This window comes from Panicum virgatum, chromosome 9K (genome assembly GCF_016808335.1).
Source record: "Panicum virgatum strain AP13 chromosome 9K, P.virgatum_v5, whole genome shotgun sequence".
Lineage (NCBI taxonomy): Eukaryota > Viridiplantae > Streptophyta > Magnoliopsida > Poales > Poaceae > Panicum > Panicum virgatum.
In genome coordinates, this window is record NC_053144.1 from 29,932,178 (window position 1) to 30,076,039 (window position 143,862).

At 45.2% G+C, this 143,862-nt stretch overlaps 5 protein-coding genes and 2 long non-coding RNA genes across 8 annotated transcripts in view; 5 read left to right on the forward strand and 2 right to left on the reverse strand.

The window, feature by feature from the left end:
- The window catches only part of LOC120651185 (branched-chain-amino-acid aminotransferase 3, chloroplastic-like), a 2,493-nt gene extending 341 nt beyond the window's left edge, over nucleotides 1-2,152 (forward strand). The window contains exons 1-8 of the mRNA XM_039928596.1: nucleotides 1-13; nucleotides 111-294; nucleotides 483-662; nucleotides 754-885; nucleotides 985-1,083; nucleotides 1,210-1,422; nucleotides 1,556-1,668; nucleotides 1,770-2,152. The exon at nucleotides 1-13 is cut by the window's left edge and continues 341 nt beyond it. Coding sequence (XP_039784530.1) covers nucleotides 1-13; nucleotides 111-294; nucleotides 483-662; nucleotides 754-885; nucleotides 985-1,083; nucleotides 1,210-1,422; nucleotides 1,556-1,668; nucleotides 1,770-1,884 — 1,049 coding nt within the window. The 3' untranslated portion in view covers nucleotides 1,885-2,152. The remainder of the gene's footprint in view (nucleotides 14-110; nucleotides 295-482; nucleotides 663-753; nucleotides 886-984; nucleotides 1,084-1,209; nucleotides 1,423-1,555; nucleotides 1,669-1,769) is intronic.
- A 15,934-nt stretch (nucleotides 2,153-18,086) lies between these two features.
- On the forward strand, nucleotides 18,087-19,462 carry LOC120648667. Its single transcript, XR_005665027.1, has 3 exons — nucleotides 18,087-18,514; nucleotides 18,620-18,809; nucleotides 19,338-19,462. It is a non-coding gene; the product is annotated as an uncharacterized LOC120648667 (long non-coding RNA).
- Nucleotides 19,463-74,022: 54,560 nt separating this feature from the next.
- LOC120648668 (protein SEMI-ROLLED LEAF 2-like) lies at nucleotides 74,023-82,952 on the reverse strand. Its single transcript, XM_039925376.1, has 19 exons — nucleotides 82,845-82,952; nucleotides 82,662-82,736; nucleotides 81,747-81,862; nucleotides 81,441-81,555; nucleotides 81,211-81,339; nucleotides 80,545-80,592; nucleotides 80,149-80,336; nucleotides 79,862-80,058; nucleotides 79,489-79,775; nucleotides 79,189-79,338; nucleotides 78,574-79,092; nucleotides 78,318-78,467; nucleotides 77,254-77,329; nucleotides 76,960-77,087; nucleotides 75,631-75,831; nucleotides 75,404-75,544; nucleotides 75,213-75,335; nucleotides 74,873-75,091; nucleotides 74,023-74,533 (listed from the first exon to the last, which is right to left on the reverse strand). The coding sequence occupies exons 1-19, from the start codon at nucleotides 82,950-82,952 to the stop codon at nucleotides 74,354-74,356; spliced, it is 3,150 nt and encodes a 1,049-aa protein (XP_039781310.1). The 3' UTR covers nucleotides 74,023-74,353.
- Nucleotides 82,953-93,391: 10,439 nt separating this feature from the next.
- LOC120651186 (probable aldo-keto reductase 1) lies at nucleotides 93,392-95,939 on the forward strand. The gene is made up of 6 exons (XM_039928597.1): nucleotides 93,392-93,753; nucleotides 93,854-94,060; nucleotides 94,179-94,351; nucleotides 94,443-94,539; nucleotides 94,646-94,799; nucleotides 95,530-95,939. The coding sequence occupies exons 1-6, from the start codon at nucleotides 93,580-93,582 to the stop codon at nucleotides 95,712-95,714; spliced, it is 990 nt and encodes a 329-aa protein (XP_039784531.1). The 5' UTR covers nucleotides 93,392-93,579; the 3' UTR covers nucleotides 95,715-95,939.
- A 214-nt stretch (nucleotides 95,940-96,153) lies between these two features.
- On the forward strand, nucleotides 96,154-98,074 carry LOC120651187 (red chlorophyll catabolite reductase-like). Its single transcript, XM_039928598.1, has 2 exons — nucleotides 96,154-96,544; nucleotides 97,207-98,074. Exons 1-2 carry the CDS (start codon nucleotides 96,347-96,349, stop codon nucleotides 97,822-97,824), a joined length of 816 nt encoding a protein of 271 aa, XP_039784532.1. The 5' UTR covers nucleotides 96,154-96,346; the 3' UTR covers nucleotides 97,825-98,074.
- Nucleotides 98,075-128,346: 30,272 nt separating this feature from the next.
- Nucleotides 128,347-130,357, forward strand: LOC120651188 (probable calcium-binding protein CML8). 2 transcript variants are annotated; one of them, XM_039928601.1, is made up of 7 exons: nucleotides 128,352-128,538; nucleotides 129,061-129,199; nucleotides 129,298-129,334; nucleotides 129,422-129,449; nucleotides 129,572-129,724; nucleotides 129,824-129,926; nucleotides 130,027-130,354. In XM_039928601.1, exons 1-7 carry the CDS (start codon nucleotides 128,536-128,538, stop codon nucleotides 130,095-130,097), a joined length of 534 nt encoding a protein of 177 aa, XP_039784535.1. In that variant the 5' UTR covers nucleotides 128,352-128,535; the 3' UTR covers nucleotides 130,098-130,354. The 2 variants fall into 2 exon arrangements, with proteins under 2 accessions (XP_039784534.1, XP_039784535.1); XM_039928600.1 differs by having other exon boundaries at nucleotides 128,347-128,538; nucleotides 129,572-129,926; nucleotides 130,027-130,357.
- Nucleotides 130,358-133,085: 2,728 nt separating this feature from the next.
- On the reverse strand, nucleotides 133,086-134,336 carry LOC120648669. The gene is made up of 2 exons (XR_005665028.1): nucleotides 133,707-134,336; nucleotides 133,086-133,634 (listed from the first exon to the last, which is right to left on the reverse strand). It is a non-coding gene; the product is annotated as an uncharacterized LOC120648669 (long non-coding RNA).
- Between the last annotated feature and the right edge of the window lie 9,526 nt (nucleotides 134,337-143,862).

The window sequence follows — 143,862 nt, forward strand, 5'->3', positions numbered from 1 at the left end:
ACCATGTCGACAGGTGAGCGATTCGAAACCCGACCGTACCGATCGATCTCCGGCTCTCCTTTGTTTCCTTCATTTGCGGACGACCGCGACATGCATGGATGCACGCGCAGGTCCGACGTCGAGAGCGGCGGCGAGATCGACTGGGACAACCTCGGCTTCGGCCTCACCCCGACCGACTACATGTACGTCATGCGGTCCTCGCCGGAGGACCTCGGCGCCTTCCCCCGCGGCGAGCTCTGCCGCTACGGCAACATCGAGCTCAGCCCCTCCTCTGGCGTCCTCAACTACGCCCAGGTCCGCTCCTCCAGCCCACCCAGGACGTTGTTTCAAGAGACTCTTGCTTTAATTTATTCGAGTAAATTATTCACGATGATGACGACAACGACATATACATCCCCTATTCCCCTAGCTAGATAGCTAGACACCGACGTTTCCTAATCGATCCTTGCCATGCCCTCCAACCACCGGCCGGCGAAGTGCAGGGGCTGTTCGAGGGGATGAAGGCGTACCGGCGGCCGGGGCGCGCCGGCTACACGCTGTTCCGGCCGGAGGAGAACGCGCGGCGGATGCAGTTCGGCGCCGAGCGGATGTGCATGCCGGCGCCGTCCGTGGACCAGTTCGTGAACGCCGTCAAGGAGACCGTCCTCGCCAACAGGCGCTGGGTGCGTTCCACTATTTCATCACGCGAATGCGCGTCGAGCTCTCGGCCCGGACGCCATTGATTGACCTCTGCGACGATCTCTTCCGTTCCAGGTGCCGCCGCAGGGAAAGGGGGCCCTGTACCTCCGGCCCCTGCTCATGGGGAGCGGCCCGATTCTGGGGTTGGCGCCAGCCCCCGAGTACACGTTCCTCATCTACGCCGCGCCAGTCGGAAACTACTTCAAGGTCAGTGCACGCACAGGCCGATCACGATCGTCGAGACCCGGAGACGCACGAGACGTGAATAATCACAGAGCCTGGAGATCTTGTTTATTTTTTTTTCAGGAGGGCCTGGCGCCGATCAACCTCGTCGTCGACGACGAGTTCCACCGCGCCATGCCGGGCGGCACCGGCGGCGTCAAGACGATCGCCAACTACGCGCCAGTACGTTCGCTTGTTGGTGGCGTTCAGCTGCGGCGATGGCTGCCGCTGGCTGTTCTGCCGCGCATTGTGCGCGGTGGCTGATCGATGAAGGGTGATCGGAGATAATGGTGGTGGTGATGCGTGCAGGTGCTCAAGGCGCAGATGGACGCCAAGAGCAAGGGGTTCACGGACGTGCTGTACCTCGACTCGGTGCACAAGCGGTACCTGGAGGAGGTCTCGTCGTGCAACGTGTTCGTCGTCAAGGGCGGCGTCGTCGCCACGCCGGCCACCAAGGGCACCATCCTGCCGGGGATCACGCGCAAGAGCGTCATCGAGCTCGCCAGGGACCGCGGATACAAGGTCGCCGCCTCTCCTCTCATCTCATGACTCTGAACTTGTCTATCTCCTCTCTTGTTCTGTCCGTACACCGCACCGCACGCACAATTTCCAGCAGCAGCTTACGACGCTGATCCCGTCTGGCCTGGCCGAGCAGGTGGAGGAGCGGCTCATCTCCATCGACGACCTGATCGACGCCGACGAGGTGTTCTGCACCGGCACGGCGGTGGTGGTGGCGCCGGTGTCGGCGGTGACGTACCAGGGGCGGAGGTAAGACTGCGCATATCCCCATCTCGATGGATCGATGGATCTGTCGTCGTGTGTCGCAGAGGACGAGAACAACTCATCGATGCTTTTCTTGGGCGTTTCAGGCACGAATTCAGGACCGGCCCGGACACGGTGTCGCAGGAGCTGTACACGACTCTGACGTCCATCCAGATGGGCCTGGCCGAGGACAACAAGGGATGGACAGTGGCAGTAGATTAAGGCGACGGCATGGGGTGCCAGGGAAGGGCCACGACATTCATATAGTATTTCTTGCTGCTTATTATTAGGTTAGCCATTGTGAGCAGCTATTGGTATTATTGTCATCACCCATCAGGTTGAAAAAGCATGCATGCCATGATCAGCGTGTAGTATCAGGGCAGCGGTAAAAATAAACCGTGTGTGTTGAACTGTTGCTGGCGATTGAGCAGCCGTTGGTTTGATCTCCGAGCTCTGAATCTCTGATGATGTTCACCCATCTTCCATGCCATCCCTGCATCGACAGTTCCATTTCAGTGTGTGGTGCACGTCACGAGCTCTGGACATGATAGATCAGTCTAGAAACATCGTAACATGCTCGACAATTCAATGATGACGCGCAGTATCTTGTAGGCTGGGCATAGTATAGACGTAGCAGGATAGCAGCTATCGGTGTGAGGATTTTTGGGGATGAAAAGAACGTGCACCAAACTGCAGCAGGGTCAGAACTCAGAAGTCACCATCTAAAAAAAAGAGAGACAAGCCCTCAGAAATCACTTTTTTTCCTTCAAGTCCACGTGGGCGTGCCAATCCGAACAAACAGGCGTGTGCGCGTTGATCAGGGAAAAGAATTCTCTGCGGCGGTGGGTGTGTGTGTGTGTGTTGAAAATGGCCATCAGGGACTCAGGTTGATGATTAGGTTTAGTAACATCTCCTCGAATGTGCAGATCATTGCATTAGGTTTAGCAACATAACCCAACATCATGCTCTTTTTCAATCCAATCAGTACAAGTGCTCAGTAATATGTTGGATAGACAACCCTGAAAGTATACATCTACATGATGATTTTAAATGGCTGTAACAAGCACATCGCTATGCCTTTTTTTTTCTATCCAATCCAATCAACACAAATACAGGCATAGATTTCTAAATTTCTGTTCTATAGTCTTCGGATTGTGCACAGCAATGACAGATTGTCATCTTCTGTTCGTCCTCTGATTACTAAAAAGTAGGCTTGATGGATAATCCTGCTCTTAGAGAATCCTGTTTGTCAGTTTTTTCAAGCATCCATATGTTATGTTATAATTCTAAAACCTCAAACATGCTTTTATAAATGAGTATCCTGTTTGTAGCATGTTAGTAACAAACATACACATTTGCCCGTCCATCTTCACAACCAAAAATAACTTTCAGGGTAAAAGTTTGGCAGCTCTATTGAGTAATAATGAGCTGGGATTGAGCTGCTACAGTCTTTGCCTTGCCTCGGCAAGCTTGGCCAGGGCCCGGGAGAGCTCCTAGCCATCAGCCAGCCATGGCTGCTACTCCCTCCATTTCAAATTATATGTCGTTTTGGCAAATCTAGATACATAGATTTTGCTATGTACCTAGATAAACACTATGTCTAGATGCATGACAAAACTTATGCATCTAGATTTGCTAAAACGACCTACAATTTGGAATGGAGGGTGTACCAATCTTACCTTGCTTTGGCAAGCTTGGCCACGGCCCAGGTGAGGTTTTTTTTTTGAAGCCAGGCCCAGGTGAGGTTAGGCCGCTTGTCTTACAAAGCATTACCTGTTGACTTGTTGAGCATGTGGCAGTAGTAATAGTGTAATACTGTAGAAAAACGGACAGGTAACAGTAGCAAATGCTCTCAAGTGGCCAGGTAACCCCCAGAGAGAGAGAGAGAGAGAGGAAAAAGTATGCCAAAGGTATTTTGGTCCATAAATTTTAAGAAACAGGTCGAAGGGGAATGTAGTGGTATATTTCAGAGGGTTATAAAATTGTAGTGACACGGTTTCTATATGATGAACTGTAATGACAGATCAGTGAACTCAAAAAATTGTAATGGCATGAATCCAATTAACCCTTTTTTTATAAAACAAAAGTCTCTCTGTTTTCTTCGATATCTGTATCATTAAATTCATCGGCTCCATGGCTGTTCCATTTATTTACATTTCACTGCTTGTTATATACTTTGACTGATATTTTGAACACTTATTAATCAAAGTGCATGTTGCAGAGCTGGCAGCAGTTTTCAAGTCAGGGTAGGGAGCCGGCAGACAAGTATGAGGGTGTTCTGCGCATGTGCCGGCAAAGGAGTCATAGTTTTTACCATATTTAACAAATCATTTACATTTACATGTAAAAAGTATTTTGTCCAATAAAAAGTCATTCCACCAAGTGACAAACGCAACTTGCTATGGTGCTGATTTGAAGGGTTGTAGGTTATGCAATTGCAAATCGTGATGTGCAAGTCTAAGAGTTGTAATGCTGGTGATACCAATCAATATTTGGGGAAGACAATAGAAATCACCACTAGAGGGTACCCTCTCGAACTAATTACAATCCATTATCAGAGTGGTATTTAGTATTATATTCTAATATTTGTGCTTTAGGGAGGTGCATATATGCACTGTTTTGATTTCCTGAAAACTGAGTACCCTAACCACATTCGCCCCCTCCTGGTAGGTGCAGAAACCATGTGAAAAATCTCGATATAGAAGATAGGGTCAGGTGTAGTGTTGTGCATTCAGTGGTTGTTGTGGGGGTTGGGGGGGGGGGGCGTTGCTATATATTTTTTTTTGAATTTGCTCATTTATTGTATTCACAGAACTCAGATTCGCCATCAGGTCGCGATCCAACAACGTGTGTACAAAGCTGGGGAGGGGATCAAACCAAATGGTTCGTTGATCCGGGTCCCCGGACAAGCCAGAATGAGCTAACTCATGGGCACAACGATTACAAGAACGGTGGACATGAGCAACATTTTTTTGGCTAAAATAAAGCGACAGCAACTCTCGAATCTCCCAGAAAATGACACCTCTCAGGCCGTAGTCGAGCTCGCAGGTTCTGATTGCCTTCACCAGCAGCAGGGAACCAGTCTCGATGATGATCCTAGAAATCCCTGCCTCCAAAGCCGCTTGCAAAGCTGCCAAGCAAGATTCTCCCTCAGCAGACAGTGCATTGTGTACTGCCCTCAAATGCCCTACCCCGGCCAAAACACCATGACCCTCACCGTCTCTGATTGCAAAACCCCATGCCCCGCGTTTATCCTTGGCCATGAAAGCGCCATCCGTGTTAACCTTCAACACTTCACCTTGAGGTGGAAGCCATCGCCGCCCCCCACCAGTACTGATCACTTCCATTTTATCTGGGCGTTGAGCCATCTGCATAATTTCAGACAAGAGTAGCCTAGCTTTGTGATTGATCTCCTGCACTAAAGCCCCCGGCTCTCCGCATTTGCTTTGTTTCGTCCATTCCACCAGGCCCAAAGTAGACTAATCACCTCCTTCTGTCTTCCACATTTCATGTTCTGAACAACTTCCTTCGCTGATCTGAGAGTTGTCATTGTGGACTCTAATATCCTCTAAGTTCAGCTCCTGTTAGCATTTTCTAACTTTCTTGCAGCGAAGGAAGCAATGACCTCCATCCTCATCATAGCGCCGGCACATTGGACACCGTGTGTCAATGTCCATCCCCCTGCAAGCGATGTTCATCCGGAGGGGTAAGCTGTCATGTGCTAGGCGCCATAGAAACTGTTTCACCTTTGGTGCACATGCTAGTTTCCACAACTGCCCCCATATTTTGTCCTCTCCTTCTGCTCCCCCCGAACTTGATGAGCCAATTTTCCTCACTTTCTCCTGCTCACGTTTGTCCTCTAACCTGTGATAAGCAAACTTCACAGAAAACAGCCCCCGTTGTTCCTCGATGGGATGATTGGATGAAGATGAGTCCAATATAGGGCCTGCACCTCGGGAGACAACCCTGACGTCCTCATGCATGGTTCCTTGATGGGATCATATTACTATCTTAGTTTACTGGTGCTAGAAAGATATAGAAGATGCAAATATCGTTCTCAACTCTATTTTGATGGAATTCTAGTATACATATCTATGTGTACAGCAGGACACTTGGGCCATGGGCCTGATGGGCTAAATATAAAGATACTATGTACTACTATATACATTACTACACTTAACACCCCCCTCAAACTCAAGGTGAAAAATATTAAGAATCAGATACATTGAGTTTGGAAATGTAGAAACGATGTTGTTCCTTTGTTTGAGCCTTGGTGAAAAAATCTGCCACTTGAAGTTCTGATGGAACATATTTGATATCTATAGTGGAATTTTGGCAATGAGATCGGATAAAAGTTGCATCAACACCAATATGCTTGGTCAGCTCATGCTTGACTGGATTATTTGCTATCTAAATAGCACTGGTGTTATCACACATAAGTGGTGTAGAGCCATCACATGAAACTCCACGATCAGCCAGCAACCATCTAAGCCAAATTACCTCAGCAGTTGTAGTAGCAAGAGCCCTAAGCTCTGCTTCAGCACTAGAACGTGATACTGCTCTTTGTTTCTTTGATTTCCATGCAATGAGAGAAGTACCAATGAAGATGCAGTAACCAGTGATAGAGCAGCGATCCATAGGATCACTTGCCCATGTGGAATCAGAATAAGCATGCAGCTGAACTGGACTGGATTTTGCATAGAATAGTCTTTGTGATGCTGTCCCCCGCAAATACCTCAGAATATGAAGCAAATGCGCATAATGAACTGAGGTGGGTGCACTAACAAATTGGCTAAGAATAGGTACATCATGAGCAATATCTGGTCTTGTGATAGTAAGATAGACAAGACTGCCAATTATGTGACGATATCTGGAAGGATCAGAAAGTGGTGTACCATCATTTAATCGTAGCTGAAGATTAAGCTCCATAGGTGTTGCTGCAGTCCGAGTATCAGTCAAACCAGAATGAGCTATCAAATCTTGGAGATATTTGTGTTGGGATAGATAAAAGCCACGAGAAGTTGATGTGACTTCTATGCCAAGGAAGTAGCTCAAGGGACCCAAATCTGACATCATGAACTGCTCACTAAGGTGTGCCTTTACAAAGGCAATATATTCATTGTCATCACCAGTGATCAGCATATCATCGACATAAAGTAGGAGTAATGTACGTCCATGCTTAGAAACATGTACAAATAGAGCAGGATCATGATCACTGGGAGTAAAACCAGCAGCCTTAACAACCGAAGCAAATCATTCAAACCAAGCTCGAGGTTCCTGCTTTAAGCCATAAAGAGTGCAGCGAAGGCGACAGACATATCCATCAGGTACTTTAACACCCGAGGGTGGATGCATGTAAACTTCTTCATGTAAACCACCATGAAGAAAGGCATTCTTGACATCTAGTTGAGAGATAATCCATGAGCGGATAGCAGCCACAGCGATGAGAGCTCGGACAGTAGTCATATGAGCAACTGGAGCAAAAGTCTCCTCATAATCACGTCAATAGGACTGCTGAAAACCTCGAGCAACTAGGCGAGCTTTGTATCGTTCAATTGAACCATCAGCTTTGGTTTTAACTTTGGACACCCATTTACATGTGATAGGAACAGCATGTGCAGGTAAGGGGACAAGCTCTCAAGTACCAGTATGTTGCAAAGATGCAAGCTCTTCAGACATAGCCTGCTCCCAAGCTGGAATACCAACAGCCTCTTTATAAGAAGATGGTTCACTAATAATAGCACCAGTAGCGAGAAAACCAAACCTGTTGGGTGCATGAATTGTGGCTCGGTTTCTAAGATTGTAATGTGGGACTGGATGGATAGAGAACTAGAAGCGGGGGGATCAATGGTACTGGCCTGAGAATTAGGAAGAGTGGAAGATGGCTCACTATTTGAAGGAACACGAGGACGACGACTATAATGAAAATGAATAGGAGGGTGTGGAGGAATAGGTTGTGAAGAAGCAGGAAGATCGGAGGAAGCTTGAATTTTTGGTGAAGGTGTGATAGAATCCATAGATGGAGTAGGTGGTGAAAAGTTTGTTGAATCTATGTAGATAGTGTAACACCCCAGTATTAATCGCAAGGCTAATCATGTGCTTAACCCGTTAATCATGGACTTAAGCTCGTCGTTAGCGCTAATCAAGTCTGCATAGTGTTTCTCAACTTAGATGTGTTCGATCTCGTTTTTCTCCATGATTCGAGCCTCAAATTAAGTTCTGCCCAAAAGCAAAGTTGTAGACCTTCTCTTCCTCTACAACCTTTATTTTGGCCAAATTACAAGTTTCTATATGAAATTTTGAGTTTCAAATGGTCAAACTTTGGTCAAAATCATTTCAAACGAGTTCAACTCGGTTACTGTACTCTCCAGTGACGCATCGGCCGGCAATAGCGCCGGCGACCACCACGCGTCGGCCGTCGGCGAACCTCGCCCGCCGCGCTCGCGCGCCCGTCCTTATCCCCACGGAGCCGTGTCTGTTTTCTCCCTCCCCTTTCGTCCTCGCGCTCGCGTTGCGCCGAGCTCGAACAGAGCCGCCGCCGGCATTCGTGCTGACCGTCCCTCGCTACCCCAGTTCATTTCCGCGCCCCCCAACCTCTCTCACCTCGCCCTCCCCCTCCTCCACCCATCCCTGAGCTCGATTGACCCGTTCCCGGCCGAAATCGAGCCTCCCCGCCGCGGCCGCCATTAACGAGCCCGCCGAGCTCCGCCCCTCTTCGTCGATCCCCGTCCCCCGGTCCACCTCCGCCCGATTCGAGCGCCCAGTGAGCTTCCCCACGCCCTACTCCTCCCCCGGCCTTTTACCACTTTGCTCACGGCGTCGCCGCCGCCGGAACATCGCCGCGCCGCCGCCGTTACCTTGCACCGCTGCCTGTGCCGCCGTGGGCCGCCCTGGTGCAGGCTCGCGTAGCGCCGCCGCGCGCCCCGGCCTCGCCGAACTGCCCTAGCCGCCGACGCGCCCCGCCCCTTCCCCGGCCGGCCTCGCCGTCGCGCCAGCCATGGCTGGCCGCGTGCGCGCGCAAGCAGGGGAGCTGGGCTGGGCTCCCTCCCACTGACAGGTGGGGCCCAGTCGTCAGCCCCTTAAAGGTTTTGTCTTTTTTTCAAATTTGTTTGTTTTTTTATTTATTTCGGCTTATATTTCATAAATGCATAACAAATCACAGAAAAATGCTAAAAATGCAAACTAAATTTTGTTAGGTTTCTTAAATCATGATCTTTAGAGGAAAAATACTCATGCATGTTAAATGTTAGGTTTGCCCTACTAAAATTTTGGGTTGTGTTTAATCTAGTTTATTTTGTATCTGTTGTTCTGTTTATCTAAAAATCCTGAAAATTTTGTGGTAGCCTACTCTTTGCATGTGTATTTGACTAGAAAATTTTCAAGTGCATAGCCTAGGTGCATGTTTGTGGATCTATTATTGTTGGATTTCCATCCTAGGGCTAAAATAAATGTTTTCGGTCACCGATAAATGTTAATAAATTTTTGTTACACTCTTTACCCATATCTTATCATGCCAATTAATTTTTTTGTTACTGAAACATGGCTGCAAGTTAAGTTTTTGTATTTGTTTAGTTTCCAGCTATAGCTTCATTTTACAAAAGTATTGCTAAGCAATTCCTTTCTGCATGTTTCAATCCATCAAGTTATGTCATTTCTGGGTGAAGTATATTAACTCTTGTTAGCTAGACAGGTTTGGCTAATCCTTATTTGGTGAGTGCTTGCAATGATTTGATTTAAGTTAACTTGTATGTCATGTTGGGGTTAATTTAATTATCTCCTGTTATCAATAAATGCTGGAAAATCATGATTGCTTGTTAATTCCAACAATTTAAGTTAGTCCTGTATAAGTTATGTTAACCTCTTGAGAACTAGTTCATTGGTTGCTTGTTTTTATTTTACTTTTATGCCTTGCTGGTTAAATAAATTGTCCTAATTGTTCTTTCTTGGTTTATATCCTTGCTTAGCCTTTTCTAAGCAAGCTAGTAATGCTTTTTAGTAGGAAACACTTCAGGCTAAAATACTTGAATGAACTCTCGTGTTGTAGCACCAACCCAGTTTGCCTTTTGAGTGTGTATGCGGTGTTTGCTCGATAAATGATTGCCCAGTCATGTCTTTATTCCTAATCGTATCGCATTGCATTGCATCATGTTCGTGCCCATCCAAGCGTGACTTTGTGCCTGCCCTGCTTGTCCTTTTTGCGCTATCGTCTACTGCACTTCCATGCATTCAAACATCTGCTTTGGTGCATCTCATTTAGGTACGCTAGATGTACCACGTGTGGACGTGGAGCACGTGCTGACGGAACCGAACCACAAGACGGTGTTGGGTGGACGCGTCCTGAAGAGTGAAGGACCCGCTGGAGCAACCGAAGACCCGACTCAAAGTCGGAAGGGCCCAAGGCCTTGTTAATACTAACACTAGCTTAGTGTTACTCTCAGGCAAGCCCCGGAGCATAACCTTAATTTAAGTATTCAATGTTTATTTAAGTATTTGTGCATTTAAGTTTTAGGAGTTGTATGAAACCCTAGTATGCATGTTTTCCCTAGGTACCTGTGAGTCCATACTAGTGTGCAGGTATCGTTAGCAAAGCTTTGCTAAGTAGAATCTCGGTAAAAGTCGAGTGATTACTGTCACTCGCGAGTTTTAGGATCTTGATTCCTTAGCTATGGCTTTGAAATGAGTTGATGAGTAAAGAGAAATGGAGACCGGGCGGAGATGAGTTGGATCTGGATATGAAAGGAATGGAAAGTAGCCTCCACCTGTGTCAATTGAGGATCGTACCATTGTTGGCTATGCTGACCAAGTTTGAACAGTACTAACCACATGCCGGAAGTAGGAGGTAGTCGAAACCGGTAACCTAATTACCTGATTTGCACCGATTTTGAATCGCGACCCGCTACTCTGGGAGTGGAATGATGGCGGGTGTTGGATAGTATGTCGCCTCTGGGTTCTCCGGGAGTTCGCTGTGAGGGATCCTACACCCGGGTTTTAGCAGGCGTGATTCAGACGTCGGGGTAAAGAGGGAAACGGTTGACGTGTGTGACCCGACGGGGTTTATGCGTGTCATGTGAGTTAGGTCCACCTTGCAAGGTTAAATCGGATCGATTCACCGTCTCTCTCGGTTAAGAGAACCTTGGTCACTTCGTCACATCGTAGTAAAGGATGAAATGAGAATGAGTTGAAGACGTTTGAATGGTTTTAATAGAGGTTTAATGTGATCAACCAGGTGTGCTCTAGATGTTCAGGCTAATCTAGTTGTTACTTGTCAAACGAAATGTAGCTAAAATATTGAAAGTAAGGATCCAGCATTAGTAGCTTTTCAGCAAAACAAACCCAGAGCCAAAAGCCTGCATGTCTAGGAGTCGGCTAAGTATATACCATAGTCGGGTAAGGTTTGCTGAGTATTAGTATACTCAGGGTTTATTGTTACCCTATTTTTTTTAGGTAGCTGCTGCTGGTTGGAGCTAACCAGGGTTCACATCGGTGGGCTCGATGTGATGTCCTCACGTCAGCGTAGTTATCGTTGTTTTTCTAAACTAAACTTCTCTTTAATTTCCGCTGCATTTTGAACTCTGATATTTTACGTAAACTTGTTTGCAAGTTCTGCTTATAAATTAACTTTGAGAACTTTTGTCTGCTTGTAATCATCTGTGCTCATCCTCGTGCGAGACTTCTAGTGTTTTTCGATCCTTAAACCGACAGACGTCCGGATTACACCGTTTTAAGTGCACAGTAACTTGATTAACCATTAAGATGATAGTTAGCGCACTTAAGCCGGTTTAATTTGGGCGGTTCTATCACAGATAGGAGGTAAAGAAAGAAAAGAAAGAGACTCATTGGAAGGCGGCGACTATGATATGGACGAGTAAAAATAAGGACGAGACTCAACAAAGGTGACATCACGAGAAATACGAATACGATGAACAGAAGTATCATAACAACGGTACCCCTTATGCTCAAGACTATATCCCAGAAAAACACATTCAACTGACTGAGAAGTTAGTTTGGTGCGCTCACGAGAAGGAAGAAGAACATAGCATGTGCAGCCAAAAACACGAAGATGATCATAAGCAGCAGGGGACCCATGGAGAACTTCTCCAGGACACTTGCCTTGAAGATGAGATGAGGGTTGAAGATTTATTAAATAGACTGCAGTAGAGATAGCCTATGCCCAAAAGTGAGTGGGCACAAATGATGAAATCAAAAGAGTACGAGCTGTTTCAATAATATGACGATGTTTTCGCTCAGCGACACCATTTTGTGCATGAGCACCAGGACATGATAATTGGGCAAGAGTGCCTTCAGATGCAAGTAGTTGACGAAAAGAATTTGACAAGTATTTTGCCCCTGAATCAGAACGAAAAATCCAAATAGTAGATGAAAATTGAGTATGAATCATACGAATAAAGGATTGATATATAGATAATAACTGTGATAGATGCTTCATAAAGTAAATCCATGTATAGTGAGAGTAGTCATCAATAAATATAACATAATATCTATGACCACCTTTTGAAGCAAAAGGAGCAGGACCCCACACATCAGAATGAACAAGATCGAAAGGATTATGGGTTCTAGAGATACTATTGGGATAAGGCAGTTGTATCTGCTTTCCTAACTTACAACCAGTACATTCAAAAGAAGGTTCTATAGACACATTTCCAAGGACGCCCTGTTTAACTAAGGTGGATAGACGTGAGCCACATAAATGACCTAAACAATGATGCCACTGAGGGAAGGTAACTGCAAGAGAAGCAAAAGCTGATGGTGATGGTGGTGGAGATGTTGATGAAGATAACGGTAGATGTAGATGATCAAGGATGTAGAGACCAGAAGAACTCTTATGGCGACGGCCAGTACCAAGTAGAGCTTGAGGTCGACGATCCTGAACAAAGCAAGAGGTATCATCAAACCCAATGAAACAGTTCATGTCAGTAAGCTGACCAACCGACATAAGATTCATAGAAAGTTGGGGTACAATGGAAACATTTGAAATGGTGAAATCAGAAGTAGCAAGATTACCATTATGAGTAACCAGGAAAGTACTACCATCAGCAGTTTGGACTTGTCGACTAGTAGTAAGGGGTTGGCATAAAACCAACTGAGATTCAGAAGGCATATGAAAAGAAGCACCTGAGTCCAAGACCCAGGGGGTAGAAGTATCTGAAACGGCAGCTGAAGCAATGGAGCCACCAGACATGTAAGCACCAACTGGTGTGGAAGAGTGAGAGGCTGCTGGAGTAGCATTAGGAGGCACAACTGAAGAAGGAGAGGTAGCTGCAACAGCACCTCTTTGAGACGTTGCACGCTTTGCTCGAAACTCCTTCAAGAGATGAGGATATTTCTTGAAACAACGCTCTTCGGGGTGAGATTTCCCACCACAATGCTTGCATTTAGCCTTCTCTTTTGAGATACAAGAGTTGTCTATAACAGCATATTGATTGGGTGTTGCTAGGACTGAGTGCTGAGGAACAAAGGAAGGAGCATCTATAGTGCGAAGACGTGTTTCCTCAGCAATTACAGCTGAAAGTGCCTCAGCCATTATAGGTAAAGTAGAATGCCCAAGAAGCTGAGCACGAATAGGTTCAAACTCTGAGCGAAGGCCCATCACAAAATGAAACATCTTATTCTGCTGCTCATACTTATCCCTAGCAACACAATCCTTGCATGCTGGATTAGATTTCGGCACCATTGAATCCAACTGGCTTGATAACTTAATGAATGCAGGATGATACTCCTCAACTAACATATCTTGTTGTTGCAGATGATGGAGTTGTTTCAGAGTGGAGTAGCAGAGAGCAGAGCTGCTTTGCTGATATCTCTCTTTGAGAAAATCCCACATTTCTTTGGCTGTTGTGAGATCCTCAAGACAAAATCTGATGGTGGGATCAACACTCATAGCCATGATGTTTTTTGAGCATTGGTTGACCAATGAATATGGCTCCATCAGCGTTTCATTGCTTTTCGAATTTTAAGTAGATGTGAAGAGTGAGTATAAACTGGAATCTGCGAAAGTAAAAATTTAGGTTATAGTTACGTGCGGGTCGTGGCACCCAAAAAAATTGTTGTTCCAGTCGTATGTGTCTTATAGGCTACCTTGCCCGCGTAACTCTGAAGTATAAATTAGAAAGTAAAAAGTAGTGTTTTGATATAATCAATACTCTGGGAAAGTAAAAAGGTACGTCTGAGTTATGTAGGTCGTGTGGGGTGCATCTGTAGCTAACCTTGCCTGCAATCACGGTCCAGAAAATCGAAAGAAAGGGGGTCAGGCGGGAGTTGCACTGGTGGAGTAAATACTACGCCGAGCAGCTTTTGAGAGGAAGTGTGATCACGGGACACAATCATGCATGCACGCAAAATGAAGCGTGATTATGGCCCATGACTCACATATTTTTGCATTGTCGTTGTCTATTTCAACCAACTTTGAATGGACGGCAGGAGGATCTCTTTAGCATGCGGTGCATAGGGCATGCATGGAAGTTGTTTTTGTTGCCATTAACATCAAAATTTCAAAGAGAGAGATTCAAGGGTGGTTGTTACTTTCATGAAAGACGCCTCACACGAGAGAGATTTCAGGGAGGAATTTATGGGTGCATTAGTTGAGTTGCTATCCATTTTGGTGGATTCAAATGCATTGACTGGAATTTATTTGCATGTGATTGATTCAAATTTTTACACTTTCATAGTGGGATACACCTGAGAGTAATTACCATACAAACAAGAAGTAATTATGCATAACACAAAGTAATTTGACTCAATATATTTCATAGACTACAAAGCAAGGAGTAATTAGTCATAGAAACTTGAAATGCTTACTCGTAGATGTATGTGAATGTAAATAGAATTATGAAAAATTATTTGTTGTTATACGAGGTTACTCCTCAAGTCTCTAAAATTTTATTCCTTGTGTATTTGGCCAATTATTCCTTGGATGCATTTTCTTTATTCTTTGTGAGTAATATTCGATTCTCAACAACCCCGAAGAAGTAATTTTTTTGGGTAAGTAATATTCATTTCTTTATTTTAAATTTATTTTTTCAAATCTACAATGACTTTAAGTAATTTTTAAAACTTATAGAAGTATTTTAACAAGGACTTGACCGTAATAATCTTTTTAACTTCAAAATTACTGATTACACCACCAAACAAGAAGTAAGATCCATTACGTGTAATCAAAGATCTCAAAATCACTTGGCTGGTCGCAAATAATTTGATGCAACAAAGTTTACGTGGCGTACAAGCCGATCACACAAACACATTGAAATCACTACAGGACTGTGCATGTTTGCCGTGTGCCAAGGGCACACGGCAAAGGCCGGTTTACACTCGGCAAACATTATTAGGAAACATAAAAAAAATCAAAAAAAGAGGGGCCGGCTGCCGCCGCTAGCTCGCCACCGCTGCTCTAGTCTGCACTGCTTGCCCGCACACGCCGCTGGCCGCTCTGCCGATGCCGACTGCGAGGCCCTCGCGTCCCAACCCTTCCTCGACCTCCTCGACGCCGGCTTCAATGACGACGTGCCCGCCGCGCTCTGGTCCGCACCGCTGCTCTGGTCCGCGCCGCTGGCCCCTCCGCCGACGGCGACGCCGACGGCGAGGTTCCCGCGTCCCACCCCTTCCTCGACCTCCTCGACGCCGGCTTCAATGATGACGCGCCCGCCGCGCTCCGGTCCGTGCGCACCGGCCCCTAGTCCGTGCGCACCGGCCCCTAGTCCGTGCGCACCGGCCCCTGGTCCGCACCACTCGCCCGCACGCGCCCACGTGCTTTGCACCCACGTGCCGCCGCCGCTCCTCTTCCACTCGCCCGTCGCCGTGCCGCGAGCTGCTCTGCTCCTGCTAGCTGGCCGCGGCCGCTGCTCCTCGCCCCGCCACCCCTCCTCACCGGTCGATCTATTCCGGTGAGGGGTGAGCGGAGGGGGGAGGAGAGGAGCAGCGAGAGGGAGGTGGCCGGGGAGGAGCTGTCGCCGGCCGTCGCTGCCGCTCGCATCGCCGTCGTTGCCGCTCGCATCGCCGTCGTTGAGGAGGCCGAGAGCGAGAGAGAGCGTGAATGATAGAGATGAGAGAGAGAGGAGGAAGCCGCCGGTTTTGACTTGGGAAAGGGAGGGGATGATCCGGCTCCAAATGTTTGGACCAATGGGAGAGCTTCATTTTGAAGTCTTGGATTGATGACGTGGCGTGTGTTTCTTTAACAGCCTTTCAATGCATTTTAATACAAGCAAATGAGTTCAAATGAAAAAGTTGTAAACTACAAATTTTTAAATCTCGTCGAGCTCTACAACTTTGGTATAGAACTTATTTACATCCGAAGTCATTTGGAAATTTTAACATTTATAATTTCAAATTAGATAACTTATAATGACATTTTGAGGTATTAAACAATCTCAAATTAGATAACTTATAATTTTGGCATTAAAGAATCTAAATACCATATTGCATATAGAAATTTTTTTAATGTGAAAATCCATCTCGACCATCACTTTCACTTGAAATATGAACGATTCCATTCTAAACCACTATGAATCTTCTCCTCATATGCTTCGGTTATTAAGGAGTGTACGTCAAACATGTGAGAAATCTACTCAATTTTTTACCATAGCCTAAGCACAGGAAATTATTCTATCATGAAAATTTTTACGATTTCCAGACTTCATATGCTATTTATAAAATTTTAAAATGATTTGGCCTCATGTTACCGGTCAAGGTTCGGGATAAAGGGTAGTAGATATTGCCTCTGATTTTAGGGATATTGCCTCAGATTGGACTCAACAACAAGAATATGATTGTTGGATGATTTTTTCTACATTGCTCAAGTCACTAGCAGTACAAATATGACTTAAATCTAAGAAATGTGGTTAATGAATTTAAATGATTAAATATAGCAAAGAGAATTGGAAAAATACTAGATGTTAACATCACGGTCCATACACAATAAGTGTATTCCCGAAAAATTTGGGAGTGCTAATTTCACATTTTTATTAATAGTTTGCCGTGTGCTACGGCCAAGACTCACGGCAAACAAGAAAAACGCACGGCAAAAGTGTCTGTTTGCCGAGTGCCAAGGGGCAGCACACGGCAAACTTTTTTCCTGTTATGTGTTTCAAATGTTTGCCGAGTGTTTAAATTTTGCTGTGGGTTTAATCCGTAAGCACACGGCAAAGGTGGGACAGGTGTAACGGGATTGAAAATTTTGCCGTATATTTTAAGTTTGCCGTGTGTCTTTTTAAACTACACACGGCAAACACACCTTTTACCGTGTGCCCTAAGTTTGCCGTGTGCTTAATATGCGGCACACGGCAAACAATACTTTTACCGTGTGCCCGACATTGGACACACGACAAATATTATGACGCACGGCAAATGTGATCTTTCCCGTAGTGAATTGCCCACTTTTTCCTAGAGTGAGCACAAAATGCTGTTATAATAGAGTAAATTTAAGTGCATTTTGTGCTAGGAATATTGGGTATTGATAATGAAGCCAAGCAGTGCAAGGTAGCAGTAGAGAGCAGTTAAGCCCTTCTACACGAACTTCCTAGTTTCCGCTGATGCAATCTGCAAGTATGACGAGGGAAAATTAGTCCATGGATAAAATCGGAGTATGTTGGTATAGAAAATGCCGTAATTTTGCAAGTCATTGAATAAAATGCAGGCCAAGTTGAGTTTTCCAACCAACAAAGATGCTGGGTCCAAACCTGTTTAAAAGTAAGAGTAATATTCAAAGAAGTAATCACCCCGTGCATGCTTCTGTCCCTGAATCCTTCTAGCTTGCGGCTTATGGAACATAAGCACATACTACTCTAATACTGGCCCAATAAGAACAAAAATACTTCTCTAAATACTTAAAAATACTACATGAAATTCTTTAAAATTAAGAGGAGTAATATCCAAAGAAGAAATCACCCCATTCATGTGACTGCCCCTGAATCCTTCTAGCTTGCAGCTTATCTAACAGAAGTACATACAACTCTAAATTGTAAAATTATACTGCCTGGATAAAATACTACTCTAAATTATGAAAAATGCTACATATTTTTTAATTAACAGGAGTAATATTCGAAGTAGTAGTTACCAAAATGCTACATTGTATATGGCTACAAACAAGCAATATTTTTTCAATCTACTGAATAAAATCTGAGTAGGTACATACTAGTGTATCTAACCACTACCAGACAAAGATCAATGCATGAATAGTTTGTTTGGTTTGCGATGGAATAATGCAGAAAGATAATACTTAAAAGACATACACACACAAGATAATACTTAAAAGACATACACGCACATGTGGGCGGCGCTCGGCCATGGATGAACAATTTAAATAGTTGTTACGCTAAGTGAACCGGGTGAGTTGAGATTTTGAGGAACTAGGCCCATGAAATTAGATGCTGAAGTGGCACTAACGGACTCACCGGAGAGGGGTGCATGGCGGAGCGCCGCCCAGCTCCGGCGAACCCATCAAAACACCCGGAGCAGTAAATACCACAAAGGGAATTGTAAAACTTTTCGCAATAAAAGTCCCTCTCTCTGCGTACCTTAATGCCTCCTAGCCCAATAAAAGTCTCTTTCTCTCCGCAGACTTTAATGCTTCCTACCAATGTGAGTAATGAGTAGAGAAAATTGTTCCCATTTTCTTATTACCGCCCAGGCTTCTAGGTCCTGGCAATGGCAACACAGCCATGGGTGTTGCGCCGGCCCCTCACTCGTTGGCATCTGTGTCGGCAAATTTCTCAGACGGCACATCATGACGCTCCTCCAGGCATCGAATCATGGAGATCTGCTGGCAACCGTTGTTGATGGCATGGAGGGCGGCGCGGGTGCTTCAATCTGGCGGGTTGCGGTGCATCCATGCGCCCATATGGTGAGTCCATGAGACATGAGTGCCACTTCAACTTCTAATTTCACAGATTTAGTCCTTCAAATCTTAATCCATCCGGCCATGGTCAACGTGTGGTGATGGTGTTAGTTCATGGTGTGGCGCTGCTGCAGCCCCTCAACCGCTGCTCTCCTTCCTCCATGGAAGAAGGCATCATATGGGCTGCTTTCGTCTTCTGCTGGGGCCAAACACGCCATTTGCGGAAGCACCATGGCTGTGATCTGTTCCGGTGGTCGAATCTAGGATGATCCTGTTATTTTTGCGCTGAAAGGATCACCAGGTACAAGTCTCTTATCACACACCCAAGCAATTGGGCAACGTATCTAGTGCAAACCAAGGACCTCGTGCAAACCCGTGCAAACCTACTAAACAAAGTTTCAAAAAATTCTGAAAAAAATCATGAATGTGCTTCTCAGCTTACCTCATCTATATATAAAATTTTATGGTCAAATTCGTCTTACTCTAGAAGTTACAAAAAAGACAAATTTTCTGACAACAATAATGGTTCAAATGCATCTCAAATTTGTCTTTTTTGTAACTTCTAGAGTAAGACGAATTTGACCATGAAATTTTATATATAGATGATGTAATCTTAGAAGCACATTCGTGATTTTTTTCAGAATTTTTTGAAACTTTGTTTAGTAGGTTTGCACGGGTTTGCACGAAGTCCTTGGTTTGCACTAGATATGTTCCCAAGCAATTGTTAATCTGGTAGTTTTCCCCTTTTTATTTTTAATCTCATCTCATCCTAAGCAATTGTTAAGTACTGTTAATTAATCTAATATCTCTTTTTTCTAATGTCGTGCAGGTAACCTTGCATATTCCGTTGAAGAAGCTGCAAGCTTGAAGAATGTTGGGTTAGATGTGTGCAAAGATGTTTATTCGCTTTTCTTTTGTTCCTGGCTGGAAAGAGTGTAGTAGTCAAACTTTGTTCATATGTGTGTACGAAGATATCTAGAAATAATTATTTCTTTATTGTATAAATATTACTTGTCTGTATATTTAAAATTACTCCTAGAAAATCACTCCAGTAGGAAATAAAAAAGAATTAGTACTCCTGGATTGGCATATAAAATTACTCCTTCATTTACAAACTACTTATTCCTGTAACTAATTACTCCTATTCTACAATCATATAGTTCATTCACTTTACAAAATAAAATTGAGTCTGATTAATTGCTCCATGTGTAACTACTTCTCTTTTCGATAAATAATTACTCCAGGCAACTTCTACTAATTACTCCTTTGTTCCCTATGACTAACTTTTGCTAATAACTTAATTATTGTATCACTCATTGAGGAACGAGAGTACTCTATCCTGCTTGTGATGAGTGAATTGTCAACCGTGCGGTGTGATCGTGCGCTTGGTCTTTGGATTGCAGGTACACGGGCGTCGAGTGTCGACGGGGAGCTGTCGTGGAGGTCCTGTGGCCGATGGACCGTGCGGTGGACGGCGGTGAAGGGCAGCCGGGACCGGAGCTCGGACCGGGCGGCAGCTGTGGCGTCCACTCCTGGATCAAGGGCGCAAGCGGCGACGGAAGGCGGGTTTCTTGGTTTGCGCCATAAAACCAAGGAGGCGGATGGCGGTTGAAGACGCCAAGTCGTGGAGGCACGGGGGTCGGTCTCGGGACTGACGGAGGCGACGGGCGTCGACGGCGTCTAGGGCCTCACTGCGGTCGAGGAGGTGACGGGCGTCGGGCGGCGTCTAGGGCCGTCAGAAGGCCGAGGCGGGAACGGCGTCTAGGGCCACGGCGTGGAGGCGGGAATCTTCCCGCGCGTGAGGTTTTGGCGATTTTCTCAAAACCGGCCACCTACCCGGGTTTCGCGGACCCTCCAAAATCGCGGACCTAATCTTCATCAAGATGGCGGCATCGCGGAGAAGACTTTGTTTCGAAGAAAGAACCTCGGCCGTCAGATGAGATCGTGTACAGGGGGTGCTGCTGGCCAACCGGTCTGACCGGTCCCTGGCACCGGTCTGACCGGTCTAATCAACCGGTCTGACCGGTCCAGCGTACCGGTCTGACCGGTCCCGCGGGTATAAATACCCCTTCACTTGTGTTAGGTTAATTGCGGCTTTTGTAATCAGTTCGTGAACTCTTCTGTTCTCCAGGCCGCCGCCCCTGTGTCTCCCTCACTCTGTTCTTCTCCTTAGAGTAGACTTAGTCCATGGATTTGTGAGAGTTTGTATTGGATTTGATTGGGAAAGGAGGCCCCATCCTCCTTGTGCCCTCTGGGCTTTTGAATCGATCCAATCTCGTTGTTTTTGTGCCCGTTTGTGATGGATTTTGGTTTAGTTTTTTGTGCACACGATTGCGACGATTCCATGAGCTCTTTGTAGTGGTTCCTCTGCTTCTAGCCTCGTGCCAAACCTTCTGAAATCGCTAGCTCTTCAGAATTGGAGTTCTTGATTTTTTGAGAAAACCCCAATCCTTCTTGATCTCTCCTCGAATTCTCAAGATTTGTTGATCTTTAGGACGAGATCTCTTAGGGATATGTTCACGGGGTAGGGGCGAAGCTATCCCCCAAGTTTCATCGATTTTCTTGGTCGTTTGGTTGAGATTCATCGTTTTGAATCCAAGTTTTCGGGGGTTTTCTGGGTGCCACCGGTCAGATCGGTAGGCAAGACCGGTCTGCTAGTTTTTGAACAGCCGCGACCGGTCAGACCGGTCCAGTGCACCGGTCAGACCGGTCCTGGCAGATCAGTTCTGCGGTTTCTCTCGATTCGCTTCCGATTTGCTTCGTGGTTTCGCTCGCACGTTCGAAGCCTTTTGTGTTGGTTTAGCTTTTCAATAGCTACTCCAAACTTTGGTCAGAACGCTTGAGGGCTTGGATAATTTTTGGACATAGGCCGACGATTCGAATTTTGAAGAAATTTTGATCAGCTCCCATTCACCCCCCTCTGGTCGCCGGCTTCGGTCCCTCACTCATTAACTAATTATCCCAAGAGGTTGTTTAGGTATGCCATCTTGGTGGTGAAATTAAACAATTTTATGATTGCGGATACTAATTCATCATACTTTTACTATTGAATGGATTTGAGTGTTGCATGCATGCAGGGCTACATGTCCCAGAATCTCGTCCACCTACCCAGGCGCAAGCAAACCTTAATTTGCTCCTGGAATCCCTCTGCTTCAATTTTTTCATTAATTGCAATGAACCTCGGAGGCCCCACAAACTGCATGCAAAAGAAAAAAAAATCACGTATGCATAATAACAGTTTAATTAGCCATCAATCCTTGGACAAATAGTACTAAAATGGGGAGGCGGTGATCCTGCCTGTCCACTTCAGATCAATGGGGAGGTGACAAAGTCATTAATGGCAATGACAACCTGGCACTAAAATGAGCATTATTACACCAAAATCGTATCTAGGATGCTACGTGTTATTACTACCCGCTATGAAAATGGAGTAAAAAGTTCTCTAGAGGGCTCATCCAAGCTCTGGACAAAAGCTGCAACACATGTTGAATATTAGTCGTCCATATGATTTTTGCGGTTGTGGGATGGATTTGCTGATGAATTACGGTCACGGGAGGTCATCGGTTCTCCGGGAGCCATCTTTTTACAGCCGAGTCACAAAATAGGGGTCTTTTACGGTCGCGGAGTAGGGATACACATTAGCTGTTCGTGAAATTTTTACTTTTCAACCAATCAATCTATTGCCTTTCCATTTTACGCACCCAAACTCAACTCATACCTTCATGAGTAGCCAATAAAAACTTCAACCTAAGTCATATATTAGCTGCGTGTAGTAGTAAATGTTTTTACTCCCCAACCAAATCCAACAAAGCTTTCATGGAACGCTTTTTACTTCCGCCCACACAAAGACTGTATTTTTTAGTTTGTCAGTGTCCGGCGACCGTCACTAGCCCAGAAACGATTTGGCGTGGCGGGCAAAACATATCGTGGGACGCCCCACTACTGGAAAAACGCACATTCATCCGCGGCCGTTAGTACCGGTCACGGTTTTGGTCGGTACTAACGTACAAATTTAGTACCGGGCCAAAGTAACAGTGGCCCTGGGAGCCTATTAGTACCGGCTGGTGGCTCCAGCCGGTACTAAAGTCCGCCACCGACAGGCTCTGACATCTGCCACCGACAGCTAGTGACAGTTTAGTACCGGCTGGAACCACCAGCCGGTACTAAATGTGGCGCGTTAGTAACGGCTGGAGCCACCAGCCGGTACTAATGCGCCCACTATAAATTGGCACCCTTCTTCCTCCCCGAGCCCGAGCCAGTGCCATTTCACCGGAGAAGCTCGAGCTCGGGGTTGTTCTTCACTTAGAGAGTTGCCGCCATGCATTTGTTCTAGTTTTAGTGAGTGTTCTAGTTATCCAAGTACGCCAAAGGTTTGCAACTTCATCATCTCTTCATTGATAGTCTTTATTCTTCGTTTTATGTTCTATAGTTAGAGAAATTTGTGACTTTTAGAAATAGTGAGGATGAGTATGATTTCTTTGATTTATGCAATGATTTGAGATATATAAAACCGATGACTTGAATGTGGGAGTAGGTTTATTGGCTAGGTTGAATATGAAAAATTGATAGACATATTTTTCAATCATTTTCTATATATTACAAATGACCGTAGCATATTTTTTATTTTTAGATTATGATGAGCATATGGATAGTAGAAATTTTTAGAATGAGTGTAGACAAAACATGTGATTATAGTAGATATAACCATAATGTGGAACTAATGAAAGAATTAAAATAGATTTTTTTATTATGAATTGATTATTTTGACACTCTAGTGATGTATTTATTCAGGCTCACATTGAAACTATCTATAAGCTAAAAAAATCTTTATTTCGAAACAAGTATACGTCGTTAATCTCCATCCAATAGTGATGACACTACCTTTCGGGGAAACACTATGCGCTATATGGACGTCGCAAATCGGCTGGTCGCATCACCAGCACTTCCGTTTGATACGAAGACAGCATTTGACGCAGTCAGCGTGGCCGTTGTTGCACTGAGAGCATATCAACGAGCACGCTGCCTGTGCCTATAGTGTTGTGTTCTTATTAACCGGAAATGTTGGTGCTGCGACTGGCCGATTGGTGACATCCTTGTACTGCACCGTGTCCCCCCGAAAGACATTGTCATCAATGTAGGGTCGAGGTTACCGACATATACATTTTCCGAAATAATTTTTTTTCTTCTAGATGGTTTCTGGATATTGAAAAGAGTGTTCTCCTGGAACTGAAGGGTGTCAAAATAATTAGGAGTTATAGAGATTTATTTCAATTAATTATAGATTTCTCTCAATTAATTTATTCAGGTTTTTTGATTCAGAATTAATGTGATTTTGCATTGTAGTTCAAAGACACTTACCAGCAAGTGTGAAATGTAAACGAAGTAGTGTTGCTATTGGGGCATTAGTCACATTGTGCCTGCTCTGTCACAGCTCTTTCTAGACCCTTCATTATGTAGATAGGGTGAGGTCAAGACCGACGAAGAATAAGGACTTACAGAGAGCTGTGACATAGCACGACACACAATGATGATTAATACCTCAATAACAACTCTAATTTCATTACATTTCAGACTTCATTGTAAGTGCCTGTGCAATTCGAATATGAGGATATAATGATGTACATATTTACATTGTAATTGTAAGAGCTTTTTCAATCAATTTGCAAATTAATGTGATTTATTTTAATTATTTTATTCATATTTTATTGTAATTGTAAGAATTTATAATGTTGTAAAAAATAATAGTGTTTTCCAGTAAAATATGGCTTCAGCAGCTGGAGGGAGTGGCACCGGTGGGGGTGATCGTTGTGGAATGTATGTGTCATGGAATAAAATGTGTATGTGTTGTGGAATCTATGTATGTGTTGTGGAATGCATCGTTTGGTATTTGTTATGCATTTAGTTGCATTATTTTGGCACTCTAATGATGTATTTATTGGGGCTCATATGGAAACCATCGAGAAGTTTAAAAAATGTATGTTTCGGATCATGAATATGTCGTTAACCTTGAGTTGTGATGCAAGATGGTGAAGAAGATGATGATAATAATATTGCAGACTGGGCTTATCTATATGAAGCAGGAGACTTTGAAGATGAACCCATGGACGATGCTGAAGAAATGGATGAGGCTGGAGAAAATGCAGCAGAAGACCAACCACCTGATGAATTAGGTCAGGTTCTAGTGGATTCACAAAGAGACTGTGAAACTTTAAAGGAGTCAAAGAAATTTGAGAAGATGTTGGAGGATCACAAAAAATTATAGTATCCAGATTGCAAGCAGGGACTTAAAAAGTTGGGTACCACACTTGAAATGCTGCAGTGGAAGGCAACTAATGGTATCACCGATAAGGGATTTGAGGAGCTACTTGGAATCGTAAAGAACATGCTTCCAGAGGGAAATGAACTGCCCTCTACAACATGCGAAGCAAAGAAGAGTGTTTGCCCTCTTGGATTGGAGGTACAGAAAATTCACGCATGTTCTAACGATTGTATTCTCTATCGAGGCGAAGAATATGAGAAACTGGATGCTTGTTCTGTCTGTGATGCAAAATGGTACAAGATCAGACAAAATGATCCTGGTGAGGTCGACGGGGAGCCCGTCAAGAAAAAAGTTCCCGCTAAGGTGATGTGGTATTTCCCAGTAATACCACGTTTGAAGCACTTTTTCAGAAATAAATCCAATGCTAAATTGATGCGGTGGCACAAAGAAGAGCGTAAGCAAGATTAGATGCTGAGACACCCTGCGGATGGGTCCCAGTGGAGAAACATGGATAGAGATTTCCCATATTTTGATAACGACCCAAGGAACATAAGGTTCGGTTTAAGTACGGACGGAATGAATCCATTCGGCGAGTGGGGCAGCAGTCACAGTACATGGCCTGTGACCCTCTGTATGTTCAATCTTCCTTCTTGGCTATGCATGAAGCGGAAGTACATGATAATGCCGGTACTTATCCAAGGCCCAAAACAACCGGGCAATGATATTGACGTGTACCTAAGACCGTTGGTTGATGAACTTTTGCTGCTGTGAAAGGAGGAAGGTGTACGTGTTTGGCACGAGTACAAACAGGAGAATTTTGACCTGCGAGCATTGTTTTTTGTTACCATCAACGATTGGCCTGCACTTAGAAATCTGTCCGAACAGTCGAATAAGGGATACCAGGCATGCACTCATTGTCTAGAAGAAACCGACAGCTTGTATCTAAAAAATGGTAGGAAGGTCGTGTACGTGGGTCATCGTCGATTCCTTCCCCTCAACCACCCCTTAAGAAGAAAAGGAAAACATTTCAAAGGGGAACCAGAAACTCGTGCTAAGCCTATATTCCGAAACGGGAAGCGTGTTTTCTCGATGGTGAAGGATGTTCATGTCGTGTTTGGAAAGGGCCGTGAAAGCAAACAAGTTCCGAATGATGAAAACGGCTATGCCCCAATGTGGAAGAAGTCCATCCTATGGGAGCTCCCATATTGGGATGTCCTGGAGGTCCGCAATGCAATCGATGTGATGCACTTGACGAAGAATCTTTGCGTGAACCTGCTAGGATTCCTTGGTACGTATGGGCAGTCAAAAAATACACTAGAAGCAAGACGTGATTTGAAAGAAACAAAACAACGAGAAGACCTACGTCCTGAGAAGAGAGAAAATGGACAGCACTATTTACGTCCTGCTAGCTATACTCTCAGCAAAGAGGAGAAGAAAAGCATGTTTGATTGCTTGAACAGTATGAAGGTACCGTCCGGTTACTCCTCGAATATGCAGAGAAGAATTAATATGAAAGAGAAAAAGTTCACAAACTTAAAGTCTCATGATTGCCACGTTTTGATGACCCAATTGCTTCCAGTCGCGTTGAGGGGTATTCTACCAGAAAATGTAAGATTAGCAGTGGTGAAGCTATGTGTCTTTCTTAATAAAATTTCGCAGAAGACAATCGATCCAAATAAGCTCACAAGGCTATAGAATGATGTGGTCCAATGTCTTGTCAGGTTTGAGATGGTCTTTCCACCTTCGTTCTGTAATATTATGACCCACCTCCTGGTTCATATTGTGAAAGATATAAACATTTTAGGCCCTGTATTCCTACACAATATGTTCCCTTTCGAGAGATACATGGCAGTCTTAAAGAAGTATGTTCGGAATCGTTCTCGGCCAGAAGGATGTATCGCCAAGGGCTATGGAACAGAGGAGGTCATTGAGTTTTGTGTTGATTTCATTGATGAACTTAGTCCGATTGGGGTCCCCATGTCACGCTATGATGGGTGATTGGAAGGAAAGGGCACACTAGATAAGAAATCTAATATGCACATCCCTGAAAGTGAAATCCGCAAAGCAAATTTCACCGTTCTATAGAATTCATCCCTCGTGGCCCCATATATGGATGAGCACATCAATATTGTCCGATATGAAAACATAGGGAAGTCTGAGGCATGGATTACACGTCATCACATAGATAGCTTTGCGGTTTGGCTGAGAAGAAAACTCATAGGTGATAGCACGATTGATGTACAACTACAATGGCTTGCTAGGGGACCATCGGCCACAATCATGCAATACCAAGGATACGAGATCAATGGATATACGTTTTACACAAGAGCCCAAGATGAAAAGAGCACGAACCAAAATAGTGGTGTGCGTATTGATGCAATAGGCCATGATGGAAATAAGGACAGCTACTTTGGTGTCATAGAGGAAATATGGGAGCTTGACTATGGAAATAAGGACAGCTACTTCGATGCTAATAGGTGAACCGAGCAGGTGGCGGTGTAATGATAGACCGGTATGGAATGACAATAGTGGACTTCAAAAAGATTGGATATAAAGATGAACCATTCGTCCTCACCAAGGATGTGACGCAGGTTTTCTATGTGAAGGACATGGCAAGCAAACCTAAGAAAAATCAAGTCAAGTCCGACGACGAGCCAAAACTCCACATAGTTCTTCTAGGAAAAAGAAAAATCGTTGGAGTTGAAGACATTTCGGACAAGTCAGAAGACTTTGATCAATTTTACGACCGTCCTCCATTCTCTGTCGATGTTGACCCTAGCATCCTGTTGTCCAAAGAGGATGCTCCTTACTTACGCCTCGATCATGACCAAGGGACATTCGTAAAAAGAAAGGTTGTCAACGTTCCATTAAACAATGATGTGTAATCATTATGTTATACTTTCATGTTCATGTAACCAAGTGATTGATGTAATATATGGTGTACGAAATAACTTATATTTTATTTTTTATGCATTTATATAATAGCTTGCACAGAAAACACAATTGAAACATATATAAAAAAATTTAGACTCAATATGATAAATTAATTAAGTGCATACTCAATGTGATAAACATAATTAAAATAGAAAATCTATTTAATTAAGTGCATGCACATATATGATAAAACACCCAAAAAACAGAAAATATATTTAATTAACGATTTAATTAACATGTATGAAATAACTGAGATTTAAATTTTTTATGCATTTATATAATAGTTGCACAGAAAACACAATTAAAACAGATATAAAAAATTTTGGACTCAATTTGATAAATTAAGTGCATACACATTAAATATATCCAACATAGTGACCAATAATACAGAAATATAATTTTGCATGGTGAAAACAACATATATTTGTATTTATAATTAATTTATTATGAATAAACAACATGTAAAACACTCAAAAAGAAAACAGAAGAGCTATCTAATTAACTGTTTAGTATCGGGCCGTGGCTACGCCCGGTACTAAAGAGCTACGTGAAAATTTTCCCGCCAGATGGAGCTACGTGAATATTTATACAAATGAAGTAAATAGTGGAAATTATAGATATTTTTTCAAATTATAGAAAATTTTTAGAAAGTTCGTAGATATTTGTAAAAATTTGGTAGATATATACGTAGAAATAATAAAAATAGTAGGAAAATGTTAGGAATTGATACGCAATAGTGAAAATTGTAGAAATTTTAGAAAATTCGTAGAAAATTATAGATATTTGTGCAAATTGTACTAAATTTGTTGAAATTTGTAGAAAATGTATGGAAAATTATAGAAAATGTAGAGGAATTATGGAAAATTATGGAAAATGTGGAGAAATTATGGAAAATTTTGGAAAATGTATGGAAAATTAAGGAAAATGTATGGAAAATTATGAAAAATGTATGGAAAATGTACAGAAATTACGAGAAATTATGGAAAATTATTGCTTAGGTATATTGTACAAAAATCTTCATGTCTTTACAGCTTTATTGAAGTTATATTGCTTAGGTTGAATTGTGTATTAGTAGAAAATCTTAGAAAATTCAGGGCACATTTTATAAAATTCCAGGGCACATTTTATATAAGATGTATATGATGTAAATTTTAGAAATTTTGATCTTGTATGCATTGTACGGCTTTATTGAAGGTGCCCTTGTAAATTTTTTATACATTGTCAATTAGTACAAAATTGCATATCAAACATATGTTGATTCACATAGGAAACGAAATGGAACCCTTTCACCGTGATGACGACGAGGCCTTTCTTGCGGACATAATTGGTACGGGCACGCACCACAACGAAGAGGTTGCTGCCGAGGACGATGGCAGCCAATACCTTAATGACACTGGCGATGGCGATGATAACCAGACAGAACAAACGACTGTGCAAGATGATAGCGTAGAGGTATATACAATTCGTGCTTATATATATAAACATACGCATTAATTCTATATGTAAGTATAATGCATACTAAATACATATTTTTTAGGGATCCGGATCGACTAGGAAACCAAAACGGAAACGAGGGTCGAAGAAAATCATGGAGGGGCACACTATTGTCACTTCATTGCATCCTGACGGTGAACCAAAGTCTCCGAAGGGTGTGAAGACGATGGTGGTGAATCAATGTGGATGTTATGTCAGGGACCACATTCCCATTAGCTTCAAGCTATGGAAGAAAAGTAAAGCCACAGATATCAATGCTGACGTCGTTCCCGAGACCGAGAAAGAAATGTTATGGGCAGATGTCAAACGACACTTCACCTTTCCGGAGGACAAAGAACAGCTGTTTAAGGATTGGGTCATGAAGAAGATGGCTATTGCTTTTCAGACGTTCAAGAAAAAATTGAACAAAGATTATGTTAAAAAGGGACTCACGCCGGACTTCGAGAAAAACTTCAAGAATCAACGTCCTTATTGGGAGGCATTCGTGCAGTACAAGTCGTCCGAGGATAGCGAGAAGAAGACAGCCCAAGCCAAGGAGAATGCGATCAAAAATAAGCACTTCCATCATCTTGGGCAAGGAGGATATGCGTCGGTGATTCCAAAATGGCAGAAGATGGAAGATGATCTCATTACCAGAGAATTGTACCGGCGACTTTCAACTGGCCATTGCGAGCAAAACATTACTTCTACGCTCATGGAGGCTCATTGAATATGGAAGATGGGTCGTTCGTCACTAGCGATGCCATAAGGGAAGCAGCCGATAGGCTCGATGTGGCACTAAAGGCCGTGTCCGAAGGCAGCTTCAAGTCAGATAGAGAGAAAGACGAGCTGACGTACGCTCTTGGCACACCGGAACACACAGGATGTGTGCGAGGCATGGGCGTAGTTCCATGGAAGCATGGCTTCAGTGGCGACATAGAGACGTATTGAAGCCGACATAGATGAAAGGCTGAAGTAGCAGAGAAGGTGCATGCCCTAGAAGAACAGGTTGCTTCGATCGAAGGTGCACTTACAGCTAGCCAACAGTAGCCACCAGAAGCCAGATCAATGGCTCAGCTCAAGACTAGCCCCGTCGGCTCGCAGCGTCGCTTCAACGGAACACCCAACCGCAGATCGAGAGGAAACGGTTGCAGAACATTACCCCGTGGACAACATCGCCATGAGTACCCCCTGTGAGCTTCTATTTCCGCTAAGGAAAAAATTGAAAGTAGTCGCTCACGGGGTTGCTGAAGTCCCTGTTCAAGGCGGGACAATCCATGGCATGACGATTCCAGAAGGATATGATAGAGTCATGGTTGACCGTGTCGAAAAAGGATGGGAAGACCTCGACCTCGAGATCCTTGGAGGCGATGGAGAAGAGGAACTAGGACAGGCCCTCCACACTTGGATCTGTTGGAAAAAACAGTACATAAAAATTGCAGGAAGGGATCCTAGCCCGTCTCCGAGGTCACCGCCAGCTGCTCAAGGGTCTCCGAGGCCCAGTGTGGATCCACCGTCACCACCCGCAGCCCAGGACCCCAGCGTTAGTCCATCGCCATCACCGGCCGCTTCCGGGGAGCCTAGAGTTAGTCCGCCTCCGCCATCTCCTCGCCCCGCAAAGAAGAAGAAATCTGCTTGGGTGCCGTCACCGCCACCTCCAAGATATAAGAAGACCCAAGAACGAAAGAAGAAAGAGAAGCTTGCGCCAGAGAAGTCAGGTTACGAAATGACTCTAGAGGAATTGGATGCTTGGGTGCAAGAAGACGTGCGCAAGCAGTTGAAGCCAAAGAAGCCTCCGCCGAAGGAACCAGTGGATCCGGCAGCGAAGAAATTCTATCTATCCATGATGTGCCAACCAAAGCCTCCACTGATGTCGGACTAGGACCGCTCGATTACAAAATCATGGGAGAAGAAGAGTAATCGGAGGTACAACCAAGTCCCCAAGCTCGGCGAACAACCCAAACAAAGCGTACCCCCTCTAGTAGTGCTTTCAAAAGAGGATGAAGCTACTGCTAAGTTTGTCAAGGAAACGAACCTCACAAAAGCTCAGCTCCTAGGTCAGGAAAAAATCCCGATTCACCAAGGGGCAGGAAGAAAGCCATTTGTACTGGGGGAACCTCTGATGTGGCCAGAGTTGATTGACACCCTACCAACAAGAATGCGTGAGTTACATCAGTGGTACTTGAAAGCATGTGCAGAGGGGTATATAATGCTAGCTGCTTGAATTAAACATACCCATTTCTATCGGGGAATTGATGACATTTGGATTGATTTTGACCATTTTTTGTTTCTATTCCATCAAGACGCCCTAGACAAGTCCATCGTCAGTGTATGGTCTATGTAAGTGTTTTCTGTCAATTGTATACTTTAGCTCTACTAAGTCGTTTAGATTTCTCATTCCCTCCTTTTATTTGTAATCGTGCAGGATGAAAATGCAAGAATGCCAGAAGAGCGGGATTTACAACGTTGGCTTCATAGATCCGAATGTTATACATGAGGAGTGTGTACGCCAATATCCTAATCAGACCGAGAATAATTTAGTCATGTCCTTGGAAGGGCAGCACGATCGCACATTCATTCTATTGCTGTACAACTTCAAGTGAGTCCTTTCACTTTTTGAGTCACTTCAACTAGCCAATAAGTGTATATATCTAACATTTCTTGTATCCATATGTATGTATCAACAGTTTCCACTGGATCCTACTTGTGATCGAAATCGATCGGTCCCGAGTTACTGTGTGGGACTCCTTGAATAAGCCACAAGAATTATATCAAAATCTCGTAGACATCATGCAAAGGGCATGGTCTCGGTTCCTCAAAACACAATTAGGAGTCGCGTCAACACCGACTGAGCTTGAATTCAACCATAACAAGCGGTAGGAATATCGCACATCTACTTTCATTTATTCAAACAACATGAATATTTCATAACATGTATATATGTATATATGTATATAGTGTTTGAGACAGAAACAAGGAACCAACCTCTGCGGATACTACGTATGTGAGCACATGCACTTTTTTTGTAGAGATACCAAGAGGGTGACACAAGAACACTTCGAAGTACGTATAACATTAGTAACAATTTCTTGTATCTAATTCCATGCATGTAATAAATTAAACTATTGGTGTTTATTTGTTGTTGACAGATTTGGAGACTGAAAGAGAACCTCATTGAACCGAAAAGAATCAGGGCAATTCAAGAAGCACTCTGTGGATTCCTGTTGGATGAGGTGATAAATCCAAATGGTGAATTTCATTCCGATCCAATGATAAGTGTGGCTCGAGCTGATAAACTCAACAAACGCCGCAAGAAGGATGCCGGTGCCGATGACGATGCAGATGATTAGAATTATTGAAGAATTTGTCGAAAAAAACTTATGAGAATTCATACTTGTAAATATTATTGTCTTTTATCCATGTATGTATATAATTTTTTTATTTGCTTTGCTCCATATACAAATACGAATTCTAGATACGAGTACGAGTACGAATACACAAACCACTGCGAGTATGACTACTAATACTAATTAATTGAAATTGAAAGGAAAAGAGAAAAAATATAAAGCATCAAAAAGAAAAAAAATCGTTTAGTACCGGTTGGTATTACCAACCGGTACTAAACTGCTTGGCCTAGCTGCTGGCATGGCCAGCAGTTTAGTACCGGTTGGTGTTACCAACCGATACTAAATAGGCCGTTTAGTACCGGGCCAGCTGACCGGTACTAAGTGCGCGTGCACTTAGTACCGGAGGAGCGGTACCGGTCGGGAAACCGGTACAAACCGGGGGTTCCCAACCGGTATTAATGAGAGATTTTCTAGCAGTGCCCGCCAGCACTCTTGTGCCAGCACAAATGACCATTTGTGCTGGCGGGCGGCTCACCCGCCAACACAAATTGTATCTTTACTGGCGGGCTCCTTAAGTTGCCTGCCAGCACAAATTGGGATCTGTGTTAGCGGCTGTCTTAAGGAACCGCCAGGACAAACTGATTCTGTGCTGGCGGGTGGCTTAACTAACCCGCCGGCACAAAGATTTTTCCATTGCTATAATTTTATTTTCTGTCAATTTAAATTTAAATTTATTTCCCATTAATTGAAAGTTAATATTTCTTGCAAGATATCATTGTACGTTGCATCAATACTTTAACATGGTGCATCAATTAAAATGACTAATGTTTCCAAGCAACTAATATTTAGTAACTAGAGCATCCATCATGTTTACAATAATATTAATATTTACACCAATTATTCAAAGAAAAACAGCCATTAATTGTCCTTTGTCCAGTTGCTAAGGTTGTTGTTCTCATCCAAAGCCAGCACCCCACCGTGGTCAAAGTATTCGCCCGCCACATGACAAATCTCGCGTTAGATGAACCTTGCAATGTCAGCACAAATGTTGTCGATGTCTCTGTCGCCCAGTCTATTGTTGGCCACAAGTATTTACGGCATCTGAAAAAAAAGTAAGATGTCGTATGTTCATGTGTCATGTTAAATCATGTTATTAGTATACAGTAGAATATATATGACTTACGTCTTCAGGGTTTGTTTGGTACCTCTCACTATTTCTAAGGAACTCGCACACGTAGTAGCCACATAGCACCGAGCCAGGAGGTTGCTTGTGGCACTTCATAAAAAAATGATATATTAGGAGTGCGTACTTACATAACCAATAAAGTTTAAGTGCTATGTTCTTACATGAAAATGATATCGAATGTTCATAATTTCCTTCCTGTCCGGTGGATGTGGCCCGCCTTTCGTGACGTAGAGGCTGTATGTGTTGTAAGGTCAGAATGACATATAGTAATAATTAATAAGGTAATAATTTAGGAATGCATAAATTATTGACAAACTAAATATTCATGGAATTGGAATGTCAAGAAATATCTTACTTTTGTAAAATGCCTATGAACTCCCTGTATCGTTTTCAGTCATAGTCGGCTGAGTCTAGGACCACTGCTCTTCCGATCTTGGGCATAATCATTATAGCAATCCAATGGTTGCTGCATAATAACATCATTTATTATATGCTACATTAACATTAATTACCACATAATATATGGTAATTAAAGCAAACTTACTCAAATCCATATGGAGCCATGAGCCAATCCTTATCAACCCTCTTCAGCATCACTTTTGCAATGTAGGTGAATACCTTGTGCCTTTCTTTTTTGTGCGCCTCTTCTTTGATGTCATCTTTTGCCTTCTTGGTCTTCATAGTTTTTAGTTGTTCTTGTACCTTTTCGGTCAATTTGAAGCTGTGCTCGGTCTGGTGTATTCGCACTGGGTCAAGGTACGCAACCTTGTGCCTTTGTGTCTTAACTTCCTCCTGCCATTGCATCCTACAAAGATAGACGTCAGACGTACATGTCAGGCAGCATGCATTAATCTAAATTCATATATATATATATACAAAGATAGATGTCACACTTATAGGCAAAACACAGTAATGATATTGACATCCATATGTCGCCGACGGTAAAGTCTATGTAAGTCCTCAAAATCAATGACTATTTGATGCGGGACTAGATTGTTGAAAATAGAAGGTGGGACCATCGCGATGATTTCCTTGATCCCATGTTTCATCGCCTTCATGATCCAGGCATGAAACTTTATCAATTCCCACAGGCTCAACTGTAAATCCACGTGAGGCAAGAATGACTTGCCATGCTCATGATTGTTCGGGGTTATTTCAACTTCATATGATAAAAGATCCCTAACATCAAAATCCTTTTGTAGAGGCACCTTCTCCTTATTTTTGGAAGATGAAGGCATCTTATTCGTTGCTCTTAGAAACTTATCAACATCTGCAGATGGTGCCTTTCCATATGTAGTGATCATATGAGGTATTTCCGGCATCTTTGGTGGGGCTTGCGGTGATGGCATTTTTGTGATTTTGGCTGCTGACTTCGGTGATGGTAAGACGGGGTGCCAGGTCTCAATGTTAGCTTCTACTGGTGTCGGCTAAATGACGTGGAAAATCATCTACTCTGTCATTGTCTACAAGTGTTGTTTGATCCTGCTCGCGGTTGTTTTCTTCCGGGACAGGGGATAGCGCTGCGTGCTCTATATTCGCCTCTGGTAGGGGTAGTAGTTCTTGGCTCGGACACCCTTGCAAAATGATATCTCGTCAATGCCACTAAATGTATTGATTGATCGCATCTCCAAGAACCTCAATCCCGTCATCAGTAGTGATGTCTAACTCACATGTAGAGTCCATCACCTTAACGACTTGTACCCAGGCGTATTCTGGAGCAGGTGGCCTTGGAAACACATGACCCGTTACCGCCATGGCAGTTGTGACTTCTCGGAACCTATTTAGTTTCCTTCCGTATGGCACAACCAGTGTGCAAGGTGTGTCCATATGTATATCATCAACCGGATACTTATGTTGTGTCGTGGACCCGACACTGCTCGGAGCAATCAATCCAGATTGGGCAACTATCACCTCTTGGTTAGCTTGTACTGTATTTGGCACTAAGGACCCTTGCTGGCTGGCCAATAATTGAGAGAACTCTTCTTTTGCAATTGCTCTCATCTTTTCTTCAAGGTCTTTCTTGTAACGGTCACGCTTCCTATAGCCGGGGTCATTGGGAAATGCTTGTTTCCAGGGCAACGATGATGAAACCCCTCGAACACGTCCAGAGTGCTCTGCAGTGCTAATCGCAACGATTAGTTGATCTTTCTCCCTATCAGGATGGAAAAGACCTTGTTTTTCCGCATCAACGATCTGCGCCAATCTTTCATAAATTTCCGTAGTGGTCGGGTTCTCAAATACAACCTTGCCCTCTTTGTACCTTGGTCGTCGAGCTAGGCACCAGTACTTACCACGTTTAGGAATGCCTTCAAACAGATCTGGTAAACCTGCTTTCCTTCGTTCTTCTTCCTCTCTCCTCCAGTGAGGGATCTTGCCATCGTAGCCACCAGCACCCAAGTGATGGGGGTTCTCGGCGGCCTTTTGAGCCTTCTCGGTCATCTTTTCATTCAAATCTTTTGCCTCTGCCGTTTCCTTCATCAGTTTGAACTCTTGCCACATTGCGTTAGGAATCTTCTCGAATTTGATTTTAGGACTCAACACTTTCTTGGAATAATCTTTATGGAGAGTATGCCGGAAGTTCCTGAAAGCTGTCCCTAGGGTGATCATCGCAAATTTCTTTGCATCTTCCTTTGGTTTACCTTCTGGGAACCTAAAGCATGCTTGCAGTGCAGCCCACATAGACTCCTTAATCAAATCAGGCACCTTCATCCAATCATTAGTGGTGATCCAGGTCTATAGTTGGTCCCTGGAAATGGCTCCACACACATTCCGAAATCTAGCCCATATCCCTTCTGGTAATATGGGCTTGCCTCTTGGACTAACCTCTTCCACTACAAGACACACTGTAGGAATTTGATTCACGCTTCGCTGCCCATGTTTACGCTTTGTCTTACTAGTTGAAGTTGTAGTACTCGAAGGTTGTGGGGGCAGAGACAATGACGTCCTCTACAACTTGGCTAATAACTCTGCGTTGTCGCCGTGGGGATTGCATTGGAGATTCGACGTCTTGCTGTAGATCAAATAATATATGCATTTGTTATCTTCATATATGATCAAATGATGCATATAACAAAAACATTACAAAACTAGTCTTACTTACGCAGAAGGATCATATTCAGGGTCTTCTTCCTCTAGGCATCGATGATGCCTCGGTGGGCTTGGTTGATATTCATCTGGGGTTAAAAAACCACCAGAAGAGTATCCTTCATCGTCCGATGATTCTTTGGCCTCTTGCATAAGGGCTTCGTTTGTAGGCTTCATTTGTAAACCCATATAATTACATATTACAATTAAGGAAAAAACTTATATGTTGATAGTTTTAGCAAGGTTATGTAAGATCCAACAACTCTACTACTAGTACAAGCATAACAAAATAATGATTTATGAAGTGTATAATTAAGTAGCATCAACTCTAAAGGTAGCTGAATATTCAGAAATATAACTCCACATTGATATTAGCATTGAAATAATTTGAAGTCATTAATATTCAGAACCTCTATCACTAAATATGTAAAACGAGCACAAACAAATTGAATTGCAACCTCCACATTGCTATTAGCATGTTCTGGAGAAAATTGGAGACAAGTCACATTGCTAGCAGCTAGGGCCCAATACACATCTAAAGAAGCTATTTTTCATAATAACCTTTTTCATGTGCATCCAGCAGCTAGCACCCAATATACATCTAAAAAAGTTTAATCTAGATCCAACTAGCAGCTAGGGCCAAATCAGCTGGCTAATTTTATCTCATCTCATCACAAAACAGTTCTAGCAGCCACTATCTCAATATCTCCTCTAATTTTGCATCAAGAAATCAGGTGCAATCAAGAAAACTAGACTAATTTTGCAATCAATATCTCCAAAAATCAGGTGCAATCAATATCTCCAAAAATCAGGTGCATCAAGAAAACTAGTCTACTTTTGCAATCAACAAAATTATAGTATAGTGCAGAACCAAATCAGTATAGTCAAAAACCATGGGAAGGGGAGGGGACATCGAGGTAGGGGCTGTGGTCGTCGGGGCAGGGGACGGCGTGGTCGTCGGGGGAGGCTCCGGCGGCGTAGACATGGCGGCGCGACCTAGCGGCATCGACCTGGCGGCGGCGCTCGGGGCCGGGGGCGTGGGCGCCGGCTGCACTCGCGGCCGGAGGCGGAGACGGACCATGTGCGGCGCTCGGGGCCGGTGCTATGGGCTGCGTCAGCGTGGGGCAGTCGGCCCAGGGCACCAGCGGCGCTCGGGGCCGGGAGCAAGGGCGGCGGCGGCGGGGCCTAGGGTACTCGGGGTCGGGCCCGTAGGCGGTGCTCTGGGTCGGGGCGAGTCCTAGGGCGGCGGTGCTCGCCGTTGGGGAGAGGTCTGGCGACGACGGCTGCGGCGGTGGGGTGGCGGGAAAATTTGGCAGCCTGACGGCGTCGTTTTGGTTTTTGCGCCAGGACTTAGAAAAATTTGGGGGGCGCCCCGCATTATATACCGTGGAGATCTGTGCTGGCGGGCCACCCGCCAGCACAGATCTCTGCTGGTGGGTGGATTAAGAGGCCCGCCAGCACAGATCTCTCATAGCAGCTTAGTTAAGTGGCCCTCCAGCAATAATGCATTATTAATATGGAGTATTAAAGAAAATCATTTAATTTTTTCTTTAACAAATAATAGTCTTACAAGATAATTAATAATAGTACACTAAATTTACACATCTCACACAATTAAATAATAGTCTTACAAGATAATTAATAATAGTACAATAAATTCACACATCTCACACAATTAATAATAGTCTTACAAGATAATTAATAATAGTACACTAAATTCACACATCTCACACAATTAATAATAGTCTTACAAGATAATTACGGGGTCGGATATATAGAATACTTGTGCGACACGATCGGCGAGCACCCAAGGGTCATCTTTATAACCGACGTTGGCTAGATCCACAAGTGTCAACCCATAGTTGTCCACAGCAACGCCTTGCAGGTGTTTGACCCATTGGCACCGAAAGACAGGAATCCGAATATTCGCTCCATAGTCAAGTTCCCATATTTCCTCTATGAAACCGTAGTAAGTTACAGTTTGTCCGAATGTGTCAATAGCCTCTATGCGAACACCACTATTTTGGTACGCCACACTCTTGTTGTCCTTTTCAATGGTATAGAATGTGTACCCATTTATTTCATATGCTTGCCATGATGTGACATTGCTTGACGGTCCAAAAGCCAACCTTGTTAAAGTTACTTCATTTGTGGAATCTCCTTGAAATTGGTGTTCATGGTCCCTAAACCATGATGAGAAATGACGCTTGTGCTCTTTGATGATCCAATCCTGCGAGTGACCATTACTTTCTGACTCAATCTCATTTAAGTGTTGCTGGATGTAGGGCTCCACTAATGTGAGTTGTTGTAGAACACTGGAATGAGCTTTCTCCAACTGTTTGTTGTCACTATTGACAAATCTTTTCTTTCCAATGGTTCCTCTTCCGGACAACCTCCCCTCATGTCGAGATACCGGCAAACCAACAGCTCTCCTCTAATGTTTTATGTAATCTATGCATCAATCAATACTCTCTTCTGTATGGTAGCTCTCTGTTATCGTCATAAATTAACAGGGTTAATTTATGGGCCGAAAGCAAAATGGGCTTAAAGCAGAAGATTGAGGAAGGCTTATAAATCGGCTCCTGCATGAGCATGTGGGCCACATTGGCCGTGTATTCTTAGATTTAGTTTAAGATTAGAGATAGAGTCCAATCGGGACAAGATTAGTTTAGATTGTTTCCCAAGTCTCCGGACTATAAATATGTATCCTTTGTTATTCATGAAGAGAGCGTCATCACGACTCGCAAACAACAACTCTCGGCGCATCGCCACCCCTAATCCTAGGGTTTCATCCAAGTAAGCGCCATGCTGCCCTGATCGCTTCTTGCGATCAGGGCAGTATTGTTCTTGCTTTTACCTTGGTATTACTCGTACTGAAGCGTTTTTTATGGCGAGTAGTACTAGTTATCTTGATGTTCGTAGCATGTCTTTTAGTAGATTCATCATGCTTTCGTTGCTTATCATCTACGAATATCACGTTGTCTCTGTGCAGTCACGTTTCAATCTCATGCTAGTTCTTGTCGTATAGAATTAGTTGCACAGAGGCAACACCCTGCTTCTTTTATGTCTAGTAGATCTGATCTGTTCTGGTTTGCTCTTATCTTAAGAGTTGGCGTAATATCTGCTAGGTTAGGCCTTGCAAACGGATTGGACGATCCGATGGTGTAATAGACGCTTTATGTTAGCCTTGATAGGGATTGTTCCGGGAATCGGCTCTTGCTAGTTCTTAGGCCTCTGTTTTGGGTTGTGGTTTAGTTGTCTGTTATGCTCGCTAGGCCTAGTCACGTGTAGGATGTTCCGATCTAGCAGTGAAGCTGTTACTATCGTGGATTAGATCAATTAGATTTAATTGAAGCAGTTTTATAGTTATTTGCTTTATTTATCATATATGGATACAATCAGATCCCATCTGACGCCGGGACTCGATCGGCTCTTCAAAGCCGATGCAAGAGTCATCCCGGGGAGCCGACCACGGCTCGGACTTACGTTTACACGTGTCTTTGTATGCAGGAAACTGTTCGGAGCACGTCTGCACCCTCCTGATCGGGTATAGGTCAGGTGGCACGCCCGGTTTTCCACAAAACCTCCGGGCGCGTGACGGAATTGCGGGCCGTCGACGAGGGAGCAGTGCCTGCCAGCGCCCCAGCAACCTCCCGGCTCTTCGTGTTGCCCATCGCTGCTCGCCGGTGGGTTTCGACTGACAACACATCCTGGCACGCCCAGTGGGACACTTCTCGGCAACAACATCCACTGCAACGATGACTGGAGCTCAAGATCAAGAACCCGCTCCCATGCCCGTCACGTATGAAGAGCTCTCTCCTGAACACAAGAAGAAGTATGATGAGATCAAAGCTCTGCTGGAAGCCGATCTCATCGGCTCTTTTGAGAGGACCCGCAACCATGGCATCAGGTGGAAAGGGTTCTCGCCTGAAGGCGCTCTCGACAATGTGGACCTGTCTGTACCATCAGAGGAGCGCACCAGGGCCCTGCGTCAGGAGATGAACTACATGGTGGCCCATTCGCTTCATCGGCATTCTCAGAGCCTGATGAACGAGCTTGAGCGCATGGCGCACCGCGTCATCCAGGAGATAATCAAGAACCAGTACTCTCCATCGGGACCAATCCTGGGGAGTCACACAGAGGAAGCTACACTGCATTCTAGGCCGCAAATGCTATTCTCATTTGCGGCTCCCAGACCACAGAGCTCGCCGATCTACGTCGTCCACAAGATCGGCGGTGATCCTGGAGAAGGTCAGTTCCTCACCGAGCCACCTAAAGAGATCCCGCACAGCTACACGTGCGCCTACATCCCAGACAGCGTCAGTCCAGCACGCTCGGTGCAGATGGTGAACCCAGGAGCTTCTGGAGTAGACGCAGAGAAACAAGCGTGGCTGGCAAAGTACTTTACTGGGCCGAGTGCTGAGCCATCGGCCCCAGGAGTTCTTAGTGTGGAGCAGGTCAGTGCAATACTCAGAGACCAGTTCGGCATCCTGCAAAAGAGGAAAGCGATCGGCTATTCCAAGCCGTATCCAAGCAACTATGACTTGATCCCACTGCCACCCAAGTATCGGCTTCCTGAGTTCACCAAGTTCAACGGGTCAGAAGGAGCCAGCTCCATCGATCATGTGAGCCGATACTTAACGCAGCTTGGGATGATTTCAGTGTCGGATCCATTGAGGGTCCGGTTCTTCGGCCAATCCCTTACAGGCCCGGCTTTTGGATGGTATGCGTCACTAGCTCCGGATTCGATTCGGACTTGGAGGCAGCTTGAAGATCAATTCCATACCCAGTACCACTCGGAAGCTGCAGAAGCTGGAATTGCCGACCTCGCCCAAGTCAGGCAGAAGCGAGGAGAGATTGTGTCAGAGTACATACAGCGCTTCAGGGAGGTCAACAACTGATGCTACTCGTCGCGCATCACAGAGAAGGAGGCAGTCGATCTGGCTGTCCTGGGACTCGCTAAGCCGATCAAGGATGCGGCTTTTCAGTTGGAGTTCACGTCTCTGGTGCACCTGGTGCAGAAGCTTACAGCATACGAGCATTACCATCCTGAGCTGTACCAGGACAAGTTCAAGCGCCATGTAAACATGGCACAAGCTGAAGAATCTGACGACTCTGGCGAGGAGCAAGAAGTAGCCGTGGCAGAGTGGACCCGGGGGGCAAACCCTGTCCCGTGTAAGTGGGTCAAGCAGTAGGGACTTGTGAAGGGCTTCGACTTCGATGTGACCAAGGCGGAGCAGATATTTGATCTGCTCCTCAAAGAAAAACAGCTGAAGCTTCCAGAGAATCACAAGTTGCCAACGGCCAAAGAGCTGCAGGGAAGACTGTACTGCAAATGGCACCACTCGTTCACTCATTCCACGGGTGAGTGCAAGGAGCTACGTCGTCAGATACAATCGGCTATCGAGCAAGGCCAATTAATCCTGGCTCAACACACGATGAAGGTTGACATCAAGCCCTTCCCGCAAGCTAACGTGGTGGAGCTGTCAGCTTTTGGATCCGAGGGCCAGGACTTGGCATTCCAGATCAACACGGTGGGACCCATGCGCCGCCATGACAAGCAGAGGAGAGAGGCCGTTTCTGGCAAACGGCCGCAAGATGAACGTGAGCTGGAACAGCGGCACATGACTGAAGATCAAGTGCACCACATCTGCAATCAGCTTCCAGCTTCTAATCGGCTTTTGGAAAAATACCAGTACCAATACCAGCTACGCCGCCGATATGAATCGGAAGAAGACGAGTACGAGCACCGCTCAGGGAGGACATTGGGGAGGCGCCAGGCTATACGCGACCACTAGCATTGCCCGTTCTTCAGGTACTGTTGGAATTCCGGCATGAGCCGATTACCTACTATAGATGATTGCTTGGAGTGCAGGCCTCGAGGACACCAGCAGGACAAGACATCAGTGTTCCGGCGTTTGGGGCCCAGAACACGTCAGGATGACCATGTGAGGCGCCCATCCGGGGGTGATTCAGAGCTAGAGGAAGAAGACAGGTACCATCGCCCACGGTGGTGTCCTGACGGGCTCAATCGGTCGCAGAAGCGCAGAGTACAGCGCTTGCGCAATCTGGAAGAAGCAGAAGCAAAGTATCTTGACGTGCTGAGGAAAACGCGTCCGGATCTCGTGGAGCAAGTCAAGCGACCGCAGAGGGAAGAGAGGCGCCCCCCAAGGAAGGAGTGGCGCCCCAAGCAGACAAAAGCCGATGAGAAGCCATCGGCTGATGTGAACATGGTGTTCGTGCTCCCGTCGGAGTTTCGAGCACCCCAACCGGAGGAATTGGCCATCGCACAGCTGGATCTCGGCCCACGGCCAATCATTTTTGAGAAGCCCAAGGAGAAGAGCTACAAGCACTTGAATGGGTTATATCTCAAGGGCTTCATCGACGGCAAGCCTGTAAACAGGATGTTGGTCGACACTGGTGCCGCAGTCAACCTGATGCCATACTCTGTGCTGCGACGATTGGGTCGTTCTTCTGCTGATCTGATCAAGACCAATGTGATGCTTAATGACTTCAATGGACAGCCATCGGAGGCGATGGGGGTTCTTAATGTGGAACTGACAATGGGCCGCAAGACTGTATCAACATCGTTCTTCATCGTTAACAGCAAGAGTACATACACAGTGCTGCTTGGAAGGGATTGGATTCATGCCAACTGTTGTGTCCCCTCCACAATGCATCAGTACCTCATCCAATGGGACGGCGATGAAGTAGAAGTGGTCCCTGCAGATGATTCCAGCGAGGTCTCCGTCGCGGATATGCACGCTTGGGATGCAGAAGGACAAGAGCCGATCTCAGGGGTTGCCCTTGAAGACTGTGATCGGATCGAGGCGACAAAAAATGGACTGAGGCTGGTCTTATCCACTGGCCTCACAGAGTAGATGCACCCTGGCTAGCCACGGGGTGTAATAAAAATAGAGAGGCCGGTCCTGGCGATCGGCCCCAAAAAATAGAAAAATTCTATTTTTGGTCGGAATTGTTACATCATGTACACACGATGGCCTGCTCTGGCAGTTGGCCACTCATCGACTATTTGATTTCGAATGACAATGGAAGCGTAGAGGCGGTCAGCCCATGCGGTTGGCCAAATAATTTTTCTTGTCATCTCCCTGTGTTTGCCGCTGATCTTGCAGATGATGAAGACTCGCTTGCATTCGCAGCTGATTTTTCAGACGACGGCAGACTCGGATACGGGTTCACATCAGTTGATGATTTGGAAGAGATTGACATCGGTCCTGGGGATAAGCCACGGCCGACATTTATTAGCAAGAAGTTGGATCCGGCTTTGCGAGAGGAGATGATCGCACTGCTAAAAGAATACCGGGATTGCTTCGCATGGGACTACACCGAGATGCCCGGACTGGATAGAAGCATAGTCGAGCATCGGCTCCCGCTCAAGAAAGGGTTTCGGCCGTTTCAGCAACGAGCACGTCAAATGAAGGCCGAAGTCCTAGAAGAAGTTAAGAAAGAGGTGGAGAAGATGCTGGATGCTGGGTTCATCAGGCCGTGGCGGTATGCAGAATGGATCTCCAGTGTGGTGCCGGTACAAAAGAAAGATGGCCGATGGCGTGTCTGCGTTGATTTTAGAGATCTCAATAGAGCAACTCCGAAGGATGAATACCCAATGCCTGTTGCAGAGACATTGATCAACGCTGCTGCTGGCCACAAAATGATGAGTTTCATGGACGGTAATGCCGGCTACAACCAGATCTTCATGGCCCCGGAAGACGTGAACGAGACCGCGTTCAGGGTGCCAGGCGCAGTTGGTTTGTTCGAGTACTTGGTTATGACTTTTGGACTGAAAAATGCCGGTGCAACGTACCAACGTGCTATGAATTACATTTTTCATGATCTCATCGGCAAGCTGGTAGAGATTTATATTGATGACGTCGTGGTCAAGTCCAAATCAGCTGCGGGGCATCTAGAAGATCTGTGCCAAGTTTTAGAACGGACTCGAAGGTTTGGACTCAAAATGAACCCAAAGAAGTGTGCCTTCGGTGTATCGGCCGGTCAATTTCTGGGATTCCTGGTGCATGAACAGGGAATCGAGATCGGCCTAAAGAGTCAAGAAGCTGTGAAGACGATGAAACCACCTACTACGAAGAAAGAGTTGCAGAAACTCATCGGTAAAATTAACTTTGTCAGGCGATTCATTTCTAATCTGTCTGGTTGCATTGAGCCGTTTATGGGTTTAGTGAAGATCAAATCCAATGATGAGTTTCGCTGGGGGGCAGAACAGCAGCAAGCTTTCGATGAAATCAAAGAGTATTTGTCAAAGCCCCCAGTGTTGGTTCCTCCTCAGCATGATAGGCCGTTTTATGTGTACCTGTCCGTGGGTGACACTTCCATTGCTTTGGTACTAGTCCAGAAGCATGATGGCCAAGAGAGGGTGGTTTTCTACCTCAGCAGACGCATGTTAGACGCCGAGACCAGGTATCCTGAAATCGAGAAGCTTTGTCTTTGCTTATACTTTACATGTACGAAGCTTCGCCATATTTTGCTCTCGGCGGAAACAATTGTCATATGCAAATCGGATGTCATAAAACATATGCTGTCGGCCCCTGTCCTTAAAGGCCGACTCGGAAAATGGATGTTTGCATTGTCAGAATTCGATATCCGGTACCAGCCTGCAAAAGCAGTCAAAGGACAAGCACTGGCGGATCTTGTTGCGGACAGGATCAGCACTGATATTGCTGCATTATTTATTCGTGCTTGGGCTATGTTCTTTGATGGATCGGCTTGTGACGACGGGTGCGGCGTGGGAATTCTGTTGGTGTTGCCTCGTGGGGCGACTTACTCCTTCTCCATCAGAGTGACTGCCCCGTGCACCAATAATTTGGTGGAATATGAAGCCGTTCGCAAAGGGATGGAATTGCTTCTCGAAGCTGGTGCAGAAGCGGTGGAAATTTTTGGAGATTCGAAGCTGGTGATTTCTCAGCTCACGGAGGAATACAGGTGTGAGAGCGAGGCTCTTTTCCCGATATGGATGCAGTGCCGTGAGTTGATGTCACGATTCAGGTACATCAATTTCCACTGGATACGCAGGACTCTGAACAATGAAGCCAGTGATTTGGCACAGATGGCTTCTGGCTACAAGGAGACAGCTGATGGAGTCGATGTGGAGGTTCAGTGTCTTGAACCTGGAGACAGGAGAGCCGATATCTTCAATTATTTAAAGGATTCGGCTCGGGGGGCACCCAGAAGGATAAGACTCAAGGCCATGAAGTATGTTCTGATTGGGGATGACATATTTTACAGGACCTTGGAAGGACTACTGCTCAAATGTCTGGGACCTTCAGAGTCAAATCGGCTCTTGCATGAGGTTCATGAAGGAGCCTGCGGTACTCACCAATCGGCTCATAAGATGAAGTGGCTGATTAGGCGATCGGGTTATTACTGGCCCACTATGCTTGAAGATTGTTTCAAATATTACAAGGGATGTCAAGCATGTCAGAGGTTTAGTAAAATTCAGATAGTGCCAGCATCAGTGATGAATCCTATCATCAAACCCTGGCCATTTAGAGGTTGGGGCATGGACATGATTGGACAGATCAACCCGTCGTCTAGCAAGGGTCACCAATGGGTCTTAGCTGCCACAGATTATTTCACAAAGTGGGTAGAGGCAGTACCCATGAGGTCAGTGGCGTCAAGAGATATGATCAGCTTTGTCAAAGAACACATCATTCACAGATTTGGGATCCCTCAGACCATTACGACCGATGGAGGATCGGTCTTTATATCGGAGGAGTTCAAAAAGTTTGCCGATGACATGGGGATTAAACTGATTAGATCATCTCCATATTATGCCCAAGCTAATGGACAGGCTGAAGCATCCAACCAGAGCCTCATCAAACTCATAAAAAGAAAGATTGATGAATATCCTAGGCGCTGGCATGAGGTGTTGTCAGAAGCTTTGTGGGCATATCGTATTTCGTGTCATGGGTCCACCAAGACATCGCCGTACCATTTAGTCTACGGCCAGGACGCTGTGCTACCATGGGAAATCACGGCTAGATCAAGGCGCGTTGAGTTTCAGAATGATCTATCTACTGAACAGTATGCAGCCTTGATGAATGATAATGTGGAGGACCTGACAGAGCTAAGGCTTTGGTCGCTGGAAAAAATTAAAGAGAACAAAGCCAAAGTTGCCCGTGCATACAACAAAAAGGTCAAGCCCAAGGATTTCCAGGTGGGAGATTTGGTTTGGGAGGCAGTATTGCCGTTGGGAACTAAAGATAAAAAGTTTGGTAAATGGTCTCCAACTTGGCATGGTCCGTACAAGGTTGATCAGGTTTTGCCTGGGAATGCGTACATGCTCGAGGAATTGGACGGCGTCAAGTTTCCTATTGCTGTCAATGGACAGCATCTGAAGAAGTATTTCCTGAGCATGTGGAAAGGCGAGTAAAGAAAAGCCGATGAGATCCATCTGGCTGCAGTGTAATGGGCCAACACGTTGAGTTGGCCGCAAAAAAAAAGATAAAAAAAATAATGATGATAGGCCAACACGTTGAGTTGGCCGATAAAAAAATGATGATAGGCCAACACGTCGAGTTGGCCGGTAAAGAAAGATAGCCGATGTATAACCATCGACTTGAGATGTTTTTAAACAAGTACAACTTTCAGGTTAACAGGTAGTACTAATTGTATCTTGAGCCTATCTACTGGTTCAGGAATTCTTCTATGACATGGATGGCTTCTATACGGACGGTGTCTGCACGTGCTATGATGGCTTCATCATCCTTGTCATCGCCTGTTACTATCTGCCGACTCAAGGTGCTTATCTCTGCAAACTCTGCTTGTATCTGCTCGGTTATTTCCTGGGTTGTTTGTTTGGAGTTTGCAATGGAAGCTTCCTCGGCCTGGATGAGTTCTTTGGTGGTGCGGACCTTTTCTTCGAGTTCCGCCAGTTCTTTCTTCAGGAGGTCGAGTCGATTCATGTTGGCAGATATGTCAGCTTTGGTATCTAGGATTGCCTTCTTCTAGTTAAGGGCCTTACACTTTTGGGTAATATCAGCTTTCAGAGAAGCCTGAGAGCGACGTGCTTCCATCCTCTGTTGTGCTTTATTCACTTCTATCCGAAAAGAATGGAAGGTTGCTGGCTGACCAGGGCTTGATTTGCAATGGCTCCGGGAGTTGGGATTCTATTTGCTCGAAGACGTTCTTTATCTTGCTGGAATCATTAACCAGAGCAGTGATCGGAGCTGATAGAAGATCTTTGATGAGTTGAAGCTGATGTGCCAAGTTAGCCGATTGCTGCAAAGAGGATGTCTCTACTCCAGGGACAGTCAGACCCATTGATGCAGGGTCAAAGGAAAGCAAACCTGAAACGTCAAAGCTCTATGGGCATATCTGGAGTTAGGACAAGATGCATTTATAAAGCTATCGGCTAGTTCAGGATTGGTTTTGTAATGTTACCTGTTCTGAAGAAGAAGTGTTGGACGGTTCAGGAGCAATCGTCCTATCAAAGCTGGTGTTGACGTCAAGGGCATCTGCTGCATCGGCTTGTTCCTCGCTTGTATTTATCAGTGCATCAGGAATTGCAGTCGTCTCGTGTTGTTCCGAGCTTTCTGCATTGGTGATGTTTTCGGCTGCATCCTGGAAGTAGAATTACAATCAACCAGGGCATATATGTATGAAATAAAGAAGAAGGTTTTGAATGATGAGTTACCTGGTTGGTATTAGACTCTGATGGACTCCGAGAAGTTGGTACTGGTTTCTTGATCACTCGCCTTGTGATCATCTTTCTTTTCTTGGTCAAGACTCGAGGGGCAACCACTGCAGAGGCTTGTTTTCATTTGAAAGCCGACTGAAGTAAGTCTGGCTAAACAATCATTATCACTTTCTTCATTGGTGGTGATCCTTTGCAGAAAAGTACATCAGGAGTAGTTGGAAGAAAGTGAAATGGCTCCCCAGTACTGGTCATGGGTTCTGGACCATCTTGTTGCTGCTGACAGGATGAGCAGGTTAAGCCAAGAGAAAGGAAAAGAGGATTTAGAAAGATGAATGCATAAAATCAGTACCTCTTCTTTGGGGATTACGTATTCAGGATCGATTTGCTGCAGTTGAGGACCTAGAGCTTTCCTGAATACATGTGTTGTCCACATTCCCCACCAAGTGCTGAAGCCGATTGATGAAGAAGTGAAAGACAAATCGGCTGGTATTGGAATGTGGAGGTCATCAAGCATGCTGTAGCATCTTGAACTAGTAAGACCGTCAGGCAGATCGGCTCTGCTCACCACCAAGTGGTGAATATGGAAGTGGAGAGGGACCTGTCCTAGGCCAAATTGCCGAGCTGCTATAACTGGTTGGTAAGATTCATAACCTGGCTTGATAATTCTGTTAGAAGTGCTGATGCCAACGGGGAGGAAGCCAGGTCGAATCATCAGAGAATATAGATGCCGAGTGCTGTCGTCATTGGCAAAGTTATCTAATCTGAAGGCAGTTGGGTTCTCAAAGGATTCAGATTCAGTAAACGGGAAGTAGAGAGGATTGTCTAGTCCTTTGTAGAAGACTCTAAACCAGTTTGTTGCATCTGTTGAATTCAGTTTACTGCCAGGGAGACTAAATAAAGCTTGGCCATAGCTTGTACATCTAATTGGTTTTCCACTCTCATCGGGGAAAGAGTTCTTGGTCAGGCCTTGGAAGTTGGGAATATGGTGCTGGAAGTACAGTTGTGCCCACAACTGAATGAACCACCAAGGGCCTCCAGTTCTCAGTTTCTTTTGGTTAAGTAAATTAGATGTCATCAAATGGAGATATCTGTAGGTTTCTCCAAGGAAGAGTTTGCCTAGGCCGGTGTGATTACCATGGGCTAGATGATAGGCCAAGGGAAGATAGTTCTTAGTGGGAGCTAAAGAAGGACCACAGAAGATGAAGTGCTCTAACCAAAGATTTAGGAAGGCTGTGTGTTCTTTCTCAGTCACTGGACCTTTTGTTTTCATGTGCTGATTCATGTAAGTACCCCAGTTTGTGCAGTTGACTTTGGAAGAAAGTTTAAAGGGGACTTCTGCCATTTTGTGAGCAGCAGGATTGGGAGAGCTAATGTCTAGTCCAGTGATCATGGTAACATCCAGCAGAGTAGGGGTCATGGGTCCATGACCAAAGAGGAAACAATTCAGAGCATCAGACCAGAAATAGCCTATGGTTTTCAAAAGATTTTCATCTTTGTCAAGAGGTGATAGTGATAAACTAAGTGCATCGGCTATGTTTAAATCTTGCCACAAGGGCATGTGAGCTTTTGCTACTCTGTTGTACCATGTAATCCAGCTCTCAGGAGGATTAGGCCAGGCTCTTAAGCAGTCGGCCCAGAGGTTCAAATCAATGTTTTGGCTCACAAAAGGGATCCTATTTGCTTCACAAGAGATCAAATCTGTGGGGGTTCCATGGGTTTGTGGGCCAAGACAGAAAGATTTTGGATTAGAGGGATGCGGCAAAAGAATGTCTGACACCTGAAGTTCAGAAATTCAGAAATATGCGTACGGTGTCATGTTTCGGAGTTTCAGTTTCAGAAGCTTAATAAGCTGAAGAAAACTAAAGGATTTGGCCGAATATTACATTCAGGCCGTGAGTTGCCGCATCATCAGAACTTGTTGTCCGAACTGCAGAATCCGCCATGGTTCAGATCTGTTGACTTAGGGATGGATTGCTGTGAGTTCTGATTCGAATTCCGGCTGCTTGGGGAGTTCTTGCTTGACTTTGTAGAGCTTGGTTTTCGAATTTTGCTCGGATTCGAGGGTTTGGTTCAGGCTGAAAGTATTACCCTATTCTTCTGCGGGTTGCTTCTAGTTTGAATTCCGTCGGCTCTTGGATATTTATAGAAGCCTGATGCGTTGCCATCGGCTTTTTGGAAGGTAATCGAACACATGAAATTGAGGAAACTTGATTTCATTGAAGGAAAGTTTATTACAAGGAAAGCCGATTTTACAAAGGAATCAATCCTTCGGCTTTGAGGTCCTATTCTTACGATGCTACCTACATCTACCAGTCGTAGGTGTCTGAACACCTGCGGCGCTTTGGGCTTCGCGGCGGTGCGTCTCCACCATCGTCGTCGTCATCATTGCCGTCGTCGCCGCTGCTGCTGCCATCGTCCTCGGCGCTACTGCTGCTTCGCCCGCCATTGCTGCTGCTTTCCTCTTCACTTCCCTCTATGGGGGCCTTGAGGAATTGATGGGGGTTTCCCCCTGCCGCCGTATCATCGCTGGAAGAAGAGCCGATCTCTTCGGAGGAGTCGGCTCCTTCCCAGGAGAAGGCATCGCCTTCACTGCTCTCCAGTTCCTCTTGGAAGAGGGACTGGAGGTCTTCCTCTCCTTCAGTCGTGGGCTCATCCTCCTCGGAGGTGACCCCGAAATTGAACTCCTCTGCATCCCAGTGCAGAGGAGCCAGCGCCTCATAGGCTGCTGTTGGGTCCCACTCGGGGGTCGGCTCTTGGCTCTCTGGGATGGAATCGATGGAGGAGGCCGAGAGGGAGGAAGAAGAAGGAGGAGAGGAGGAGGAAGAAGAGGAATCTCCAAAAGAGTTGGAGCCGGAGGAAGAAGAGATGGCCATGGCTGGTGGAGAGTTGGGGTTTCTGCGCTACTGGCTGTGGGAGGAAGAAGGAGTTTGCTGTGGAGAAGAGCCGATTCAGGTGAGATTAAATAGTGAAAAGATGGAAGACGGATCGGCAGTTTCACATTCTACGAGGAGCCAGTTGCAGAGACGTTGCGTCTTCTTTGGTGGTTGCAGTGTGTTTAATGAGCATTAACGGGAAGATGAAGCGACGGATTGGTTTTGGAACTATCATTGCCAAAACCAGGGGGGCATGTGTTATCGCCATAAATTAACAGGGTTAATTTATGGGCCGAAAGTAAGATGGGCTTAAAGCAGAAGATTGAGGAAGGCTTATAAATCGGCTCCTGCGTGAGCATGTGGGCCACATTGGCCGTGTATTCTTAGATTTAGTTTAAGATTAGAGATAAGTCCAATCGGGACAAGATTAGTTTAGATTGTTTCCCAAGTCTCCGGACTATAAATATGTATCCTTTGTTATTCATGAAGAGAGCGTCATCACGACTCGCAAACAACAACTCTCGGCGCATCGCCACCCCTAATCCTAGGGTTTTCATCCAAGTAAGCGCCATGCTGCCCTGATCGCTTCTTGCGATCAGGGCAGTATTGTTCTTGCTTTTACCTTGGTATTACTCGTACCGAAGCGTTTTTTATGGCGAGTAGTACTAGTTATCTTGATGTTCGTAGCATGTCTTTTAGTAGATTCATCATGCTTTCGTTGCTTATCATCTACGAATATCACGTTGTCTCTGTGCAGTCACGTTTTAATCTCATGCTAGTTCTTGTCGTATAGAATTAGTTGCACAGAGGCAACACCCTGCTTCTTTTATGTCTAGTAGATCTGATCTGTTCTGGTTTGCTCTTATCTTAAGAGTTGGCGTAATATCTGCTAGGTTAGGCCTTGCAAACGGATTGGACGATCCGGTGGTGTAATAGACGCTTTATCTTAGCCTTGATAGGGATTGTTCCGGGAATCGGCTCTTGCTAGTTCTTAGGCCTCTGTTTTGGGTTGTGGTTTAGTTGTCTGTTATGCTCGCTAGGCCTAGTCACGTGTAGGATGTTCCGATCTAGCAGTGAAGCTGTTACTATCGTGGATTAGATCAATTAGATTTAATTGAAGCAGTTTTATAGTTATTTGCTTTATTTATCATATCTGGATACAATCAGATCCCATCTGACACCGGGACTCGATCGGCTCTTCAAAGCCGATGCAAGAGTCATCCCGGGGAGCCGACCATAGCTCGGACTTATGTTTACACGTGTCTTTGTATGCAAGAAACTGTTCGGAGCACGTCTGCACCCTCCTGATCAGGTATAGGTCAGGTGGCACGCCCGGTTTTCCACAAAACCTCCGGGCGCGTGACGGAATTGCGGGCCGTCGACAAGGGAGCAGTGCCTACCAGCGCCCCAGCAACCTCCCGGCTCTTCGTGTTTCCCGTCGCTGCTCGCCGGTGGGTTTCGACTGACAACACTCTCCATCCTCGAACCCTCTGGGAATGTGATGTTTCTCATATATCCATTGAGAGTTGACATGAACCGTTCATATGTCCACATCTGATGGAAGTACATAGGCCCTAGTTCAGTTATATGGTTGGCCATGTGGATCATGAGATGTTCCATAATATCAAAAAAGGATGGAGGGAAGCACATCTCAAGTTGGGCCTGAGTTTCGGCCACAAATAGCTGGAGTCTAGCCAGTTCTACGCAATCGATCACTTTCTATTGAAGAAGTAACACATCCGTGTGATAACCATCTTGATAAATACTGGTTTGATAGACCAGATCGCAATAGCAAGAAAAACTGTGATCATCACATGACAATCATGGGAGTTATAGCCAGTAATTGTGAGGTCTTTCATTGACACTAGTGACCTGATGTTTGATGAGAAACCAGTCGACACTTTCAACCCGCGCAAGCACTTGCACACATCGGTTCTCTCATCTTGTGTTAGGTTGTAGCTAGCCGGGGGGAGGTATTGTTTTCTATTAGGATGTGGTACAGGGTGGAGATCTTTTCTGATGCCGAGTCCAACCATATCCTTGCGTGATTTCAATCCATCCTTTACCTTCCCTAATATCCCCAAAAAACCGGCGGTGCTGTCAAACATGTTCTTCTGTAGATGCATACCATCAATGGCATGGCGTACGGCCAACTCCTTCTAGTATGGCAAATACTTAAAGAAGATAGACATCTTCTTGAATGGCACGTCGTCGACGACTTCTGTAGTCTCATCTTGCTTATCCCTCTTTCTCTTTTTCTTTTCCTTTTCGGCACCAGGGGCTGACTTCTTTCCAGGCTTGAACATGATTTTTTGGCACATTTCACACACTTCTTATCCAGTAACCGGATGAGGAGCCTCATCTTTCTCATTGGTGCCATCAAAATTTTCCTTCATCTTTCGATATTTGTGCGTACTCATTAAGAAGCGGTGGTGGCGCATGTATACTGTCTTCATGGATCTCGTAAGATACACAGATGTTGTTTTATCCACACAAACAACACATGTTGTCTTTCCTTTTATTTGTCCAAGTAGGGCAAATAGGGCGGGATAATCATTGATGGTAACAAAAATAATTGCCCTTAGTGTGAAGTGCTCTTGCCGGTACTCATCCCACATCCTAACCCCCTCGTTCCATAATATCTGTATATCTTCAAGCAACGGCTCAAGAAAAACATCTATGTCAATGCCTGGTTACTTCGGCCCTTGTATGAGAATGGTTAGCAGAAGGTACTTGCGCTTTTGACATAGCCACGGTGGAAGGTTGAATATGGTCAGCAGCACTGGCCATGTGCTATGTGTGCTGCTTCTTTCACCAAATGGATTCATCTCGTCGGTGCTCAATGAGAACTGTACATTCCTTTTCTCTTCTCCAAAGAGTTCATGACTGGCATCGAAAGTCTTCCATTGGCGAGCATCAGATGGGTGTCGAAGCTTTCCATCATACTTTAAGAGTCGATCGTCATGCCACGTCATCAATTTAGCAGTGTTCTGATTTGAGAACAAACGCTTTAGGCGGTCGATCACTGGTAGGTACCACATCACCAAGGCAGGAATTTTGCGTTGACCCGTTTCAGTACCAATACAAGTATCATCCTCTGCTTCACAAACTGCACTTTTCTTTGATGCCCTCTTCCTCTTACCGACAGTGGATCCGACACCATCCTCACTAAAACTGGCATTACTTTTGTAACGACTAGCTTCACAATTTGGGCACTTAGTCAATGCTGCATAGTCACCACGGTATAGTATGCAATGGTTTGGACAAGTGTGTATTCTTTGCATGCACATTTTCAGAGGATTGATAAGCTTCTTTGCTTCATATGTGTTTTTGGAAACAAAGTTTGGCTTTGGAACCAATTGACCAAGAAGAATAAGCAGATCATTGAAACTATTATCTGACCAGCAGAACTTAGCCTTAAGGATTAGAAATTGAAGCACAAAATGCAAGACTGTCCACTCCTTCCCACAACCATCATACATACGGTCCTTTGCGGCCTTCTTCAATGTCTCGAAGTGCTCTAACCCTTTAGCACTGCCTAGCAACACTTCCGGTTCAATATGACGCAATATTTCCTCCGTATCGATATCATGTTCCTCTTCTTCTTGAGCACGCAAATCATCATTGACACCTGCATGGTCACCATTATCATTTTCAAGATCACCTTCATGCATCATACTATGATCACTGGGATCCTCATCATCATCTTCATCAGCATCATGCACTTCATCATTGACATTGTTGACGCATGTGTTGCCAGTTAATTGTGCCTCACCATGGTGTATTCAAACCTTGTAATCAACTATAAAACCGCGTTGGATCAAATGTGTCTTGATTACATCAGTGTTCTCCCATACTATATTGTTCTTGCAGTCATAGCACGAACAACGGATTTGCTTTGTCCAATTACTGTGAGCATGCTCTTTCGCGACCTCAACAAATTTTGATACTCCTGACATGAAAGAATATGAATGTCTCTTTATGCCGTACATCCATGCCCTATCCATCTTGAAGCTCTCTATGACAATAAATATAATATTAAACAAAACTCAATTAATCGCTAATGTAATTTATTTTGACAGCAATTATATTATAGTCTGTAAAATTTTCTAAATCTTATTAACAATGAAAATCAAGGTCTTAGTGCTAGATCAATTGACTCTTGATGCTCTTAGTTCTAAATCCTATGGTAATAAATGTAATATTAAATAAAACTCAATTAAATTATTTTGATAAAATTTAAAGTAGAAAAATATTATCTTCAATTTATTAAGAGTCAAAGACAAGCTTCTAGTTATAGATAATACTAGATAAAAAAGTAAACTATTATTACAAAAACCAAGTTCATACCCTTTTCTCTCTCCTATTTTTCCTAAACCTAGATCTAGATCTAGATGATTTCCAAGCTCATAATGGAGGAAAAACATATTAAAACTTGTAAACAATGGTTCAATCATGCTTAATCATTCAAGAAAGATTGGAAACAAATTAACTTCTAGCTCAACTGCCTCTAGAATGAGGAAGAACACCATGGATGCTCTCCTCCAAAGACAACACAATTTAAGTTCTAAACTATGGATTAAATTTGAAAAAGAAGCTAAATATGGCACAAACTTACCTTTTAAAGTCACCTCCTCCAAAAAATTCAAGAACAAAACCTTCCCCCTTGTATTTGGTGATTTTGGAGCTGTACCAGAGCTCCTCTCGGGCACAGTCCAAAGAGAGGGCTGTGTGGAGAAGAAACAGTTCGAGATATTTTAGTGACGATTTGTACTGGTGGGCCTCATAATTGTCCGCCAGCACAAATACCATTTGTGCTGGCGGGCAACATAACCACCCGCCAGCACAAATGTACCAGTCTTTGCTGGCGGGCGTTTAAGAGGCCTGCTAGCAAAGATAATATTTGTGCTGGAGGGCGCTAGCCAAGTGGGCTATGGTGGATTTGTGCTGGCAGGTTCCAACTACGCCTGCCAGCGCAGTAAATAGTCCTTGTCAGCACAAATTGTTTCTGGCTAGTGCGTGCCCCAACAAGCGACAACCACCAAACTGAAATCACGCCAAAACCACAATGAAGGGCTGTAGGTTGCCTGCTCAAACGAGTATTAACTCAATAGAGACAGATGACTGCCTGGTCAAACTAAGCATTAATTTAGGACGGACGGAAAATGAGGTAGCGACACCTGGCTGCTCGCCAGCTTTTACTACCTGCATGCCCAATCATGCTCCGAAGTATCCGTGGCCCATTGATCTGCATTAAAACACCAGGCTGCTGGCCAGCTTTTACTACCGCATGGTGTCACGGAGTAAATTCAGCTCGCCGGACTACCACTCCGCCGTGGCTGTTGAATATCATTCAACATTCAGGATGTTAAATAGATCAGTTCTATATATATAATTATTAGGCTCTCTAGCTAGCTAGCTAGGCTCTACACTGGCCATGTGCAACGGCATTGACCCACTTGCATATCCATACAGAAGGCAGGCATATGCATGCTGCCTGCATTGCAACTTGTCAAGCATCTATCCACGCATGACCAACGGACGAACGGTTATGACAGTTATGCAATGAACACTTCATCAGCTCCGATTTGGAGGAGCTGGACACAGAGGCAAACAGAGGCCCGTGTAAGGATCGGGTGCTCTAGTCTAAGAGGGGGCGGAGTGAATTAGACACTCTAAAAACTTAGACCTATGTCTCCAACTAGTTTGCACAAAACTTAAACAAAGCAAGCTATCTAGATGTGCAACTATGGTTGTTCTAGTGTGAAACCCCTATCCCAAAAGAGTTTAGCAACCTATAGCCTTTCCTATTCAAGAAACTACTCTATGAAAATAAAGGCATACAAATTGCTAGTATGAAATGCGGAAGCTTAATGAGCGGGATAGGAGACAGCAAACTCTTGACGCGGGTGTTTATCCCGTGGTTCGGTTAGCCACAAAGGCACACCTACATCCACGTTGTTGTAGCACTCACTAAGAGTATTGCTACTCGGCCACCAAGTCTCTTCCGTGAACACAATCACGGTCACCTTGGCCCCGGGTTCCACTAAGGAGCTTCTCCACAAAGGATGGGGGTCTCCACGTCCCCCGCACAAAGATGTCGTCGCCGCTCCACACCAAGTCGGAGGGTCGATGACGTTGCCGGCGAGCTTCACGCTCCAAGGTGGCGGCGCACCAAGCTTTTGTTTTGGTTCACTAGAGAACCACAGCACAAAGGCTCAAGGCTTTGCAATCACACTCACTAAGAGCTAACCTTTACACAACACTCTCAAAGTGTGCTAAGGGCTAAGGATATGATCTTGATGCTTTTGTACAGCTTGGAGATATTCTTGGGTGTGTGTGGGATGTCCAGCAACTCCAGCAATCTTCAAATGGCCGGGGTGAGTCATATATATAGGCCACCAAGTCTTGTAGCCGTTGCTCCAACGGTCAGCAGAAAATCTGCGTATCACCGGAAGAATCGATGCCTCTGGCTGAGGTAGCGTCGGTTCTTCCGGTCACTTATAACCCGAAGTAGCCGTAGAACTCCTGACAGCTGACACAGTGATCACCGGTTGAACCGATACTTTATACCGATGCATCACCGGTCCATCCGGTGCTTAAGAATCTTCTCCTGGGCGCTGACGTCATTGCACCAACGTAATACTCCGATGCACCGTCGGTTGAACCGGTGCTTAAGAATCTTCTCCTGGGCTCTTGACATCGTCTCTGGAACATAGGACGCCCAATGCACCGATGCCCCTTTTTGACCCGTCGGTTCATCCGGTGACCATAAGCTGACTTGGCTTTGATTCCCTTCTGCTATGGTGTCGGTTCTTCCGACAACCATCGGATGCACCGATGCTTCATGCGTCGGTTCTTCCGGTGCTTCAGATCGAAGAGCTTTCAGGGCACTGCCCTGAGACCCGCAAGGGGCGGCTCCCCCTCAACCCCCGTCCGCTAACCGGGTAGCGGAACCCCCGTAGGGGCGGCCCTTCGGGCCTTACTTCGCCTATCTTTTCTTTCTCTTTGTCATCACTTGAACCTAAAAGTCTGAGAATGGTCATCTTAACAATCATATTAGTCCAAGTGTTGTGTTGTCATTCGATCACCAAAATCACTTGAAATGGCATAAATGGTGCCATATTCCTTACAGCCCGGCCACCATTGGCTAAGTTGATAAGAAACCCAAGTTTGGAGACGACGTACAGTTGCGCAAAACACATGCAAGCATGCAGCCTCTCTAGGCAATGTATCTGGCCTGGGTATCATTGATGTTGTTGTAGCGTTATTGTGTGAAGCTGAAGCCTGCTGAGAGCAGATCGTCCATCTTTCTCTGTCAGATTACTCTGTATACTCCGATCCTTTGGGTATAGTAACTGTATAGCGCGCACGTACCTCTGCAGGAACGGTCGCCGGCGCCGCTCACCCGCAGTACTGTAGGCGCCTACCTACGCACAGTCTGCAGATACGTGTCTCGAGTCCAGATGAGTTACATACCACGATACTTACTACGTGTCACGAGTTCATAAGCGCAGCAGGGCTGCTGCAGCTGATGCTGCTGCAGACGAAACGCACTTTACTCCTCGGTCCTGATCGACCGGCGATCTGAAGGCGGGTCCAAAATCCTTAGGCGCATCAGATTCAGCACGCCTGCTGTCTGAATAATCGTAGCTAGAAATTAAGAGCAAGGGTAATGATATAGCCTGCCTGCCAATGGTGAATGGTGGGTGGAAGCGTAACATAAAAATTGGTTTAGATTATTTTTTCTTTGTTCATTTCCCAGTTAGCCAATGGATGGCTATATTTTGTAGAAATCAATGGTTGTATACACATTGTAGAAGCTGGAGCGCGTTTCCATTATTAAAAAGTGAGAGAGAGAGCAGGCATTTGCAGATGAGCTCCATCTCTAAACTCCATGATAGCTTCACATGCGTACGTGCACCGCGTTAATCAGGTCGCCCAACTTGAAAATCTAGGGTAAAAAAATTAGGCGCCAGATCGATCAGAGATAAAGAAATAATGGCTCCATGATCTGCCTCGGTAAACAGGCCGGTGAGAAGAAAGGAATCTCTCCCGATGATCGTACGACAACAATCCCCCCGTACGCCGATCTCGATCGAGCTATTGCTTGGACCAATCTCTCTCCAGTTTGATTGCTGGTCTTTCTTAATTGAATTCTAGGCCCAGATCAAAAAATATTTGTGATTCTTCTTGAGAATTTAGTTCTTGTTTGGTTTCTGTTGACCGGTCGAGATTCGATTAGTGAAGGTTCAGTTAGATATAACTGTTTGTTCCTAACAGAAAACAAAAAGAAAAGAAAGAAATAAAGAAAAAAAGGAGAGGAGAGAAGGGAAGAAATAAAGAGGATATAACTGCTTTTGTGCACTAAGATATCTGCAGATTATTTGGGGTTCCATTATCAGATCATACATTTTAAAATTTGATTTTGAAAAAGCATATGACAAAGTGAAATGGCCATTTCTTCAACAAGTGTTGCGGATGAAAGGCTTTTCAATGAAATGGTGTGCTTGGATTAATCAAGTGATAACCAAAGGTTCTGTAGCGATAAAAGTTAATGATGATGTCGGTCACTACTTCCAAACGAGAAAAGGAGTAAGGCAAGGGGATCCGCTATCTCCCATACTTTTCAATATCGTTGTAGACATGCTGGCAATCTTAATTGCGAGAGCCAAAGAAAACCAGCAGTTCAAAGGAGGAGTTCCACATCTAGTCGACGATGGTCTTTCTATTTTGCAATATGCAAATGACACAATTCTCTTTATGGAGAATAATTTTGAACAGTCAAAAAACCTAAAGCTCTTGCTATGTGCGGTTGAACAATTGTCTGGTCTCAAGATTAACTTCCATAAAAGTGAATTATTCTACTTCGGGGAGGCCATGGTCTTCAAAACGGAATATGAACAGATCTTTGGTTGCGGCCAAGGTATGTTCCCGTTTCGATACCTAAGAATACCCATGCATTTCAACAGACTTAAAAACTCAGACCGGAAGGGAGTAGATGAAAGATTCCAAAAAAGATTAAGCGGTTGGAAAGGGAAGTTTCTTTCTACTGGTGGAAAGCTAGTCCTTATTAACTCCATGCTTAGTAGTCTACCTTTGTTTATGTTTTCGTTCTTTGAAGTTCCTCGTGAGGTTTTGAAAAAGCTGGATTTCTATAGGTCTAGATTTTTCTGGCAAAATAACGAACATAAAAAAAAGTATAGGCTTACGAGATGGAGTGTCATCTGCTGCTCAAAGGACCAAGGGGGTTTGTGAATCTTAAATCTCGATGCTCAAAATAAATGTTTGCTAAGCAAGCGGCTTTTCAAGTTAATAAATGAGCAAGGGGTGTGGCAAACGTTACTCAGAAGGAAATACCTTCGGTTCAAATCTCTCACTCAGGTAGAATACTCGCTTGGAGATTCTCATTTCTGGTCAGGTCTCATGCATGTCAAACCCGAGTTCCTAAGATGGGGCAAGTTTAAGCTGGGTAGTGGGTCTCTGATCAGATTCTGGGAAGACACTTGGCTAGGCAATGAACTTTTAAAAAATCAATACCCGGCTCTGTATAACATAATTAGGAAAAAGTCAGCTTTAGTCAGCTCTATTCTAAGCTCGATTCCACTAAATGTCTCTTTTCGAAAGTCTTTGGTGGCTAATAACATACTCTCGTGGCACCAGCTGGTGGCTAGAGTAATGAATATTTAGCTACAAGATCAAAGTGACAGTTTTGTGTGGTCTCTGCAACAAGATCAATATAATACCACATAATCACATTATCTGGAAACTAAAATTGCCACTTAAGATTAAGATTTTTATGTGGTACTTGATTAAAGGGGTTATTCTCACTAAGGACAATTTACCTAGACGGCGATGGAAAGGGAGTTTAAAATGTTATTGTTGCAATCTTAATGAAACAATACAACACCTTTTTTTCAATTGCCAAAACGCTAAATTTTTTGTGGAGACTGATAAGTGTTGTTTTTAATTTGCCTATGCCGTTAAATGTAAATCATATGTTTACTCACTGGTTGAATGAGCTGAGGAAACAACGCAAGCATCAGGCCTTAGTGGGAGCATGTGCCATCTTATGGGCGATTTGGCTAACTCGAAATGACATTACTTTTAACTGTGCGCGAGTTTCTTCGTCTCTGCAGATGCTGTTTAGAGGAACATGTTGGATCCGGTTTTGGGCGCTGCTGCAAAAAGAAGAGGAAAAGCCGCCGGTGTTAGAGGGGTGTCGCGCACTTGATTGCCTTGCCATGGAAGTCTTCGCGTCGAATGGATGACCATTTAGTAATCGGATTGCCTATGTTTAAGCACATTTTAGTCTTTCTTTTTTTGCTACTCGATTTCGTTTCTTTCAGATGCGTTGTGCGGTGTGGTTGTGTTTTCGAACAGTTATATGTATCAATCGATACAAAAACTGGAATATGATTAATATATTCCCTTATCTAAAAAAAGTTTTATTCAGGAGCGAGTCAAACCAAACATTAGAATTGTCAAGACTGCCAAATTAGACTCTGTCGATTATCCAACCTACTAACTACCATCAAATGTCTGAACAGAGCACAAGGTAAAGTGCAGAAAACATGAAAATTAGGTACAATGCCAACACGGCTAGCTAATATAATTGTGCCTGCTAATAAAGCCAATAAGTAGTACTGGATGCAACCTGCATCTATCTCACATTCATGAGCAGTTGTTGATCCAATCCCTCTGCTTGGAATTAGATCCGTAAGTTGTACAACGATGGGAGGAGATGAAGGATTTCTTTTTTTTCGTGATACGCAAGGATCTGATGTAAGACAAACTAAAAAACGATTTGGTCTTGCAGTTCCAGATGATTTCTGTCACAGCTTATTCAATTCATACCTGTATTTTTTCTTCACGAACTGAAACCAGAAGATGAACAATACACAAACTGATTCTAATAAGAAACTGCCACCCTTCAGGTTCCTTACCTTGCTTAGTGTCCAATTCTGCACCTCACTACAGAGTGCAGGTGGTAGATTAGCATCTTAATGCAGGAGCATTAACTATTAAGTTTTCAATCTTCGAGGTGAGTTCATGGCGTTCGAGGGAGTACGTGTCTATTCAAATATGCATACATGATTTCTATGCCCCCAAACTACATGTTTTAAATCTATAGATAATCAAGATTTAAATGTTTGACTGGATATCAGTCAAAACGTCAATTTCAGAAGTGTGGTAAAAAAAAATGCTGTTCTAACCATTTGGAAATGCAGGGCATCTACTGTTTCAGTTCGAAAATAGGAATCAGAAAGAAAACGAACCCTCTTTTGTTTACTTGGTTCATGAGATACGCATGTACTCTGCATTCTGAAATCTTTATTATGTGATTCTGTTGGCATATTCTTAACCACCATGCTTCACATACTTTTAAGATTTTCAGAAAAATAAGGATATTTCGTACATGTTCACATGGCAATTTGGCAAGCGCTCTGGCTTCACATCGACGGCACAAGAGAGGGGATACTCTGCATCTGCACCTGAATCTTCAGCAACCGAACCAGCACAATCTCCGTGTGCATGGGTTCATTTTGTTAAGTTTCTGGATTTACATATGAACTGGTCGCCTAATTTTGGCAGTGTAATAAATCTTTTAGAACTCGTGAGTTTAAGATCCCTGTTCTTAAACTCAAGATGTATTGGTTACCTTTTCTTCTTCCTCTTAATGAAATACGTACTCAGTCGCGAAAAAAAATTCAACATCAACATCAACAAAGACTTTTAATCCCAAACAAGTTGGGGTAGGCAATAACCTATCTTAACGAATGAATGTGCACTTGTTATGTAGTATCGTAGGATTCAGTGTATCTGTTCTGCCAGGACAACCAGATAGGGCCTGAAACTGAATCATGTTTCCGTAGAAGACGCAGAGGAACAAAGGATCGGGAGAAGCTCTCTTTGAGTCTGAGGAAGCACAATGATTGCTCTACTCTGAGATGGGTGATTGGTCTGTTCTTACTTGGACGTGTGCTTTGCTTGTTCTATCTTGCAGCACCGCAGCAAGCTACCTGAAATCTTGAACCCAGCATTCCCCCAAGGCCCCAACAAGAAATCTACAGAGAGCTAGATGCGTAGACAGTACCAATTGCTGTCCTTGTAGCACAGTTGAAATGTAGCACAGTTCTGAGAGGGATGTGCTTACATTTTCAATCATGCTTCTGGTTACCTGAATTAGATGTCTCCCAATGCTAAGAGCTGAAGTCAACCTGAAGAAACAAAGAAGTACCATTGCTGTTCTCGTAAGTTCAGTGGTAAAGAAAAACTTTTTGAAGTGTAGCCAATCCTACATTCCAGGATAAAGTAATGACCACTTCAGATCCAGACCTGGGAGCCGCTAAAAGTTGTTACAATTTTTAGATCAGTCTTATTTGTTAGTTTTTCAGGTGAACAATTTACATTAATTAGTGATGCTCCAAATGCAGAGTCCATATTCTGTTTCAGTAGAGGTATGGAACAAAGATGATGAGTGCGTCCATCACTTGGAATTGATGAATGCCATTGGAGACACACTGCCCCATCATCAGTTCATCACATATCTCCAAGTAGACTACAACCAACCGAACAAAAAAAAAATTAGAGTACTAAGAAGAAACAACCAAACAACCAAATCAAAGCTTGGGAGATGGGAAAGATATATAATTTCACAAAATCGATTCTCTCTTTTTCCTAGTAAGACCAAACATAATCAGAATTCATCCCCTGACAGAAGATTCCTCCTTCAAGAACGGAATGGACAGTAATCCAGAATTCTCAGGAACCCACTGTCAGTAATCAGGAAAAAAGAGAAACAAGATCTGAAGAAAACCCCAATCGTCTTGCTAAATGTTTCGTCTGCTCAACAAACAAAACTCTCTTACAGCCTGTTTGGACGTAGAAATTTGACTCAAATTCAAATCCTACAAGTTTTGAACATTAAATAGCTCAATTCCCCTCGAGGAATTTTCTTCATACTCCATGTTTCACGGGACGAACAGTGAATCAACATACCATGCATTCACCTATGCTACGCATGCATATGCTTGTGCCTGCTTGCTTGCACTCTGTACTATCTGTACAGGAGAGCTGCACCCTCAGCTGATCTCATCTCTACACGTCAAAGCAAATTGTACAAAAAGAAACCTACTAAGCGCCTTCTCCACTCGCCTACCGGATGGCCTTCTTCCCCTTGTCGCCGGTGGCGTTCTTGCGCTGGAGGCGGCGCAGGAGGTCCTCCTCGGCGCGTCGGCGGCGCGCTCCATGAGGTCCCGGAACGCCGGCTCCCGGAGGTACTCCGTGGGCACGACGAATCGCCGGGACTCCTCCCCGGCGTACACCGCGAAGTACCCCTCAGCCGCGGCCGCCGCCCTCAGCCGCGGCCGCCGCCGACTGCTCCAGCAGTGACTGCCGGAGGCCCGCGTCCTCGCGCGCCGCAGCCCCGCGACCGTCGTCCTTGTTCGCCTTCTTCTTGGCCGTCGGCGACGTCGCGGTGGCGGCCCTGGTGGACCGGAAGTAGCCCATCACCATCATCGTCGATCGCCGGCGACGGTGGGCGCACGAGTACCGCACCTACTTGCGTTTCTTGATCGACCGTGCGCGTGCGGCGGTGCGCTGAAGAAAGGTTTAGTAGGTAGAGCCGCGGCGCCTGGTCATGGGTTGGTGGCCGCCATGGCTGCTCTGCTAGCTAGCTGCCGCCTCTCGCGAGCCGCGAGCTCTTCTTGGAGTTGGTGGCGGGCAACCAATGCGCAGGACGTGGTCTCCTCTCCTCTGCTCTTGATCGTGGATGATTCGGAGATTGGGGAACAAGGACGGACGCGGCCTTTTATACTGGTGCTGAACGGTAACGATGATAATCTCTCACTATAAAAAAAACGAATGGTGATGTTGATAAGTTTAATTAAGTTTAGACATGCTTGTTTCACTGAGGTTTGATAATGCCCGGAGAAAACTTTCGTGCTGATGTTTTCCTCAAAAAAGAAGGAAGTTTCCTGAATTTGTTTGTGGACAAAATCTAACGGGAAATTAAATTACAACAGCTGTAGGTACTTGTACGCCGTCGAATTTCATCTGCTTAATGAAGGCATTATTTGTTGGTGATTATATTTGTTTGTTTTTTCATGTGCGAGTAGCATATATACTTGTTATCTAACCATGGAGTCATTCGACCTTATCTGACTCATGTCCTGTTTGGTTACTATAAATCAATCTCAGATTTATGTTGGTGACTTATTTTAAGTCACTTTCCTTAAGTCACCTCCTGTTTGGTTGTAGTGACTAAAGTGCTTAAATGCTGTAAAATAAAGACTATTGTGCCCCTAATTAATGCTAATCTGGGACCCCTGGCACAGGGGTAGGGGGAAAGATGTCTTATGGATTTAAGTGCCTCCAATCCATTTTAGTCCATATAAGTCAGGTATGTTTGGATCTCAACTCACTTAAACGGATTTAAAGTGGGGTGACTTAAAATAAGTCAGGGTAACCAAACAGAGCCTCAAGCTTGATAGCTCATGTTGTATATATACTGTTGTATGTCAATTATTTTGCAAGCATTCAGGTAAAACCCCCCAAATTTGTTTTTTTATACCTTTTCTCTTGCTGAATCCACGTATACCTATCCTTAAAGTATATATAAATGTTCTGCTAACACAAGCACTAAAGTAAATTAAAACAAATAAAAAAGTTTCTTATGCACATTCTCTTGCTGAATTCACCGTAAAGATTGTTAAAGTCACACTGTTTTAATTTGCATTTGTTAATGGTAATAATGACAATGGTATTAAGTGCATACCGGAGACGGCGCCCTGATTCCCACCCTGATGCAATGATCAAACTTACATCAAACGCTACTGCACGCAGACGCTACTACATGAAATTAAATAAAATAATAAAGGGAAATAGAGAGCACAAGCAAAAGCTAAAAAAAATGCTCGGTAGTTTATTCACCCATCTATTCATCCGAGAAATAAAAAGCATAACCGAGAAGTATGAACCCGGCAACCCTCTAGAGAAAACATCTTAGTTGACTCGAGTCTCGAGATGAGGCATGAGGGCCATGCTGGAGGGCATGCACAATGGTGCAGACAACTGCTGTCTATAAGTACATGGAACACCGCACACAGACAGCTAAATAGACAATTTATACAGTGGTTGGTCTATTAGTCCATTTACAAGCTATTTAATTCATACATAAACACATAAACTATAGTGATCAAGCATAAAAGTGATCTTTGTATACCACTTTGTTGCATCTTTTTTCTTGTCGTGCTGCACATGTGAATATCCATTTTTCTTGGATTTCTCCTTTGGATTGTAGAGAGAATAGATGTGGCAGAGGAAGCTCGCTAGAACCGCTAAATAGTTCCGTCAAGAAAACTAGCTACCTAGCACAAATGAAAGACTTTTTGCCGGTCGCCATTTGCTTCTCCCTGCATATAAGTATAATTCAAGCTCCTAGTCTTTCTTGAATGCATGCTCCCTGTATCCTGGATAACCATGAGCAGCTACATGATTTTGGCGAAGATCTCGTCGAGGGCGGAGACGATGTTGCCGTAGTACAGGTCCTGCACCTGCAGCTCATCCTTGTCTCTGGTCGCGTAGTCGAGCTGCACGCAACAGCAGAACAAGCTAAGATGAACAAACACACGTCGGAGTAGAGCCTGCAAAGCTAAGCGCAGAGCGGCTTTCAGTTTCAATCCGAAAGGGGAGGAGGGCAACGACGGGCATATGCTGGCCGAGAGCAGAGCAGAGCCGAGACTCACACGCACTCTGGAGCCGTCGACTAGTGCCAGCTGCTGCTACAACGATCGCGCTGCCATCTCCGTCATCTAGGAGCACGAGCCGCAGCCGTCGTCTGACGAGACGACGACACCACCCGTCTTCTTGTTAAATTGGATCGATATTCGTGAAAAACCAGTTATAGACGGCACAATTAAGGCCGTTGTACATGCCCTAAGCGGCCAAATGGAGCCAAGATGAGGAGGAAGAGCGGCCTCATTTCGCTACGACCATAATAGACTTTTATAAGTACGGTTAAGATGCGCTATTCGTACCTTGGGGAAGTCGCAATCATCTCTAAACAAATATAAGGGTTGGACTAATTGGCAACGATTATTGCTCCAAAATAACTCTTGCAGCAAATATCCTTGTTGCAGCGACCTTGTAGATGCGGATATTCCAGCCAATGTTGATGCTGATCCGGTCAACACACAAGCGCTAGCGCGCGCAAATCGCACACAATCTTCACCAGCGAGCTTCAGACGGCGACCAGTGAGACTGGTCACGCCAACCGGTCTGATCGGCTGGACGCAGAGAACTCTCAAAAAACCTAGAACCTCAAGCTCGGGAGGGACCCCGTCAGAGCTCAAAGATCTAGAGTTGTGTTGAGGTCGACAGGCCACCCAAGACGCCCTCGAACACCGTAGAGACGCAAGAAGAACAACAAAAGGGGTCGGAAAAGCTAGGATTTGAGAAAAAGGGTAAAAAGATTGTATTGATTCGATTGTGGTTAAAAAACCATCAATCGGCCGTAGCCTTTATATTTATAGGCCGGGAAGGACGTACTCCTTCCAAATCGAGTTACAAAAGGATTCTAAATTACCAATCTAACTCGACTCAGACCGATCGGCCTCAGCGCTTGCCAATTTTGACTGCCAATAGCCAGCCAATGAAATAGCCATCCTGGCCCAATAAACTCTTCTGCAACGAAGCGACAGCAGAGTTGCTTGTTGTATTAATTAGAGAGGAAAAAAGCCCACCAGATGGCCACAGTTCGAACTCAAAGTTCAGAAAGAAACAAATCTCTCTCTCTCTCTCAGTATCTCTTTTTTTTATGATATTTACATGTCAAATCAGTCTTAATGAGAGTGTCATAGGAATGTCATGAGTATTAAATTTGCTGATATGACTGAGTCATTATGAAGAGAAAAAATATGGAGTGTCATGAAATATGAGAGTAGTGTCATCACTCATTACTATGATATTTATCTAGTTCGATTACCTAGTTCATGTGCCCAGGATACTCACACTGGGACTGGCGTGAGTGTGTTACTTGAGAGGCGTAGCCTTTTGACGTGCAGCACCATATGGTGCTTGGAGTCCGTATCCAGCGAGTATAGGACTGGTACTTCCCGGTACACATGACATGGCACATGGCGTCCTCGCATTGGGCTCAGCGAGCAATCTAAACAAACGTGCCGGGCCATAAGGCTATCTGCACCTGTGTCCGGTACCCGATCCTGGAGTACCATATACCGGACGAGCGAGCTGCAGCGGGGGACGGTAAACTGTCCGCAATCGTTGCGGACGAGGCGAGGTCCCCCAAATCTTGGGGCTTCTCCGTTCGTCCGGCACAAGCCAGCATGGCGCGGGGCCCACCTGCTCACCGCGCCACCCGAAGGAGGAGAGAGGGAGTGGGGGAAAGTGTGCCGCTGCCGGGGTCCGTCGCCGACCGCGCACGCCACCGTCCGCGCTCACCGCCGCCCGCTCGCCGCATAGCCGAGGTCCGCCCGTCGTGCCGCCGGAAAGGAGGTAGGAGGGAGGGAGGGAGGAGGTGCTAGAGCAGCGACGAGGGCACTGCACGCCGCATGCCGCCGCCTCGGGGAGGAGCCTGCATTCACGCACGCCGCCGTGGGGAGGGCGATAGAAGTCGCCGCCGTGCGGGCTCCGATTCGGTCGGCGGCGAGGTCCCATAGCGTCGGCGGGCACAGCCCCAGCTGCTCCGCGCCTCCGCGCGACGCCGTGGGCCCAACCTTCACTGCCGCGCTAGGTCCTCCACATCCGAATCCGAGCTCGCGGCGAGGGGGTGTAGCAAGGGGAGCGGGCCTCGCGGCTAGGGGAGTGGCCCTCAAACGCCCCCCCCCCTGCGGCCGCCGGCGTAGCACTAGAGGCCGGCGGAGGGGCACAGGGGGAGGCCGCAGGAGGAGTGCAGGGCCGCCTGCGCGCCCATGGCCGCGCTCTGCCACGGCCGTGCTCCGCGCCCGACGGTGACGAGGACCCGCCATGGACACGCCATGACCTGACAAGGCCGCCGTCCAAGGAGGGGGAGCGAGAGGGAAGTGCCAGATCCGGCCGCGCCAAGCTCGAGCAAGCCCCGCCGTGCGTCCGCTGGCGCTCCTCTGGGCGGAGCTCCGCCCCTGCCCGGCGGCGGCCATGGCTGGAGGACAGGCATGAGGAGGGCTGCCGGGGAAGGACCGGCGCGGGGAGGGGGAGGACCGGCGCCGCCGGTTCGTGGTGGAGGAGAAACAGGGGAGGAGAAAGAGAGACGGGGGAGTGGGTGGGGTGGGAGATAAGGTTAGGTAGGTCCCATGCATCAGTGATTATAGAAGGGGTGGGTACGGTAGATTTGAGTAGAAAATATAGATGACTAGGATATAGAGGATGAGATATAGAGTACGACGAGTGCAGGAGAAAAGGGAATGGAGGAGAGAATCTCGATGACCTGGATGAAAATATTCCTTTAGAGGATGAATTTAGAGGATGACAAGTGCAGATAGCCTAAATCTATTGTCGTTCTGCTATGTGCGGAAGCGTATGCTCTAGGCATAACGGCAATGGCAATTTAGAGGATGACAAGTGCAGATAGCCTAAATTTATCGTCGTTCTGCTATGTGCGGAAGCGTATGCTCTAGGCATAACGGCAACGGCCGTACACTTGGCGACGCCCTATGGGTAGCGACTAGCTAGGGCTTGCCATTCTCGATCCCTTATCCATACCCAAATATCCAATAATAAAAACACAAAAACATATTGCTTGTTTTTGCTTGAGAAAGAAAAAACAAACTTACAATGAAGTTATTAGTGCTATAATTGCTTGCGAAGGAGTTTAATGTGAGAATTAATGTGAAGGAGTTTAAGGGAGAACTCTTATCCTATACTCCCTCCGTCCCATAAAACTATTCGTTTAGCCTTCAAAATTTGTCCCACAAAGACTGTTCATTTAGATTGCAATAAAATCCCATCTAATTAAAGCAATATCAAATACCAAAAAATAATTGCATCGAGAAGAGCAAAGAGCCAATCAAATATTCAAGTGGATGTTACTTTGTTGGTTCCAATGCTTTGCATTTATTTAAAATCTAGAGAACCAAATAAACAACACGATCTTTAATCACAACTACTGTAGTTAATAAGGGGTAACATGGTCATATTCCACTACTAAGTATGTCTGAAATTTTCTAAACGAACGGTATTTGTGGGATGGAGGGAGTAATTGCTTTGCGGTTTGTGGATGGGAAAATTGTATCGTAAATCAAGTCAAACGGTGTGACTATCTCGATATTTCATTTAAAAGATATTCCCCTTCCAATTACCACCCCTAGCTAGTAAGTTCTCCGTCAGAGTTAGCGCCTAATTAAGATCCTCGTTTCTATCCCCAAAACTCTAATTCCCACTAAACAAGCAAGGGCTTAAGGCTCTCGCATCTAAATTCTCATTACCTTTTATCCATTACCTCCAACCCGAGCCGATTACAATTAGTTAGAAAATTATGAATCATGGGTTGCATGTGCACATTAAAAAAAATCAATATAGAGGGATTAGAACACAAGAAGCATGCTCCAATGTATGATATTCCTGGCAAGGACACGCAGGACAACAAGGTACGAACCCGAGTAGGAGAAGGGTACGGCCGGGGATTCGGTGGCGGGCCGCTTTCTTCAACCCCTTGTTTAGTTTACGGATGGATTATTTCCTTGGCCCTCTCTTCGTCTCCGTCGATCGTCGTCAACACGTCTTGGCGGTCATCCGACGTGGAACGCACATTAATTCGCCGGTACGGTCAACACTGGCCCTGCTGCCAAATGTTAAGCCCAACAGACGTCATCTAATTAAATGGGTCTTTAATTTCCGGGAGATGGACTCTTCATCATCACAAGTACAGCAACACAAACAGGACTGAATTTTCAAACTGATGATCTCATGAGGACTTTATATATGTAATAATAAATCTCCAGGAATTTGACTTGAATTTCCAGTACATACTGTTCCAGCAATTTCCAGACCGACAAGGTCTGAATTTTTGATATATGGTGGTGTGGAAAGAATATAATTCATAGGGTGATCTGCAGAAGAATTCTCTAATCGATGAGAGCGATGTCAAAGGTGATATTGCCATCATGGTTTGAAACGTTGATGGTGTACTGTGTGAATTGGAATCGATGTGTGGTATTCAAAGAAAAGTAAACTTCCATTGACTTCCCGACCTAGAGGAGGAGGAAGACCCGGCAGGCATGTGATATGATGATCGAAGCTGCTAGCACCGGGAGATCCGATTCCAGGCGCTAGCGTGAGACCGTACCACCAGAGCAAAAAAAAATCTCGCTGTAACATTAGCTAATGTTTTTTTGCGACCGTGCCTGAGCACGTATTTCATTAAGAAGGTAACATTAGCTAATGTGGCATGCAACATGAAAAATCAACACATGAAACATCAAAGAGTCAACTGTTAAACTTTGAAATATCTCAGGAAATCAATTGTGCAACATCATCGCAAAATGCATTCGTTTGCAACACACCATGAGGTACCCATTGCAACATCACAATAAAATCTTTAGATACCTATTGCAACATGACCATTCAGTGCTTCTATGCCACAGCCTCCCGGTGCTGCCGGCCATGCTCGCCGCTCGGAGCTCCTCCGGGGCCGGCCCGGCTCACCCCTAGCAGGGAAGCTGTGACTGGGGGAATGCACGGGGAGCGGCATCCCAACCCCCATCGCGTGCGCCCCGCCTACTGCCCGCCATGGCCGCTGCCCGGAGCTCCTCCGGCGACCGGTGTGGAGGAAGTCGCTGGGAGCGGCAGCCGGCATGGCTCACTCAATGCAGGGAGTGGCGGCCAGCGCAGGGCGCACCCGATGCTCGAGCTTGCACAGCGGCCGGCGCGGGGCGCCCCTAGGAGGCACTCGATCACCAGGCCTGTTTATAGGCCCGTGCGGCCTGTGCGACCGCACATGGCCCCAAATTTCAAGGGTTCCCAAAATATAATGAGTAATGTTTGTTTTAGTTGTCTTTTGGCCCAATACGAAGCAAGCTATGGCCCAAATATGTCACCGAAGAGGAAATGTGCCGCTCTATCGTTGTCTTTCAATCCAATCCGCAGACCGCCACGCGATCGTTTCCGCTTTCTCCATCACCGCTCGTCAGGCATGACACGAGTCGCGATGTCTGCACTGTCGCCTTCTGAACTTCGGTGGGCACAAGGACCCCATTTCATAGTTTCGCATGGGGCCTCCGGAATTGCCGGTAGGGTCCTGTCGAGCGCACGAGGGAGAGAGAGAGATTAGTGTGGATGAGAAGGAACGAGTGGAGAGAGATGACAGGAACGAGTGGATATGAGAAACAGTGGAGGGTGTAGTGTGGGCCCTGTGTCCTATATTCTCACCTCCATCCAGACGCTCGGATCCAAGCATTTCCCTGTGATGATAGATGAGCTGTGCTCCTGCAATTCACCATCGGTTTGTCTTCCGATCCACTGATCTGGAAATTCTGAATGTCACGCTGAGGGTCAGGGCTGGGTTCCAGCTCCAGCACACCCTCCGCTTGTCATTGAGCCTCTCTTTCTAAAGGAGAGGCCAAAATTCCCACTTTTCCCGCCCTTTTTCCTCTCTCGCAAAAATGGAGACCCCTTTGTATAAAAGAAAACAAACAAGTAATTGTTCTAGTGGTGCGTTGGCGTCAAAAGGTCCAGTGTGGAATCTCGATTTTTCTATACGTCGATCTCCACATTTGAGTGTTGACGAGCGACCTTCACAGCATTAACAAAATCAAATTGTCGTACGGAAAAGTAAAACCAGTCATAAAAAGAAGTAAAAGATGGTGGCAAGTTGCCTTCCTATCCGGTGTCCGTAACCTAAACTGGTCAGAAAAATCGGTGTGTGCGGATTATTCCAGAAGACTGAAACGGCCATCGTGCCTGCTAGACACTGATTACGATGGCCAGGATTACAGTTGATTGGTGCAATTGCATGCATGAAGTCTCCAAGGGACAAATCAGGCAGTTGAATGTAGTCAAAAGATATGCTGGAATGTTGCAGAGAAAACGTCGTCAGAACAAAATGCCAACAGACAATTGCATGCAAGCTTGCAATGGCGTCTTCTTATTGCCTCATCGCAGCACAGCAACAAGGCACTTCTTCACGCATACCAAAATAAAACTGGGGGCAGCCCAAGAACAATTCATGCTCGAGCTACAAGACATTCAAAGAAGTAATGGGCAACGTACTAAAATAAATCACTCATAAGAATATTAATGGTCAAAGTTTAATAGATTTGACTTTGATCAAATCTAAAAATGCTTATATTTTGGGATAGAGGGAGTACTGGATTGGGTTGCCAGGTCCCGTTCAGGTCGATCTCTGTAAATGCCGATGTGATCATCCATAATTTAGCAATGTTTTAAATCGCCGGCTAAGACGTTTAGCGGCAGGGCTACCGTTACGGCGTTTAGCGGGCTATAGCCGCAATGCCATAGCGGCTGCCCTTTCTAGAAGCTATAGCGGAAGCTATAGCTAGCTATTTAAAACCTTGCAATTTAGAATGGCTGGTTAGTGACAGCGACATGAATAAGACCATGATGCTGCCGTCCATGTCCATGACTGCAAGTTCGTCGTGATGGAGAACTTGCCGTGCATGCCGTACGGCGATCGATTCCTGTCGGCATCCCATTTTTTTTGTTTTCGAACACGTCATTTTTCTTTATATGATTTCTGCAACATTGTTACATGTACAGTCTGCGGTAGAAGGCACTGCTCCCCCCAGCCCCTCTACACGTTGCATTGGCAAAGGCAACAATACACACAAGAACCAACCTATACGTATACGTATATACACACACAGCTATACGTAAAGAATGGGTGTCGAATCCGGTTGAGCCTCTAAGGCCTCAGACACGGACATACCTTCTTTTTTCTCCTTTCCTCCTGCAAAAACTGGAAAACCGACACGCGTGCCTTTTGGGACTATCGATCTTGAGATCACCATGTATCATCCATGTCAAGTAACTGATAGCCTGGCTGCTGCAGGATGGACACACCTCTAACAGCCAGCAGCCCTGAGGAAGTTGTCGTACGGGCTCGCCGCGGGCAGCTTCAGGGACTCTTGCTGGAACTCCTGACCGGGCTGCGGGTGCGGGTTCTCGCCGTTGGGCGCGTTCATCACCTGCGGATAGCTTTGCAGGTTCTCGTCGGCGAACGGGTTGGTGCTCCGCGCCGTGGTCTGCTCAGAATTTGGATCATTGATGTCAATGCTCAATACTCCCTCCATTTCAAATTATAGGTTGTTTGATTTTTATAAGCCAAGTTTGATCACTCATCTTATTTAAAAATTTGTGCAAAATATTACTTTTTTTGTTGTGGCTTGCTTTTGAAGAATAATTTAAATTTGACTATGTTTGCATAAGTTTTTTGAATAAAGCGAGTGCTCAAACTTGGGGATAAAAAAGTAAAATAACCTATAATTTGAAACAAAAGGAGTACCTTATTCTGCAATCTGCATTACGTTCATTTTGAAATGGATTCTGTGAGAGAATGGCCTTGAGAATGAGAGGTACTGTACCTGAGGCAACTGCTGGTCTTGGAAGAGAGCCAGCTCCATGTCGTGGGGCTGGCTGCCTGGCAGGCCTGACGCTTGCACGCTCTGCTGGAAGCTCATGAAGGCAGACATCTTCTGCTGTTTCCCGACCGTCAGGGCTTCGCAGTGGCTGGTCATATCCTTGAACGCCATGTCTGCTGACAATGGTGCTGCTCCTGCCTGAGGTGCTGCGTCCGCGCCAACCTGAAAGGCATGAAAAAAGATTTTATCACTACAACGTAACCATGCCAAGTGACCACTCATGCAAGCCCAGGGACAGACAAAATAAGTGAGAAAGGATGAGTTTCTAGGATGAAGAGCATACTGTTTCAAGAAGCTGATCGATACTCAGAAGATCTGATGCAGGTACAGAAGATGCACAAGCTTCTGTGCTTTCTGAAACTTCCCCAAAAGCATCATGATCATTCCCCAGGTCAATCAACATAGCCTGTTGAAAACATACTCTTTTAGCATGGAAACTAAGCTTCTGTTGATACACGAGCCAGACATATGTACCTCTTCATGATGGTGGTCAGTCTCCTGAGACTCTGATGAAGGATTATTAATCTGTGCTTCAAAGAACTGAGTGCTTGTAGGACACATGTCATCTGGAGAGAAGTCGGTTAGCAATTGGCTTCTCACATTATGCAACTCCGCCTGCAGAACTAGGGAACTCATCAGCAGCCGCGTGGAACTTAGTCAAAATTATGAGAACAAGATACAATTAGGAATGTCAACATTACATCCATCATATTTGCAATGTTGTTCATGATTGTGGAGACTATGCATTCTCGAGATTGACTTTCTGATAGTTCTATTTCTGAAAGGGACTTCAGTGCATTAGCATTGTCCTCCGGCGATCCATATATTTTTGATGGGTCATCTGGGGAATCTTTAACAGCCATAAGTTTGCTCTCATCCACCAAACGAAGAAATGGATCAGCCTAAGCAAAATAGCAAACAAATGTTAAATATAAGGGCCACACCATACGTGAAGAGTACATAGGAGTTAAGATGCAGCGGAGGTGCTTTGAAGATCAAGAACGCAAAACCTTATTATATTAACAAAATAAATTGGGTGTTTGTCAAACCTATGCATCATTATTGTCACCTTAAACCACATTTGTCAATTGAACTCCGAAAAAGTCTGAATTACTCCCCTGAACTATAGCCAAAATCTGGATAACCCCTTAAACTATAACTTGGTTCAATTTACCCCTAAACTATGCAATTTAGTTCATTTTACCCCATAATACAGTTTATCTTTTTTGTTTCTCCATACACAAGTTGAATTTTAATTTGAAATTTTGTATAGTAGTGTGACATCACAATGCATAGTAAAAAAAATTGTTATAAAATTTTCATCATTATTTTTCATATAATTTTGAACTCCACTGATTAATTTATTATTAAATATCCTAACCTATCAAAATAATAATAAAAAATTATGATGTATTTTTCTAAGATGTGTTATGATGTGTACTATCATGTTGTAAAATTTCAGCTTAAGACTCCACCAATGCACGGAGAAATGAAAAAGACAAATTGTATTAGGGGGTAATTTGAACCAAAGTGCATAGTTTGGGGGGGTAAAATGAACCAAACAATAGTTTAGGGGATTATCCAAACTTTGGCTATAGTTCAGGGGAGTAATTTAGATTGAAGGATAGCAAGGGACCATAAGATGGAAGGATGAAGAATCGATGTTCATGGGTACACACAGTTGTTATACTGTCACTACTCAACTCAGTACTCACAATGTAGTAAAAAAGATTTCCAGAAACTTTCAAAAATAAAAAAGATATTTCCATAAACCATTAATATTGAAAGCTAATGATTTACAAACAAATATTAGGGTAGATACAAGAGAAACAATACAGCATAGCAAGTTCGATTACTTAAAGGTTAATTTTAATTCAGACCCTCAGCTTGGTTCCCTAATGTGTTTCTACTATTTCCCAACTAATATTTTATACCATCATTCTGTACTGTACTGTTTATGGAGTTAGACAACATATAATGAAAAGAAATGCAGAAGAATAAAATGAGGGTTCAAATTTGTTCTTACATACCGCGCGGTCATTGATCATTTGTTTACAGATTGGAATAAGTGGCAACACATTGTAAGCTCGTGAAGAGAAAATAATCATGGTTGTGGATAGAGTAAACAAGGACCGGCGCCGAGATGGTGGTAACGAATCTACAAGATAAAAGAAGACAAAAGAAGGCAGTTAGAAAGGAGTCAAAACCACAGTTAAGTACGTGGAGCTCCTGTGCCATCATGTACAACACGACGATCAACTTTACATGGAACAGTGAGTTTATGTTCACTTTATAATGCTTCAAAGGGAATTTGACTGTATCACCTGCTTCAGTGAGTGAATAGCCCCTCAAAGCAAAAGCAACCTGAAAACTCTGAGTAAGAGCCTCAAAAGTTGATGCCTGGAAGAGGAAAAGGGAGAAAACATCAGCATATAGGACAAAGTCATAATGATTGACATGCCCACTCTCCTTCCCTAAGGTCCCTCCTTATGCTTTAATTGAGCTAAAGAAAGGCATGAGGTGGTTCATTAGAAGAAATGGTAGGAATCCACATAAGAGCTGCTTAGGAATGAGGTAAGGGAAGATAATACATAGAATGAGAGAAGGAACAGAAAAGTAAGTTAAGGCATCATGGAACGTATAGACTATAGAACAATAGAAACTTGTGTAAAATTGTGTGATTTCAGGGTTATGAGGTTAGTTCCATCGAGCTCTAATGAGATCTAAAGAAAATTAAACTTTTTGTGTAATAATTCATAGTTATTAAAAAGATCATGATTTTTCGGCCACAATGTTTTCTGAACTAGTTCCTGCAACATTTGTTTACGGATAACTGAGCAGTTAGCATTAGTCAACAGAAACCAAATGGACCTATTAAAGTTACACCAACATCTTATAACTTTAAATTGTGTAGTGCATATTCATCAACTAGACTTTATCAGAATGTTTAATCAAGACGAACCTTCTGGCATATCATCGATGTAGCAGCGCTGTATATAAAAGCTACTAAATAGTGTTGGGGAAATGACCTAGCTCATGTAGATAGACAGTTCATGTAAGGCCCATTTGTAATTATTGTACCCTCCCAAAGGCTTGGCATATATTTTTTTACCTCCCTCTCCCTACCCTATATTAAGGGCCTAAGGGATCATGAAGAGGGGACTCCTTTGGGGCTCTAGTCATGCCAGAACCATTTATAAGATCCCCTTGTGTTCCCTTCCCCCAAAAGATTTCCAGATCCAAACAAAACTTGCAATGCAGAGACTCGGCCACCTCATGTCCACAACGAAATGTTGGACTTGGTGACAATTTAATAGTTATCAGGTTCCTCTCTTACAAGAAGGTTGTCATGTCAAGGAATAGAACAATGCATAGAAAGTAGGGTTACCTTGGATCCAGAGAACAACAGAAGCAAACTGTAAGTATGAGCAATTGCTTCATAGTTCGCAGGAGTATTTTCAGGAGATGTTGCTTGAGCCCAAATGGATGACAGCAAAAGTGTAATCTGACGAGCGCTCAGCTTTACCAACACTGATTCCTGAATGCATTCAGCACAGTGCACAACCAATTATTCATGATAAGAAATATTTTGCTCAAATATATCTCATTGTTAATTCATAAATCCAGGTTAGAATTAGTTATACCGTTTCCTCACTCGAGGAGCTTTGGTCCTCTTTTACAGACATAGAAGATGCTCTCGAAGACATTGAAGGACCTCTCAGAGATATTGAGGGAGCTCTGATTGATATCGATGGAGCTCTTATGGCCATTGAAGGGCCTCTTTTCATGGAAAAATTAGGCATTTTCATGCTATGTCGACGGCTTTGAGACGCAGGCAGATTCTGAGTCTTGTGTTGTCCCGTCCCTTCACCAATGTTATGCAAACTACTGTCCTTGCTTTCTCCTAGTGAACTGTCTGAGTGCTTGTCCTTTTTCATCTTTTCAAAGATAGCAGCCGAAGAAGAAAATACAGACACAGCCCTTGAGAGTGTCCTTTGCATGTCATGTTTCTTTGCCTGCCCAGAGGGACTGGCTTGAATTGAAGGGGAAACAGAAGATGGGACTAAGACAATAGCAAATATGCGGTGAGCAGCAATACGAGCTTCATGATCAGGGTGGATCATTGTTAACAACAACTGATGAAACAGAGCTTCAGGGAACACCTGGCATCAAGTATAGAAGATAAGTTTTAAACCAGAAGAAAGTAGTGTTGCTGAGATTATTTTTAACACTTCAAGTTCTTAGTTCTAACAGTATACCTTATTCTGATATTGCAAATTTGGCACGGAAGCAATTATTTGTGCTGTGCGGTAAACAGCAGCTGCAGTTGATCTAGCTACAACAGCAGTACTTGCAATGTTTTCTAGCATCACAGCCATCATGTCAAGAACTGGCCCAGCATCAGTTACCTGACCAACACAACAATCTTAATAAGCCTTAATTATATGCATTGTACATAGATGTTGATATATATGAGACTAATGAACATATTATATAGATAGACCAATTGTAACAAGAAGGAAACATAAAACTTTAGATTGAGAGAAAGGCAAAAGCACCTTCTTCGACAGCTGAACAAGGCATTCATCTATGGCCTTCCGGAATTTTTCATTCCATTTTACTAATTCCAAATCTTTACTTCCAAGAGTAATATGGAATGTCCTTTTCAAATGCCTCACAAGATCACTTATGGCACCTATAGTTGCTGCTGAAGCCATAGCACTGGATTGCTCTGCAAGGGTAGTTGCTACCTCCACGAGGCTAAGCTGCATGTCTGGCTGCTTCACTACTGCCTTGTGCTCAATATGCTTTATCAGTAGTGACAACATTAAGTGCATATTTTGGCCTGCAGAAATCATTTAAGCAACATAAGTAAACACGTTGCCCATATATAGTATACATAGCCACGGAGACTACAATGAAAAGGGTCACCTGTGCTTTCTACTAAAATTTGCATGTCCAACAAGACACATAGAGCAAGTCCATTTTCTGACAACCATGAATTATTGTTACCAAAGTACCGAAACAAAGATTCCAAGATGCGTCGGAATGTGGTTGCTTCCCTAGAAAGCCTGGCCATATTGTGCACGCAAATTCTGGACCACAACTTAGGATCCCTAGCGTCTTCTCTGCATCATAGTGGTATGTTAGGAACTACTTACTGTACAAGAAGAAATGACAAAGTCAATAAAAATGAGAAAAAAATAAGATTATATTACTCTTGCAGTTTAACTCCTCCCTTAACATCAACTATGTTCTCCCAAGAGGGGAGCATAGGAATGACAAAAGGGGAAGGAGGATGCCCAGTATTTTGGTCTTCTTGCATCAATTGGTTGTCAGCATCAGTACTTTGACCATCATTTTGCGTCTTTTGAGGTGTGTAGTTTTCCAGTACAACTTGAACAACCTAGAAAATAAAATTGAGAAACAAATGCTGTGATGAAACTTTTGTGGCTGCAATCTCCTTGTAAAAGTGATACCATGGTAGTAACCAAATGATACCATGGTAGTAACCAAATAATATTTCTTCTTTAGATGTAACTACAAGATTGACATGTACATAGTAAAAGGAAATAAAGGCAAGAAAAAAGAAGTTGCTTGATGATATTACTTACATTGTCGAACTCTGATGAGATATGAGAAAGCTCTCCCATAAACCAGATCTGCACAACGAAACAAACTACATAATATTATGGCTTAAGATAATTTCATTTAACAATTTAGATGCTCATAGTGGTTATGGTATATTAGAGGAATACGAAAGAACATAAATATTTGAGAAGAAACAATTTTCATAATTCATTTGAGTCCAATCTAATTAGTGATGGAGCATAATTGAAATATTTTTAACAGAGTTTGACGTTCTAAAAAGCTACTCTGTCCACTCACAATTCACAAAAACATGTTGTGATCCTGCTGATGTGTATGCATGACTGGAGGGAGTATATATTGCAGAAATATCTCGATCTTCTAAAGATAGTAACAGGAAGTTACAAATTACAATATTACATGTTTAGTTGTAAAGAAGCACGAGTCGAAATTTACATGAAATGGGATTTGAACTTGGGTGATCCAGGCATACATCCACACCCTCGAACAATTGAGCTAGGCATAGTTCATAAGTCTAGTAAATCTGAAGTTAGTCGCAAGTACTTATTGCATATGAGATTTTCTTTTATCACATGATTAGAAATGAATTAGATTTACTATTATGCTGGAAGTTTGTCAACATCCTTTTGGAACAAGATATCTGTTTGATATGGCCTGATCACAGAACTTACCATAGCTGAAAGGGATTGCAGGGCTGCCGCTCTCAGGGCCCGTGCCCTCTCATCTTCTCCTACTTCTTGAGCTATTTCACATAATCTTGGAACCAGACCTTCCAAATTAAACTGATATGTACCATCCACCTGGAATATAAAGACAAGAGCGAGATCACCAATAATGACATAAGCCTCTATATAAACTGAATACCTCTAATGGACAATGGTATCCACCATGATAGGAATACCTGATTGACAGCAAAATCAAACAAGGTTTCACACCCAATGATGCGCATATCATCTCGCCTCTTTTGGTCTAAAAGAGTGTGTACAATGCTTAATAGGCTACTTGCGAACAGCGGCCTGCATTACGAAAATAACAATTATAACTGTAACCACTAAAAGCAATAATAAAGTGTAAGAAGTATATCCATAGCAAACCAAATGAAAATATAAAATAAGATTATTGACATTAGGGTGCTCCTAGATTAATACACGTAACTTCACAGAATCCAGTGGCATAAGAGCAAGGGAAACTTGAAAGGAAGACTCACATCTGTTCTTTACAAGAAACCAATAGCCTGCGATATATCAACATCACCACTTTTGCAAAGCCATACTGCTCACTTCTTAAGTCACGGTAAATACGTTGCTCCAAGTAAACTGTGATCTGCTCAAATGTCAATATGCAAAAGACCACAAGCTTACTGAGAATCTGAATTTTGTTAGAACAGATCAAGAGTCATTCATGTTTGGTAATATATTAATCAATAAGGATTACTTTAAAACAAGAGCACCACAGAAAAGGGCACTAATGCTCGAAACATAAGCAAAGCCTAGCACAATGTCCCATGAGGCATCTCCAGTTTCCAGTAACATTGCCCCATTGCATTTTTATAATTTGTGATGCAGTAGCTATAATACCGACAAATTGTATTCTGAAGGTTCGTTTAGCAGAAAGAATAACTCGCTCAAAAAGTCAGAACACTCCTGGCATAAAAACAACTAAATTCCAATGAGGAAGCAAGGGGCGGTTTGCTCGCTCACACTCTTAATAGCTTGGATATATATTTTTTTTGAACGAACAAGCACAGACAGTGCTCATTTCTATTAGTAAAGAAGGGTACAAGGACGAGAAACCATGGAAGGTTTCTCTAAACGAAACAAAAAAGCATGGATATTGAACATCATGCGGAGTTTTTCTGACTCCTGGCACTCGACGGCGACTAAGACGCTGTTCGCAAGAATCAAGGAGGTGACTGCACTCTGGTGTAAAACGCAACAGAGAGAATCCTAATTGCTTCGAGCTCTCTTGGGGTGTTTTTTTTTTGTTGCCTTATTTTGGACCTGGTCCAATTTAGTTTCCTTTTGTTTCTTGCTACTTCTTCTATATCAATACAAGCATGGCAGAATCCTACCGGTTCTTTTTTTAGAAGAAAAAAAAACAAGAACAAGAGCAAGGGACGAACCTTTGGCATTCGAAGAGGGTTTTTCGAAGCATACTCGCACAGCTTGCCAATCCTTCTTTCATTAGGTTCTTCATCCTGCAGAAGGAAAAAAAACATGCTCAATCAATAAATAGATCCACAACAGAGAAAGCAACAACATGGTCACACTTGACAAAAATAAAAGGGATGCAGCAAACTCCAAACCTGTGTTCTGGGAAAGATTTCTGCAAGGATCTTCTTGTACCGCTTGACGGGCATCCTGGACCGTGTCGTCAGCCCAGGGCAAAAATAGCACAGGTTCCCGCACGCCATCCTTTACTTCTATGTTAACAGCTGATAATGTGCATGTTAGTGTCAAGTAAAAGGCAACCCCTTAACGAACACATCATAATCCAGATTCCAATAATGAGATGCTAGAGGTTGCCAAAATGGAAAGAAAAACTTTTGAAAGCATCTCAGTTGAATTGAATGAATTTATAAAATGTGAACCAGCAGCCGATCGATGATCAATCAGACGAATTCAACTTTGAAGATTAGCACACGAAGTGAAACCAAAATTGAAAACACGTAAATTTGTTTTTTTAGAAAAGAGAAATCAACCAGGAACCGATGATCAATCCATAACACACCATCAAAACCGCGATTTCTAACAAATTGTGCACCGAAAACACGGCATGATCACCCACCCGTGAACCCCAGTGACTGATCATTAGCACAACCAGAATGGACACGGCTGGTGAAGCATACGGGATGAGAGCGAGGCCATTACAAGAGTACGAGGCGCCCGCCGGCCGGTGAGTCGTCAGTCGGTCGGATCGAGCTGCCGCGGCAACGGGGTTGGGCGGGACCGGATCGGGGGAACAATCCTGGACGCCTATGCGTCGGCGCCGGCGGTGGTCCTCCGCTCCTCCGCCTCCGACCGGGAGAGACGCGACGCGATGCGCGCCGGGGGTGGGGGTGGGGTGGCGGTGCGGGCGGGGAGGGAGGAAGAGAGGCACACACGCGCGCATGCCCCCCCGGTTATTTGCGACCTCGGTGGCGCGGTGACAGGGGGGTTGGGTTGGGTGGTCGCTATGGCCGTTCGTCCGCCGGGGCTCCAGGCCCAGCGGGGGCGGCCTCCGCCATCCTCGGGGGCATGCAGCGCCAGGCGCTCCAAATTTAGGTGCCATCCCCTCTCCCATCGGGCGACGCATGCATGAGCATGATTGATGGTTGGATTTCATCATCTGTTCGGCCGGAATAATTTTGCTTGATTGCCTGCACAAGTATACATCTGAAACATCTCTTCTATATCTCTATCTCTACTATTATTTCTAAAAGCTAAGCCATGCCTAATCGAAATTCGGACAATATTTACTTAACAGCCTACTCATTTCCCATGTTCATGACGTCCGTTTTTTAGATACCGAAAAAGTTCTTAAGAAACTTATAATCACTACAGACCGCGTTTATTTTGGCAAGGTAGTTCAAATAAGAAAAAAAGTACCGCTTAGCTAAATGGGACATTTTATGCTGCCCAAAAGATCAAGGAGGCCTTGGAGTCATTAACCTCCGGGTTCAGAATAAGTGTCTTTTAAGCAAATGGATAGCTAACATGCTTAACAGCGAAGGCACATGACAGTCTTTACTCAGAAACAAATCTTTAAGCTCAAAATCTCTACCACAAGTCCAATCTAAACATAACAACTCTCGTTTTTTGAGAGGGTTAATGAAGATTAAAGAAGATGTTTTGGTCTGTGGATCCTTTCAGATTAAACACTAATGGAAATCGCAGCTTCGGCGACGAACGAGATTCGTCACTATAGATCCCAAATCTCTCATAAAGAATGTTACGTGATGAATTTGTGACAAATTTTACTTCATAAAAACAGAGCATCAAGTTTGTTTTCCCGTGATGAAATGGCGGCAAATGTCACACAACTGATTTTTTCTTGTGATGAACAAACTTTCATCGCGGAACCATTTTTGGTTCTATGACACGCCGCTGAAATATCACAGGATACCCGGATCCACGTGTACACATCTGCACTGGTTGGAGTCCTGGCACGCCATCACCGCCGTTAAGTGACGTGGCTTCTTCCACGCTGGCTGGTGACTTGTTAGGCAACACATGTCGCAAAAGAGGACAGCGAGGTAGCGAGCTTGTGCAAGGCCACGTGGTGAGACGAGCGAAGACCACATATCATTTTCATGTGTTTCCACGTGTCCTTTCTCAGTTCTCCGATGTGTCTTCTTCTCGATGATCCACATGTTGTTTCCTTTTTAGTCCTCGTGTTGTATGCCCATTGGTCCTCGCATCTTTTCCGGAGTGCCACACATGTCATTTTCGAGCTGTTCCACGTGTAATTTTCTGGTTGTTGCACATGTCATTTTCTAGAGTTCCACACGTTGTTTTTTCGTTGCTCCACGTGTCATTTTTCTAGAGTTCCACGTGTCACTTTCATCATGGAACCATTTTGTCATAGAACCATTCCGTCACAGAACGCACATAAGTTACAACCAAAAAAGTTCATCACACGACCAAAATAATTTAGAACCTCATTATGGCATCACACAAGCACCAGAGGTCATGACAGAGGATCAAAGCTGAGAAGGGGTACCAGCGGTGCTCACCATCAAGATTTCTTAAGAATGAGATTGCTCTCTTCTGTTGCTTCTTCAGCTCCTCAAACTGTCGTTGAGTTGTCACCAGCACTTCCTCTGCTGCTTCACTCCTCTTCTTTAATCAACAACTTCATCATGGAGAGCACCTGCACCTTGTTCGGGTGCTGGACGCCGACAATCGACCTGGCACGTCTTCGTGACTTCGTCAGCACCACAGGGAGCTGGGTGCCATCACTCGATGTGTCTCTGCGACTACGCCGGCCACCTTCCTTGGGGGCTAGGCACCGACAATCGACTCGGCCCGTCTCTGTGACTCCGCCAGCACCTCAGGGAGCTGGGTGCCATCACTCGACGTGTCTCCAAGACTCCACCAGCCACCTTGCTCGGGGGCTAGGCGCCGACAATTGACTCGACCTATCTCTGTGACTCCGCCAGCACCTCAGAGAGCTGGGTGCCATCACTCGGCGTGTGTCCACAACTCCGCCAGCCAACTTGCTCGGGGGCTGGGCGCCGATAATCGACTCGGCCCGTACCAGTGACTCCGCCAGCACCTCAGGGAGTTGGGTGCCATCACTCGGTGTGTTTCCACGACTCCGCCAGCCACCTTGCTCAGGGGCTGGGCACCGACAATTGACTTGGCACGTCTCTGTGACTCCGCCAGCACCTCAGGGAGCTGGGTGCCATCACTCAGCGGGTCTCCGCGACTCCGCCAGCCACCTTGCTTGGGGGCTGGGCACCGACAATCGACTCGGCGTGTCTCCATGACTCAGCTAGCCACTTTGCTCGGGGGCTGGGTGTCGACTGCATACTCGTGGATCTCAGGATTTCCGTACTACCTTCCGAAGGTGAATCAAGATTGATATGACAACTCAGATAAAGCGAAGATGATTTAAGTTGACCCTCGAAACGCTTCTCCAAAACCTCCCGAGGCTCGGGGGCTACACCCAATGAGTGCGCCCAGGGGTGCATCCCATTCAAGTTGGCTGGAGAAAAGGACAATATATGAACACCGAAGAGCTTCGCAAAAGAGATGCATCAAGATTCGTCTCAACCCTCCGACGTTCGATGGGCTTGACGGAGGTAGATCTAGGTACCTCCCTGCCGAGTAGGGTCCCTGAGTCCATGTGCCCACTCTCCTCGGCTACTTTGCTCAGACTACTCGGCGGAAAGGCACTCGGTTGGACGGTGGAAGGGTCCTTAATGGATCAGGATGAAGGCTCGACATAGATGTCCAGATATCTAGAGATCTTAACCGACCGGCTTCCTTATAAACAACCCGAGTAGATCTTCTCCCTTACTTGTAACCCACGACTCCTAGCCTATGGACGTGGGGGGTCCATAGGGAAAATATACAACATGATCTTCAACTTCGCAAACCCTAATACAGCAACCAATAGGACGTAGGGTGTTACGCTACTCTAGTGGCCCGAACCTGTCTAACCCTTTGTGTCATCACGTAACGATCGGCCTCTTGGCTCTGGAATCCTCCACCTGAAATCTACTGCCGGGCATACCCCTAGTGGACTTGTCGGAATCGCAATCCGACACATATACTGTTGTCTTGAAAGTGTCATCTACAGGTTTTGAGGAGAGATAGGTGTTGACGGCTATTAAGTCCTAAAATCAGCCGTCAACTCCTGCAGCTTTTCATGTTCAATAATCACCAAACTTAGTTATAGGGCTTATGATTAATCGAGTTCCACGAGTTTTGGTGAATTATCATTTGCAGGCACCCACATCTGTAAAATGAGGAAAACACAAGTGAACACGGAAGAAATGCACAGAATATCTTACACCTGTGTTTCACTTAAAAAAGGGCCCACAAACTAGACGAAATGGGCACGACAAGCAAGATGCACCCAAGGATCAAGACTATGGCCCACCTATCAGCTGTCCAGAGGAAGGCAGGCTCAGGGGAGTGCCATTTGGGGTCGGCCGACCCCCTGGGTCGTCCGACCCCCTAGTGGGCCAAATAAGGCCCATCTTTCTCCAGCAGTCTCCCATAGCTCCCCTATATCTATCCCGAACGTGCATAGTACCACCTCGCAAGTCTAACTGTGGATCCACCTTTGGAGAGGCTACATAAGGAGGAGGAGAGCACCCCATTCAACACACCACACAAGAGATGTAGAGCTCCATTGCAAAGGCGAGGCGCTGCCTAGGCTAGTGCTTAGAGTAGCAGAAGGGTGAGGAGTAGTTCGGAGGGGCGCCGGCCTGTTGGCGCTCTTCTCCAACTTGTACCTCTACGGATGCTGGCTTCCTTCGGTATGAGTAAGTTGGTATTTATGATTCTTGTATTGCGTAGCACTCTCGTATGGGTGAGATCAGTTCTCTTAGTCGCAGGTTCGTTGCTCCGTATTTATATGGAGTTCTGTAGTTTGCTACGGGATATTAGACGTAGTTAGACTGCAGTAGTAATCAGTAGCGTAGGCATGGTGTCTATGCTAAGGGTTACCTTTGTTTGCCTTATATCCCATGGTCTGTGAGGTAGGCCGCAGGTGGTGATAGCCCTGTTGGTCGTTAGTAGTCCTCCATGTTCGTATATAGCGTAGAGCCGTTGGCCGGAGTCTCCTGACCATTTCAGGGGTAAGCCGGTGCCCGAAGCGAGTCTTACCCGAGAGATCGACCTTTAACTCATCTTTAGTGCTACCGCAGGAATCCTCTCCAGCCTTGCCACTTAATCTTGGTGTGTCCTTAGACCGACTGAGTTAGGAGTTAGTGCACACACATTCCCTGTGAAAATGATACCCTTGAATACTCACGGGTGAAAGCTATGATGGTATCCGTGCGCTTGCGGATCAATTCACATCGTTAAAATATCCAACAAGCTTTCTGGCACCGTTGCAGGAGAACGGTTGTTGTTCTAACTTCGAACTTAGTTGGTCCTCGTATATTTTCAAAAAAAAAAATCTGTTTTCTTTTTCTTTAGCTCTACCTTCACCCCTGCTACCCATTCTATCCTCGTATCTTTTTGCTTTTCTTATCTCTACCTCTACCCCCGCTACCCTTGGAAGCTTATCCTCGTACACACATTCTATCCCTGTGGGGTGAGTCTTTAGAGCCATCCTCTCTGGACTTAGTTCCTCTTCCGGCTACGAGATTCATCCCCACACCTCACCGATCGAATCGAGTGAAATAAATTCACATTCATAACCTCGATTGTTGATCGATGCCAATCAAATCAAGTGAATCAAAGTTCAGTTCTTAATCCTTGATTTTGATTGATGCCCAATAGAAGTTATGTTCACCCTTCATTTCAAATAAACTTCTATTGGAAGCTTAGAATGGATTGCTTTGCCACCACGTTCATCTTTGATGAAATGCAAAGCTTTGTACCTAAGGAGGGGATGAGTTGAAACAAACTCATTTCCCTCGTGACCGAAATCGGAATTGTTCATTTGGCCCATAGAGTTACACATCCTCTTTCACTATGGGGCCATGAACATTCTCGAGTTTCTCTATCCGGAGATCAAGCCACTCTCTCCATGAGCATGAAGTTTTCATCACAAAGATCGTGCTCATCCTTGACATCTCCGAGTTCTTTTGTGCCAAGTCGCTGCGAGTTTTACGATCATCCAAGGGTTAACGCCCTTTACGATGTATTTGGTTTTGCTTATCATAATATCTTTGTAGGGCTCGTAGTTGTATTTGTGCACTAACCTTGCAGCTTGAACGGCGATAAATCAATAAATGGTGGTGAAGCTGGGAACTACATCACCATGGTAGCTGCAGGATGAACCCACATGGTCGAGCTCGCGACCATAAACAAAACACTGCCGGAAGATAGCCCGGATTCTCCAAAAAAAATTTAAAAAATTGGTGCTTCAAGCACTTCTCACTTTTTATTTGAATAAAGTTTAGACTCCCCGGTGTTCAAAACTGATAGAGTCCTTGTTGTTTCCACCTGTTGTTTTTCTTTTGAATAAAAACAGATACAAGAATAAGTGTGGGGGAGATCTCTCAAAATCACCAATTACAACTCTTTCGTGATCTCTCCCCCAACATGTTGCACATCATCGACGGTCCAACACGCTGAAGATCAGGATAGATGGAATCCAGAGAATGAAGGCCGAACCTCTAGTTCGACCAAACATTCTCTAATTTCTCTCAGTTCCCTCTTCTTCCTCTTCAAACGATGGTTTGCACAACCCTACCCTCAAACTCCTCCCTAACTTCTTGAGTTTAATGATTTTCTTTGTTGATCACTAAATTTAAACTCAATGAATCATGCCAATTCGCCATGTGCACTCCATGCGCTTCCATGAATAAACTTGCATACTCTCTATTCCTTGCATTCTTTCAAGTTCTTGTGAACATATATCTTCATAGGGACCCCATGCTATCTAAGTAATTAACTAATGTGATATGATTGGATGAACGGAACCATGCACTTCTTTGCAAAGTACTTGGGATTTCTTTTCAAAAAAATTATCAATAGCTTGTCTCCTCAAATTAATGAAAATTCCTACCAAGACCAAAGTTATATTTTCATGATAAAACCCTCGTTTGTAGTTTGATTTTGCTTTGAGTTTTGTCAAATTCTTTGACCCTTGTTAGAGACTTGTCATACTCTCATGATCAAAATCACGTACACGTCCACTCACATGGCAAACACTGTCGTCCACCCATAAAATAAAACTCAATGACATACCCTGACTCTTTCTCTCTAAGGTGACTATCAAGGATGTGGGCTATGAAAAAAAAGAGAAGAAGAAGAAATAAAAGATGCATACCCAAAGAAGGTATGTCACATGCTCAAAAAGCATGTCAAAAAAAGAAAAAATAATAATAAAGATGCATACCCAAAGAACGTATGCCACATGCCCACATGGCATGCCAAAAAAAGAGAAGAGAAAGATAGTCCATATCCAAGAAAAATAAAGAAGAGAGAAGGATCATGCAAAGGAGTTCATCCACCAAAAAAAATCCCACACACTTGCACATCTTGATCAGATTGTATGACTCGTTTCTGCTTGGATCTTGTTTTTGACTTAGCAACAGAAGCAAAGCAAGCATGCCTCTCTACTCCTACCCTGAGCTCCACATAAGCCTAATTAGAAGATAGGAGAAAAGAAGGCAACAACTTTGCCTTGGTGAGGATCTAAAACAAAACGAGTGATTCAAGAGAACAATTTGAGGAGCAAGACTATTCTTTTGTTTCAAAATATAAAACCCAAGTTTCTAAGCAGGAAGAGCTAGGAACCTGAAGTCTGCATCATTCCATTCTTCAATAACCTAAGAAAGCATGGTAGCCACTTCAAAGTTCACAAGACTAGAGGAAGCTTGGAATAATATGTATGCAGGTTACATCCAAGGAGTGACATCCAACTTAGCCCTTTCTCCTTCACTCGAGGACGAGCAAAGGCTAAGTGTGGGGGTATTGTTGACGGCTGTTAAGTCCTAAAATCAGCCGTCAACTCCTGCAGCTTTTCATGTTCAATAATCACCAAACTTAGTTATAGGGCTTATGACTAATCGAATTCCATGAGTTCGGGTGAATTATCATTTGCAGACACCCACATCTGTAAAATGAGGAAAACACAAGTGAACACGGAAGAAATGCACAGAATATCTTGCATCTGTGTTTCACTTGCAAGAAGGGCCCACAAACTAGATGAAATGGGCACGACAAGCAAGATGCACCCAAGGATCAAGACCAGAGGCCACCTATCAGCTGTCCAGAGGAAGGCAGGCCCAGGGGAGTGCCATTTGGGCTCGACCAACCCCCTGGGTCGTCCGACCCCCTATGGGCCAAATAAGGCCCATCTTTCTCCAGCAGTCTCCCACAGTTCCCGTACATCTATCCCGGACGTGCATAGTACCACCTCGCGAGTCTAACTGTGGATCCACCTTTGGAGAGGCTACAAAAGGAGGAGGAGAGCACCCCATTCAACACACCACACAAGAGATGTAGAGCTCCATTGCAAAGTCGAGGCGCTTCCTAGGCTAGTGCTTAGAGTAGCAGAAGGGTGAGGAGTAGTTCAGAGGGGCGCCGGCCTGTCGGTGCTCTTCTCCAACTTGTACCTCTACGGATGCTGGCTTCCTTCGGTATGAGTAAGTTGGTATTTATGATTCTTGTATTGCATAGTACTTTCGTATGGGTGAGATCTGTTCTCTTAGTCGCGGGTTCGTTGCTCCGTATTTATACAGAGTGCTGTAGTTTGCTACGGAATATCAAACATAGTTAGACTGCAGTAGTAATCAGTAGCGTAGGCGTGGTGTCTATGCTAAGGGTTACCTTCGTTTGCGTTATATCTCACGGTCTGTGAGGTAGGCCGCAGGTGGTGACAGCCCTGTTGGTCCTTAGCAGTCCTCCACATTCGGATATAGCGTAGAGCCGTTGGCCGGAGTCTCCTGACCATTTCAGGGGAAAGCCGGTGCCCGAAGCGAGTCTTACCCGAGAGATCTACCTTTAACTCATCTTTAGTGCTACCGCAGGAATCCTCTCCAGCCTTGCCACTTAATCTTGGTGTGTCCTTGGACCGACTGAGTTAGGAGTTAGTGCACACATGTTCCCTGTGGAAATGATACCCTTGAATACTCACGGGTGAAAGTTACGATCGTATCCGTGCGCTTGCGGATTAATTCGCATCGTTAAAATACCCAACAATAGGACGTCAATGCCTGAAGCACATAGTTTGGATGGGGTCGCGTGTTTCACTGTACGCACGACGGGTCGCGGGTTATCCCGGTCCCATTGAGTGATAGCTAACTGCAACCATCATGGGCCACCCTATCAGAAGCAACACCTGACACAGATCTGTGCTGGCTGGGCTCCCGGCGTAAAGGGCCACACAGTGGCGGAGTCAAGGGGGGCCACGCAGTGGCGGAGTCAAGGGGGGCCAGCAGGGGCCATGCCCCCCCCACCCCCCCCCCCCCAGTTGCAAAAAAAATAGTACTCTTAATTCTATTCAATCCACTAATCTAATGTTATGGGCCAAAGAAAAACTCACTTGGGCCTTGACCTTTTAACAATCTAATCACCCTTCCTCTCCCAATTCTCCATCGACAAGCACCAGGGCCCAGCGACGTCTCGCCTCCCCTTCAGGTTCCCGATCCCTGCTGCATCTCGCGACTCGCGACGCCTCCCCTTCCCAGCGATCTCTGCTGCATCTCGTGATCGCTCTTGCCTCCAGCCTGGCAGCCTCCCCAATTCCCCAATGTCCGCCTACGGCCTGCAGACCTGAGTGCAACGACAGATTGATTCGGCTTGTTCTAACTCTACCGGTTACAACTGCAACGACAGAGCGTGCATTCTCCGCAATGAAACTGATTGAGACAAGACTTCGGAGTAAAATGAGAGATGCTTTCTAAGAGATTGCTTGATACTCTACATTGAGAAAGAGATTGCAATAAAGTTCACTACCGAATCACTTATTGACGGCTTCTGGGACATGAAGTCACGCAGAGTTCGACTCAAATGAAAAATGTTAGTGTCGCTAAACTTTTTTTTCATGTATTGTTTTTATGAATCGGATTATGCATTTGTGTACTTAAATGTGCTTTGGGTCTACATACATAGTGAATATTTGATGAAATATACTCATCGCATTCGTATATACAATATACTATGTTGATCGGGTTTAGTCGGCGAGTACAATTCTTGGCTTCGCCCCTGGGGCCAAGTTGTATTTTTTTTCTATCTTCTAATGGTATCTTAGGGTATCTTTAGCGGCGAGTCGACTCATGAGCAGAGGACAGCCACGCAGACATTTGCTTGAGTCGAATCATGTGAACAAACCAGCTTTATGGGTCCCATGCGTAATACAAAATTGTTGTTATGTTTGCTGGTGGCCTTGGACTTCGAGTCAGCCGAGAGAGGCATTGACTGGTAGGTGGGTCCTCTCTTTTTTTTAACTAAGCAAGAGTCGACTCCCAAATATGGTTAGAATCTTTCTCTCTCTTCTCCATGATTTGCTTCCTCCGGTAGTTGAATTGACTTCTGCACACGCCACGGAGGACGATAGTTCGCTTTTGAGATGCCACTGGAGAAGCCCTTATTAAGAATATAAACATTAAGAACATACACACTCGTTTTTTTTAAAAAAAACAGCACGCTGCACACACCCTACGCCGGCTAGTTGGGTCCAGCGTTGACCGGTGACTCCTTTTTACTCCTTAGCCACCACCCACCACTCAGCCGAGCACTGACTCCGTGCTTCTCCAGCGGCAGCGAGGCCATGGACCGACCAAGCTTCCCAGGTTCCTCGCGCCAAGCTCGGCACCCAGGGATTGGAGGTGACTAAACTCCTCCATCGTCCCCTCTGGAGCCTACTGCTTCATTCCATCCCGGCGCATTACGCGACTGGATCGACAGACGACGCGGTGCTGGTTGATGCAGGTGTCGAAGCAGGGGCTCGGGTGCTTGGGGCTGACCGGCGCTTACAACCTCCCGCTCGACGACGATGCCGGGGCCGCTGTGGTCGCGCACGCCTTCCGCCGAGGCGTCACCTTCTTCGACACCTCCGACTACTACGGGCCCCTCAGCAACGAGATACTCCTCGGCAAGGTCTCTTCTTTCCCCTTCCTATTCCTCCTTCCTCGGCTTGCGGCGGCGACGTGGTATGGTCATGACATGCGGAAGCCATTGATGCCTGCGCGATGTCCAGGCTCTGAAGCAGCTGCCGCGGGAGCAGGTGCAGCTGGCCACAAAGTTCGGGCTGCGGCGGGAGGATGCCGGCGGCGCGTGGGGCGTCTGCGGCCGGCCGGAGTACGTGCGCGCCTGCTGCGAGGCCAGCCTGCGCCGCCTCGGCCTCGACTACATCGACCTCTACTACCAGCACCGCGTGGACACCACCGTCCCCATCGAGGACACGGTCTCTGAACCTCACATTCTGCTCTGATCGACGCTGTTGGTGACAACTGGCCGTTGCCAGCACTCACCTCCGATATGACGAGTTCCTGTCCTGATTTGCTGCTGAGAGATTGCTGTAGGTTGGTGAGCTCAAGAAACTAGTGGAGGAGGGGAAGATCAGGTACATAGGGCTGTCAGAGGCGAGCCCCGACACGATTAGGCGCGCGCACGCCGTGCACCCCATCTCCGCGGTGCAGATGGAGTGGTCTCTCTGGTCTCGCGACATAGAACCTGAGATTGTGCCTCTATGCAGGTGAGTTCAGGTTTTGGATCACATACACTGATACACTGTCTACCACTCCTGAATCCTGAATCCCGATAGAGTTGTACTGTGTGGACTCCAGAGAATTGGGCATTGGAATTGTTGCTTACAGTCCGATTGGTCGCGGGTTTTTCGGTGGAAGAGGCGTGAAAGAAGAAGTGCCTGCTGTGTCTAATCTGGTAGTGTCTAAACATGTTATATTATCTCTGGCTTGAAATGTTTTTATTTTTTTCAGTCCTTTTCTTAATCTGGTGTACTTAGTCATTTAAGTGTCGGCCTTGTCAGCTGGGGTATCCAAGGTTTTTGGCAGAAAATCTAGAGAAGAACAAACAAATCTTTCTCAAGACAGAAAGCCTTGCCAAGAAGCATCAGTGCAGCTCTGCTCAGCTAGCTTTAGCCTGGGTTCTGCATCAAGGGGATGATGTGGTTCCCATACCAGGTGAGCTTTTTTACTTCTTTGAAGGAGTGAAATGTTTTTTCTCTAACGAAATAACACAGCTTATACTGGAGAAAAAGATAAGAGTGAAATGTGTAGGGTTCAAGGTCACAGACTTGCCATGATCTATTCTGCTTTGGTAAAGGAGAAACAGTGTACAAAACCATGTCTTGACAATATAGGAAACATCCTTTCAAATAGGGTGTTACAATCGTTATTTGAGCATAATTTCTAGCAAAGAAACAGGGTGTTCGAGCCTCTAATAACACATTCTTTTTTTTGTTAGTACAAAGTTGGATCTAATGTGAACCATTCGGATCTCTCTCTCTCGGATAATTTGAGACTTTCGAATTATAAGTTTAATAAAGACATGGTGTAGATCCTATAATAGCAATATTTGTTAGCACAAAGTTACATCTAATTTGAAGTTCTGAACTGTTCAAATCCTTCTCATTCCAATCATTTGGGACTTTTAATTTTCTTTTTCCGATAAATGTGCGAAATGAATCCAATTTGTAAGGAAAAAAAAAACTCAAATTGGCCGGAGCTGAAGAACGAAATGTTGGGAGCTTATAAAACACAAGTTTTGTATAGACGCGTCCAACATGACTTGGTTCATTTCACTATTCATTTTGGTGTCCAGTAGATGTTTTCAGTTGACAAGATCATTGCTTTTACGTCCGGACGGAGCAAAAATTAGTTTCTGACAAAAATATTCTACAAAATTACGCAGGGACAACGAAGATAAAAAATCTGGAAGCGAACATTGACGCTTTGAAGGTGAAGTTCACGGGTGAGGAGCTCAAAGGAATCGCCAGCCAGATACGCCAAGAAGATGTGGCTGGAGATAGGCCACACACTTCCTTTACACATACTACCTGGTCAACCTGGAAGTATGCTGATACACCAAGGAAATAGAGCTTCCAAAGCCATGCAATAGCAATAGCTTCGAGCCCCTCATGAAGGATGAATCAATCAACAAGTTATTACCCGTAGCAGACGATCCCTACATGCTTGCACAATAGCAAATCTTATTAGCCAGTGCTAACTGCTAAAATCATGTGGCTGATGTATCTTTGGAATACTCGGTGGCAAACGATGAACTATCCAATAATAATAAAGACGTTGTTCCGTCAGGTCCGTTGCGTTGTATCCAAGGTTTTAAATCGCCGGCTAAGATGTTTAGCGGCAGAGCTGCCGCTACGGCGTTTAGCGGGCTATAGTCGGCATTTAGCGGACTATAGCCGGCTTTAGCGGGCTAAATGTCATAGCGTTTGGCTTTCCTAGAAGCTATAGCCGTCTATAGCGGAAGCTATAGCCATCTATAGCGGAAGCTATAGCCGGGTATTTAAAACCTTGTTGTATCCCACTCCATGCTCCGGCCAGAGCACTGCCTCCGGTTGCTACCGGCGACCGCCCTCGCCTCGGCTCCCTTCTCCTGCCCCCTCCCCCGGCCCCGCCGCGGCGCGACCCGGCTCCGGCTTCGGCTTCCACGCGGACGCGCTCCCCAGCTCAGGGGCTAACCGTCGAGCACCCTGCGGGCGCCGGCGATGCCGGACGCTGCGGTGGCGCCCGCGCCCGAGATGCCGCAGCGGGAGGTGGCACGGGCGGTCGCGGAGCAGGCAGCGGCGCGGCTGGGCCCGCGGCTGCTCCCGTCCGCCGTGCCCGACGACGTCGCCGAGTTCCGCAACGGCGCCGGGAACGCCGTCGGCTCGCTCGACGTGCGCCGGGGCGCGCCTGGCTCGTCGGTAACATACTCCTCCTTTTCTTTGTCCGGTGGTAGAACCACGCCTAACTGCACTTGCCGCTAATTCGGTTCATCAGATCTGACGGCATGCGTCGCTTGTCACAGTATGCAGGTGTAGCTCTTGGTAAAATCAGCTACATGATATTTCAATACTTGGCATCTGAATTGAAAGTCCAAATATTGCTTGAATATCAGTCCTCTGTAAGATTGTGGGACGAGATTTACTACCTTGTATTTGTAACGTATGATCGATCAAGGTGAACTGCGTGGTTTTAGAAGCACAGATTGGTAATCCAACTCTAGCAAAGCATCATGCCAATGTTGGATTAACTGTTGTTAATGAACTTTGCTTATTGTATTGTTGTGAAACTACTGAATTCTTCAGAATTAAAGAAATAAAAGTTGAATTCATACTACTGGCTATAATCCATCCTCTTGTATACCATAACTGAAACAGTACTTGCAGTTCAATCTGAGTATCAAGGTCAGACATGCTCTTGAGTTGAACTTCAATTGCAGTGGCCGAAAATAACAATTGGCAAGATATCGGAAGATCAGTCTCTTAGTAATAAAAGTTTGAGTTAGTTTGCATACTGTTTGTTAATCATGTAAGATGTACAATGAAATGACTAATGGATCTGCTGCGTGTTTACTTGTCTACAGGTCGATTTCATGCTGCAGTCCTCGCTTCACTGCGAAGTCCCAAATGGTGCCATTGACATCACATCAGTTCTCATTTTTCTAAACACCGCAACAGATGCACCACATTTCCTATTGGAGCTTATACAGGGCAGCCCAACTTCAATTGTGGTGCTTCTGGATCTACTCCCACGGAAAGACCTCGCATTGCACCCCGACTATTTGCAGAAGTACTACGAAAACACTCGGATGGACGAGCAGCGTGCAAATATTGAAGAACTACCACAAGCTCGTCCATACCGATCACCATCACTCTTTGTGCGCAGTGCCTTTTCACCAACAGCAGTATTGGTCACCATTGACTGTGGACAAGGAAGAGATGGCGCCTTGGAAGAGATTGTGAGTGGGAGACTGGCGACGGTTGCTAAGGAGGTTCTTCGAATTTGGCTTGATTGCTGCGCTGATTCCACCACGGAAATGGATGATACAGAGAGGGACTTTCTTCTTAAGAGGGATCAACTTGTACGATCCAAGTCGATTGAGGTCGATCTGACTGCAAGCCTACCAAGGATGTTTGATCCTGATGTGTCTAGTCGTGTCATATCTGAAATCAGGAAGGCCTTTGGTGTACAAGAGCCGTAGCATGCAAAAATACATGTAGGTACTTGGTTAGTTATAGATAAACAATGTTTCTGGTCCGTAGTTTCTCTTGATTAAACAAATGAATCAAGATGTTAACCACGGTAATCGTCAGCTCCATGTAATATCACCATCATCCGCATCGGTATAAGTCATAAGATATTGCGATCTATATATACTTGTATCTTCAATTCTTCATGCTGAACCTGTCCCTTGTTCCAACTGAAATAATAAAGTAGAGCTATCAGGTGAAGTTGTTGACACTCAAAATTGACATGACCTGAAGTAGGCAAGATAAAGGCCAAAATAGCCAATTCAATATTAACTCTTATTATTTTGCAAGTTTGGCATATATGACCATTGTGCAGGATATGGAGATCGTTTTGGGATATTCTGGATATGATTTTCATCAATGAGACAAAGATGGGCACAAAAAGGCATCAAGATGAGGTCAAATTATGGGTTTTAATGCACCAAGACGAAGCCCTCGTCGAGACGATCGAAACGGACATATGGATCGCCTAATTCGGAGTCCGGGTGTAGGAGTTATGACACCAGGAAGTTCGCCTATCTGGGTAAAACCGGTCTGACCGGATTTGGGGACCGGTCTAACCGGTTTTGGCTGCTGTGCAGCACGAGGAGTCCGGTCTGACCGGATTTAGGGACCAGTTTGACCGGTTTTTAGCAGATTAGTCCGAATTAGAGTTGTAATTTGATTCTAGGTCGGTTTGTAACATATTTTTGACCTCCCAAGGGTACAGACCTTCTCACCCTATAAATATAAAGGGCTATGGCCGATCGAGACACACCCAATCGAACAATACAAAATACATCTACTTTTTACCTCTAAACCCTAGTTTTTTCTAATCTCCCTTGCTGTCCATCATGATCTCCACGGCCATTGATGGCGTCCTAAGCTCGCTGGTCGACCTAGGGCACGTCCGGTGACGTTCACGCCCCGACGGGGTCCCTCCCGGGCGAGAGCTTCGACGGCCTTTGCTAGTTTGCTCGTAAACTAGTCGTTCTTCGTCACGTAAGCGCGTTGGTTATCCTTTGTTGGTTTGCTCGTAAACCTTACCGTTCTTCACCACGTAAGTGTGATACTTATCCCTCGAAACGAACGATTCCAGCGAAACCCTAGAAACCGGTTTGACCGGTTTGCTCATCCGGTCTAACCGGTCCGTGTGGTCTTGCTGCTCTTCGGTCCCTTTGCAACTCGCACGTTCGTGTGCCCTCGTGTGTTGACCGAGATTTGCGTCAACAGTCGTGAAGATGATCAAATGGTAAGATAGCAACAGAGCCTCGTTACAGAGTTCCACTGCTCATGTAAGCAGCTCCTGCTGCAGTAGAGCTTTTGCATCTTGTTTTGTGTATATCTCCTAGATGAAAGCCAAACCCAGCCTGTTCCATGAGAAAGCTGCAAGCTTACGTAGCCCAAAGCAACTCCTGAAAGCTGAGTAGCATGTGGTGGTGGTGGTAAATTACCTGGTGGTGCAGAGCTTTTGCAGACACTGTTACTTTCGGTACCTCCTTGCTTTACTTCCCTTCTTTCTCTTTCAGACTTCTCTTCAAGAGGTGGTATTCAAAGTAGTATACTTCCTTTATCGTGCAGTTTCTCTCTTTTGGCCCTTTGATACAGTCGAGCTGGCCGTTACAGAGGATATGAATATATGATGCACGTCTTGCGTATAAGATGGCTAGGCAAGCTATCGTAGGCCCTGTTTGAAGAAATAAACAAGAGTTATTTTGAGAACTAAAGTTTAACAAAAAAATAGTCCTTCAATGAAATAGTCTTTGAGGTGTTTGGATCCAAAGGTGCTCTTTGGAGGGGATAGTTTTTTAGATTAGGCTATTTGCAAATAGACCAGAAATAGCCCTTCTGTTTTACTTCTCTTAGTTTTTTTTTTGAGATTATTGCTTCTCTTAGTTATTTGAGGCTATTTAGGGGTGGGCTAAAAAATAACCCATGAGGATTCAGAAATGGTTAGACTTTGCATCAAGAATTTATTTCCCCATTGGATTCGTAGTAGACAAGGAAGTAGCTCCAGCCAAATCGAGCAGACATTCAATTTGGGTTTGTCATAATGTGTTCTGACTGCTTCTTATTCATGTTATATTAAGATGACTCTTAAGTCTTAATTAGTACAAAGAGAGAGGCGGGCGAGTTTCATAACATGAAAGAGGAATTTCATGATCATCCCCATAACACCCCCAGCTCGGTTACAAGGTCTTAATATTGGTACATAAAACTATCACTAAGACCGGCCTGATAACGTCTTGGGAATCAACTGCACAGATTTTTGTATGGCGTCGCTTCCGGTAAATCCTGTTGCGCGTAATGAATTGTGGATAACTATTGTAGTATTATTCGACAACGTTGCTGTTTAGTAATAAAGAATTCAGGATATATGGAAGTGGTAGTTGCCAAATCAATGAGATTCGATCTGCGGTTTTTCACGGGCAAATTTGTCCCATGGGACAGCAGGAAAACATAAATCAATCTCCAAAGACCAGAATTCAGGAAACCGCACTGCAGATCGCACGGGATCAAACACAAAGGTTTCCAGGTAAAAGGGGAGGGGAAGCCAAATTGGCAGTCCAGGCTACAGATCGGGAAAGAGAAACCAAGTTTAATGAGGGCGTCGTGCCTCAGATGAACGCTTAGCAAGTGCATATCACCATGCCTGTGCACCAGGACATTCATCCAGAATTCACCAGTTGCGTAAATCATCACGGGCACATCCATATCAGAGAGTGTAAAAAGAAGATGGGGAAGAAAAGGAGATGCAGGGCAGGCCAAATTGAGCTGCAGATCGATCTGGAGATGAAGGCATGTGAAATCATCTTCAGATCGATCTTGTGAAAATTCAATCGCAGCGTCAAAAGAAAAGAAACAGAGCGTAGGAGCAACTAAAACAATAATCGAACAATAAACGAAAGAGATCGATCTGCAAGAACACTGCTATAAGGAGATGAAAACTGGCCACACAGAAAAAGCAAAGAACCCAAACATGATGGTAAGTAGCACCGCCGCTGCCAACTGCCACCAAAGCAGGGTTCCAAACGAGCGGCGGAGGCGCGGCGTTGGAAGGGTCAGGGTGCCCCATAAATAGCGTGGCGGCCGCGGGACACGGTGACGGACGGTTGCGATGGCGATTTGCTGCTCCGACCCGGCGAACGCGAACGGCAGCCGTGGATATGCCAACGCCTTCTGGCCATCACCAAGCGGAGGGCTCGGATCGTCGGTTCCACACACCGGGCCCAGCGGTCATCAACTCCGGGAGTCCGGAGTCATTAGGTGCGGCAATTGCGGTGACATCATCGTCCTTACCAATTACATACAGCAATACAGCAGGGTTTTTTTTATTGAAGGGGTCGCTGCCTGCCGCTAATCGGCTAATCACCTCTGATCTAATATCACCATGATCCGTTATCCGCCCTCCACCGCAACGTGGCCCAAGCTCCCCCGCCCGGTCCCAGATCCACCGGATATCAATCTTCCGCCTCCAGTTGGCAACATCCTCGCCGCCACCCGCTACCGGCTACTGCCTCCGGTCCTCCCTCCCCCCTCCCGCAAGACCGTCGGTGACCACCGGTCCCCCCGACGACCCTCCTGAAGTCCGGCCGCCAGAGATCGCGGGGGAAGATGCATAATGAGTGTGCGACATGGCGAGCTCTACTCTCATTTTCGATGAATAAATTTTCCGAGAGAAAACCATCCATAGTCGTACAATATATTGATGTGTAAGTCTTTCCACAAATAATAAATTATGGAGAACATAAGCACAAATTGCACAACACCTCCTAACTTTATTTGGTTTTTTCGAACACGCGGAGGCTCATTACACGCATTGAATAGAGGTTTCTATTTAAATGGCGAAAGATACAAACCTACATGCACTGCGAGAAAAATGATATTTTATTACTATGAAACTCATCTGGCACAGTTATCTAATTCTCAGTCTAGGCAACGATAGTATTTTGCGATAACATATCCATAGCCTACATGTATCATAACCCAGTACACCGCAATCACAGGAAGAACATCAAACTCGACATATTACTGAGTAATGTCTGCATCAAGTATTTGTGTCCTTTCCGCATTCCGCCAACGTTGTCAACCGTCACAAACTTGCGAGCCGCGATAGTTGATTGTCAACCCCGTAGGCGGCTACCGCGGCCGATGATGAGCCCCCACCTCTCTAGCCTCTGGCCCTAACTTGACTCAGCCCATGCAACCATGTAAGTTCCAGGCACTCTACTTATCTTTGATATCAGCATCTCATGGACTGCAGTGAGATCCAATGTAAATACTGAGGATCTAGGTGAGTTGAAGAATATAATTTTAGCTGAATTTTGACCATAACTAGCACAACTAATTATCATCCATATACATGTGTTATTCGAATTAATTTGAAATACTCTAGCTTTTTATGAAATTAAATTAATTATGAAGAACGCTAATTCTTTAATCAATTGAGTTATATAATTGTGCGAAAGTATGTCTTGATCGTATTATGCATAAAGTATTTTATATTTTAGTGGCCCATATTCTATTCGGCACGGGGGGCCAAATTCCTAGAGACAGCTCTGCGTAGTGATAAAAAAGGTGGTTGTCGAAGACGTCAATGGTTAGCAAGTACTGAGTGTGCGGCAGTTCGTAGATGTCTTCACGCAACGGTGCTCTACAGCGGCAATCTCTGTATCAAAATACTCATCAACGCCAACACTGCGATGGGACTCGTTAGCACCAACTGCAATGGCAGCATGACTTCATCTATCTGTGCACTACTGGAATCATCTTGTTTCCCTAGGGCCAAACCCTAGGAAAAATGCTTGAAAAGGTGTAGGGAAGTGGTTTCTCTAGAAAATTTGGTAAGGAAACACTTCTAGGGACAGTTTCGACGGGAAAATGACAAGTGTCCTACGGTTTCAGAATACTCTAGAATACTGTAGGAAAAGGTTTCCCTAGGAAATTCTAAGCCCCAAGGAACCTTTTCAGAAAAAAAATTATGGCCCTGCCGCCACCGAGTGCCTGTGCTCCGCTGTCGGCTCCCGCTCGCATGCCCCGCCACTAGCCCTTGGTGCCCTCCATGGCCGCCGCTGCCTGGCCATGTGCCAGCCCGAGCACTGCCGTGTTGCCACTCCGTCGTGCCGCACTCCGCTTCGCCCTGTTGCGCTCTGCCCCGCCACGCTCCACCGGCTCGGGTGCTTCACCACTGCTCTGGTTGCACCGTGCTCCACCGCGACGTGGCCAGCCCTCGCGATGCCTAGCCACGATGCGACAGCCCCGCGCGCGGGCCGGGCCGTCCGGTGCAACGCCTGCGCCGCACCGCTGCACCGTCGCGTCGGCCCTCCGTGCCCCACTATGCCATGCTTCATCGTGCCCCGCCGCTCTACCCGGCCGCGTGCCGGCCCGCGTGCTCCCCAGCCACGGTGCCGCAGCTCTGCCACGGTCTGCTGCTGCCGGCTAGTATGAGAGGTGGAGGGAGGGGAGGGACTGGGGTGCGAATCTAGTGGCGAGATAAAGAGAGGAGTAATGGGAGATGAGGATAAGGGAGAGGTGCGAGCGGACGAGATTGAGTGCAGTGGTAAGGTAGATACAATATTTCCCTAAAAAACTATGTTTCCCTAGGGAAAGATCAAATATTTCCCTAGGAATGAGTTAGATTCCTAGAAAATTTGATATTTCCCTACAGTTTTCCCTTGAAAACTTCAAAAAACCCTAGGGAGACAAGATGATAAGTAGTGGTGCCGTGTTGGCATTCCGCTGCACGTGGGCTCGCTCACCATTCATGCCGGACCCGTGTCACTCACTTGCTGACGAATGCAATATTTTTTTTAAAAAAGTTACAGATACAACTCAAACACTCACATCATTCGTTGGTTTGCACCTAATATATTCCATTTCAAAAATATGGACTGATTCTGTCGTCCATTGAGGTGTCGAGCTAGTCGTTGGGATTGAAACCGAGTATGTCTAGGAGCAAAACCAGACGAAAACCGTGGCCCCCACATGTATTTGGTCCAAACATGGACAAAACCAGAATTCCTAGGGTGAAACTGGTCTGGTCAAACTTAAGGTTAAAATTAAAGAGTTCAATAGAATTATAATTTGGAACTGGAGGAGTAATAATGTATAATGAGAACGTGAAAACACAATGAATCCATATCAAACAATAATATTTGAGCACATGAGATCTTTAATCGTGGCAACGCAGCATATATTTGCTAGTTTATTAGTAAAAAAAATCAACACCCATATTTATTTGCTGCTTAAGTCCTGGTGGTCCCCATCCTAAAGGAGCCCCGTGGTAGTCCACGTCAGACTGTAGAAAGGATCGGCCCAACTCATGGAAGAATATGGGCTGCTCTTGTAGATGTTGCAGCCCATCGACCCAGACGCTCCTCACTCGCTGCAAGAGTGCTCTAAACGAGTTTTTTTTTTAAAAAAAAAAGTAATCAGCGGATTAGGAGTGGATACGCAATGCAAGCGTGCGACAATAATGTGCAGAAGCAAACAACAATTCCTAACAAAAAAGTTAGGGTTGAACATAGTCCTCTGAAAAAAAGGGTTTGACTTACGTTTGTACAAAACCGAAATACATTGGGCAAATAAACCAGCCTTCAATTTTGCACATTCTACTTTAGCAAGGATATCAGCACATACTAAAATACACATCTATACCATCAATTATACGGTGCATAACCGCATTGATCAGAAACATATACGAAATAAAAGCACGGTTCCTCTCTTCCACTTTCAGTAAAGCAGTGCTCTATCTCTGGCCTACCAAAAGGACATACAGGCACACAAATGAAAAAAAGGAAAAAACCGCAACACTTTGTTGGCAGTAGATGTAGATGGTGCTAGAAGTAGGGGCAATCCAGCATCTGCCGATGTTCATGCGAGAAATCAGCTGCTGATGCAACAGCAGAGAAAATCCAAAGACCAAGCAATCTGCAAATTCAAGGATCAGAACTAGTACAAATCTAGGAGTAGATCTGGACCTGCATGCAGATGGACCAAGATTCTGATGCCAGAAAAAATGCAAATGAGTAAATGACAGGGAAATGAGACAGATTCTGGCGTCGGCGTGTGCCTCAGATGAACGCCTCCTGTGCTGTCCCTATCACCATGACTGCGCACCAGCATATTCATGAACTCATCTAAAATTCAGCATCATCATTGGCATACCAGCCCCATGCGGTAGATTAAAGTAAACTAGGTAACAAAAAAAACTAAAGAGGTTAATACTAGTAGTTTTCTTGGACAGAACAAAAGCCTGAACTATGCATGAAAAAGTCGAAGGCAAAATAAATTCAAGATTTGTGCGTGCCTCAGTTGAACGCCTCAAGGACATCACTACTCACACAAAGAATTCACCTTGATGTAATATCATCATTGGCACGGAATAGGAAATGAGTTTTTTCAGGAATCAAACAATCAATCTTACACTTAGAAAAAGAAAAAACTTTTTGCTTCTCAAGAATGGAGATCAATGTGCGTCACAAAGATCAAACCGTGACTAAAGAGGTGAAATCGAAAGAAACCAAGAAGATCAATTTAAAGATCGATCTGGTGGTGAAGGAACAAAAGATGCCTTCCAGATCGAACTCGAGTACACAGTCTGCAAGATCCACATCACGAAACTTTGAATAAAGAAGAGCGGAGGAAACCAAGAACGGGTAGGGTTCCAACGAGTGGTTAGCAGTGGCGTCGGCGTCGCTCGGCTGGTCGTTAAATAGCCGGGCAGCCGTGGGACGGACGGCTGAGATCCACCTGGCCACGCCGTGTCGATCAGCCAGCAGGTCCATCAGTCCAGCGGCCGTGATCCTTTTTTCCGGCTCTGCGTGCGATGGACGCGGGCCACGCGAACCGTCCAGTGCACGGACACGGTACGCGAATAGAGGGCTGGGATCGTCTGCTGGTCTCCGGCCCAGGCCCACCGCTCCGTACGGCCTCCTACAAGTGTGTTTGATCATGCAGTGCACACTTCTAGTTCTACGCACATAAAACATAAAGTTTGACCATACTTAAAGTTAAAGTGGTGAATAATAAACTGTACATTTCATTGTCTTGATCTGCTTCATTCTGCATAAATACATATTTCCAGTGATATTCTGCAAAACAAGTTTGGACTAAAAGTTTATAAGAAAATAAAGAAAAACCGGCTCAAATTGTTAACTGGTTTGTTGAGTTAGGTTAAAAGGGGAACTAAAATGCCATAAGCACAGACACATAAACACACATAACAAAGGAGAAGAAAAGAAAAAAATCGAATTTGCATGGTCCTCTTACTGTGTAGAAAAAAAAATGCTAAACCATCTTTATCCAGCGAGAGAAGCCAACAACTAGTTCTCATTTGAATTGATAAAAAAAATGGTTCAAAAATATCAGAAGAGGCCAAAAAAGACAGAGGTGTTGAGTTTTCATCGTGCCTCAGATCGAGAGGAACATAGGTAATCAAGTGGACAATACATATACTGTGGCACCACACAGGTACCGCATAAGCCCATCATTATTCAACCTAGTATTTTTCGTTCATCCTTGGCGCATGGAAACTTCATGAAAACGAAATAAATAGGGACCATAGAAATCTAAGAAGCAACAGCTGATTCAATGGTGCATGAAAAGAACTGAAGATAAGTTCACAAGTAAACAATGCATGTACTAAAAAGATAACCAAACCTGCTTTGAAACTCAGCTCTCAGCTCGCTTCCTTGCAAAATTCAACCAAATTAAAGGTAAATCAAGGAAAACCAGCATTTGTGTCCTGGATCATCAGCTAGGATGTTGAGGGAAAAATTTAAAGAAAACCTTGGTAGAACATAGAATGCGACCATAGAGAATTGAAAGAGATGACAGACAGCACAGGAGGTCTACGCAGACGGCACACAGAATTCTAAAAAGCAACAGCTGATTCATTGGTGCATCAAAAGAACTGAAGATATGTTCACGAGTAACAATGCAAGAACCAAAAAGTTAACGAATACAAACCTGCTTCAAAACCCAGCTCTCAGCTTGCTTCCTTGCAAAACTCAACCAAATTAATGTAAATCAAGGAAAACCCAGCATTTGTGTCATGTATCATCAGCTAGGATGTGGAGTAAAGAAATTAAAGAAAACCTTGGTACGTAGACCATAGAATGCGTCCATGGAGAATTGAAAGAGATGACAGAGAGCACAGGAGGACTACCCTTAAGGATGACAGAGCCTTTGCTTTGGGTTTTGGAATCCTAAACTAGAAAATATAAAGTAATTCAGGGGGGAGCGAGGTTCGGAGCTATATATGAACAGTGAGGAGCAGGGTGCCCTGTCATTGGAACGGACGGCTCTGATTTCGTTTTTGCTGAACGGACGCGAGAGGAGGCAAGAGAGGCCATTGGAACGTTTCGTCGCGGCCAAGGCTGCTGCTCCCTAATCAGGCACAAGCACGTGGCTTGGCCTAGCTTCTGTGCTCTGCTCGCTCGTTCCTCAGAGATGGCAGTTACTTGGGCGCCAATTTTGGTGTAGAATGCAGCAGCTAGAAAAGGATAATAACGTTGGGATTCGGCCCAAAACAAAGGCCAGCATGGGGATGGGCCTAAATAAAGGAAAATATTATCATTTTCATATTTAATTAGTGGTGTGTGCTAAAAAAAATATTTAATTAGTGGCAAAATCCAAAAGACTCGTAATACGTCACGAAAAGGGGAAGTAATAATAATTAAGATAATACATACTCATTGCTCTGAACCCTTGATCATCGACATCCGAAGGTTTTTTAAAGAGAAAGAATTATTAGAACCTAACATTCCAATGAATTGGGTGTCATAAGCATCCCCAATAATTGTGAATGAATTGCTGTGCAGTTTATAAGCTGTCAGGAAAATAAGAACACGCTATGCGCGATGAAAAACAATAGGGAAAATAAAATACACTAGGAAACTTGGGTTCCAAGGAATTGTTTTAGGCTTCAATTTATTGTGCACAAAAGAAGGCTAATCATAGTGCCTTATTGAATATTATGTACACCCTCCGTTCTAAATTATAGATCGTTTGACTTTTCTGACCATAATTTTAACCACTCGTCTTATCCAAATATTTATGTAATATATCATTTCTTTTATTGTAGCTTGCTTTATCAATACAAATTCTTCAAAAATAAATTAAATTTGATTGTGTTTGTATAAATTTTTTTTAATGAGACGAGTGATCAAATTCAGTGTAAAAAAATAATCGACCTGTAATTTAGAATGGAGAGAGAGTAGAACATTTACCCGTGGACTCCTATACATCTTGTGGAAGATAGTTAAGCAACTCACCTATAAAGCCCATTAAGGCCCAGCTAATGGTTTATTCAACATTTTACAGAAAAAATGTTGAATTAGCAATTAAAAATGTTGAACAATATTTTGAAAATGTTGAACCTCAACATTTTTTTCTATCATCTTCTCCGATACTGGCGGACGGCATCGGCGGCGGCGGCGCTGCGGGCGCGCGGCACGTGGAAGAGGCGGAGGCGCCGCGGGCGGCCGCGGGAGAGGAGGCGGCGCGCCGGCAGGCTGCAGCCGTGGCGGCGTGATGCAGGGGATGGGCTGGGGCGGAGCGATGCGGCCGCGCGACAGCGGAGGCGGCGGGCACAGGGGAGGGCCGCGGCAGGGCGTGCGGCGGCGGCGCGGGACCGTGTCAAGCGGTGCGCACGGCGGCGGCGAGAACCCGCATTGGGACGGCGGCGCTGGACACGGACGGAGCGCAAGGTGAGAGGGTGAGGGATAGAGTTTGAGTGTGTTAGATCTAATGGTTGTAGATGACTGCACAAATCTCAAACACTGGAAGGTGGAGAAGAAAAAATCTTCCGGAAGATGTATATGATTGGCGCATTTACCCGGGCAGTAATCAATGGGCCCTGGCAGCCCAATTCCCACCCACGGCCCACCGGGCTGCAGCAGACCGCCGAAGGTCGGTGTTCTGCACGGGCGCGACCAGTCGGGCGCTACCTTTTGCCAATTTCTAAACATCACTCTAGTGCTTATTTTCAGCTTGTGTATGTGGCGTGTATTTGGGAGTAATTTTTTATGTTGCCGTTGCAACTGGGTTTCAAGGGCCATATCCATCGCACCTAGAGGTTGCTGTTGCCGTTCTGACCGCTCTTAACTGAGGCACCTCTGCCACTGCCATGTCGGTCATGCAAGTCATGGTGCTGCTGCTGAGGCTCGAGCCTTCCCGTCAGCAGCCCGCTGCTCAGCCGACGGCCGCCCATGCACCGATCAGCGCGACAGCGCTCTGCTCTTAGCCCAGCAACATAAAACACTCAGTGTTGTTTAGGAATTCCGTTATCTAATTGGATGGCTGAGATGTGCTTTGTCTGTCTTCTCTCTTTTTTACAACCAGCACTCGTGGGCTAAATGTTGCCTGTCATTCTATTTGTGTTCGAGATTGAGCCCAATGAAACTTGTGTCTTGGTAGCAAATTTGGTCCTGTTAAACTAGAGCTAGTCCTGGGCTTGATTTGGTCCTGTTAAACTGTGTCCTCATGTTCACATCTCTTCGGATTTTAGACCTGCTTGATTGACTTCCAATTTTTGCCCAACCAATATTAAAGCATCCCTATAAAATTGGGCTATTATTAGTTGGTTATGTCCAAAAATATCACATCAATGTTTGTAGTCAAAATTATAGCAAATTCTTAGAAACTTCTTGAACCTTGCCAGAGGGAAAAATATCAATTGCCACATTTGGGATTAAATCAAAAGAATGTTTTTTTGCGGTGACTTCGGCAATGGCCATGATTTTAACAAGCCGTAATTTTGGCGGGAGAAAAGTTATTAGAGTGCACCCAACCAGTCTCTCTATCTTATATAATAAATATCATGTGGATGCAACAGATGGCACCCTTGGTGTTCTGAGCGCGTGCCAATGTTGTCTCTCTATTTCTTTTTGATTTTTTTAACAAAACTCTCTATTTCTTGTCATATGAGATTATCTCCATGTATGTACAACCGTCCTTACAGGGGGAGATTAGCCGAGTCAAAATTAATTTATATGAAATTATAAATATTACTATTGATTATAGGTATTTGTCAGAAGGGTAACTCTACAATTTAATGCTTGAATGAAAGATGAAAAGAATAATACTAAATCTTCTTCACCTCATAGGTGGCTTCTGAAGCTCCTGCAATTTGTAGCTAAATCTTCCCTCTTCCATTCTCCAAAATCCCTAGCGATGTTTCAAGTTTCTTGTGAAACCTGCAACCAAGCGATTTTTTTTTGGAAAAGGGAACTTTATTAATTTCAAAAAAGATACATCGAGTTGATACATCATCTTGAAATGTTCCCGGCCTCTGCCGGAACAGCACACAGCCTAAAAGAGTTTGATAAAAGACCTGACACTCTAATAGCTGTCAATCCTAAGACTAGACCGCCACCCATGTGCCCGGGCAAAAAAAAAAACCTTGGCCAACTGAGCCAAAAAAAAGAGATGCCTCCACAATCACCTCCTGAGAAGAAGGTCGCTGAAGAATAGCCCACGTGCGGAGCCAATGCGTAGTTGAGAAAATAACCTGTAAAAAAGAAGATTATTTGTTATCGAACACCACACCATTTCTGCAGAGCCAAACAGACCAATACAAGGCTGCCGTGCCCACAAGTACAACTGGTTTGAAGTCTTTAGGTACTCTATTTAGCCAGCTCCCAAACATGTTAGCCATATTACGCGGTTTGGGTATGCCCTATGCCACATAGACCGAGACCTATACCATTCGTGTAAAACAACAGTCAAAAAACAGATATTGTATTGTTTCATTTTCATGACAGAAGCAACCAAGCGAATGAGTTTAATAGAAAGATGGCGCCATCGTTTTCTCCAACAAGAAAACAAAGAGCAGCATGTCGTGTTCGTAGTGCCTATTGGCGCAGATCTATGGTCAACACACCAAAGCGCTAGAACGCGCAGCGAGCGACGGCACAACGCAGCGCCGATGCTCAGACCGGTCAGACCGGTCGGGTATACCGGTCAGACCGGTTGTCGCCGGGCAGGCCGGCGGCGAAACCAATGAACGTCGCCCAGAAAGGACCCGTCGGGGCAGGCGCACGCAGGATTGTTCTAGGGTCGGCAGACCACCTAGAACACCCTCAATCGACGTAGAGACGAAGGAGGAACAACAGATAGTAGATGAGAAAAAGTTAGGGCAAAAAGAAAGTAAAAATATAAAAGTTTTTGTATTTGATCGATTGGATACCCTAATCGGCCGTGACCCTTTATATTTATAGGATGGGGTGGACTTATCCCGCAAGAAATCCTATTACAAGATCTAAATCTATTAAAATCCCTAGTTGTACTCGGATTTCACTTGGACCGGTCAGACCAGTCGACCCTATCGGTCAGACCGGTCGGCTGCTGCCGGATCAACTACAGCGTCTGACCGGTCAGACCGCTAGGGCACACCGGTTAGACCGGTCGGTACTGTCTATTGCCAATTTTGGTCATCAACATATACCCCCCCTGTTCTTTGGCAAAGCTTGCGTGCCAAAGAACACTCTTCTTGACGTAAATTGTCTAAAGACGATGAATACATCGTCCATTTTTTGTGCTAAGAGTGATAACAATTTATCGGCCATATCTTGCTTAGGCCTCCATACCTGCTTCATGGTCGCTGACCTTGCTGGTACAACCTCCGCTTGCTGTTCCATGGACTCATTCTTGCGCATCTGTTGCAGCCTCCTCTTTTGGGTGTGAGACAAGCCTGAGGGACATCACCTCGGCTGTAGATATTTTGAATCTTGTTTTGTACTCTTCTCACAATCTTTGCTGCAATCAATGTCCTTTTTGACCAGATTATCGCTAATCGGTCTTTGTGAAGCAAAACTTAGATATATAGGAGGATAATGAATATAATATGACTGCATGTGCATCCTACTATAATCCAAGGGCATATAACAAGGATACCAGCAATCGGTTCATTAAATGAATTATCTTGACTTAAACTCGATTGCTCTTGAGACGATGATGACTTTGTATCCTTGGCCCTATCTGGCCGTCCCCTCTGTTTCTGGACGACTCCTTTCTTCTCATATTTGGCCAAGAATTCTTTAAAACTCGGCCTTTCTTTTTCTTTCTTATTTTTGGAATTCTTTCCAGAATTCTCAGAGTGACCGGTCAGACCGGTCTGAGCAGACCTGGCGCCTTTGTTCTTTTCTTGCCCCCCCGAGCATTGAATTCTTTAATGAATCTTCAGGGACCTTCTTTTCTGGAGCTTCCTAGTGAGATTTCGAAAGCTCAGATCTTCCCTTTTGCCGATTCGGCTTGATTTGGCCGAATTAATACTTTAGGATTACTCAATTCAAGCATATATGTATGTGTAGGAATGGGATTCTGATCCACCTTCATTTGTGGATATAAGCATCTAGGCCCTCAAGGTATGTTTCGGTGATTAATGACAACCATTATTGTGACTAATGAGTTTGTGCAGCTTAATAGATCATTATCGCTCATTTGGTCATATGTCAAAAGAGGCCCCTAAATTTCATTATCCAAAAAGGCGATCTCGGTATTCAACTCATATATATGTCAAGACTAAGGATCTTTCTAGTCCTAAGTGTCATAAGGTTGAGAAGGACACTTAGGTTAGTATAGGTTTTATAGTTTTGTAGTGATCGCACTATTAAGAGGGGTTAAGGCCAAGTAACTTGAGCATGGACATGGTCAATCAAAAATGGATGCACACTATGGTCACTCAGGTTCCTAGAAGTTCAAATAAGTGGTTCTCAACTTATATGTCAAGAATATTTGGATTTCATTCAATACTCAAATCAGAAAAGTCAAAATCAGAAAAGTCTTTAACACCGGTTTAACCGACGCTTTCATTTTTCTATACGTCGGTTAAACGAAGTCAGCAGAGTCTGGACAAGTCAATACACCGGTTAAACCGACGCGTTTGAATTAAACGTCGGTGCATTAGTCCAGAGTTGGTTTTTCCAGGGTGTTTCAAGGTTCTATACACCGGTTAAACCGACGATGTTTGAATTGAGACATCGGTGCAATTGACCAGCGAGATGGTTTTTCCAGGGATTTCTGAAGTTGTACTCACCGGTTAAACCGACGATGGTTTTGAGTTAACGTCGGTGCAGTTGTCCAGAGACTTGGTTTTTCAGTTGATCAGTGGACAACTACACTCACCGGTTAAACCGATGATACGTCGGTTAATCTGCCCAAGTTGTAACGGCTAGTTTTCAGAAGGGGTAGTTTACATTCATCGGTTAAACCGACGCTGGCTATTGGAGGTACGTCGGATTAACCGGCGATAAGCAGTTTTCTGGCAGCTTTTCTCCAACGGCTCTATTCGTGTGAGCTGCCTATATATACCCCTCCAATGGGTCATTTTGCCACTCTTGACACCAGGCAACATCCATACACTCATAATATAGTCAAGAGCCACCTTGAGCTTCATCCTTCACATACTTGTTCATTCAATCAATCAAGAAGCAAGACTAAGGACTTGAGTAGAGAGAAGCTTGTGTGCATCCGTTCTTGGTGATCGGTTCTTGCTCAAGTGAAGGCCCTATCTTGTTACTCTTGGTGATTGGCATCACCTAGGCGATCTTGGTGATCGAGGTGTTTCTCGTGAAGCTTGCCAAGGATTGTGGGAGCCCGGAGAAGAAGATTGTACGTGGCTTGAGCTCCACCATGCCAGGATGGTGAACGGAGACTCTTAGTGAGCGCCCAAGTCTCGGTGACATGGGAGGTGACAAGACTCTTAGTGAGTGTCACAACGTGGATTAGGGGTGTGTGCCAACACATCGACACCACAGGAAAAAATCCGGTTGTCTCTTGCACTCTATCTCATTTCAAGCACTTACCTTCATGCAATCTTTCATGTGCTTGACCTTAGAGATCATAACTTAGCTCTACCTTGCTTAGTTTCGTTTCCTTGTTAGCTTGTGTAGTTTGCTTTGTTTAGCCGGTTGGTGAATTGAGGCTTACTAGCATTGCATAGGTTAAGGTCGTTTTAACTATCTTAAAAATTTGAAAAAGGCCCAATTCACCCCCCTCTTGGTCCATCGATCCTTACAATTGGTATCAGAGCCTCGTTGCTCATTTGGATCATTAGGCTTCACCGCCTAGAGCTATGGCCAAGATGGGTGGTTCGCCGCCTCACTTCGAGGGCAAGAACTTTATTTATTGGAAAGTTCGTATGGCCGCATACTTTGATGCGATTGCCCCCGAAGTGTGGTTGTCAACTAAGACCGGGTTCACCGGAACTCCCACCACCGAACAACTAAAGTAGAATGCTAAGGCTAGAAATGCAATTTTCAAAACCATTAGTGAGGAAGTCTTTGCTAGAGTAAATGACATGGACTTAGCAAGTGATATATGGAAAGAGCTAATTGAAATTCATGAAGGCTCCACAAAAGTCCGTGAACAAAAATATCACTTGTTTAGAGCAAAGTATGATTCTTTTGAGATGCTTGCTCATGAAAATTGCAATGATATGTATTCTCGCTTGAATGTCATTGTCAAGAACATTAATGCTCTTGAAGTTTCTAAAATTGATAGTGGCTCCATCAACTGCAAAATTCTCATGCTCCTTCCGAAGCCCAAGTACAACATTATCAATGCTATGCTTCAAAAGAAGAATCTTGATACAATGGAAGTGGGAGAGCTTGTGGGCGAAATTCGCGCTCATAAAATGGGTATCCTTGGTATGTCCGAAGAGCCAACAACAAGCAAGTCAATTGCTCTCAAAACCAAGGCCAACAAGCACCGCAAGCTCAAAATGGTCAAGCAAGAATCTAGCTCAAGCAATGAAGAAGAAGATCATCATGAGAGCTCATCCGATGATGAAGAAGATGGGGAACTTGCTCTCATGATGAGAAAGTTCACACGCTTGAGCGACAAGATAAACAAGAAGGGTTACAACTTTGACCCCAAAAGAAGGATGTTCCGGCCTAGGGAAGATGTCAAGTACAAAACATGCTACAATTGTGGAGAAAAAGACCACATCTCTCCCGATTGCCCCAAGCCGGACAAGAGAAAGAAGGACAATAAAGGCAAACATCGCCATGATTCAAGCGATGATGAAGAGGATGAGAAGAAAAATAAGAACAAGAAGCTTGGGAAGAAGAAGAGCCATGACAAAAAGACCAAGCTCTTCCCAAAGAAGAAAGGGCACACCAAGAGAAGCTTCTTGGTGGAAAAACAAGAGTGGGTGACCGATGTCTCATCAAGCGAAGATTCAAGTGATGAAGAAGACATAGTCACCATCGCCCTCACAAATGAAGAATCACCACTACCTCCACCTCCCATGTGCCTCATGGCAAAAGGTAACACAAAGGTATGTGAGGTAGATAGTGAAGATGATAGTGATGAAGAGCTTGATCCTTATGAATTCACTAACCTCATTAATGAGTATACATCCGTCATCAAGAGGGAAAAGGGCAAAGTCAAGATTCTTGAGAGCACCCATGCCAAGTTAGAGCTTGCCCACTCCGACTTGCTTGGTAAGTACAATGACTTGCTCAAAAAGCACAATGAGTCACTTGTACTTGCTAAGCAAGTTGTAGAGAGCCACAAAAAGCTTAAACAAGAGCATAGGGAGTTGGCTCACAAGCATCAAGAACTTGAATTTGCCTATGAAGCAATTGACCCAAGTCTTGAGAACTTTGCTCATGAAACTATTGAAAAGGTCAATGCTTCTACTTCATGTGATGACCTACTCATTAATGCTAATGCCACTAATATTGTGCCCGAGCTTGCTCCTTCTAGGGAAAAGGAATTGATGGATCAAGTAGGAAGCCTCAAGAGTAGTGTGAAGAAGCTCTCAAGAGGAGAATATATCCACAAGGAAATTCTCTTCAACAATGCTCGTGACTATGGCAAGAGGGGTCTTGGTTCATTTCCGGAGCCAAATCAAGGCAATACACCTTCTCCGGAGATCAAAACTAGCTTCATTAAGGAAGTTGGTTCATATTGCCAACATTGCCAAGTCACCGGGCACCACAATAGGGAGTGCACCTTACCATCACGCCCTCTTCTCACTTTACCTAAGAATTACTCATCAATGTTTCAAAATAACCATTTTCTTTTGAGTAAAGTGAAGGGCAAGGTGAAGGCCAAATTCATTGGCAAAATTGCTAAGGAGTCAAAGAAGAAGCTCCCCAAGAGACTTTGGGTCCCAAAAACTCTTGCCACACATGTGCAAGGCCCAAAGCTTGTTTGGGTTCCTAAAACTCAAAAGTGAATTCTCATGTGTGTAGGTGAACTACAAAGCCGGTGGAAAACATTGGGTACTTGATAGCGGTAGCTCTCAACACATGACCGGCAATGATAGCATGTTCACCACTCTTGAAGACCCCGGCGATCATGAACATGTCACCTATGGTGATAACTCAAGGGGAAAAGTTTTAGGTTTGGGTAGAATAGCAATTTCTAAAGATTTATCTATTTCTAATGTCTTGTTTGTAGAAGCACTAAGTTTTAATCTTATTTCTATTGCTCAATTATGTGATCTTGGACTAACGTGTACCTTTGACAAGAATGGTGTTGTAGTAACTCTTGAAGAAGACAAGTCAATGGTATTCACGGGGTTTAGGCATGGCAACATCTATTTGGTGGATTTCTCTTCAAAGCAAACAAGCACCATGACATGCCTCTTCACCAAGTCGTCTCATGGGTGGCTTTGGCATAGGAGAATTGCTCATATTGGCATGAGCAACCTCAAGAAGGACCACAAGAGAGGGATGATCACCGGCTTGAAGGACGTTACCTTTGACAAGAACAAATTATGCAAAGCATGTCAAGCCGGGAAGCAAGTTGCAACACATCATCCCATCAAGATGATGTTGTCTACCTCCAAGCCGCTCGAGCTACTTCATATGGATCTCTTTGGTCCAACTACATACAAGAGCATTTGTGGTAACCTCTATTGCCTAGTAATCGTTGATGATTTTTCACGTTACACTTGGGTCATGTTTCTAGGCGATAAGGGTGAAACTCCGGAAATCTTCAAGACTTTTGCAAGAAGAGCTCAAAGGGAGTACAACTCCCCAATTGTGAAGATCCGGAGTGACAACAGCACCGAGTTCAAGAATATGAAGATTAAAGAATGGTGCGATGAAGAGGGCATCAAGCATGAGTTCTCCGCCACCTACACGCCTCAACAAAATGGAGTTGTAGAAAGAAAGAATAAGACACTCATCACCCTAGCAAGAGCAATGTTGGATGATTATGGCACATCCGAGAAGTTTTGGGCGGAAGCAATCAACACGGCGTGTCATGCATCCAACCGAGTGTATCCTCACCGACTCCTCAAGAAAACTCCATATGAGCTCATCACCGGGAAGAAACCAAATATATCCTACTTTCGAGTCTTTGGTTGCAAATGCTTCATCTATAAGAAGAAAAGGCTCGGTAAGTTTGAAAGTAGATGTGATGAGGGTTTCTTTCTTGGTTATGCATCAAACTCCAAAGCATATAGAGTATTCAATCAAACCTCCGGGTTAGTTGAAGAAACATGTGATGTGGAGTTTGATGAATCTAATGGCTCCCAAGAGGAGGTTGTTGGCCATGACAATGTAGGTGATGAGGAAATTGAAGAAGCTTTAAAGAATATGTCCATTGGGGATATCAAGTCGGAAGAGGTGCATGAAGGCAATGATCAAGGGGGAGGACTTTCCTCATCTACACCAAGCATCTCTACGGCACCCCAAGTGGATGAAGATCAAGACAAAGATGATCCACAACCTCAAGAAAATGTGCCAACGCCAACACCCCAAGTCCTAGAACAAGAAGAGCAAAGTGTTCCACCACAAGCACAAGTCACCCACGATCCACCCCAACAAGCATCCACGCAAGCACCGCTAGTGAAGCATGGTCGCATCTCCAAGGATCATCCAATTGGTCAAATCATTGGTAGTCCTTCCAAGGGAGTAAGAACTCGCTCCAAGCATGCTTCATTTTGCGAATATTACTCGTTTGTTTCTTGTATTGAACCCACTAGCATAGAGCAAGCGCTTGAGGACTCGGATTGGGTGATGGCCATGCAAGAAGAATTGAACAACTTCACCCGCAATGAAGTTTGGGTCCTCGAAGCTCCTCCGAAAGACAAGAACATAATCGGCACCAAGTGGGTCTTTCGAAACAAGCAAGATGAACATGGGGTGGTGATACGCAACAAAGCAAGACTTGTGGCAAAAGGGTTTTCTCAAGTTGAATGTTTGGATTTTGGTGAAACTTTTGCTCCGGTCGCAAGACTTGAAGCTATCCGCATCCTTCTTGCTTACTCTTCACATCATAATATTAAGTTATATCAAATGGATGTGAAAAGTGCATTCTTAAATGGCGTAATTAACGAACTTGTTTATGTTAAGCAACCTCCCGGGTTTGAAGATCCGAGGAATCCTAATCATGTTTATAGGTTGCACAAGGCACTCTATGGACTCAAACAAGCTCCAAGGGCTTAGTATGAGAGGCTTCGTGACTTCCTAATCATGCAAGGCTTCAAGATCGGGAGGGTGGACACCACGTTGTTCACAAAAGACGTCAACGGGGATCTTTTCATTTGTCAAATTTATGTTGACGATATTATCTTTGGCTCAACTAATGATTTACTAAGCCATGAGTTTGCTACCATGATGTCTAGGGAATTCGAGATGTCCATGATTGGCAAATTGACCTTCTTCCTTGGTTTTCAAGTCAAACAAATGAAGGAAGGGACATTCATCCATCAAGAAAAATATACTAAAGATATCTTGAAGAAGTTCAAGATGGATGAGTGCAAGCCAATCAAGACACCCATGGCAACCAATGGGCATCTCGACTTGGATATGGATGGTAAATCGGTTGATCAATCCCTCTATCGTTCTATGATAGGGTCTTTGCTTTACCTTACCGCATCTAGGCCCGATATAATGTTTAGTGTGTGCTTGTGTGCCCGCTTTCAAGCAAACCCAAAGGAATCACACCTCTCGGCTGTGAATAGGATCCTTCGGTATCTCAAGCACACCCCAAGCATAGGCTTGTGGTACCCCAAAGGCGCTAGCTTAGATCTCTTGGGATACTCGGATTCGGATTTTGCCGGAAGCCGTGTGGATCGCAAGAGTACCTCCGGGGGTTGCCACTTGCTTGGGCGTTCTCTAGTTTCTTGGTCGAGTAAGAAGCAAAATTCCGTGGCTTTGTCCACCGCGGAAGCGGAATATATAGCGGCCGGTGCATGTTTTGCCCAAATCCTATATATGAAGCAAACCCTTTTGGACTTTGGTGTGAAACTAGACAGGATCCCACTCCTTTGTGACAATGAAAGTGCCGTAAAAATTGCCAAGAATCCGGTTCAACACTCTCATACAAAGCACATTGATATTCACCATCACTTCTTGCGTGGTCACGAAGCTAAAGGAGACATATCTCTTCAAGGTGTGAGATCCGAGGAGCAATTGGCGGATATTTTCACAAAACCATTAGACGAGAGTACTTTTGTTAGGCTAAGGAATGAGCTTAATGTTTTAGATGCGGCAAACGTCATGTAAATTGATATGTCATATAGAAAAATGCATACATATCGGACACTTGTCTAACCATGGTAAGATAGTGATGAGCAAGGGTTTAGCTAGAGGTGGTGGTCCACTTGTTTTCCTCTAGGCTTGTAGAAAGGCTCATCATGAAGAAGCTTCCCGTGGGTTCAAACTTGACAAGTAGATCTTAATTTCTTGTTATGCATTTCTTGTCATATAGATGTGCACTTCATGTTTACTTTACTTTCGCATGTGGTTGTAGTTTGCATTATCATTGCATGCGTAAGGGTCACAAAGGAGATCACTTGATGAAAATAAGACTTATTTCATATACAAGATCTTAATTCATGAAAAGTGAAAAGAGCAAAGTGTTAGGTGCGTTATTACCTAGTGAGCAATGTCATGATGAGTTTGAAGCTTTCTATCTTCAATATTCCTATGACATGGCTCATACATTTTATTTGGCACTTTGTCTCGCTTTGCGGCTTTTCCTTGTATTCAAAAAGAAAACTATTTAAGCTAGTGTGCTATCCTAAGTATTTTGAGAGGTAAAGTCGCCTATGCAAGTCCATTAACTTGAGTTTAGTTGAATTTTATAAGTTTTGGACTTAGCATAGAAGAGTGAGCTGAGTGAAGGGTTTTTGGGTTCACCGGTTAAACCGACGTTCAATGGATCTATACCCATCGGTTTAACCGGCGTTACTAAGTTGTGTCTCAGCTCAGTCAGTTTCAGGCGTTCAACCGGCGTATACAAAAGTGACATCATCGGATCAACCGGTGAACGAAACACAGTTTTGACCTGTCAACAAACCGGTGTTAGCAGCAATCAACCGGCGAGTTCAGTTTGCATATCGTCGGTTCAACCGGCGTTCAGATGGATTTCTGCAGGAGTCTCGGGTGAACTAAAACCGACGCAATCAACTGGCGTTCAAACCCTATGCGTCGGATCGACCAGCGTTAGGGAAAATCGCGGGGCCCACCTGTCATATATACCTCTCGCCCGCGTTTTCTCTCTTTCTCTGTTCTCCTTTCACGCCGCCGCCCGACTCGATCCGCTACGTCGTCGCCGCTCGTCCACCTTGCAGCCGCCGCTTCGCACCCTCGCTCCACGCGCCACACGCCATACTCGCCGCCAGCCAAGGGCGCCGCACTCAGCCTGTGCCACCACCACCCGCGCGCGCGCTCTCGCCGCCCGCGCTGCTCGTGCGCCGCCGCCCGAGTGCCTCTGCACCGCCACCACTGCTACTCCATGCCGTTGCCGCATTCTGAGCCGCCGCTCCCACACGCCGTGCCGCCCACGCAGCCGCGCCTCCACGCCATTCACGCCGCAGCCGCAGCCGATCAGTGCTCGCCAAGTGTTCGATAGTTTGTCTGTTCGAGATGGGTCGCGAGAAGAGGAAGGGGAAGGAGATAGTTGTGGAGAAGCCCGTCCGCAAGCGGACTCGTGCTGAGAGAGAGGCCGAGAGGGCCGAGATGGTGGCCAAGGCCGCCGAGGAGCAGGCGTCAGGCCGTGCTCGCCCGTTCGCGATCAGGGATCCGCCAGCCAGGGGCAGGGGCAGAGGTCGAGGTATGGGCCGAGTCAGAGGTGCCAGGGCCACCAGAGCCCCGACTGAGGCAGCAGCAGCAGAGTCAGATCATTCACTTTCAGCTGTAGAGTCAGATGCAGATACAGAGGCAGAGCAGTCTGAGCAGTCTCAGGGGCAGAGCACACAGGAGTCACCGACTCTACGACGTTCTGGCCGCACTCGGCAGACGTCCCCAGCAGGAGACACTTCGCCAGCGACCGAGCGTCGCATTGGACCGAGGACGCGAGGAGGTCACCAGCCACAGGAGCCTCGCAGGTCCGCAGCAGCAGCAGCAGCTCGTAGAGCCAAGGCCCTAGAGGCCGAGCGCGCAGTGTTCCGTATGGACACTGTTGTGCGTCTGGAGCCAGGTGTGTTGCTCCAGAACTTGACCAAGGCCAATGCGGCGAAGGTCAAGAGGCTCAGGTGGAGTGTTCAGGAGGAGGACTGGTTCCCCGTGTCCCGTGACAGCAGGGTCGACCGTAGGTTCTGGACACTTCTTCAGGCCAGTTTCTACGAGACCTACCAGAGACGGGGCCACAGAACCTTCCCGCACAGAGTTCTTGACTGGGTGTCACTGAGGACAGCCGCAGGGGGAGCAGACGTCAGAGAGCACTTCGCTCACTTCAGGGGCCTGCCCAGGTTACTCCAGATAGAGCAGAACAGATACATAGAGGACTGGGTTAGAGTGTTCTACGCCACAGCTTGGATAGCCCCAGAGCGCAGAGCAGTACACTTCGTGTTTGGAGGCTAGGTTTTTGGTCTGTCCAGGGCGACAATTGCAGGGATTCTCGGAGTTGACTTGGTTGACGTCTCCCTGCACGAGATGGTATACGGAGACACAGATCCACCGCGCAGAGCTATGATTGGCGGGATTGCACCTTCACACGAGGCGATCTCTCAGTGCTTCCGCCAGCCGTTTCCAGCGTCGTATGCCAGAGTTCCTAGCCTGTTGACCCCAGAGGCATATGCAGTACACATGGCCCTCCGGAGGACTTTGCTACCGAGGAGTGGCTACCCAGAGGGGTTTACAGGTTTGCAGCAGCTGTTACTACTTCACATCCTCACTCACGAGCCGTTCGATATTGTTGACTTTATTTTGGCTGAGATCGAGGATGTGATCACTGACGGGATGGGGGTCGTGAGGCAGTTTCCTTATGCTCACTGGATCAGCTATATCTGTTCTATGATTGTGCCAGCTGAGTCACCCGTCAGTGCAGTCTACCGTTAGGACGAGGCTCCCCGGTTCCCAGTTTACCGTCCGACAGCACCCCAGGACCGGAGGAGAGGCAGACAGGGCGATAGAGCTGCCATGGCACAGTTGTCACCAGAGGCACAGGCCCGAGTGGCACAGGAGGATGAGGCACTGCTAGCTGCTGAGGCACAGCTTCCCGGAGGAGATGATGAGATACACTGGTCTGAGCTTGAGTCAGACTCCTCCGAGGACGTCGAGTACTTCCCTGTAGCAGCCCCAGCTAGTCATGACCACGAGGCAGGGGGGTCCATAGAGCCAGCCCCAGAGTCAGCCGCTGCTACTACAGTCACAGAGTCCCAGGTGACTCAGCCATCCGAGCTCACCACACTTCTACAGCAGCTCGTGACTCAGCAGAGAGAGGACCGGCTTGCACAGGAGGAGGCCAGGATAGCTCATGAGGCTCAGCTTGCTGCTATACAGAGGGAGGCCGCCCGAGAGCGGGCTGCGACCGAGGAGCGTTTTGTCGGGCTTATTGATAGAGTCTCTTAGAGGACAGACGCTCAGTTCCAGCAGGGCATGATGGCGATGTTCGGGATGATCTCACAGCTTTACTCTCACACCGGACTCGCCCCGCAGCAGCCAGGACTTCAGGGTGTTGCACCACCTCAGCTTGCGGTCACACCAGCTCCTCCTCCAGTTACTACTGCAGCCCCTGCTCTCTCGACGACACTGGAGACCACGTTCTCGATGTCCGCACTACTTGGGTCTGCCGGTCGTCCACTCTTCTCACTACTGCCAGCGACTTCACTCTTCCAGGACTCTCCTTCGGCAGTCCAGTCAGTCGCCCTCCCCGTTGTACCACAGACACTACCTTCAGGGGGAGGAGGAGAGGGTTCTTTGCTTCAGCAGTCGACACGGCCGGCAGCCTCAGCACTTACTTCAAATGTTGACACATCTTCTGCTGAGCCGGTTACCACGTCTACGGACCCTCTTCCAGGCAGTGCCAGCACGAGAGCCTCGACGACAGCTACACCCCCAGTCAATTCAGATCCAGCAGGCAGTACTGACCAGCAGCTCCCGTCTGTCACCGAGGGTTCACCGTCTGATGACGACGACGACGATGACGACCCGGACCGCTTCCTTGCCGTGCCACGACAGCCGGATCAGTAGCTCGCCTTTTTGGTACTTTGATGCCAAAGGGGGAGAGAGTCAGGGGGAGTTGGAGTCAGGGGGAGGGTAGAGTTAGAGAGAGCTCGTAGTTATCAGGACCTGGATGTTTTGTATCACATTTGGTGTTAGTTCATGGATATGTACATTTGTCGCTTGAGTTTGCTGTGGTTTGAGACATATCTATGGATTTCGTTTGAGCCGTTGAGCTCTTTGGTCCTTTTTTGAGTTTGCTTGTGTTTATCCTGTTTTATCTTTCTCGCTCTCTCGTTATTTATATTTGTGTTGTCATCAATCACCAAAAAGGGGGAGATTGCAAGCATCTAGGCCCTCAAGGTATGTTTAGGTGATTAATGACAACCATTATTGTGACTAATGAGTTTGTGCAGCTTAATAGATCATTATCGCTCATTTGGTCATATGTCAAAAGAGACCCCTAAATTTCATTATCCAAAAAGGCGATCTCGGTATTCAACTCATATATATGTCAAGACTAAGGATCTTTCTAGTCCTAAGTGTCATAAGGTTGAGAAGGACACTTAGGTTAGTATAGGTTTTATAGTTTTGTAGTGATCGCACTATTAAGAGGGGTTAAGGCCAAGTAACTTGAGCATGGACATGGTCAATCAAAAATGGATGCACACTATGGTCACTCAGGTTCCTAGAAGTTCAAATAAGTGGTTCTCAACTTATATGTCAAGAATATTTGGATTTCATTCAAGACTCAAATCAGAAAAGGCAAAATCAGAAAAAGTCTTTAACACCGGTTTAACCGACGCTTTCATTTTTCTATACGTCGGTTAAACGAAGTCAGCAGAGTCTGGATAAGTCAATACACCGGTTAAACCGACGCGTTTGAATTAAACGTCGGTGCATTAGTCCAGAGTTGGTTTTTCCAGTGTGTTTCAAGGTTCTATACAACGGTTAAACCGACGATGTTTGAATTGAGGCGTCGGTGCAATTGACCAGTGAGATGGTTTTTCCAGGGATTTCTGAAGTTGTACTCACCGGTTAAACCGACGAATGTTTTGAGTTAACATCGGTGCAGTTGTCCAGAGACTTGGTTTTTCAGTTGATCAGTGGACAACTACACTCACCGGTTAAACCGATGATACGTCGGTTAATCTGCCCAAGTTGTAACGGCTAGTTTTCAGAAGGGGCAGTTTACATTCATCGGTTAAACCGACGCTGGCTATTGGAGGTACGTCGGATTAACCGGCGATAAGCAGTTTTCTGGCAGCTTTTCTCCAACGGCTCTATTCGTGTGAGCTGCCTATATATACCCCTCCAATGGGTCATTTTGCCACTCTTGACACCAGGCAACATCCATACACTCATAATATAGTCAAGAGCCACCTTGAGCTTCATCCTTCACATACTTGTTCATTCAATCAATCAAGAAGCAAGACTAAGGACTTGAGTAGAGAGAAGCTTGTGTGCATCCGTTCTTGGTTATCGGTTCTTGCTCAAGCGAAGGCCCTATCTTGTTACTCTTGGTGATTGGCATCACCTAGGCGATCTTGGTGATCGAGGTGTTTCTCGCGGAGCTTGCCAAGAATTGTTGGAGCCCGGAGAAGAAGATTGTACGTAGCTTGAGCTCCACCACGCCGGGATGGTGAACGGAGACTCTTAGTGAGCGCCCAAGTCTCGGTGACATGGGAGGTGACAAGACTCTTAGTGAGTGTCACAACGTGGATTAGGGGTGTGTGCCAACACATCGACACCACGGGAAAAAATCCGGTTGTCTCTTGCACTCTATCTCATTTCAAGCACTTACCTTCATGCAATCTTTCATGTGCTTGACCTTAGAGATCATAGCTTAGCTCTACCTTGCTTAGTTTCATTTCCTTGTTAGCTTGTGTAGTTTGCTTTGTTTAGCCGGTTGGGGAATTGAGCCTTACTAGCATTGCATAGGTTAAGGTTGTTTTAACTATCTTAGAAATTTGAAAAAGGCCCAATTCACCCCCCTCTTGGTCCATCGATCCTTACAATTGGTATGAGAGCCTCGTTGCTCATTTGGATAATTAGACTTCACCGCCTAGAGCTATGGCCAAGATGGGTGGTTCGCCGCCTCACTTCGAGGGCAAGAACTTTGCTTATTAGAAAGTTCGCATGGCTGCATACCTTGATGCGATTGCCCCCGAAGTATGGTTGGCAACTAAGACCGGGTTCACCGGAACTCCCACCACCGAACAACTAAAGTGGAATGCTAAGGCTAGAAATGCAATTTTCGAAGCCATTAGTGAGGAAGTCTTTGCTAGAGTAAATGACATGGACTTAGCAAGTGATATATGGAAAGAGCTAATTGAAATTCATGAAGGCTCCACAAAAGTCCGTGAACAAAAATATCACTTGTTTAGAACAAAGTATGATTCTTTTAAGATGCTTACTCATGAAAATTGCAATGATATGTATTCTCGCTTGAATGTCCTTGTCAAGGACATTAATGCTCTTGAAGTTTCTAAAATTGACAGTGGCTCCATCAACCACAAAATTCTCATGCTCCTTCCGAAGCCCAAGTACAACATTATCAATGCTATGCTTCAAAAGGAGAATCTTGATACAATGGAAGTGGGAGAGCTTGTGGGCGAAATTCGCGCTCATAAAATGGGTATCCTTGGTATGTCCGAAGAGCCAACAACAAGCAAGTCAATTGCTCTCAAAACCAAGGCCAACAAGCACCGCAAGCTTAAAATGGTCAAGCAAGAATCTAGCTCAAGCAATAAAGAAGAAGATCATCATGAGAGCTCATCCAATGATGAAGAATCTAGCTCTACCTTGCTTAGTTTCATTTCCTTGTTAGCTTGTGTAGTTTGCTTTGTTTAGCCGGTTGGTGAATTGAGCCTTACTAGCATTGCATAGGTTAAGGTTGTTTTAACTATCTTGGAAATTTGAAAAAGGCCCAATTCTCCCCCATCTTGGTCCATCGATCCTTACAGTGGATCAATTATTCGGCCTTCATTAACAGCCGATTGAATTTGCCTCCAAAGTACATTGCAATCATTAGTCGCATGAGAGAAAATATTATGAAATTTGCAATAAGCTCGCCGCTTTAATTCTTCAAACGGCGGTATGACATGCGACATCTTGATGTATCCATTCTTATATAATTCATCAAATATCCTCTCACATTTGGATATATCAAAAGTAAATCTTTCTTGCCGATCTTTATGAATCGGCTTAAGAGAACCGCAAACGCAAGCTTTATCATTGGAGGGCCAAACAAATTCAGCGGTATAAACATCGTTACCTTCATCGTCCGAGATGTACTGGTTCATGACTTCTTCTTCTAGCATCTGGATCTTCTTCTCCTTCTCTTCTCTAATCTTCTTCTGGATGCCATCAAGAATCTTCTGATGTTCGGCTGAAAGTTGCTGAACAGTCGGCCTTTGGATGTTGGCGGCATCAATATCACCAGGTTTAAAAATACCGGTCATGGCAGCCGATTTATTTTTCCTATTCCCCAGCAGAGTCGCCAAAAAGTATGTTGGCGCAGATCTAGGGTCAACACACCAAAGCGCTAGAACGCGCAGCGAGCGACGGCACAACGCAGCGCCGATGCTCAGACCGGTCAGACCGGTCGGGTATACCGGTCAGACCGGTTGTCGCCGGGCAGGCCGGCGGCGAAACCAACGAACATCGCTCGGGAAGGACCCGTCGGGGCAGACGTACGCAGGATTGTTCTAGAGCCGGCAGGCCACCTCGAACGCCCTTAATCAACATAGAGACGAAGGAGGAACATCAGATAGTAGATGAGAAAAAGTTAGGGCAAAAAGAAAGTAAAAAGATAAAAGTTTTTGTATTTGATCGATTGGATACCCTAATCGGCCGTGACCCTTTATATTTATAGGGTGGGGTGGACTATCACGCAAGAAATTCTATTACAAGATCTAAATCTATTAAAATCCCTAGTTGTACTCGGATTGCACTTGGACCGATCAGATCGATCGGCTGCTGCCGGATCAACTACAGTTTTTGACCTGTCAGACTGCTAGGGCACACCGGCCAGACCGGTCGGTACTGTCTATTGCCAATTTTGGTCATCAACAGTGCCCTCGGCTTTGCATTCTGTACTCTGTACTTTTTGTCATGTTTCCAAAGATTGCCATTTTGCATTTCTCCTGTTCGTATGACATCAGGTAATATTCATTGATCAACCACAATTTCTTGTATTTTCATTGTCTAAAAGAATTGCACCATATTTATTTTTTTGTTTGAGAGAGTTCTTAGATAAATTTTGTATAATCCATTCTGTTGGATAATTATCTTGGCTAACTAAAAGATTGACGAGTTATTGTCAACTAAAATATGTAACCTATTGTTGTGATTGGGAGGCGACCCTAACAGGGGAAATGAGCGGTCCTAGCCTCACAGTGCCTACATATGTAGATGGAGGGTAATGGAGTGATTAACCTAATTAAGCAATGTGATTATCCATCTCAAGATTCTCAACACAATCGCTAAGGAAGTTGGAGGAGTGTAGAAGCTCCTACCCCGTATGATGATCATCAACTGAGAGTCCATTACGCTCAGATTGATGGTCATGATCTTTACTACAACATCTACACCAAACACAACATTGATTACGGAGGCATCTATGGCGAGCTCAAGTTCTAATCAGATTAATTTACTCTCGATTTCCACATTAGTTACTACTTACTAGTAATGATCATGATTAGGCTAAAATGATTTCGTGTTTCTAAGCAAAATAAGTTCCAAAATGATTTTATTGACCAGTTACGCTATGGCCTTAGTACAAATAGCTTAACTAGTCAATAAATGTAAATACACTGTTTGTATTAAAATAGCCTAACTGGTCAATAAAATACAAATACCATGAGAAAGTAAAATATTAATATATTGCTTCTATCCCAGCCAGTAAAATGTAAATACAGTATTCTTATTAATATTTTTGATATCGATATCTCTATGAATCCAGTGCAAGGCCAGAGTTATTTCTTTTTTGCCAGAAGATGGTACGCATATATCCCTGCTAGAACTTGTCGTTGATCAGTGACGTGCTTGGGTGCGCTTCCTTGCAGCTGCAGTCCACCCTTTGTGTCGCTGTCTCTCCTGTCCCTTCCGATCCTTTTTTTATTTACGTCGCTGTTTTAGTCGTCAGTGCCAGAAGCACCCATTGTTTCGTAATTTCGTTGGCCTTTACTCTTCTCCTTCCTCCTCCACTTGCTTCAGGGAAACCCTGCTTCGCCAAGAGCTCAATTCAGAGAGCGAGATCAGGAGAAACGCCGCGGCCCGCTTCATCGCGCGCCCTAGGTGATCAACGCCGATTGTGCCCACCAGATGGTACGCGACTCTCTCTCTCACTCCCCCTGTGTTTACATAGCGTTCTGTAAACTGATCTCGCTCAGCTTATGCTGATTCATAGCCGATGCCAACCGATTGTTTGATCAGTCTTGTTGGTCGTTCCATGGAACTGATCAATTGTTCTTTGGTTGAAGTCATCTTTAAGAGTTGTTGGATGCTGCGAGTTCTTTCGTCTTTGGTTGGTTCTCATGGCTCGGCTCGAGTTCCATGAACCTCACCTAACTAATTTGGAGTGGATTATCGGAGAGACAATCGGTTGCAGCTTCGTGTCAGCTTTGGTTCGGATAATAGATACTCCTGTAGGATGCAACATCGTTGTACGTTTGGTGCAGCATGAGAACAGACTAAGCATTGTCTTTGGCAACCCTGTTGGGACAAATAAAAACAGAGTGGCCTGGTTTGAAGTCAGAATTCCCCACCAGATCGTGGTTTAGTTTCGAAAAACCAGTTTGTTTTCTCCAGAGAAGCCAGCCTCGCTGAAGTCTGAACTTTGCGGTGCAGGAGAGCCCCTACAAGGCCTATGAGCCTCCTTCCAACTCCTCCAGCTACCGGAAGGACAAAGTCCGCCGCAAGAAGCTGACGGCGCAGAAGAGGAAGGAGATCAAAGAGGCGTTCGACCTCTTCGACATCGACGGCTCAGGTCAGGTGTAGTATTTTATAGAATCACTTGGTGGTGCATGCTGGGCTCGCCCATGGCGTGGTGTTGCTCACTCTTGTCTGTCACCTGCATCCATCCAGGCACCATTGATGCGAGGGAGCTCAACGTTGCCATGAGGTATGTGTATAGATGCTTGAACCTTGACTCCCCATTCAGGTAGCTCTGGTTGACAAGGACATTGTAAGCATGGTGTTGCCTTTGCAGAGCCCTGGGATTCGAGATGACACCGGAGGTAGGAATCTGGTTCTTGTCAGAACATTATTTCGTTCCTACGTTCTTCAGCGATCAGAGAAGGTTCTAGCTAGGTGGGGATTGGGGAAAGTTAACTGACGGTGGTGGTGGTGGTGGTCGCAGCAAATCAACCAGATGATCGCGGAGGTGGACAAGGACGGCAGCGGCACCATCGACTTCGATGAGTTCGTGCACATGATGACGGACAAGATGGGCGAGCGGGACGCCCGGGACGAGCTCTATAAGGCCTTCCGCATCATCGACAAGGACAGCAACGTACGGCGTTTGCAGCTTCTTCTAAAAATTCCCGTTTTTATCCTTTGCAAAAACAAAATGTTTCCAAACAAGAAAAATCAATGGTACGGTGATGCCCAGGGCAAGATCTCCGACATCGACATCCAGCGGCTGGCCATCGAGACCGGCGAGCACTTCACGCTCGACGAGGTCAGGGAGATGATAGAGGCCGCCGATGAGAACGGTGAGCTAGCGTCCAGCCACTGCCAATGCTTGCCTTGGCCTGGTCGATCAGTGATGAATTGATTGATATCCATGTTTGCTCCATGGACCAATGAGTGTAGGTGACGGCGAGATCGACCTGGAGGAGTTCATGAAGATGATGAGGCGGACGAACCTCGGGTCTGGGTTTTAATCCCAGGAATGGATTGTATTGATGAACAATAGCCTAGTGAATAAAATTGCAGCATAGAAATTTAGTAGCTACAAACAGCATGGTTCTGTATAGATCGATCGCGTGCAATTCCAATCTTTCCTCAACGAATACGGTAGCCAGATGGGGAGCTGAAAGAGTGTAGTGTAGTGTAGTTGCATCTATACTGTACATGTACAACAGTACCTGTGGCTTGTATTTTATATGTATATATATGTAATGAAGCATTATACTAAAAAGAAGGCTCAAGTGATCGTATAATCTATAACTACAGTAATAAATAGTTTTTTAGGGGGACGACAGTAATAAATAGTGCATGACTAAAAATAAAACGGAGTGTTCGAGGAAGAACTACAGGGCCAAACAGACCGTGGGATGTATGTCCAATATAGGTCTATGGCCGTTTTTTTTCTTCTGGAGTGATGATTCAGCCCAAAGGCCCATGGAACTGGGTATTTTGAAATAGCGGAGATGGCTAGAAAACCTATTTTGGTAACATGCGGCAGCACGCGAGTATCTCCTCCAATTCTCACTCTTTAAATTATCACTTGGAGAGCCTTCTATGTCTTGTGTATACTCTAGAAAATTATTTTTGTTATCTATTGACTAGCAACAAATACGGAATGGAGATTGGCTATATTTATTTGGATAACCACTTAGAGAAACTGTTTGAGGATATTTTTACATCAAAATCTCTATTCCTAACAATAAGAAAAGATACAAAGAGTCTCTTATAGAGTGCAAATCAGTGACCCTTAGATGCACCTCTAACTTTCTAGCTGTTCGGAGAAGTAGCACAAAATTTTGAACTAAAGAGGAGAGGGGTTGAGGTGCACCAAAGATCACCAATTTATTAATTAGCACAAATATTGAATTAAAAAGGGTAGGAGGTGCACCTGAAGATCACAAATTTACACCCCCCCAGTTGCTCTTAGGGATCACCATTTTCTATGGTTTCCAGCCCAAGGTTATGATTGGACTACAAAGGCAAAAGAACCAGAGGTAACCTCTGTTGATGGCGCTTAAGCACAAAATTTAGGCCGTCAATTCCAGCATAAATACGTAAAAGATGAATATCAATCTAGTGGCAGGGATTTATCACTAACCATTTCTACAAATATTGGTGAATATTTGCATGCAGGTATATTAAGGTATAAAACACACCAAAAGAAGCAAAGAAATACAACCTCAATCCATGACAACACCTCTCCGACCAAACAGCTCGCAAGCATCACATGGATCTATGGACCCACCAGAGGGGACAAACTGCCTCAACTTGGCACCAATCACTTAGAACCAGCTTAAGAGTCCACTAAGCAGTCGCCCAGCCAAAGGACATCACGAAGAGGCGGTAAAAAAGGTTTGCCCGAACCATGTTTGATACTGAAACGATCAACTCAACAAAACAATCAATTCAACAATTTCTCGTGAGACCTTGCCTCTAATCGACATCTATCACTTGCTACCAAGGCAAATTCATGCAGAACACATTGGTGTGTAGGAGTAAGGCCTCACCTAGGGTTTTGCCTTGAACAATAGCGAGGAACAGCCGGAAACATGAGGATCTAGCACCTTGTTACTCCTCTCCACCATATCGTTCCAATTTGCTAGTTCTGTAGAGAGCATGCTGGAGTTATTTTTCTTGACTCCACCTTTAAATTTGGGGTAAGGAGCTTGATAGAAGGTGTGCTGGAGTTGTTCTAAAACATTTTCTCGGAGAATCCGATGAAGCCCACTTTTTTCAGCCGCTTATTTTTAAGGGTATGTCTCCTTGTAAGATGACTTATATTTACATATATGTAACTCATTGTTTTTTTAGATGACTTATATTTTACTTAAGCAAGTCACTGGCCCGGACCGTTGGATGTCCATCCAAAGGTCCATGGAATAGTTATTCAAAATTTGAATACTAGTTTTGGCGGTTGAGCTTATCAGGCCCATCTTTGTTGCGTGCTCATTTTTGTTAATGAGTCCGACTGTATTGTTATTGTGCCCGTTAGCAAAGTTTTTGACTGTTTTGGGCTATCTGGTTGTCTGTTTGTTGAGCTATGGGCTGTTTGGTAATGGATCTATTAACAGACAGCCAACAACTCAACACACAGTCCACAATAGTGTGGGCTTGTCTATTAAAGGTTGACCCAAAACATATGAAGCCACTTTTACTTACATAATGAATTTAAAGCTTAAAAATAAAAAAAATTATGCTACTCCGAAATACTATACAAAAACATCAATGGGCTGTAATTAAAATACGGTAAAATAAAAGTCACTTAAAAGCCCGGTAGAAATGAAATGACTGCTTTTTTGGCAGGCCCCTTCTATTGTAATACACACAGGCCCAACAAATATCACTGAAAAAAAGCCTAATAGACATCAATGCAATGACTAAGGAGGAAAGGGTAGCAGAACTCGTGCCCCAACCACATGACGGCCACCCGTGCACAACAACATAGCAAATTCATTGGGAGGGGGTGAGTTTTTTAAGATAATCATGCTAGCCATGAACATTTTGTGTTTGTTACCTTTGAGAGCATAGTTTTATGTTTATTCACAAATTTTCTTTCATATAGCCTTTTTTTCTTTCAACTAACCTCTGACGTTTTTCCCTTTCATTTTGCTAAACCTAAGACTTCAGTTTTGTTTCGCAAGCAAAGAAAACATCCTTTTTTTCTGAGGCTCGCTGCAATCGTGGGTCCTCCTTGGAAGTGGTTCATTAGTTACCATAAGCACCTATGTGAAGAACTATTTCTCCATCAAATTCAAATAATCGTGAATCCCAAACAAAATCACCATTAGGTAGCTTAAAGATGGGCAGATGGCGTGGCAACAACGCGCCCCATGTTTTTCTAGTAACAGAAGAAATTGCACGACGAACAGAGCACAGCCCCCTACGTCTCCCACTTCACATACCAACTAACATTACTCAGAGCCAACAAATCCACGGCAATACCAAACACAATGCAAAAAAGCTGTGCTAACTGCCACCTCTATTACCTCCAAGCCAGCCTCAAGGCTTACAGCATTCCACACAGAAGGCAGTGATAGAAATCCATCTCCTGCAACCCATGTCCTGGCAAAGCAGTGGCCAACCTTTTCATATGATATCTGCTTTGAATGTCCAATCATCAACAGTTTTCAAAGATTAAATTTTTACATGGAAGATTTTTTACATCGAATTTCTATACCCTCAAATGCTTGACATTATTTACATAGAAGATTTCATGATCCTCTTTGTCATGACTGATGGAATATCTGCCATCACCTTTTGTCCTCATATCAGCCTGTTCGGCTGTGCTTGCTGGGGCTGGGCTGGCTGGTTCGGTCCTCGCACTCGACTCGTGGTTGACGAGTGAGTAACACCGCCCGTCTCGCCGTAAGTGGCACCGAGGCAGCTGCGGCTCTGCCTGCGGCGACACGTAGCACCAGGCAACCAGCGCTGGACGGAATCAGCGACGGAACCAGCCAGCCCAGCCCCAGCAAGCGCAACCGAACGGGCTATATCAGTGGTTTTGAAAGTTCCTGGTAAATGAGTTTTTTTAACCATCAATGTTGTAAGACAGAAAGGACAAACAACCTGAAAATTGCACTTACCCAAATGCATCTTGGCATTATTTACATAGAAGATTTCAGTATCCTCTTTGTCATACTGATGGAATATCTGCCATCACTTTTTGTCCTCATATGTCAGTGGTTATGAAAGTTCCTGGTAAATGAGTTTTTCAACCATCAAGGTTGTAATTAGACAGAAAGGACAAAACAACCTGAAAATTGCTGAGATGGAATATATCTATCCTTAAATGTACGAGGTTTAAGAGAAGCTAAATAGTTCATTTAAACTAATTAGCTTGTCCAAAACATCATATATCATATATTAAAGAAAGGAGGAAGTAATATTTTTGACCATCGCCGAGAACAAGAGTGCACACTGCAGTTTTTCCACTATCTGCCTCTTCCACAATGTTGTAAAAGAGATCGTAGCATAATGTTGATATATGTGTGGCCATTTCATTTTCTTTTTCTTAGACATAGTACCTCCTTCGTGCACACCACAATAACATATAGTTTTTTTTTAAAATATTTAACTAAATTGAATGTTTCTGCTAGCATACTGTGAACATCAAACCACATGCTTTATATTGCAACCAACACAAATGACAAATAAACAGTAGTTAAGTAAATTGAATGTCTCTGCTAGCATACTGCAGAACATCAAACCACACCAACACACTTACCCCTCATCCTCGTCATATTTTAAGCCCAAATTGCCGACTCCTGGCCGAAACGCCAGTCTTTTCCCTGTTGCAGCCGCCACCACCTCCTCTGTCATGTCATCGCCATGCTCTTGTTCCCCACCGTCAGTCACCGTCAAATTTACCGCCTCCAATGAGAGGAGGTTCTCCAATTACTCGTGGCTACGGTTTCCCTCGTCCTCTTCTACCTATTTCGGTCCTAACCTCCTCGTTCCCTGATCGAGCAGGGCTTTCCGCGGAGCGCCGCAGCTCGTCATTGTTTTGTGCTACTGCAGTGCTCATCATTGAGCCTCCCCCGCCTACTCGTCACCCTTGGTGAATCATCTTGTCCTAGACCACGCGCTGTACGTGCATCCCCTGTTCACCTCTCCACCTACGTTACCCGGATACTTGGATACGAATATGAGATCACTACAAGAAATCTGTTAATCTATTACGAATTTCTCATGACGTTTTCAGAGAACGTCACAGTGGCGCACCATCTAAGACAATTATCTGATTTTGGTCATGGATTCGCATGTGTGGATATCAAGCCTTGCGTATGGACGAAACAGAAAAATTAGAAAAGAAAAAAAAGATAGAAAATTAGAAAAGAAAAAAAGAACTTGAGGAGGCCAGGAATTGAACCTATAAACTTCGAGATCAAAACCATCTCACTTACCATCGAGCCATTTAATGCTTCGTTCTTTTCTCTAATATTTATCCAATTTATAGTGTGTTTCTCTATTGCTTGTGTGGCCGCATCACATTACCCAGCTGGAAATTTAACAAAAAACCGTGGCGGAGAGGGTTAGAGCCCATGATCTTTCTCGTAAAACGAACAAACTTTACCACTGTGTTACTTGCTTGGTCCATAGTAGAATTATGAAAATTTTCTTTATGTCTATACGCACTCACGAAATACATTCAAATACATCTGACTGCAACCCGTTACCCGTCGAGTGAGAAGAGAGTCAGGTAGGCCCGGAGCCGCGGCTCCAGCGCGCGCAGCCGCGCTCAGCGTGGACCTCGGCACTGAGCGAGGCCCTCTGCATCATCACAAAAAAAAAAAAAAAACTGAGCCCTCTGCATCATCACAAAAACAAAAAAAATAACTGAGGTCCTGTTTAGTTTCAAAAAAAATTCTACAGTACCCGTTACATCGAATATTCGGACACATGCATGAAGCATTAAATGCAGTTAAAAAAATAACTAATTATACAGTCTAAATAATTAGCACGAGATGAATCTTTTAAGCCTAAGTAGTCCATAATTGGATATTATTTGTCAAGTAACAACGAAAAACGCTACAGTACCAAAATCAACAATTTTTCACTAGCTAAACAGGGCCTGAACAAGGAGACGGGATAAGATCGTGGTGACTCATGTCCCGGTTAAACCTCGGTGATAGGTCAATGGCCCTTTGGTGGATCCCGTGTTGGCTAGTCAGATCTAGCTATGGTGGGTAATGATTTTGTTAGGATCTGCACCGACATTAAGGTGATCATGCTACGGTACCCCACTTGTGGAAAAAGTTGTACACCTCTGCAGAACTAAAATCTATTCGAATAGTCGTGCCCACGGTACCGGGCGAGTTACGATTTGGTCACATAACTAGATTCTGGGATGGATGATTTCTATGGTGTGAGTTGTTTTCGAAGGTGTCCGACAGTTGTGCTGTGAGCTACGGCGGATGAGGAGTCTGGTAGCATTAAAACTTGGATCATTTGTGTATGATCAACCCCACTCATTATTCGGTTACTAAGAAATTGCTTTGAGAACTTTTTTTTCAAAAAAAAATCCCTGCATGTGTAAAATCTAGCTTTGCTGCAAATAAACCATAGTCCTATCCTTGATTTATCCTGTGCATATTCTGTGTTATCTCTCTCCGTGGATGGGGTTGGGCATGTTGAGTACTTTTGTACTCACCTGATATATATTTGTGGTCGCTTTAGAGGAAGATCCGGACTTCGTTGTTGAAGATGTCGAGTAGAGGTTGCGTCCGCACCCAACGCTGCCTATGGTGTTATACAAGATGCTTCTACTAGTGCGTTACTGTTGACGCATACCAACATCACCACTGGAAAACAGCGATGGTCCCCGCAGACGTCAATGGAGTGGCAGGTATTACATGGGCCACGAATAAATCGCAAGCACACGGAGTACCGCCATAGTATTTTACCCAAGAGTATCCCGGGGTGCCATTTATATTTCCGCAGAGAAGGCGGCGGTGTGTAGAATTTAGTTAAGTTAGGGAGAACCGCTATGGATTAATAGCAATGATCCGAACAGGAGAATAATATTCATGATAATAAGGGGTAGTAAATACACAGACAGAACTAGATAATCTGTCTAGGACATGGGAGAGGAAAGAGCAAGAGCAAAGGTAACTTGTAACACCCTAATTTAAATTTCAGCATTTATTAATAAATTTAATTGGCTTTACTTAATTTTTCTAAGGTCTATTATGTTTAGCCTTGCATTTAATTTATTTTTGTTTCACAAGTAATTAAAATTTGTCTAAGTTTAAAATTTTTTGTTGTTGCATTTATGCTGGTGCATTGTTCTTTTTGTTTGAGTGCTAGGTTTGAATTCAAATTGGAATTTGAATTCAATTAGAATTGGAGTGTTTGCTTTAGAAATAGAAAAGAGAGAGGAAATAGAAAAAGAAAAGGGAAATAGAAACCCAATAGGAAACCCAAATCCAGCCCAGCAACCCTGGCCCAACCCCTCTCCACGGGCCCAACCCGTTCTCACCCGCACGGCCCTGCGCGGCCCGCTCACCCCTCACCCTCCGCACGGACCCGCAGCGCCGCGGCCCAGATCGCGCAGCACCCTCCACACTCTCACCGGCCCGCTCCCGCTCTCAGCTCGTGCGCGCGCGCTGTCCCTGACAGCCCTGGCCCACCCGCCAGCTCCTTCTCCCTCCTCCCGCACCTTCCGCGCGCGCGTAACGCTCCGCCGCGATCTCCGGCCGAGATCCACGGCGAGCCCCCGCGCCAGACCCGCACGCCAAGGCAACCCGCTGCCCTACAAATAGGAGCCCGAGCCTCTCCTCCTCCTCCCATCCGCAGCCGCCCCCCTAACCCTAGCGCCACCGCCCTCGCCTCGCTCCGCCGCGCCGCTCCTCTGCGCCGCTGCTGCCACGCCGTCCCGACGCACCGGAGCTCCGGCCAGGCCGCGCAGAAGCACCGCCCCGACGTCCAGAGTTTTCCCCAGGCCAGCCCTTCTCGATTCGGCCCCGCACGTGCCGAATTTCACCCACGACCTCGCCGCCGGTAAACACCTCCGCCACCTCGATTCCACGCCGTCGGTGTGCTTCAGTCCTTCCTGACCCCCTGGTTCGCTCCGCAGACTCGCCACAAGGGGATCCGTGCCATCCAGAAGCCCGAAGGCACCCTCCTCAACCTTCTCCGCGAGCTCCATCCCACCTCCGCCGCCGGTCAACGACGTTGGCGTCCTGCACGGCCTCCCTACTCGCCCAGACCCCCTCGGTGAGCATCAGCACCCTCTCCTCCTCCTTTTACGCTAGCCTTCGTGACCATTAGGTCCTTCCCGAGCCCCGGACCGCCGTTGCAGTCCGCGCCGGTGAGACTCGCCATGGCGCAGAGCCGCCACAGCCCTTGCCCTCCGCAGCTCCGGCCGATGCAGCCCTTTCCTGAGCCCACCAGTGGATCACGCGCCACGCGAAGATCCTCCCAGGCCAAACCGCATGCCAAACCGAGCCCTGGAGCGCCAGATGGGCGAACTCCGGCGAGCTCCTAAAGCGCGCCGCCGCGGAAAGTGGTCGCCGGCGTTGAGCGCCGCCGCCCCGCGCGAGAGCCGCCCAGATCCGTTCGATCCAAAACCAACGCCCAGGATTAGGTCGTTGTTTGGTTAGATCTGAGCCGCGGGATCGTGATCCAACGGATCAGATCCGCGCGTACCCCTTCGGCCTGGCTCTTTTTCTAAAGAGACCCTCATCTTTTGCCAAATCAACCCGCAGTCCAGGCTTATTCAAAAGTATTTGCGTCTAGGTTCTGTTTTTAACGTTTTAACCCCTGAGCTTCTTTAAAATAGAACCCGCTGTCCTGCTCTGGTAGATTTGCGAGTTAGACCCTAGAACTAAGGTTTAATTACCTTTTAGTCCTCGGTTTTTGCAGAAAACCCCCTGGAACTTAGTTTTTCTCGCAGATAAGCCCCTAGAACTTGTTTTTAGTCTAGATTATGCGTTTTAGCTCCGTTTTAAGCGTTCTTTATGTCCACGCGATCGTTGTAACGCGTAGAATAGTTCTAGAGTAGTTTTGTGTGCTGTTTTCATGTATTGTTGTACTGTTTCTTAGTTTTTGCTAGTGTTTGCTTGTATGTTTACTGTCATGCCTTGTTTTGGCCATGTGTTCGTGAGTAGACGTTGAGCTACCGGAGGAGCCCCAGTACCAGTACCCGGAGCAGCCGTCTTCTGACCACTTTGAGCAGCAACAGGAGCAGTACGAGGAAGGCAAGTGTAACATGAACAACCTATAACTTTTAAATACATTTTCATACTGCATTTAATACTGTATGCCTATAAGGATTTCCTAGCCACTTTATATCCTTTATATATTCCTTTGGGTTGCATTTTGGTTAGTTGTGCTAGGTGCCGCGCTATAACACACTTGGTCCTTTTTAATTAATTTGATTAATGGTATATGCAACTTAATTCTGAGAGTGGCCCTCTGTGTGGCTTGAGTGGCTCACTTCTCGTTAAAATTGGTTTTGTTAGAAACATGGTTTAGGGGGCTAGCACGGTGCTTACTGCCTGGTTGGCCACTCTCCATAAGGACCGGTTCATTGAGCGACAACCTGGGACAACAGCGCTACCACAAGACTGGAATGGGACGGTCTTGGCTTACTAATTAGGCCATTTTGGTTCGGGAGTAACTTACCGACGGGGCAAGAGGGGAGTCGAGCCTCAATAGTGCCCAGGCTACGAGGCTTGGTCTGCGTACCCCTCGAGGTGGGTACCATCGTTGCATTGCCTGAATCCTTAGCGGTTACACCTTACCAACGTGTCCTTTGTAACGGCCTCGCAGTGAGTTTGCTAGTCATCTCACCTAAGGAAGTGTGATGAACAACTAGCGTAGCTCACGACTTGTGGGTAAAGATGTGCAACCTCTGCAGAGTGAAAAACTGGTATACTAGCCGTGCTCACGGTCATGAGCGGCCCAGATCCTCCTTTTGATTAGTGGGGTTAGCTCCTTCCGACGAGGGGGTGCTTCTCGGGGTTACCTTGGTGGTTGTGGTTTGGTTCTCAGTAGTAACATGATTAATTTTGATTAATTACTATGTAACTAGGTTTATGGTAATTCATCAACTTGTAGTAAATAGCTTTAATAAAATTTTGCCAAGACATAAAAGCTAATGCAGTCAGTCAGCCAACCTAGAGCCTCATAGTTTGTGTTATACTTGTTGAGTACAAGTTGTGTACTCACTCTTGCCTACTCTACTCTTTTTCCTCTTGGATACGCTACTGCTGCTCAGTTCCTGCCGACGCGAGGGAGTTCGCTCAGCGCTACCAGGACTACGAGGACTTCTAGGCGTTCGTCTCCCAGTCGACGTCCCTGTGGCGCCCTGCTCAGCTTCCGACGAGAGTTATAGTTTTTGTATTACGCTTCCGCATACGCTGTATCAGACATTTTGTCATTAATGTAATAAATAACATTCGTATTCATTTTATTATATCTTTTTACGTGATATGTGCTGTGATATACTGTTCATTTTGTTGTATATACGTGTGACTTGATCCTGGCACGTATATGATTGCTCGGTTTATGTCCTTTTATAAACCGGGTGTTACAGAGTGGTATTAGAGCTATATCGACTGTAGGACGAAGCCTAGATAGAACTGGTCGAGTTTTAGGACTTCTTCTCTCCAATCCTTGTCTGCTGAAACTATTTTACCATTATACCCCTTGAATTCTATGACTTTTACTCGTCTTGCCTTGATTTCTCTCTATAAAGAATAGTTTTCGTAGATTTTGGCCCGAACCAGTCAGTTGACCACCATGAGTATAAGCTAGGTGACCCTTTATAATAATACGATAGAACGTTCTGCGACGTGTTGTGCTAATCGAGTCGTATGTTAAACTCGGCTAAGTGGTGAAATTTGTATGCTTGTTATTATGCTACATGTTTGATTTGGATTTTTGAATGATTGCATAGTTTAGTAGTTAAATTTGTTTAATGAAAATCAGTTCCTAAGTTAAAGATAATTAATTAATAAAACGAGTTAGATCGTTGGGGGTAAAACCGTCTACTTTATCATGCCTAAGTCTTCCTTGCAGAAAGATATCATATCCGTCTAAATTATTCCTGCAATATCTTTGCTCATACATCTTTTGTTCGAATCAGATGGTGAACACCAGGAGCACCGGTTCCGGTTCTGGCCAGCAGCAGGGTCAGAACAACCAGGGTACCGGGATGCCAATGCCTCCACCCTTGACTCCGGAGCAGTTCTTTCAACTCCAGATGCAGATGATGGCCACCCTGAACAACACTGTTTAGGCACTGCAGCAGATCCACGCTCAGCCGCCACCTCCTCCACCGCCGCAGACCCGCGATAGGCGTGCTGAGTTCCTGAGGGGTCACCCGCCGACGTTTTCTCACACGTCCGACCCTCTTCAGGCTGACGACTGTCTCCGTGCAGTGGAGCGTCAGCTGGACATCGCCCAGTGCGATGATCGGGAGCGAGTCCTGTACGCAGCAGGACAGCTGCGAGGGGCAGCTTTGGACTGGTGGGAGTCCCACCCAGTTCAGGACCGCGAGGCTCTTACTTGGCTTCAGTTCCGGGAGCGGTGCCGCAGCCACAACGTCCCCGCGGGCGTTATGAAGATGAAGCAGAAGGAGTTCCTTGCACTGAAGCAGGTAATCTCAGAAATAATCATTCAGCTTTTCCTTTTGAGCTAATACCCCCTTGTTCTATCTTTCCGAGTCATGAATTAATCCTTCGATATATATATATATATATATATATATATATATATATATATATATATATATATATATATATATGTCTTTTTCACTTCAGGGGACTATAACGGTCACGGAGTATCGTGATCGTTTTCTGCAGCTTGCTCGCTACGCCCCTGCCGATGTTGCGGATGACCGCAAGAAGCAGGAGCACTTCATGGAGGGTCTTGAGGACTACCTCCAGTACGCGCTGCTCAACCTCCGCTTCGACGACTTCAACCATCTGGTTGACAGCGCGCTCAACACGGAGCACAAGTACCTGGAGATGGAGGACAAGAAGAGGAAGATTGTCCCCGTTGCTTCTGGCAGTAACACTCGTCCTCGCCTCCAGCCGCCCCAGCAGTACCCGCCTCGACCGCAGCAGCAGGCAGGTCAGGGCCCGAGGTTACCGGCACCTCCAGCTCGCGCTGCTCTACCAACTCCGCCAGCACCTCAGGCTCCACGGCAGGCAGCTCCTCCTGCCGGACAGCAGGCTCCAGCTCCTCTTCGCGTGTGCTATCACTGCGGCCAGCTGGGGCACTACGCCAACACTTGCCCCCGGAAGGCGCAGGCAGGACAGCAAGGGCGCCCAGCTCAGCCCAGGGCGCCAGCACAGGGCAGAGTGAACCACGTGACGGCCGAGTCAGCGGCCGAGGCTCCTAACGTGGTTATTGGTACGTTCATGGTCAACTCCCATCCAGCTACAGTGCTTTTCGATACTGGTGCTACTCATTCATTCATCACCAAGTCATATGTTGAGGAGCATAGTTTCTTTACCACTGCATTAAGGAAGTGTCTGCTAGTCTCTTCACCGGGAGGGGAGTTGAGATCCCACATTGTTTGTCCCCGAGTCAGTGTAGCCATAAGGGGGGCAACTGTTCAGTGCTGATCTGAGGGTGCTAGACACCAAGGGTATCGATGTGATTCTGGGAATGGATACTCTTGCCAAGTGGGGAGTCAGAATTGATTGTGCTCATCGGGTAGTTCACCTGAGAGCATCTGATGGCCAAGAGGTGACAGTCAGTGCTTCAGAGCCTTCTGGATTTCTTCATCAGATGGAGGCTAGACCCACGGATGGTATTCGCGTGGTGTCCGAATTCCCGAATGTCTTTCCGGATGATTTGCCAGGTATGCCGCCTGAACGCGCCATTGAGTTTTGTATTGATCTCTTGCCTGGCACAGCTCCTATTGCAAAGCGGCCCTACCTTATGGCACCTACAGAGCATGAAGAAGTCAAGAAGACTATTGATGAGTTGCTAGCCAAGGGCTATATCCGTCGCAGCTTCTCTCCTTGGGCTTTTCCATTGTTGCTGGTAGATAAGAAGGATGGCTCGAAGAGAATGTGTGTCGATTATCGGGAGCTGAATGCAGTTACCATCAAGAACAAGCATCCACTGCCCCGTATTGAGGATCTCTTCGATCTGCTTCGAGGTGCTCGTATATTCTCGAAGATTGATATGCGTTCGGGTTATTTTCAGCCGAGGATCCATCCTAGGTATATTCCAAAGACGGCATTCACTTGCAAGTATGGGCTATATGAGTATACGGTCATGTCCTTCGGCTTGACTAATGCCCCGGCTTTCTTCATGCATCTGATGAACATGGTTTTCATGGATTATCTGGATGTCTTTGTGGTGATTTTCATTGATGATATTCTGATCTTCTCCAAGACAGAGGAAGAGCATAAGGAGTATCTGAGACTCGTGTTGCAGAGATTGAGAGAGCATCAATTGTATGCCAAGTTCAGCAAGTGCGAGTTCTGGATTGACGAGGTTCCATTCCTCGGTCATGTTATCTCCTAGGGGGGCATTGCTGTTGATCCGAGCAAGGTGAAGGATGTGCTCGAGTGGGAGACACCGCAGACAGTTTAGGAAGTCCGGTCATTCTTGGGCTTAGCTGGATATTATCGGAGGTTCATTGAGAATTTCTCCAAGATCGCGAAGCCTTTGACTTCTTTGCTGGAGAAAAATGTGGCTTTTGTTTGGACTGATGAGCGTCAGAGGGCCTTTGATGAGCTGAAGAAAAGGTTGACTACGGCGCCAGTCCTGACTCTGCCAGACCAGACCAAGAGGTTCACGGTATATTGTGATGCTTCGAAGGATGGTCTTGGGTGTGTTCTGATGCAGGAAGTCAGAGTGATAGCTTATGCTTCACGGCAGCTACGCCGGCATGAGCTGAACTATCTTACTCATGATCTTTAGTTAGCCGCAGTTGTGCATGCTCTGAAGATTTGGAGGCACTACTTGTATGGGCAGCGGTGTGATATCTACACTGATCACAAGAGCCTCAAGTACATTTTCACGCAGAATGAGCTGAACATGCGGCAGAGAAGATGGCTAGAGTTGGTCAAGGATTATGACCTGGAGATTCACTATCATCCGGGCAAGGCCAATGTTGTAGCAGATGCTCTGAGTAGAAGAAGTTATGTCAACAAGGCCGTGGCTTTCCAGATGCCTCCAGAGTTATGCGAGGAGTTCGAGCAGTTGAGTCTGGGCTTCTTGCATCATACCTCCAGTGCAGCGTTTGAGGCAGTACCGACTCTAGAGTCAGAG

Excerpts from the sequence above, each read along its gene's own strand:
- LOC120648668 (XM_039925376.1), bottom strand. The coding sequence starts at position 82,952 with ATGGCGTGCGGGAACCTGTGCTATTTTTGCCCTGGGCTGACGACACGG. Across the intron at positions 81,863-82,661 it reads ACCCTCTTCGAATGCCAAAG|ATCACAGTTTACTTGGAGCA; the intron begins GTTCGTCCCTTG and ends ACATTTGAGCAG. Across the intron at positions 75,092-75,212 it reads TCGATCAGCTTCTTGAAACA|GTTGGCGCGGACGCAGCACC; the intron begins GTATGCTCTTCA and ends CATGCCTTTCAG.
- LOC120651186 (XM_039928597.1), top strand. The coding sequence starts at position 93,580 with ATGCAGGTGTCGAAGCAGGGGCTCGGGTGCTTGGGGCTGACCGGCGCT. Across the intron at positions 94,061-94,178 it reads CCGTCCCCATCGAGGACACG|GTTGGTGAGCTCAAGAAACT; the intron begins GTCTCTGAACCT and ends AGATTGCTGTAG. Across the intron at positions 94,800-95,529 it reads TGATGTGGTTCCCATACCAG|GGACAACGAAGATAAAAAAT; the intron begins GTGAGCTTTTTT and ends AAAATTACGCAG.
- LOC120651187 (XM_039928598.1), top strand. The coding sequence starts at position 96,347 with ATGCCGGACGCTGCGGTGGCGCCCGCGCCCGAGATGCCGCAGCGGGAG. Across the intron at positions 96,545-97,206 it reads GGGGCGCGCCTGGCTCGTCG|GTCGATTTCATGCTGCAGTC; the intron begins GTAACATACTCC and ends ACTTGTCTACAG.
- LOC120651188 (XM_039928600.1), top strand. Across the intron at positions 129,200-129,297 it reads CTTCGACATCGACGGCTCAG|GCACCATTGATGCGAGGGAG; the intron begins GTCAGGTGTAGT and ends GCATCCATCCAG. Across the intron at positions 129,927-130,026 it reads AGAGGCCGCCGATGAGAACG|GTGACGGCGAGATCGACCTG; the intron begins GTGAGCTAGCGT and ends CAATGAGTGTAG.